Source organism: Enoplosus armatus, chromosome 11 (genome assembly GCF_043641665.1).
Source record: "Enoplosus armatus isolate fEnoArm2 chromosome 11, fEnoArm2.hap1, whole genome shotgun sequence".
Classification (NCBI taxonomy): domain Eukaryota; kingdom Metazoa; phylum Chordata; class Actinopteri; order Centrarchiformes; family Enoplosidae; genus Enoplosus; species Enoplosus armatus.
The window spans coordinates 12,615,058-12,753,208 of NC_092190.1; the positions used below are offsets into that span (position 1 = coordinate 12,615,058).

The 138,151-nt window shown below is 39.8% G+C and overlaps 8 protein-coding genes across 12 annotated transcripts; 6 read left to right on the forward strand and 2 right to left on the reverse strand.

Annotated features, from left to right (window-relative positions):
* The first annotated feature begins 1,159 nt into the window (after positions 1–1,159).
* Positions 1,160–10,011, forward strand: chn1 (chimerin 1). Its single transcript, XM_070914727.1, has 7 exons — positions 1,160–1,411; positions 3,003–3,087; positions 6,065–6,238; positions 7,528–7,605; positions 8,351–8,488; positions 9,139–9,244; positions 9,840–10,011. Exons 1-7 carry the CDS (start codon positions 1,160–1,162, stop codon positions 10,009–10,011), a joined length of 1,005 nt encoding a protein of 334 aa, XP_070770828.1.
* A 5,640-nt stretch (positions 10,012–15,651) lies between these two features.
* On the forward strand, positions 15,652–23,164 carry LOC139291959 (acetylcholine receptor subunit alpha-like). The gene is made up of 9 exons (XM_070914048.1): positions 15,652–15,694; positions 16,698–16,840; positions 16,930–16,974; positions 17,612–17,721; positions 18,160–18,355; positions 19,585–19,822; positions 22,233–22,456; positions 22,710–22,946; positions 23,036–23,164. The coding sequence occupies exons 1-9, from the start codon at positions 15,652–15,654 to the stop codon at positions 23,162–23,164; spliced, it is 1,365 nt and encodes a 454-aa protein (XP_070770149.1).
* A 2,256-nt stretch (positions 23,165–25,420) lies between these two features.
* Positions 25,421–32,756, forward strand: gpr155a (G protein-coupled receptor 155a). Its single transcript, XM_070914844.1, has 15 exons — positions 25,421–25,877; positions 27,008–27,407; positions 27,762–27,930; positions 28,027–28,182; positions 28,906–28,989; positions 29,107–29,227; positions 29,360–29,444; positions 29,732–29,822; positions 29,931–30,132; positions 30,995–31,084; positions 31,274–31,404; positions 31,825–31,920; positions 32,006–32,070; positions 32,225–32,362; positions 32,561–32,756. The coding sequence occupies exons 1-15, from the start codon at positions 25,421–25,423 to the stop codon at positions 32,754–32,756; spliced, it is 2,481 nt and encodes an 826-aa protein (XP_070770945.1).
* Positions 32,757–34,490: 1,734 nt separating this feature from the next.
* On the reverse strand, positions 34,491–39,166 carry scrn3 (secernin 3). 4 transcript variants are annotated; one of them, XM_070914324.1, is made up of 8 exons: positions 39,100–39,166; positions 38,692–38,861; positions 38,392–38,573; positions 38,010–38,209; positions 36,471–36,683; positions 35,425–35,587; positions 35,146–35,326; positions 34,491–35,039 (listed from the first exon to the last, which is right to left on the reverse strand). In XM_070914324.1, exons 2-8 carry the CDS (start codon positions 38,845–38,847, stop codon positions 34,875–34,877), a joined length of 1,260 nt encoding a protein of 419 aa, XP_070770425.1. In that variant the 5' UTR covers positions 38,848–38,861; positions 39,100–39,166; the 3' UTR covers positions 34,491–34,874. The 4 variants fall into 4 exon arrangements, with proteins under 4 accessions (XP_070770425.1, XP_070770426.1, XP_070770424.1 ...); XM_070914325.1 differs by having other exon boundaries at positions 38,692–38,864; positions 39,100–39,137; XM_070914323.1 differs by having other exon boundaries at positions 39,076–39,137.
* Positions 39,167–39,670: 504 nt separating this feature from the next.
* Positions 39,671–45,376, forward strand: cir1 (corepressor interacting with RBPJ, CIR1). Its single transcript, XM_070914665.1, has 10 exons — positions 39,671–39,808; positions 40,951–41,045; positions 41,255–41,328; positions 41,461–41,474; positions 41,636–41,688; positions 41,791–41,839; positions 42,447–42,567; positions 43,423–43,529; positions 43,821–43,906; positions 44,193–45,376. The coding sequence occupies exons 1-10, from the start codon at positions 39,737–39,739 to the stop codon at positions 44,908–44,910; spliced, it is 1,389 nt and encodes a 462-aa protein (XP_070770766.1). The 5' UTR covers positions 39,671–39,736; the 3' UTR covers positions 44,911–45,376.
* Positions 45,377–47,540: 2,164 nt separating this feature from the next.
* On the reverse strand, positions 47,541–49,363 carry sp9 (sp9 transcription factor). The gene is made up of 2 exons (XM_070915084.1): positions 49,343–49,363; positions 47,541–48,839 (listed from the first exon to the last, which is right to left on the reverse strand). Exons 1-2 carry the CDS (start codon positions 49,361–49,363, stop codon positions 47,541–47,543), a joined length of 1,320 nt encoding a protein of 439 aa, XP_070771185.1.
* A 3,453-nt stretch (positions 49,364–52,816) lies between these two features.
* On the forward strand, positions 52,817–93,638 carry LOC139292439 (obg-like ATPase 1). The gene is made up of 11 exons (XM_070914778.1): positions 52,817–52,831; positions 52,940–53,031; positions 58,161–58,304; positions 59,452–59,579; positions 71,469–71,644; positions 75,374–75,454; positions 75,831–75,928; positions 86,628–86,768; positions 87,319–87,415; positions 91,261–91,383; positions 93,537–93,638. The coding sequence occupies exons 1-11, from the start codon at positions 52,817–52,819 to the stop codon at positions 93,636–93,638; spliced, it is 1,197 nt and encodes a 398-aa protein (XP_070770879.1).
* Positions 93,639–100,123: 6,485 nt separating this feature from the next.
* Positions 100,124–107,051, forward strand: sp3a (sp3a transcription factor). 2 transcript variants are annotated; one of them, XM_070914648.1, is made up of 7 exons: positions 100,124–100,156; positions 100,577–100,674; positions 101,057–101,152; positions 102,799–104,050; positions 105,324–105,510; positions 105,620–105,816; positions 106,759–107,051. In XM_070914648.1, the coding sequence occupies exons 1-7, from the start codon at positions 100,150–100,152 to the stop codon at positions 107,049–107,051; spliced, it is 2,130 nt and encodes a 709-aa protein (XP_070770749.1). In that variant the 5' UTR covers positions 100,124–100,149. The 2 variants fall into 2 exon arrangements, with proteins under 2 accessions (XP_070770749.1, XP_070770750.1); XM_070914649.1 differs by lacking the exon at positions 101,057–101,152.
* Positions 107,052–138,151: the final 31,100 nt, after the last annotated feature.

Below are 138,151 nucleotides of genomic sequence, written 5' to 3' on the forward strand. Positions count from 1 at the left end.
CAAGGCAATTTTATTTCCATGTTTCATAAGCAAAGGCAATTCAATGTGTTTCACATAACGCATAAAAGAAATATGAAAGACAGCATTAAAATATATTAAAAACACAAAAGTATTTTAAAGCAGAACATTGGCATGTGTGTTTAATCTGTTTTTGGTGCATAAATACATTTCAAAGCTGTTTCATCACTGTGGACAGAAACAGAATTATTTTTTCAGGCATTGCTTTATATTTCTGTTTTCTATTAATTCTTAATACATTTATGTTTTGTTTTGTTTTTCTCTTAATTTTTAGTCCAAATGGAAAATGTATTGTATGAAAGTGTGCATTAATATCAATGATGTCGTATTTTGCCTGTGTGCGTGGTGCTTTTGTGTTTTTGCTCTTTGTGGTCCCAGCCACGATCAGTTTCTGTGGCAACATGATTTTTGAAAATAGCTCCTCTCCAACGGCCCACTGCTGTCACAAGTTCTGCAGGCAGCAGCCCACTCTTGATGCATGACTCATTCATTGCTCATTATCATCCCACCCTCATTTCATCCCAGGATCCCCTGCTTGGATATCTGATGGAGACGGTTGTGTGGGGGGCGGGGTAGTGGCTACTATAAAGCTGCCGTATCCGTGCTGTGATTGGCTGGTGGGATCCATTTAATCTGCTGTGACTACTACAGGGCCAGCCCCTGCACTCCTCCCCCTCGCTCTGCCCGCCCTGACAGCATCCTTACACAACAGTGTGCTGTCTCTGTTCCAGGGAGAATATCAGCTCTGCACAGGGAGGAGAGGATTAGCGCCACCACTCAGCTCATCTGCATACACGTTCCCAGAGAACCACATGAGCACCCAGGGCTGCACCTCTTTTGTATAAAACCTGGCACTCCTATCACAGAGGCTCCACTTGATCTACTGTCAGAGCTGTGAGAGGATTTAATAGGGACCACGTTTTTTTCCTCCTTTTGGACTCTTTTAATTGATTTTCAGACTCTTTTTTTATCATTTAAATTTGCAATTTGTTGTCTGTGATGTCTCTATTTAACTGGGACAATGCAAGTAATATCATTTGATATAGACTTGCTCTGAGCATCAAAGAGGTTTCCCTTCATTTTTTGGGACTTTTCCACTGGGCTTGTTCTTTCATCTGGTTTGGGAGACTGCAGCACCAGAATGCCATCTAGAGAGTCCTACGAGCTTCACAAGGAAGAGAAGTCCCTTGTGCAAAAGGCCAAGCGAGAGGCCAATCAGGAGGATATTCTGGCGGCAGCTCTTGGGATGAGGATGGGGCCACAGAAACCTCCAGCCACTTTTTGGCAGCCACTTAAACTATTCGCCTATTCACAGCTCACCTCACTGGTCCGCAGAGCCACACTGAAGGAGAGCGAGCGGACACCCAAATCTGAGAAAGTCCACAACTTCAAGGTGAGACTTTCAACTGAAAGAACTCAGCTGCTGCTTCTCCAAAACATTGCTTTAATTTCATCATGTGTGGCCAGAGGGCTGCTTCTCATGCTTCCCTTGTGGGAGATGGGAGGAGGGGGGGGGAGGCTGCAGAGTGGGAGAGAGGGGATGAAAAACAGAGCTGTTTTGGTCTGTCCAGTGAGCCTTTATCAAAAGAAAATCTGTTGGGTGGTCTGTGGACCGCTGCTGTTAGTTTGAGCACCAGATGGAGAGATTAGGCCGGAGGAGAGGGGTAACAGTGGAGGAGTGTATCCCTGTTTGGCTCAGGTTCGCTCTCCTAGTTTGGCTAGTTCATGGGATGGAGAGCAGCAGGTGAAATATTACCGTCAAGGCTTTCAAACTGCTGATGCTTCCTAATCTCTTTCTGCTGCTTTGTTCTCTTGTATTGCTGAATGCTCAACATTTTAGTTCCTGTGCTAAAAGCTCCCACAACTAAAGAATAATGTATGATAATAAACTAGGAGAATTTTAATGTGTTCATGTACAAAACATACAGTACAACAACATCTGGGTGCTAAAATAAGGCTTTCAATTTCAAAGTTTCCAAATTAAGCAGTTAAACGCCACATTTATGAAGTTTATCTCCTTCTTTCTGGTAAAGCCTGAAACAAAACAAATAACGTTCATGTTTTTTAAATTGTATTAATTATCAAATATGATTAACTGGGGACTGTTGGCGCCGTATACTACTTAAAGCAACATTACAGTTTGACTCTTATTATTTCATACCTCAGCTTCTTAAATGAATTACTCCAAGTAAATACATTCACCTCCTGCATTTAGATGTTTTTCTTGCCTGTGAACAGGCTTGATACACAGATCATATAAGTCTATAACACCACAGATTGATATGATGCATGCTTAATTGTAATCCTAAGATTCTGTAAACATGAAAAGACGCCTAAAGACATGTCAAGATGACATCCCTCCAGGTGATTTGGATAACCATTTATGATGGCTGACTGTCAGAACTTCTTAGGCGACCATCAGTTAATATTTTTAAAACACCTGATCACCTGCACAGTGTTACGCCCACCGGAAACTAGCAATTCTTTACCGAAACGGCTAACCTGCTGTATATGCTACTGACTTAATGCAAGGAAAACAGGGAGAGTTGTGGCTTGCTCCTGCTCCCAGAGGCCTCCCTGATTGGCTGGGCTGTTGTTACCTGGAGGAGGATGGGGGCTCCCTCTCCTACACGAGCAAGGTGGCCTCCTACTGTTTCCATAACAAGTTTCCTTGACAACTTGCACCACCACTCTGGCAAAGTGTCAGATCCTGTTGTGCCATGATGGCAAAGCCTCCCCTGCTCTGAGTCACCGCTGCACCCACCTCAGTGTTGTCAGTTTGAGGTCTGTTTCAACAACAATCCTCCTCCACACACAGATAATCCTCCTCCTCTGCCTCATTTAAGGTGGCAGCACCTACAGGTCTCCTGAAGAAGGGCATGGGGTGTCTATGGAGTACATGGCCTAACTCCCCGCTGCTCTCTCTCGGTCTTGTCATTGCTCTTCATCACTAATGTCTGTCACTGTCCTCCTCTCTGTTGCAGGTCCATACCTTTCGGGGGCCTCACTGGTGTGAACACTGTGCCAGCTTCATGTGGGGACTGATGGCTCAGGGGGTCAAATGTTCAGGTACATCTTGTTCTACATCAACACTTATAGCCTTATATAAACAGCTTTCTCACTTATCATGCTCTCGTTACATTCACGGTGTACAAAGTGAGCATTACTGTATATGGGTTACTTGGTTTTTAGTGCATCTGGAGCTGGAGCTGGATTATTGAGTTTTAATCTAAAATCCCAACAGTAGTTTATGGATTAGGGGTTGTATAATAGAGTGAAATGAGTGTGATGTAATAGATACTTAACACCGTGTTAAAACCTTATTTTTGACCTACTTTTTTTCCTCACTGGGTTTGTGAGGCTAAAACAAGCAGAAGAATGTGTTTCAGCTCTGCCGGTGCTGACAGATTATTCCACAAAATAGCTCTTTATTCCCAGGGCTTGGTTGTCCTTCACATCATGTTGTCATTATTACAATAACAAAGGCTATCTGTGTTTCCACTTCCGTGAGTTCAATGGATAAACATTTTGCTGCATTATGACCTAGTAAACACGCAACAGTAGTGGACAGAAATAGTGTGTTTAAAGCTCAGTTCTTTGTATTTTTCTGAATGCATTTTGTCATTATGTGCTCCACAGTGTGAGCATGTTAAAAGATTCACCTATAATCATTTTTAGTCCTTTATAAATATTCCTTTACTTTGTGTGATAGATGTAACGTACACACATTCGGTGTTATTGTGAGGTAAATGGTTCTGATATATTTTCCCCTTTGCTTGCCACGTACAACATTTCTATTTCACTCCAGCCGTTGTTAGAATTCCTTTCAGATCCCAGAATAGTGCTATAATAGTCTGATGTGTGTCTTTGATGTTTTATTGATGACACAAAGTATGTCACACAAATCTGTGGGAGCTCTGGCGTTAATTATTAATGCCTTGATTTTGAAACAACAATCGAAAGAAAGGCACATATGTTTGGAGCCAATCTTTATAAACTCTTACATCGCCATTCCTTCAGACTCGACCACAGCCACCAGAATCTAGGGCAGCGAAGTCTCACATGATGCTCACATTTGCATACCAAAAAAAAATGTTCTCCCACCCCCTTTTCTTTTTGTATGTGTGAACTGTTTTTGGCTGCATGCCAGGAAGCCAGCCTCTGCTTGTGCTTGTTGTGCCACATTTCCTCATCAGAGTACGCCCCCCAGCCTCATCCCATCATGCCCATGAAGGAAAACAAAGCTGGCATGTCTCTTTAATGAGGAGCAGAGCTCGGAGCGTGGGGAAGGAGCTCTGTTTCCACACACATTAAAATTCAGCGGCTTCAACGAAAGAGCTAGGTCAAGCAGCTCAACCCCTATTTAACTTAAATGGTCGGCAGAAAAACCAAAACACCTAACAAATACGTGTGGTCCTTTTTGTTTTCAGTTCCAGTCAGAAAGGGACCGGTTTCAACTGGTAACTCTGCTGGTAGACGTGGTGATGATGTGCTGATTAGAAATTAGCAACCAGCCACCATTAAACCTCTTCTCAGAGCCCTTTAGCCAAAACTGAGCTGCAGCCTCGCCATAGTAACAGAGACAGAGCTGACGGTGCAGTAAAGGAGTCTCCCCTGTCTCCTGGCGTCCCTCGGGGTCCCTGCCTCACCCTCACCCGCCCCACCTGGGACCCAGGGCTATCAGTGTGCTCATGTGGACCACAGGAGCTCAGCAGACTTGTGTCTGATGACAGGCCCTCCTCTATTATACTGCCTGTCTCATATCCTTAAGAGAATCATCTCTTAAGGTAATTACATTTCTGCATCAATGCATATAAATGCAGGCTGCTTGAATTTCTCCAGGGACCCATATTAATCTAGATATTGTCTGAGGTCCTCCAGAAGCATAGGTTCTTGGCTGTTTTTTTTTTAATTTATAATTAAAAAGTAGCAATTCTTCTGAGGGATCCACATTTTATTTTTTATGTTTTTGGAATCAAAAAGCAAACGACATTTGTCAAAAGAAAACCTCTCAGAACTTGGAGACGGCTCAAAAGATCTAAGAGCTTGAAGAGCTGCCCCATTTTAGTCTGGGAAACTAGGTCTAGTGTAGCCCGCAGCGCCTCAATTGCTGCTTCCACTGCCATTGTGTGCGAGCTTGGATTTGGAAAAGAATAGAGCACGCAGCAGCACTGACTAACCCTCCTCCGGGCCACAGCGTTTTTCAGTGTTCCTCTAATTCCCTCCATGCGTCTCTGTTACAAAGCTGAGCTGCAGTCTCTCTCTCTGCATCTGCTCTCCACGGGCTCCTCTGCTGCCGACAAGGTGAATCCTGCCCTGAAACAGCTGTGCCTCAGGCCCCATGCGCTGTGACTGAAGACAAAACGCAATGAGGGATACTTACACTGACATTGTGACTAATATGCTATTTGAACACCCGGCGAGGGGCATTCTGCGCCTGAAAATATCATACAGGAGAAAAAAATGCATCAAAAACAGAATTTCCCCACATTTAATAATTATCAAATGCATTTTGCCTGTTTTGTTCTGAATTACTAAAATGTTTTCATACAAACTGAAAAAAGATACACACAAGTATTTCATATGTTTAATGTCCTGTCTTGCGGTTTATCATTGATTTATTTGACTGTAATAATTAAATGGCTGTTTAGAGGTGACTTTGGTTCCATCCAGTGCTCAAGGTGACTCCAATGCCATGTGTGGTAGAGAGAGAGAGGAGCTCTCCAGTGGTCTTGTGACATTTAGGGGGCAAATATTGATCATGGGAATTAACACTCCTCTGCAAGCCAAAACACACATGAAACCAGCCAACCAAATCCAAATGAACCTGATGTTGAATGTGAATTTACATAATGGTCCTCAGTTCAGAGATAAAATGACTGAACTACAAGAAATAATTCAGTTGACTGTGTATTCTGGTTGACAAATTTAATAGTGCAAACAAGAACTCTACAGTATACCACCATCCCATTATTATATCCATTTTTAAGCTGCAGATATTCATGAACTAAACCTGCTGTATGTCTCTCTCTCTCTCTCTCTGCAGATTGTGGTTTGAACGTCCACAAACAATGCTCATCTCTGGTACCCAACGACTGCAAGCCAGACCTGAGACACATCCGTAAAGTCTACAGCTGCGACCTCACGACCCTGGTGAAAGCTTACAACACAGCGCGACCCATGGTGGTGGACATGTGCATACGAGAGATCGAGTCAAGAGGTCGGTTTAGGACGTGTGTTTGAGTGTGCGTGTGTGTGTGTGTGTGTGTGTGTGTGTGTGTGTATTTCAAATGTATAGCTCAATAAAAGACTATCTTACCCCAAGATCTAAATGCAGTTTAGTTTAAATACTAATTGAATTATTTCAGCCATAACAGCTATAATACTACTCTGATTTGCTGACAATAATTGGCTGAGTGGAGGATTTAGGAAGAATTATGGAAGCAAAGAACAGCCGGAATAATTAAAAGCTTATAAGCAACCGAATACCTAACTGTACCAGGGATTTAAAGTCTCTCTTCTAAACTTAAATTTCTGATAAGTAAGAGCTCTGATCCACTCTACTCAGGCACGAGTGATTATCCATAGTAGTCTGAATGTTCAAGTTTCAATTTTTTTTTCCAATTTGAGAAATTAGATTTTTTTTTACCTGATTTAAATTTGAATCTGAGCAGTATTTGATATTGGACACTTAAATCTGTGAAGCCTAAAAAACATAATGATTAATATCAAGATAGATAGTCCATTTCCTATAAGATTCAACTTTTAACGCCTTTCTTTGCTTCCATAAATACATTTAAATATTCTAGGACAATGTCCTCTCAGGTCCAAATTAAATCACTTTAAATGTAATTATTTGAACAAAATGCATTTTTAACATTCTTAGCTGATATTATGCAGAATAATATTTTAGGTCTTTACAAACTACCCTTTTAAAATGCCATTTGAAATTAAGTTTATGGATCCTGTTTACTGTATTCATGATGCTTGTTAATTACAGTTTTTCTCAATTTTTCCAGTAAGCGATCTACAATATGTACTACTTAGTTTGAGGTGTTAAAGTCTGATTACTGACTGAGTTCATGTTTTTTGGAGGCGGGATAATGACTGAGAGGAGTGATGAGTGTGCTGGTAATTGTAAATGTGTAATTAGGAATACATTACTCTGTTTCCTGCTGCCTTATTTGATTGCATTTCACTTAAATCATTCAGTTATGTAGGTAACTGATTGCTTCCTCATTGTCTGCCCTCTAATATATGTCTGTGGCTAAGTTTGATTTATGTCTTTATTATTTTGCCCAGTGATGCAGAAAGCTATTCTGCATCTGCCCATGTTGTTCCATTGTGTGACATTGTGGACGTTTTATCCTTAATTCCTTATGCATATTTAAGAGTGTTTAATGGTATTTCCTAAATTACCCAATGCGACATATGCAGGTGAATTTTTCTACATTACTCATGACAGCCCTGACGACATCTGAAAGGTTATTTATTTCATGTTTCCTCAAGGACTCAAGTCTGAAGGCCTCTACAGAATATCTGGATTCAGCGATTCAGTGGAAGAAGTCAAGATGGCGTTTGACAAAGGTGTGTGTGCGTTTGGTTCTGCAACTGTTTTATAGATTTCTGTCAGCTCACAACCTGACGATTGACATTGCGTGCTTTACATATGACATGGAGAACATTTCAGATTAATGAGAAAGTGACACATTTGTGAGGGATTACTGTCCTTCTGGGAGTGCAGATCCTATCCTGACATGTCCCTCTCACGCAGGGCTTCACTGTGTGGACAGAAGGGGGGGGGGGGGGGGGGGGGGTCTCATGGGATACAAACCATGGATGTACTCTCACTGCCTTAAACATAGCTGTTAAAAAACTCTTCTGCTGTGTTGGGATTCAGTAGTAGACTTAGTGAGAATGAGCCTGTCTTGGCCCGGTGCAGTGTGAATTTTAACTGTAAGAAAAACCCTGCAGCAGTGGGCTAAACTCTTAGCCAGATCCGCATGTGGGAGATCATCCATGACAGAGTGTCATTCCAGCTCACAGCACTGTGATGTTCAGTCTGCCAGCACAAGTAGGCCATGGCCTCTCTGGAAAGCATGCATAACTGAAGGAAAGTCAGAATGAAACAGGCCAGGCGGATGATAGCAGCTACTTTGCAAAATACAGAGCGAGAGAAGATTTTTGTCTTTCCACCCACAGTAACACAATCTCTTTATTCCCCAGTTCACACGGTGGTGTGAAAGTGCTGGTGTCAGCCATTTTTACAGTGTGAAAAAGTCTCCCTTTCTTCTTCTTGTCTCCCATATTATTCCATCGCACATCCTCACAGATGGTGAGAAGACAGACATCTCAGGGAATGCCTATGAAGACATCAATATCATCACGGGTGCACTGAAACTGTACCTGCGGGATTTGCCTGTTCCCGTCATCTCATACGATGCTTACCCGAGGTTCATCGAGGCTGCAAGTAAGTTACAACTACACACATTTGTCAGAAACGCACCTGTTTTAAGTGTGTCACATTGTGCTGCAGTTAAGGATGGCAAACATCCACTATTATGCTTTATGTCCTTTGGTTCATGTGGAAAATGCTTCACTGGGTACACATGACAGATGCCAGCTGTAGTACATTGGCCTAAAGAGGATGGACAAAATGACAGAAACACCTGTATGTGATGTAATCCAATTCAAAAACCAACAAATACCAATGATTTCTGGCTGCTGCCAGCGCAGTCACGGACCTGTGTTATTTGAAATTAAAAAAACTGATTTTATGGTTTTTATTGAGAAAAAGGAAAACATCCCTTGGTAATTTTGCTCAGTTACAGATGAAACAGAAATGTGAAGATGCAGCCGTACACAGCTGACTTCTCAGAATCAGCCAATGACTTTAAAAACTCTGCCCCTAATTTGCAAAACACAACCATACAGTCAAGAACACATTCATAGTGTTCAGTGGCATTAGCCATCTCAAGCAGCCTCAGACTTCCTCTCAGAGACTAATGGCTTTTATTACCCCACAGGAAATAACTACATTGACTCTTGCTTGTGCCCTCTGAGGTCAGAGAGTGTTTTTCTGGCCACTCTAACAGCTCACTCCTTTCTATTTCTGCTCAGAGCTCACAGACCCAGAGAAGAAGCTGGAAGCTTTCCGCGAGGCTTTGGCTCTGCTGCCGCCATCGCATGGTGAAACTCTGAAGTACCTCATGGCGCACTTAAAAAGGTGAGCGGTCCAGTCGAACTCTGCAAGAGAGCTAAGGGGCTGTGGGGAGATTATTAGGAGGGAGGGGTTTCAGAAGACAGGAAGCATTGTTTATGTTTTCTTTTTGCTGAAGGGAGAGTAGTCCAAATGTTTCTGCATCTTAACAGACAGCAGGAGATCAGAAAAATAAAATGGGTCAAAAAAATGTAAATGCATCATATAAATTGACTTGTTTAAAATGAAAGAATTGCTGGAATATTCAGTGAACAGGGCACATCACTTTTTTTATGTTTGCCATCATTTTGACAATTGCTAATTCTACTTCTATTGTGTGATTTGGTGGTTGATGTGAAAATCAGTTGACGTCATTTAAATTGAATCTCAAATTCCTTAAGTTATTGATGGCTAATCTGTACCAGTCAATAATGTTGCATTACTTTGAGATATTGTCGGGAGGGTGTTTTTCTCTTATTCAAAGGGAAGGTCCAAAAAAAATATTAGTAACACTGAGCAGGGCCTTGCTTTTTTTAAAAACTGAAACGTAAAGTTACAGTCCCTAAAACTCTGTTTATGTCCACAATCAGTCTATGTTTCTAACCTTCATACATATTTGCAGGGTGACACAGAATGAGAAATTCAACCTGATGAACGCAGAGAACCTCGCCATCATTTTCGGACCCACCCTCATGCGGGCACCAAACCTGGACGCCATAACAGCACTCAATGACATCCGCTACCAGAGACAGGTGGTGGAGGTGCTCATTAAAAATGAAGATGTGCTCTTCTAAACACGGATCAGGACTTTTATAGAACAGCTGTCTAATCATTATTTTGTGTAAAGACTTGAATGACTGTTTGTATTACATTGATTGATACATTTTTTTTAAAATGCCCTGCGTATGGACTAGTGCTGACCTAACATCTGTCCTCCCCTGTTTTGGGTGTGGACGATGAACTTTACTCCATGTCTCCCCATTTTTGTCGGGGGATTTTCAGAAGCTGACAGACCAGCATGCATGGTGCGAGGTCTTTGTTGCTTTGTAGTCGTAACCCAGCATGTGTTAGGATCGTGTAGCGCTGTGATTTTGCTTTTGTCTGTTCTGTGATAGTTATAGTCCACATTCCCAGCTGCCTGCTGCGCAGTTTTTTTCTGTGAAACATTGTATAGCTGGACATGAAAATAAGCTACTGATGTTTCTGGGGTAATTTTTATGATGCTGTATTTTTTTATCTCCTCCTCTGCTGTTTTTATGTAACCTGAAGTAGTTGAATGAGCCTTTCCTGTTAATGTGTACACACTGGTGCATTTGCCTGACCTAACATTTCTATTGTGTTATAAACAGCATTATTTGTCAATTTAATTTTTTACTGTACTGTTTTTGTACACAACTTGTGCATGATCACTTTAATTTATTAAACCTTACTCTGACAAATTAAGAGCTTAATGAGTCATGTATATATATATATATATATATATATATATATATATATATTATATATATATAACTATTTTTATGGCCATTACATTGCTATCTGGACGAACAAAACAATGAGCTGAAAGACGTTAAAAAATCAATGTAGAGCTGATAGGAGCTGCAGCGTAGGGTGATAATTCTCTGTGAGTTCATCACTATGAGCAAACCCTTCACATTTCATATGGTCATTTAATCCGTTGTTGATTATAGCAGCTTTAATTTAGCTCTTGAGTGCCAAAGCTTTGTGCAGCAAATGTTTCATAATGGTAAACAACATTCATATACACATAGGCTCTTCCCAGAGTTGGTAATGTCTGAAATGAAGCAGATATAATGCTGCCTCTGAAATCACATGTGAACCTCCTTCAGACTGAATCCTGCCACCTCCCCAATGTCTATTTTATTTTTCTTTGCCCTAAAGAATAAGGCCGGCAATATTCTCTATTCTTCGTCAACAAATCACATGAAGTGACAGAAACCAACAATTAATTTATCTCACTCATAAATATTGACTGTGTAGCCAAAGCTAAAGTTAATTACTCTGTGCCAACCATCTCCATTGTTGTCCAAAAACTATTAAAACACCTTAAAGCACTTGGTGACATGTTCCATCATTACCATGAATGTGGACAATGAAGTTTATTTTGGGTCAGTCCCACATACACCGTCCTGCTGCCTTGAATACTCACTAGAGCACCAAATGTGTATTAATCCACCGCTGAATATACTCCCTAACAACTGCACCATTTATTCCAATATTTGTCATGTTTGCTACAAACTACAATACCCAGCTGTTCTGAGAAATGACTCTGCCTCTTTAAAAAATAAAAATACATATTTGTGACCCATTTGTAAAGATTTCTGTCTTCAGTAGCAACTAATGGGCTGAGTACCATAGACAGGAAATTATTAAGACAGAAAATGGCACTGTTAGTTTTGGTCTTTTCATGGGATTTGTTCGCAATAAGACAAAATATACAATAACTGCATCTGTATACTTGAAATTATGAAAACATTAAACATTTAATGCTGCATTAAAAATTGGACATGAACAACATATTTGTATGTTGCTGCAAGGTGACCCTGGCAGATAGGACTGATAGTCCTCCATTCTGCATATTCAAATTGACAGGACGTGCCTAAAAGCCACACGTCACGTGACTTTACAGAAAACCCTCCAACAACACATCAGTCACACTGATTCACTGTGAGATTAAAACCAAACACAGAATACCTAAGGCAACACCACTCTTGCACTTGGGAGACTGTTAATTACTGGATATATGTGCAAACAATGTCACATTAAATTTATGCATTTTAGGTTTAATTACCCACAGGTTATGTCTTTCCAAGCGATTCCTAAGAAGCAGCCATGCACAGCCATTGGCGGCTTATTACATGATCCCTGTTTCACACTATTAAGATTCAGGGAACCAATAGGAATTATTTGGATGGTGTCTTTATTCCACATTTAGTGTTTAGCTTTTCGGTGGGATTATCATTGACAGACATAACATTTGATGTAACCACGGTGTTTGGCACCCCGTGTTGTCTACAGCTTCACGTTCAGCCATTCCCTTTTGTGCTTTAAATTTTGCCACAAAGCATCTGAGAAGCAATCACTGCTTGACATTTAATCACTTGGGTTTTGTGACCGCATCACATTGAGTTAATGTAAGCCGAATTCAGGCTTGTCTCTGGTGATTGTGTGGCAAAATTGGATTTTCATCCAACCGTTTAGCCTCCCCCGCCATTATCAGCCATTTTAGATATATCATACCTTCATCTAAATTAGGCATTGACTGTGAAAGGAGGTAAACCACACCAATAAAGCTATCAAGCTTTCTCTCAGTCAGATGCTGCGATAACACCGTGCTGGAGTAATGTCTGCAAATGTATTGTGCGGTGCATGTGCCCCATTCACAGTAATGAGACTAAATTTGAAAGTCTGTGATCCATGAGATAACTGACCTCTCTCTGTTGACTGGATGGTAATGCTTTCCTCTGTGCAAACGGTTGACCTGAATACATTTTAGAACGTTAAAATATAGACTCAGTTTGCCCAGTATGTGAATCGGTAATGTTTCATTCTGTTTAATTGCCAACCATGTTTTGATATAATTACTGATATTTCATATTTCACAGAGAGGATGCTTTAGAAAACCATATTGAAGGGTGAATTGTACATTTTGTCATAAATACTGCTTGAAGATTTCAAGGATTATTACAGTTCTTGTTTTCATGTCTCTCCCCTTTTATTTACTGGGTAATTTACCATACTTACCTGTGATTTTGTCGATTTTTTGTCTATTCTGTACTTAAACTTACGTACTTAAATAAACTTAATAAACCAGCAGAAAAACTTACAACATATTTAAAACAGAATTACCTGCAGCAAAGCTTCCACATTGAAGGTGTGAAATAATGAAAACGTAGAGTTTTCTCTTCCAAAGAATATTACTAATGCAGTCCAGTGTTAGATGTTTCTATATTTATGTTGGAACATCATGTAAAATATATCACTCAATGCACATCATAATCTCTTCTATGAAAACTCTAATCCTCTTAATCTCCATTGAGGCATAAACATCCAGTATGTTGTCCAGTTTTCATCTGCCCCCTGTAGATATTACACGGACGCTTTCATTCAGATTCAATGAACATCTAATCACTTACAGAGCAGAGATAAACACACACAGCTCAAAGTCCTCTGGAGACTGTGAATTGCAGCGTGAGCCTTCAAAGTGTTGTAATTAACACTTATGGGACTGCAGGCCGACTGAGCAGATACAAGGCTGGCTTGTCCTGTGTTACATGACAGACATGGAGAAAGGCAAAGCGGTGCTTACATGGTGTAAGTTCAGGTGGCCTGAGTGATTGGAGAGAAAGGGGGGGGGGGGGGGGGGGGTTGAGACAAATCTCTCTTAATTCAGACATTGCCAAAATGGTCATTTGTCCCTAAGTGAGATGAATGAGGCGGGTGGTTGAGTGACTGGCTGATTGAACGGATTGGGGATGTGAGGAAATTGAGTTGCCTGACCCATCACGGGCAGGACAGGCGGGGGGGTAAAGCAGAGCAAAAGAGGGAGACATGGGTGTAACACCTGGCCTCTGCGAAACACAAGGCTGTTTGAACATCTGAATTACGTAAAATTTTAATATTATTTATTTCTAGGTGGGCAACAGGACATGAGAGGCACTGTGAGAATACTTTCAAAATAAATCAACTAAAACTTCAGTGAACAGCTACTAACTACATCACTTAACAGTTAAGATTTTCCGATAAGCAGATAAAAGTATTTAATTGTGTGTATTTGTCAACAATACAACAATATAGTAAGTTGTAATAATATAAAAGATGTCTTCATAGGAGAAGTTATCATTTTTGACAAGTACTGTACATTAATAAACACTTATAGCTGTGTACAACTATATTGTGTGTGTTATAAAACATTTATCAAATGTCTGTATACTGCTATGAATAAGGGGACTTAAAGTAATGCGTCAACATTTTTCATTTCCTTATTAAATAAATTCTTAAGCGCTGTAGACAATTCCCATCTTTTTTTCAATCAATTATTTATTGTATATTTAAACAAACACACAGAACAAAGAGAAAGCAACAACAACAAATAAACAAAAATATGACAGATTCAGACTTACCATATATTACATGGCACTGTGTCAAAAAACAAAACAAAAGCACACTTTCCCGCTACGCTATCTTTCTCTATCTTAGCCCATATCCATCCAGCGACCCATTCATCTTTACAGAAACCCGTATTAAGATTATTAATAGTGTAATTTCAGGGTTTAGGGATTAATGTTCCACGTCAACTTTTATAAACATACAGAAATACATCACAGATATCCATATACATGTATTCATATGCATACATATATCTCATATACTGTATATTTTCAGAAAATTCATAATGTATTCAATAATGTTCTGAGGTTTTGTTGCTTTTCATTTTTCACAGGAGTTATATAGTTGGGCAATATGTCAATATGTCCTTATAAAATTAGTTATCATGACCTCATTTAAATGTTGCCTGACCATGCATTGCTCTAACTGACTGAGCTTTTGACAAAACAACAACAACAACAAAACAACAAAAAGGTAAATTCAAAAGCTGTTGTGGAGCTTTTGGCAATTGTTTACAATTAACTTTCCTTTTTTTCCATTTTATGAGCACACATTGAGAAGTCCTGAAAGTGTTCAGAATAATTGAGATAATTGAGACTTTATTTTTATTAATTCAAAGTGCTTCACTGATGACTGCCAAGCTGTTAATAAGACAGCATATGTAAACAGTAGAAAGGAAAATTATAAAAATGTAATAATAAAACAACATGACAATGTTAGAATTTAAAGCTCCAGAACAGCTACTAAATGGACCTTATGGTTGGATAATTTTGTTCCCAAGGTCAGACATGAACTTGATAATGTTTTATTTTTGAGTTCTAGTTAAGATCCAAAGCTTTAAAATGATTTAATATATGTCATATGTTGCCCAAACTAAAATGTTCCACCACACATGTAGATGTTACCATGGAAGAAACAGATACAGACATGCAACACTAATAGTTAATCACTGGTACTAGAAGAACTGAGATCAGCGAGCAGTGTCTTTGCACCCCGAGGTTGTGTGTGGCCAAGTTCAGGATGGGATATTTCAGTGGTGGATTACTCTGGCATGTTGATCTTATAACAGATGACAAAGAATGTGGCCCTCTCAAATGACAAGCATTGGCAGCCAGTCACTCACATCCGCTGTCAGACAATAACAACAAGGCTGCCAGTGGAGAACCTGGAGGTTATACAGTGAGCCATTTGCCAGTGCTGAAGGAATGTTTTAGGTGGGTCAAACCTTTTTAATTCTCAAGTGGTCAACGGGCAACGTGTTGAAGTTGGATCTTGGTTTTGGATGCCTGGGTTTATTGGCAAGAATGAATACTCTGTTTTTCATTTTTCATCTCGTCATTCTGGCAGGTAAGAACTTATTTAAACTTATTTATGAGTGTTGGTTATCTGTGGAAATAAGTGCCTCTATCACTTTACTTGAATTACTTTTGGTACTTAAAGCATAATGAAAAAGTCAAAAAAAACAAAATTAAAAAAAAACACTAAACCCTCTTTTCTTTTATTATGTTTTATGAAACTGCTCTCAAGTCAAAGCAAGCTGAACCAATTCAAAACTAATGAGCAAGTTTGAATTTTGTGCAAACCGGCTCTTTGATTGACAAGGGCATGTGCGCTGTTTTCATTTTGCTTTGCAACCTTTTGTCTGTCTCTCACCACACAAAGTCAACCTGCATAATTATGTTCAGGGGAGTCTTTAGTTTACTGAGTTGAACGTCTTGAGAATTGTTCAACCATTCAAACATGTTGCTGCAAAAACAACCTTCGTTTCAAGGTCAGCTGAAAAATGAAAGGGGATCCCGCTCTGGCATGTGACGGATATGTAGCGGAAAGAGGATAAGAACATCTCTAATAACAACCTCACAGGAGTGCCATCACATGTTTGAATTCAGTGTTCAGTATGTTGAATGAATCCAACACAGTGAGAACACGCAAATACATATATACATCACATTTACACTGCAGGCTTACAGGTTTGAGAACATGTGCTTGAATGCAGTGTCTTCATGAGTATCTCTGTTATACTTCAAACGTATATTTATATATTTAAAGCACTGAAAATAAATAAATAATAATTATAAATAAATGAAAACTCACTCTGCACACCCAAGTGGGTCAGTCTCTGTCTACTTAATTAGTGAGTCTACATCTTATGCCTACACTATGTCACATCTATTTTCAACTTAAATTAAATGAACTCACCAGTATCAGATGTTCTTAAAGCCATATTCTACTTTGGCACAACATAATCATTTTCCAGCACGCTCAAGAGGAGTAAATAAAGACATATGTCACTGTCTAAATGCCTTCAATGTAAGTACCATTGGTAAACAACTGAGCTTTTTTATTTTAGGTGCTGCCTGGGCCTCCACCGATGAAACGCGCCTGGTCAAAACCCTCTTCACTGGCTACAATAAGGTTGTCCGTCCTGTGAATCACTTCAAGGACCCGGTGGTTGTTACTGTAGGCCTTCAGCTCATCCAGCTCATCAGTGTGGTGAGGTCTCATGTCACACATGACATCACCCCATCTGTATTAAGATTCACTGTCATCAACTGTCCAAACACATTTATCTGGATTCACAGGACGAGGTCAACCAGATCGTCAGCAGCAATGTGCGCCTGAAACAGGTTTGACACATACATGCGTTCATTTCTATTGTTGTGATTTCATAAAAGAAAGACTTTGGACACACCATCATATTGCAGAGAGTCTCAATAATGTACTAATTCAAATAAAGGAATGGCCAAAAATACATCATCATGCTTCCAGCTACAAACTATAATTGCCCAAAATGTGAAAAAATAAATCCTGATGGCAAGAAATTCAATCAAAATATACAAATATTTGACTACTCTATTAACATTTGAAGAGTTATAAACAAATACTGTTTTGTCTCAACAAGTAAAACATAAAGACAAACCTTGGGATTGACCACAATACCGGGCAAGCTTTCACAATAAGTGTACTGCAAAAATACAGTTAGTTTCTTGTACCACCAGATCCTGGTCTTGTACAGCACAAATTATGTTGTAATTTTTCTGTAGTACCATGGAACCCATATGTGTTGCTCTTTACAAGAGGAGTTTTGTTCCAAAGAGACATATTTGGACGCCCTAACACCTCTTAAATGTATCACCACTTCACAGTCACAGTCTGCATGATGTTTTCTGCTCATGTATTGATTTTTCTTCACAAAATAAATCATCAATAACGGCCGTCATTGTTGAAGTCCATTCTTCTGGGTGTTCTTGTCTGTTTTTTCAGCAATGGAAAGATGTGAACTTGCAGTGGAACCCGGAGGATTACGGTGGCATCAAAAAGATCAGAGTTCCCTCCACTGACATTTGGCGGCCTGATCTGGTTCTCTACAACAAGTATGTTATCAGGCTATATTTGATCCACGTCATGTCCCTCTTTTTTTTCTAAAACCTTTTTTTTTATTACAGCTTTACGTGGCCTAAAGCATCCAGACCTCTAGAAACAATCAGCACACCTGTCAGTGTTTTGAATCACACATTCCTATACTCCAGTACACAGCGTGTGAAAGCTCAGATTTCATCAGGCTAAATCTGGACTCTGTATGGCAGCCCCCCCCCCCTCCTCCCACCATATGCTGCATCTGACACGCTGCTGTTTTCCCCTGACAACCAGCTCCACTGCTGCAACAACTTGTGCCAAGCTGAGCGCTGGTTGGCTGGGTTGTGCAGCAGCGGCAGCACTAACCCATCCTCAGGCTCTGGTGTCCCCCTGCGTTAACATTTAACTTATTATCTCCCATGTTGATGCTTCCTGTGTTTGTCTGTGCCCCGCAGTGCTGACGGAGACTTTGCCATCGTTCATGAGACCAAAGTGCTGCTGGAACACACAGGAATGATCACATGGAACCCACCTGCCATCTTCAAGAGCTACTGTGAAATTATTGTGCTGCATTTCCCCTTTGACCTCCAGAACTGCAGTATGAAGCTGGGTACCTGGACCTACGATGGAAACTTGGTCGTCGTCAATCCCGTAATTCCATTCAGACCATTTCTTTTAAGGAATAGTTCTACATTTTGGGAAATGCACTTATTTGCCAAGAGTTAGATGAGAATATCGATACCACTCTCATGTCTGTCGGTTAAATACGAAGCTAAAGCTAGCAGCTGGTTTGCTTAGCTTAGCATAAAACCTGTAAACAGGTGGAAACAGCTAGCCTGGCTCTGTAAATATCAGCCTACCAGCACCTCTAAAACTCACTAATTAGCATGTTGTATCTTGTTTGTTTGTGGTAGACTATTTGTTATCCCCCCCAAAAAAACACAATGTTTTTTGTACAGATTAAACAAAAGTGATATAACGTGTTAAGTAGTGAGCTTGTATAGTAACCTTTGGACCGAGCCAGGCTAACCATCCCCCCTGCTTTCAGACTTCATGCTAAGCTATGCTAACTGTCTTGGCTGTAGTTTCTGGTTTACCATACAGACATGAGAGTGGTATTGATCTTCTCGCCCAACTCTCTGCAAGAGAGGGAATAAATGTATTTCCAAAAAACGGCAAACTGTTTCTTTAACCATACAGAGGAAATCCCCACTTCTGAGAAACGGCTCAAAATGGCTTTACATACAATTTCAGTCCTTTTGAACAACGTCTCTAACATCTCTAACACTTCTATATAATACTATGGCTTCAGTTTACCACTTTATTTCTTATGCTGATGTGTCTTGGTAAATAAGCCTTCATCAGGGCACCATTGGACTGGCATCCTGCTCCTTATAGAGAATAAGCAGTCTTCCTCACATCTATAGGGGAGGTAAATTCTGTCACCACAATAATATATAACTGGATACTAACATACATTGCATCATAACATCACGACCCTCTCTGACACCACTAAATCTTAAACAACAGATTCTGTGTACAGAGTTCAAATGTAGGCATACAACCTAAACACAGTTTAACGCCACATTTAACAATCACTTTTGAACTCAAACATAAGTCTGAGCACAAGATAAGCTTGAGGGAGCTTATATAATAAGTTACCATGCTTCAATCAAACAAACTTAATTTGTTTAGCACTTTTCAAACAGGTTAGTACAATTCAAAATGCTTTCCAGGTGATTGACAGGCTAACGATAAAATGTAAACAGTAAAACAATTGGATCCAATGCACATGAAAACTAGAAATGGTAAAAGTGAATTAATAATAATATATAAAGAAATCATCTTTAATCACCGTGTTTGTTGCTTCTCCTCACCAGGACAGTGACCGCCCTGATCTGAGTAACTTTATGGAAAGTGGTGAGTGGGTGATGAAGGATTTTCGCGGCTGGAAACACTGGGTGTATTACGCCTGCTGTCCGGACACCCCTTACCTGGACATCACCTACCACTTCCTCATGCTGCGGCTCCCACTGTACTTCATCGTCAACGTCATCATCCCCTGCATGCTCTTCTCCTTCCTGACTGGCCTCGTCTTCTATCTTCCTACAGATTCTGGTATGTTGACACTGGTTCCACGTTGTTTCTTTTCACTGGGGTATAACTCTAAGAGTCGATAGTCAATAGCATATTGACATAAATGATGACATAAAACAAACATCAATGCACAGTTCAGAGTCGCTGCTTTTTTCTGGTTTTCACAGACAAATAGCAATAGAACCTGACCAGAGAACATCATTTATAGACATATTTAAACATTCATCACACACACACACAAAATATATAAAGTAACTTTCATAATAAATCCTATATTCTATATGCTAATTGCCATAGCTTATTGTTGATTATACATAGAATGTTTTTATATGTTCATTTTGACCATTATAATTTGTTCGAGGGCATAAGCTGCGTGCTACATTGTTATTAAGTTCATATACAGTACTCTACAAGCCAGTTAACCATACTATAACAGTCCTTTTTCTGTATTTTCCAGTTCATTAAGATCTCTTTTATTTAAACGCTTATTCGTTTTCTTTCTGAGAGTTAGATGAGAAGATTGAGACCACTCTCATATCTGTCTGTTAAATATAAAGCTACAGCCAGCAGCTGGTTAGCTTAGCTTAGCACAAAGACTGTAAACAGGGGGAAATAGCTGGCCTGGCTCTGTCTTAAGGTAACAAAATCTGCCTACCACCACCTTTAGAGCTCACTAATATGGATAAAAAATATTGTCAGAAAGAGATCATATCAACTGTATACTTGCTATATTTTCCTTATGATCTGTGTTTTCGTGATCTGATATGAAAAGAGATGATAACTGCCATCATGCTGTCCCTAATTCTGCCTGTCAGTCTGAGGTGTCCTTACATTGGCTGCTACAGGAACTGCACCGCTTGTGTGCACATCTGGCCGTGTTCCCAGTGTGTAGGTCTGCCTCATTACCCAGGGTCCCTCTGTGCTGTCATGTCTGAAAGCAGGCCTTTGCTTTAATGTATAATACATCACTTGATCCCTGTTTCTGATGTGGCTGCTGACAGGATAGTGCAGAGGAGAAGTCGGTGCCAAAAGACGCTCTCTCTGGGATAACTGCTCTTACAGAGCAACAAAAACAACATGTCTTGCATTTTACTTGTGAAATGGTGTCAGAATCTGTTTACTTGTGCTATCGTTGCTGTCAGAAACAACGAGAAAATGTCTCTCACTCTTCAAATGTGATTTTCTTGTATGGGTGAACAGTGCAGTTATTGTGTTATTGTGTAAATAGAAGAGGTGGACTCCTGATTGGATGGCCAAGAAGTATTGGACTCATAGAAACAGCTCTCCCTTGTGGCAATGTAATAAGATTACATATCATAGGTATCATGAGCCAACACTGTTTATTGTGGCAGATTTTCCACTCTGGTTTCTGGGTTATTTTTGTCGTGGGAATTTCAGGAAAAACAGAAGACTGGCAACAAGGGAGTAGTTCTTGTGGTTTTATTCACGTCTGCAGACGGACGGTTCCGACAGAAACTCAATTGTCCCTGCCCGGCTGACCATACTGCATCTCAGAGTGGTCTGCTTTTATACAGCATGTACAGCGAAGAATGTCAACACTTGTAAGACATACGTCACTCTCTTTGACAGTCATCACCTTGTAAGGATCAAGTCCCCAATCAATGATAATTATAGACAGCTGAAAATGCACCACTGAGAACACGTAGAGAAGTCTATGGTCCCTTGCTAGGGTCAAAGGGCACCACAGCAAATACCTGTGACCTAAAATAAACTCTTCAGGGTGAGGAAGGGATATGTTGTATTTTCCCACTACAATTTTAATGTGTTTTTTAAAGTAAAAATGCGTTTGAATAACACAGAACGTGTACTTGTAAATGGAAATGTCTTAAAACGCAGCTTGTCCTCTTTAACCTCATCTATGCTCAATTAGAAACATCTTATCAGCTCTTCCCGTCCTTGGTTTCATGTCTACCAGTTGTGACTAATTCAGTTGAGGAACATGTTTTTTGATGATTATTTGAGTGAGTCTTCAAGAGTTAATATTATCCATTAATTATTAAGACAAAAGCTTAAAAGATTAGAGGAAGGTCTGAAGAAGTATTGTGTAACTTAAATTATGTTTTATTAGTTTATGAGGTCATTTGTGATCTTGGAAACAGCATCTGTAAAACAACACCTCACCTGAATGTCCTTTCAGTAGTTGTTTTAAAGCTTTTAATCAGATAATATGAGCAAAATCCATCTTCTGATGAAGATCATGTGCTACTAAATGGAGCTTGTGCTGAGATTGTTTTGTCAAATGCTATTTTTCTGCTTTCCTGTCCTGTTACTCATCTCACGACCCTTCAGATTTATCCTACCCTTCTGAATCACAAACTGTGCACTGCATGATGTTCAGTGCCTTGTGGTAAGTTTGAGACAAATTAAAAAGTCAGTGGGAGCAGTGAAGAAGGTTTGTTGTGTCTCCCAGGTGAGAAGATGACTCTCAGCATCTCTGTCTTGCTGTCTCTGACTGTGTTCCTGCTCGTCATTGTGGAGTTGATCCCCTCTACCTCCAGTGCAGTACCACTCATTGGGAAGTACATGCTCTTCACCATGGTTTTTGTCATTGCCTCCATCATCATCACTGTCATTGTCATCAACACCCACCACCGCTCCCCAAGCACTCACACAATGCCAGACTGGGTCCGCAAGGTGAGCATTTAAGCCGAGCAATAAAATGATGACTTATATCATTTTGATTGTAGAGCTGAATGAAATGAATCAGTCACATTTCCAAGCTAGGCAAGCATATTTTTTTCTCTGCATTATGTTGCCATCTAGTGGTTTCAGACAGAATATCTTTGTTTTTTATTTAATCCAACTGCACTCTCCAGTTAGCTGCTTGTATATATCTTAACATAGTGCATATTTTTCTATTTTTCATACTTTTCTCTTTTTATGGCAGGTTTTTATTGAAACCATCCCCAACATCATGTTCTTCTCAACAATGAAACGGCCGGGAAAGGAAAAGCAGAATAAAAGCATCTATGGTGCTGATTTTGACATCTCAGACATCTCTGGCAACCAGACCTCCTCTGTTCCCTACCAGTCCCCCATCACCAAGAATCCTGATGTCCGCAGTGCCATAGAAGGAGTCAAGTACATTGCAGAAACCATGAAATCAGATGAGGAATCCAACAATGTAATCTTTCTCTCACAGAAAGTGTCTGTATTATCTTTCATGACTCCTGCTTTTGTGGATGTGACACATTGTCCCTCTTCTCTTTCCAGGCAGCTGAGGAGTGGAAGTTTGTGGCCATGGTGCTGGATCATATTCTGCTGTGTGTGTTCATGGCTGTATGTCTCATCGGCACATTAGGCGTGTTTGCAGGCCGTCTCATTGAACTGAGCATGCTCTAAAGGCCTGTTCCTCAAGTTTTACTGTTTTAACTTCTCAAATGAGAAGTTTGTTGCTCAATGTGAAATGTATTTCCTTTGTTATTGAAGCTACTGCATGTGGACATCTCTGTTGGTTTGCATTTTGGTGTTTGACGAATGCTTCTATTTGTGTATGATGTGAAGATCATGTTGTGTACAGTGTCTTCAGCATATTTCATGACAGATCAGTGTTGTTTTTTTTAGAGAATATATGTGTGCAATTGAATTAATTCAGAAGGAATCTAATATTTTGGGATATTGTAATATTGTTTTCCTTGACATGTTTATAGGGAACAATTGAATAAAAAGGGTGTTGTCCATTTTCAGGGTGACTGATTTAGAGGTGCATTCTTGCTCAGTGTCCTTATATCTATGTATCTTTCTGATGTCTGTGACTTTGTCAAATTGACCAGTTATGTTGCACATTTTTAAATATTCCATAAATTTAAAGGTGGAAAATGTAAAAGTAGAAATTTGAATGGGCACAATACAATCACACATAAATTCTTATATGGAGTTTAGACTTTTGGCTGAAGTTTTCTTTAAGATTTGACAATTGCCCCTGATAACGACAAAGAGGATCTTTTACTAATAGATTAATAGAAACACCTGTGCCTTTCTCTATGGAGTGTTTCCCACTGCACATAGATAGTTGCATATGTTTCTGCCAAGCCTCAATTTGACATTCAAATACAAATTATGTGCCTTGCATTATTAGCTCTAACATGTGTTGGTTACATATCTGTCCCACAGCTTTAGCTAAAATTAAATCAGAGTGAGTTCACTGAATTTGGGATTTTTACAACCTGGATGAAATGTACATTCTACTATTAAACAAGTACACATGATGATTATGAGAAGTGGAAGTAGCATAAATGAAGTGTTTTTACATGAGACTGTGTGACCCCTCAGTTTCTGTGATCCAATTAGGAATTTCTTTTCACTTTTGTTTCCCCTTAACATGAACAATTATTATTTTTCCTTATGTAACAATATCAATACACATACAAAGACGGTTTTCATATACAAGAAATTTGCCTTGGTATGTTGGTGCATAACAATAAACAGTAGGAGAAAATAAAAAATAAAAAGCAAGTCATGCAAGTGTCGCGAAACATAAATAGAAACGTTTACAACAAAAACACAAGTACAACATATCTGTTTTAAAATGAGAGAGCTGTGCAGTTTGTGCAGGACTGATTAAATATTGATTAAAGAATGTGCAAAAAGCTGCGATGCTGCATAAGTTTGTATGACTTAAATAAGTCCTAATAATAATACATTTTTAACTATTTAACAATATAATGAAATAGACTATTAATCAAATAAATAAATAAATAAATAAACAAACAACTTTCAACTCACAATTCAATGTATATACACACATCTTCATTAGGGGTAGACTGGGAAAAGTTGCTCTGTGAAATGTTGATTTGCAATAAAGACTAATTTTGTTTGTCTCTTCACAAAATGTACGGCATAGTTTTATTCAAAATAATTACTAAACTGTGCATCTACAACAAGTATCTGTCGATGCGGTCAAACAAGCGTGTAACTGTGACGACATGCCTTTAGCCTGGGGCAGGTGGGTGGAGTAAACCCCGCCCCTCTCCCTCTTGAGGATGTGATTGGTTAAACCGCTGTTGACAAATCGGGGGATTATGAAAGTTCCTGTGTGGGCAGGAACGAAAGTAATACGTATGTAACGCGACATATGAACAGTTAGTCCAGAGTCATGTTAACAGTTTGACAACAATGGACTTATTCCGCGTTTAAGTTTTTGTCATGTAGTAAAGTAGCTCCACGAAGTACTTTCAACGACAACAGTGGGTCTCATTTTACCAGTTTACTGTTTGCTAGCTGGCTAACGTTTGTAGCTAACGTTACTCCTACTGAAGTTTGACTGACACACGGTGCATGAGAGGGCACACGACTGCACTCAGAGGTGAGAGGAACTTTTAGTCACCGTATTGAAATTGCGATGCTTGTGGGCTATAATCACCTATAATCACCGTAACAACTTTACAGCCTCTCGTAAATTAGCCGTTTCAGTCGTGAGATGTTGTTTCGGTTATCTAACTGCAGTTAGCGCTGCGTATGAAGTTACCTGTTATTTGTTTACCTTTGCGCCAGTCCGTGTGCTGCTAACTACTTTAGCTCCTTCTTTGAATGTATTTCCCTCTTTCAGTATCTGGCAGAGCCGGGCAGTAACGGCATTATAATGACCGCAAACCAGGCATGACAGCAGACAGTGGAGGAAGGATCGGCACGATGGAGGCACCAGGCAGAACCACCAACTCATATGGGGAGGAAGACCCGGACTTCTCCCCTCTCTCGTCCACCATGTCCATTGACAAGCTCTTCCCGGCTCTCTTGGAGTGCTTTGGGATAATATTATGTGGATACATCGCAGGGAGGGCAAACATCATTACGCCCACTCAGGCCAAAGGATTGGGGAATTTTGTGTCCAAGTTTGCCCTCCCAGCGCTGCTGTTCAAGAACATGGTGCTGTTGGACTTCGGTAATGTCATCTGGCCATTCCTATGGAGCATCCTCATCGCCAAAGTGTCTGTGTTTGTCATTGTATGCGTCCTCACGCTGATAGTTGCCAGTCCTGACAGCCGCTACAGTAAGGCTGGGCTCTACTCAATATTTGCCACCCAAAGCAATGACTTTGCGTTGGGATATCCCATTGGTAAGTATAATGCCTTTAAACCTACCACCCACAGTGCTTTTGATTCACTGCTGCAACTGTAATCATGCTGTCCTAATGTTTGCCCATCCAACAAACCAAAAGTATAATTATCTATTTGTTAGTTACTGTAAACCACCTTAGCAAATAGAATTGGATATCACTGCTTTCAGGGTCCTCATTTTTATCAACATTGCTTTCATGCATTATATTGTACTCACGCACAAGGATTTGCAGAAATATAAACACATATCTGATCATGCTTATGCTCAGCGGCCTGTGGTTGAAATGGAGAGGTGTACATGAAATTTTGAAGAAAAAAAAAGTAATGTCGCTGTACATGAATAGTTTTACTGTTGAACTGTTTACATGTTTCTTTTACAGACACTTAGGCGTTTAATAGTCTTGACAGGCTGTTATCAAATTTAATAAACAAGCCCAATTGAATAACTGACGATTATGCAGATTTCAAACCGAGTGGACATTCATTTCAGCGAATGATCTTCATTCCAGTGAGGCAGAATTTATAGCACCATCAACTTGCTTTTGTTTCGCTCTCACTGCACTGACCAAAACTTCAGTTCCTTCCATTTCCTGAAACTGTCAGAGTTTAACTATTGTTCTGCTTCATGTTCAAAGTCAGAATAGACTCAAGCTCTTACAGAGACATTTGTTTACGTGAGACTTGCTGCACGCAAGTATAGTTACTTTTTATGGTGGGGCTTATCAAGGAAGATATGAACAATTGTACATCAAGCATGCATGCTCAAATTTGTAGATTATTCTTTGAAGGAGTGAGTTTGGAACCTTTTTGTACCCAGGCATGTAGTCTTACTCTCTCACAAACATGACAGCACAGAGGGACCCTGGGTAACACTGTGGCCCAGGGGCCTTATGTGTAAACGTTTCTTACACATGAAAAAGTGTGTAAAAATCTTTCTATGAGTCTACACGTTTGTGCAGCTTTGTGTGTATGCAATTCTTTACTGTGAAATCTAGGCAAAGTTGTGTACATGAGGCCTCAGATGTTTTTGTTCTTGCCTTTCTCGACTACCCTTGCGCTGCATCCCAACAAGGCAGATGTGCCAAGTAGGCTTTGTTAATACTGAGCTATTTGTAATTTTTACCCACAGTTGAGGCCCTGTACCAGAGCACATACCCAGAGTACCTCCAGTACATCTACCTGGTTGCACCTGTGTCCCTCATGCTTCTAAATCCCATTGGCTTTACCTTCTGCGAGATCCAGAAGTGGAAGGATCAGGGAAACCACCAGCGGAGCAAACTCGTGATCGTGGGACTTGTAGTTTTACAGGTCCTGAAGAACCCTATTGTATTCATGGTTGTCATCGGCATCATCGCCCACTTTGCCCTGCACCAGACAATTCCTGCCTTCATGGCTGAATTTGTGGATGGCTTGGCCAACTCTTTTGGGGGAGCAGCTCTGTTCTACTTGGGTCTGTCCATGGTGGGCCAGTTGGGGAAATTAACCAGATCCACAGTCGTGACACTGATATTACTCATTACAGCAAAACTGTGAGTAGAAAAAACTTACGCCTTTACTGCACCTGATGTTCATTTTGTACAAGAGATGATTTAGTGTTATCTGATGACCTCGGTTTCATAATGAGACATGCTCTAGGAGTGTAGAGAGTCAGCAGGTTAGAGCTTTGTAAAGTGCTCCCAACATGTTGTTTTGTGCTGATGGCTTGGGTGACTCAGGACTTTCTCAGACCACAAGCCTTCTACCAAATGGATGACATGTTAAGAGGTCTCAGGAGTGCGTAGCATGATAATAGCTAGTGTGTGTAAATACTTTAGTAGCACTGTATTTTTCAGTGTAGTGTTAACTAACCTCTGATGACACCAGTCTTCTGATTCGACTTTCAGGTTGCTAATGCCTCTGATATGTAAGGGCATGGTGGGTCTGTTGGACAACAGCAACACCGGCGTTTTGAACCACTCAAGCCTCTCCAATTATGCCTTTATTTATGGAGTGTTTCCCACTGCACCAAGTGTCGCCATCTATGCTGTCTATTACAACGCTGAGCTAGAAGTTGTGAGTTGTTTACATCTACCTGCCAACTTCCTTTCTGCCATTGAGATACTGTGCCGTTCTTTGAAACTCACTGCACATGATTCTGTTTCCTAACAGGTAACGTCTGGGATGGTGATCAGCACTTTTCTCTCGGCTCCCATAATGTATGTTTCTGCCTGGTTGCTTACAATCCCTGGGATGGATCCTCAGCTTTTGATGAATTCACTGCAGAACGTCAGCTTTAACATAAGCATAGTGAGCTTAGTGGCACTGGTGAGTCGCAGCTAGACATGTCAGTGTGACATATGTGATCTTGTGATCTTTTATAACTGATTTTTTATCGACTGGTTCTTTTGTTTATTCTCTCAGTAGGTCAGGGTAGGTAGGTCTGAGGTCAAGGTGAAGTCAATATAAATAAATAGATAAATAAATATAGTTATAGCATGTTCCACTTTATAACTGAAAACAGTTTAGCCTGCCTTGATTAAAGTCAGTTACTTCCCTATCAAGGCACAATTCACTATTGACATTACACATCTCCTGTTCTTCTGATCATTTTAGAAAATACAAAAATATGGCTTCTTGTTAGATGTTTGAACCACTGTGGCAGGTTGGCATTAAACGGCTCTGTCTCTTAGAGGATGTGTCAGCAAACAGATGCTTTACTGACTGACCTACTTCCTCATTTATTCTCACTTTTTTATTTCAGCTCATCTTTTAAGGAACCTGAAACTTGTTGCCATAAACAATATGAGCCTTTGCAGTGATGAAATGTTCACATTTGTGTTTGTATTCTGCAGTATCTTTTACTCTAATTGTTCTTCATAATGTTCATAATATTTTTCTGTTGAATAAGTTCGCCTCTCCTTTGCTTTTAAATGGAATAACCAGATAACAGTGTTTAATATTAGTCGTAATTAGAATCTGTGCAAAAATCTTTGAGTTGGTAAACATGAATAACTTGAACTCTTTTCCTTTTCTCTTTTTCTCTGACAGGTTTGGACAATTGCTGTCATGTTTTTAACTAAGAAATTCAAGAGGTTACCTCATATGTTTACAGTCAATCTTTTCCTGGCACAGGTGAGCACACTTTCAATTGATTTATTATCCATTGATTAAATTGACAAAGAAATCTGCCTGTAATTGGTGTAATTTCACATCAATAAATGCCTGTATTTATTTTGGAACGGCCTCTAGTTTCTAACTAGCATTGGGATGATCCTGTGGAACTTCGTGGTAAAAGAAGACAACTTCATGGGGCAGGTCCTGACGTTCACATTATTATGTACCTCACTCTATAGCACTTATGTATGGCCAGGTATGCTGTGTATGCACACAACCATCCACCCACATTAACCTCACATTAAACTGCATTCATTTATTTTGGTGAGCTCTAAAATCTGAAGTTTGATGGCTACTTTTGTAATGCGTTTGTATTTTGTCGTTGTAGGTTTGATAGCACTTTCTCTTCTGCTCATGAAAAGTTTTGAGGATCTGAAAGTTTCACCCGCCGTGTTCGTCATTGCAGGCTGGGGGTGAGTCACTTTGAAGAAGAACAACTATGAAACTAAGCTGGTTTGTCTGGTCCTCTAAAAAGTTGAGCCATAAGCAGAGTACCTGCCCTAAAGTAGAATTCACATTCAGACAGTTTTTAGTTTTGGTTTGTAACAGTTACCATCCAAAACTAAGGGTGATTTTACATGATGCCTCACTTGAATGTAAATGATCAAACAATCTGCAATTCAGTGTCATTGAGATGGGTCATATTTTATATTTTGATACTGTCAGTGAATTGTTGTCAATTTTGTCTTTATATAAACAGAGTTCCAGCCTTAGTAACTGCTGTGTTGCTCATTTCTGGGGAAAAAATGTCTGACACGATTGACTCATCATTCTTTTACGGCAAAACACAGGTAACAACATAAGTGGAAATCATTTTACCATTTTCTGCCGTTCAGGAACTGTTTTTGAACCTGCAGATAATTACTTGTCTGCATGTCTGTATGTGTGCTCTTTGACAGATAATCTGCACCACAGTTGTAGGTTCCCTCAGCATACTGCTGGTAGGGAGCTCTCTTGTGTGTCTCAGCAGAGGAAGCTGGGCCCAAAATGACCAAATCCAAGAAGAAGAAGCAAACTCTGCAGAGGATCTTGTGACCGAAGTTGAACCAGAAAACCAGACTCTGTGTGAGCCAGTCACCCCAGCAGGAGATCTCAACAGAGGTACTTTCTCTCTTGGAGACCATTTCACAGAGACTTTTATCCAACAATTCAACAATCTTTGAAGATGTCCCTTTGATGACACTGAATAAAGACCAGTTCGTAAAGCACAATAGCTTGGTGATTAAAATCACAGCACATGATAATCACTGGAGCATAGAGAGACAAAGTTGGAGAGGACAGGAAGAGCACAATCAATAATCCAAAGTCAAGTCTAACCCTTATCTACTACTTGGCCACAGCAAACTGCCACGTAGGCAATACAACTTCTGTCTGATGTTCATCCCAGCACAGATAATTTTAAATTACATTAACATTAACATTTACATTACATGAGTAGAAAAAAGCCTCTGCAATTACAAAATCACAAAGTTAATTTTTGACTGTCATTATCTGGAGGAAACATGATATGCTAAGTTCCTGATAAGTTAAGTTCCTTATTTAAAGTAAATAAGGCAACACTGAACACATCATCTCTGACAAATGATGGCTGTAGAAACACATGACTGCGACTTTTAATTGAGCCTCCGAGGCTAAAGTTTGTGAACTTCGAAAGGAGAGGTCAAGAGAGGAATGTCAAGAAAGGAGTGGTGAGATTAACTGGTCTTCTATTACCTGCATGTAGCAACTTCAGTTATTGAAATTTAGTCAATGATAAATAAAATATAGTAGAAGCTACTGAATTATTTAAAAAATTAAGTTGCACGAAAACATTCCTGTCAACTCAATATTTTTTTGTCAACCAATGAAATGTGGCATTACTCCCTATACTGTATTACTTGTATTACTCATAGATTGTATGTACTCTTTGCTATTGTAGTGATATGGTAAAGAATCACTCTCACCTTTATTGCTTTGTTATCAGCGTGCCTCATATGTGACTGTGCACCAATCCAGCCCATGCCTGACATGATCATCAGCACAAATACGAACAACACGCCAACTGCACTCGCAGGTAATGTACTGACAAGCAACAGAGGTGCATTTTCATTCTGCAAGAATTTAAAAGGCATTAAAACCTCGCTAAGAAAAAGCTAAACATATCAGCACAGAACAAACATAATCATGTAACCTTTGTTTAAAGAATGTACAGCTTTTCTCTAAAATTAAGTATTTTAAATCTTTGTTCTGCTGCCACCTTCAGGTCAGTGTGAGAATAGGTGTGAGTCTACAGACTGCCTGCTTGTCGAAGTGGAGGAGCTCCAACAGGTCGCAGATAGACAAGTGGCCCGTCATTTGCTCTTATGTCTGCTTCTGACTGTCACCTTGTTTGCTGTGAGTAAACCACCACGTTTCACCTCTACAGTGATACTGCCTGCATTATTTAGTGGTTTTCACAAACCAAATCAGATGCAAATGGCTGAGCTGTGTGATTTCCAACTCCTGTCAGTATCGGCGGAAGGCTTCTCCAAAGAAACTCATTCAAAAAACCCATTAGGAAGTTATTCTATTCTATGCTTACATTGTTTATTGGTTTTAACAGAAAAGAAATATATTAAATAATAAATACCAATAAATATATTGGTTTAATGTGTTTCTGTGAATCTAAAATTGTTAACTGTAATTAGACACATTTTGAAGGCAGTTGAGTACTCACATACTTCTCTGTCATCAACACCTAAATAATTGTCCTAAGCTGGTACTATCAACAGGATCTGCTAGTTTTAAAATCACTCTTAATTCCTGTTATGACAGAACTTGTCCAGCTGCTTGTGGCTGCTCTTTAACCGTGTTCCTGGTAGACTCTACTTGGAGCTGCAGTTCTTCTGTGCTGTGGCCAACTATGGACAGGTTGGTGTTCCAGATACTATAGTACCAACATTGTGAGCATTCATTGTCACACAATACCAGTGTCATGACTGTTTTCTGTTACCAGGGTTTTCTCTCCTTTGCTCTGTTTGGGCTGGATAAGCATTTGATTATACTGCCATTTAAGAAGAGGTAAAGAACATTTATTTTATGAAACTTAAAGGTTTTTTTTATACACACAATATACTGTATGCACTGTGTATATATACTATGTGTACACTGCACTAAAGAGTGTATTTTGTCCATGCCTTTTATATTTAGTTTTTTTTTTGTGAATGATGTTTAGGTTATACAGTCTGTGGCATCGAAAGAAGCCACAAGATCAGCCGCAGACTGAATTACCTGAGGATATCAGGACGACCTGCATCCAGTTCACCAAATACCATAAGGACCAGTGTGTTCATGACATTGTTAAAAAGAGGAGGTGAGAGCACAAAGTCTTACTCACAGCTTGTTCCCTGATGTGTGGAGAAACAAGTCCTGGTAGTCATTCACATACCACAATACCTAAATAATAGTTTTAGTGCATGTGTGCTCTTGTCTGCTTCTTCTCTGCTTCTTGTGGTTATAAGTCGTAGAGAAGTCAATAGACCTTTGGGTGAATGCTTCTTTTGACTTTCAGGTGTGGGAAGACGACTATGGTGGATTGTTTTCTTGGCTGTGAACTTGTGGAGTGGCTCCAGCAGGTGGGCTTAGCTCAGGATGTTGGTGAGGCGGTACTCTATGGAACACGGCTGCAGCAGGGTGGTGTGCTCCAGCACATCAAGCAGGAATACGGCTTCCAAGACAGTCGCCTTTATTACCGCTTCATGACATAAGGGTCAAAGTTGACATTTCTTTTTCTTTTTTTTTAACCAAAAGTAAATGGCATTTCAGTTCAGAAAAAATAATACTTCCAAAAACATCTTGAGGTTTGGAAAAAGGAAGAACAATTCTGACCTTTTAAAGAGTACGCGTACACAGACTGAAAATTGTGTTTGCACTGCCATGACACCTGACTGATGTTGGCTGCGTTCAGAAGAGCAACAGACTTGAAACTTTCAAACGAAAAAGGCCAGGGCATAATGCATTGTGTGGAGTTGGTCTTGAAGGGAATTAGCAGTGTATAGATTTGTTTTAACCACCTGTGTCTTATTTTTGCAGTTTCACATTTAACATTTCACTCACCAGGTTAATTGCTGAGATCTGGAGTTGCAGCAACATTGTTGCAGCAGTCAGTCAGGGCAGGAGTATGAGCTGTCAGATCTTCATTCATGCACAGTCGACCCTGTTTCGCCATATTATCAAAATAATTTATTTTGAGGTAAAACCGTAAGTGGGAGTACCTGAAATGGCAGTTAAGATCCCTCATTGTGTGGAAAAACTGCACGCACACCTACCGCTTAGTACTGCAGATTAGAGTTTAATCAGGAAGTTAGTCTTCAAATTCTAATTGATGTCAACAACACACAGATTGGGTAACAATTTTAAGATTTGCTAGTTTCTCTTGCAAGTTAATATGGTATAGTACTTCAATCTGCAATGAAGCTGGTGAGTCAAATATTAACGTGACTGATGGCCAAAACTTTTTTTGTTTAACATGCATTTTCAAGAATAACATAACTAACAGGTCTTGCTAATCTTAAAGGGTGAAACAAGACTTCGCTGCTTTTTAAATGCTTTTTATGCAGTCAATAGATGGCACTTGGACTTTCAGATGTTTTATTTTATGTTGTGGCATTGTGTGAGCGATAATGCACAAAGAGCTTCCTCATAAAACAAATTATAGGTGCAAACAAAGAAGTCCCACTCTTCTGCTGAATGTATTATTTCCTTTACTGGGATTCTTCAGAGTGTATTATCACTCTTCTACCAAAACCACTTGCTTGAAAAAAGGGAAGATTTGTTAAATCTTAGTTTTTAGAGTTTGCTTGTAGTCTAACTTATGATTAAGTTAGTTTCACCAGTTAGTTAATTGGTAATGTAGCATGAAGCACACGTATTGTAACGTTGATAATCTGCAGTTTAACATGACTAAAGAGGCATTTTTTCATGTTTCCATTGCCATGTTAAATTTGTTTTATTATTACTTTTTTAAAGTAAAGAAAAGCAAACTGCCACTTGAAAATGTAAAAAAGCCATAATGTGGCAGCATGACCCTCATACTGAACGCCTGAAGAAATGAGTCTCAGAACTGAGAGTGTTAAAGGGAAATTCTGGCATTTTTAAACCTGGGCCATCTTTTTACAAGTTACATAGTTACCAAAAGTCAGACACTTAGAATAACAATCTGAGCCTGTCACTGGCAAAAACTACTGGTCTACTGGATCAAAACATTTGGTAACTATTAATCATTTAGACACCAAAATATGTATAAAAAAAAAATAAATAAAAAAAAATAGGGCCCAGGTTTAAAAATGTCCTTTTAAAGCACGTGTTTACTTGAAAGTGTTCAAAAACATATCCTCAGAAACTGGAAAACTGAGCTGCTGTAATTAATTTTTTCTCTCAGGTATATAAGTAGAAAAAATGTACACTGGCTTTTTTTATTTGGTAATTATTTAGTTTGTTTATTATTAACTCAATCATGTTGACAAAACTGGTGTAAAATTGTCTTTTTATTCTGTTACAAAGTGCATATTTATGTATGTATTTGATTTAAAATAAATTTTATTAGCAGACCCTTAAAACATGTATCACATAATAAATTTGTTCTTTCCTGTATTTCTGGTCAATACATGAATACATAAAAGTCAACATTTTAGTCCATATTGTACAACATGGGACTTTTTACTGCCTGCTTATCCTGGGTTACTTAATATTTAATACAATGATGTCAATTACTATTCAGTTATGTTCTGATTTATCATACAAGCATGTGTGTACATCTGAAGAGGCTTATACTGCTACTGTCGCCCTTCAGACCTGTTTTTTGGTTCCAACAAGTAGCGGGCCTCTCAGCTTTTGCCGTACACGGCCATCTCCTCCTGAACAGAGCTTGAGAACAGATTCACCAAATAATCAGGTTCCTCAACACCTTGTGAAAGAAACTCCATCTCCATCTGTGTCATCTTTGCCTTCTCTAGCTGCCTCACACTTTCCGCGATCTTTTTTCCTCTGTCCTATAGATCAAAACAAACAAAAAACAATTTGTAAGTACGTTTTCAGCCGACAGTAAGCCAAATGACAAATTTAGGTAAACTGCAGGCTTGAAGTAAATAGTTGAACCTTGTAGGATTCAGTGATGGCAGCCACCAGTTCATGTTTGACAAACAACTCGTGTTTGCGGTCAGGCTTGCTCTGGAAACGGGGTTTCTTCTTTACAGGGTCATCTGGACCGTAACTGGGAGAAGTCGTCTCCTTCAGCAGAAGGGCGTTTTTCACAAAGATGAAAGGTTTGAACACAGACCTGTTGTACAAAAGAAACACTCATTAAATCACCATTAACTGCTGTCAAAATGAATTTAAAGGATGCTTTGTCAGCTGAAGTGAGATCAAGCGCTGTACCTTTCAGGGTCTGGAGTTGCTGTAAAATAGTGAACCCCTGGCAGAGACGGATCCCTAGGTATCACAGACACCATACTTCCTGTTGTCATGAACATGCCCTCCATGTTGATGCCACTGTCTTTATCCCTCAGGATATCCATCATCGTCTCAGCAGTGATGTGACCTTCAGTCAATAAAATCAACATGTGCATAAACACAGTGATGGAGGAAGTATTCAGATCCTTTACTTAATAAAAGTACTAATACCACACTGTGAAAAATACTATAAGTATGAAGTAAGTAATAAGTCCTGCACTGAAAATGTTAAGCAAAAGTATTTAAGTATAATCAGGAAAATGTACTTAAAGTATTAAAAGTACTCAGTTATAAAAAAAATATATAAAAAATATAAAAGCAGGACTTTACTGTTGTGGTTGGTTGAGATGGAGCTAATTTTGAACTATTTTATATCAGACTGCAACTGATTTTGCAACTGCAACTTTACATTATGGATTAATCAGCTGATTTGTTTCTCCATTAATCGATTGATTGTTCAGAAAATGCCATCACAATTACGCAGAGCCCAAAGTGACACCTTCACTAAAATAAAATTATTATTTTGTCCAACCAATAGTCCAAACCTCTACATTATTTAAAAAAAAGTTATTACAATAATTCAAAGGAAAAGCACCAACATGAAAAATGACTAATGATCGAGTGACTAATCAACTAATCGTTTCAGCTGTACTTGTATAAACTGATCATCAGTTTAATTTATAATAAAACATCATACTGTATAAACTCTTTGTATGTTTTGTGCAGAAATCTTAATGTGTAAAGTAACTAAAGCTGTAAATAAATGTAGTGAAGTAAGAATACAATATTTCCCTCTGAATTATGGTGGTGCAGAAAGTAGAAAGAGGCATGAAAAGAAAATGATCAAGTAAAGTACAAGTACCTCAAATTTGTACTTAAGTACAGTACTTGAGTAAATGTACTTGGTTACATTCCACCACTGCATAAACCGATAGAAGTCATGTATCTTTTTCCTCCTGCTCTTTACTAACCGTCGCTCTTTTCCAGCAACTTCTTGCCCTCACAGTATCGGCTCCCAGAGGCTTCTATTCTGGCTGTAGTCATGAAGGAGAAGACCGTGGCAAAGTTGAACTGAGCCTTTCCGTCCCACCAGCCCTTGCCTCGTGCATATTCCCTCAGATCTGGATGTTCCTTGTCGATCTTAGTTGTTATTCCATACTGGTTTGAGATGTTGCGATATCCACCTAGAGAGGAGTAAAACGAGATGATCTGCTGGAGGTGTCTGCCTTTTGAACGACTGCAAGTCGAATATGTCAAGTTCAACTTTTATTCATTGAAAACAAGTTTTGAAACTGCCATTTTCTGTCGCTATATACATTTCTGTTATTAAATGCTAACTATTACAATTCCCAGCTGAAAATGTAGCATAAGTTAGCTGAAGTTTAGGAAGCCTCAAACCTAAAAAAAATAGCAGCTGTAAAATCTGTTAGCAACAGCTAATGTAGCTACCGCTAACTGTAATGTTCTGGATGATGAATTTCAGTTCTTCTTTTATCTTTTTTTGTTATTGTAGTTACATATAAGATTAATTAGACCACAGTAACAGTGACTTTCATTGACGGAATAAATATATGTTGAAGTCAGCAGTGGTTTTAAAAGCGATGTAATAAACCACGCAGATGGAGACATGTATGAAGGATGAAGGGTGTTTCAGACGCAGCAGTCTGTTATACAAGCGTGTAAAATAATGTCACTGTAACGGTAAAATACTGTCACTCCATAAAACATCCGGCAGATGGACTGCAATGACAGAAGCCATGAAAGTGTTATTCAAATCTGATTATAATATAATTTGTTTTATAGTCATGAGATGTGAAATAAGGACAATTTTACTTTGATTTTCCTGTTTTAGCAAACAAATACCTGTAAGTACTGCAAATACTGACTAAATAATTGTTTCTCAGAATCATAATCCATCATTTTCTGTCTATTGTGGAGTACAAAGAATTAAGAAATAATTAATGTGAAGTTTCAAGAATCCTGTGCACAGGTGAATTTAATAAGATGTCGTTTTAATTAATTGTTACTGAGGTAAATGTGACAATTAATCATGATATTGATTTCAGGTGATATTGAGCAGTGTGACCTAATAATTCATGTAAAAGTAATTATACAAAGCATTTGGACATGTGATAATTAATGCTTTCCTGGAGACCTGCGAGGCCTTGAGCTGGTTTGAAGCTGAAAAAGCCATGCTGATGGGAGTCAGGCTGTTTAAAAGTTAAAAATAAAAATTATGAGGCCTTGAGTGATATCTTTTTTTTTCACTCCCCAGAGACCGAAGAGATACTTGTAAGCATCCAACTATTGCTTTAGAGTCTCTCTTCCTTCCTTTTCCTTATTTGTAGAGATGTGTCAGTGCCTCTAGAAATACTGGGCAGATATAATTTTCTCCCTTTACTCCACCGAACGGCCCCTTCCATTTGTCTTTGTGTTACTAGACCATAGACTGTACATAAAGTGACCTGTTTAGGAAGCCTATTTTCCCAAAGTGTCTTTAGTCTGATTACCTTCCACTCTCTCTGCTGCCCAGTACTTCCCTGACGTCTCCAGCAGCCATGCCTCCTTCCTGTCTGAGATGAGGAAGCTGTTGTGGTAGGTGAAGCCACACTCATCCTCCATGCAAGATCCTCCCTGGCCATATTTCTCCAGCAGCTCAGTAATGACATCCACAGCTTTCTCAGCTGTGTTGGCTCTCTCAAGTCCAAGCCTGGTAAATTGTAGAGTCACAGATTCACGTTTTGCTTCGTGTTTCTCACAAATTTATACTGAACTGACAAAAAACAACTGAAGAAAAAAGAAATTCTCAATTGTTTCTGGCTGATATAATGTCATTAAATTCTCCATTGCACCTCAAGATAAGGATAGTTTGGCAAGTAACAGGGGCTTCACCTGACAAGATCCATGCCAAGAAGAGCTTCGTCGCCATCAGCACTCTCTCTGCCCCACACTGCTTCATTTCCAATACACACTTGATGCTCATTTGCGCCCATTTCTGCCCCCCACAGCCACGCTGGTCTGCTCAACACAACTGCATGAGTGTGGGTAACCTGCTCAATCTCTATGTATGTACACTGTTCACAAGAGGAAGAAGATAACAGGGGCAAAAGCTGTTAATGGTTATCTTATGGCACATTCATACCGAGGAAATTGAAGGTTGGAGGGCAATAACAGGCTGTCTGTGTCACCTACCTCAACCTTCTCGTTTGATTCATAGTCTCTGGCAGGAAAATACACCACCTCTTGGACTTCATCACAAGGCCTGTCAGAGTTCTTCCCAAATATGATGCGTTGTCCCTCGGTGGAGGGGGGCAGAGCCACAAAGGTGTCACAGGAGGATGGGTGCATTTTGAATCACAAACCTGCTGAGAGTGAACAGAAAGAACAATTGATGGGATAAGTTGCATATTTGATAAACAGATTTTAAGAGCATGGTCACCTTAGCATAAACAGCCAGTGCACCTTGACATTTTGAACGCACCTCACTGATAAAAATTCAGATTTAGCCTTAAGTTTGCCGTTTAACGCCAGATAGCCAGACAAACCAATGTACCACATCAGAACAACAAGGTTTACCTTACATATGTGTGGCGGTCTTACCGAGAACTGTCAAGAGTCAGTTTCTATTCTCATTTCTGTTTCCATTTGATTCTATACGTCACACGTTCACGTCCTCTGACACGGAAACAGTACAGTCACGTGACCGATCTGAAGTCAGTTTCAGATTCGTAGTTGTGCGATAACAGCGTTAGATGTAGAATATCGCTCTGGTTGTCACATTTTGACATTACATTTGTTTGTTTAATCTGTATTCCTCATCCTTGATTATTAGCAGCTGTCCAAAAGCCTAGCATTTTCTTCCAAAGAAAAAAACATTTTGTATTGTTTTTATTTTAATATTGCTTAAATGTACCATCAGATAGGAATTAATTTTATAGTATATAATGTATATCGGTTATTTTCATCAGTGAAGCAGATGCTAATTTATACCTCTTTAACGACATGGACAAAAGATGGATGGATGTGACGCATAAATCAAGTTTAAAGCTTAATTGAACTTCATTGTTTTACCTCTGTAGTTCAACGCCCCCCCCCCCCCCCCCCCCCCCCAACTGCAATATAGAACTGTCTTCATGCAAACCAAGTTGTTTACCTGCGGAGGACGCTAAGCTAGCGACTCTGCTAGCTAACATCAACGCTACGTTTTCCACTCAGCTGACGTTATAGGTTGTCAGCCATGGGGAAGTCATTTGCAAATTTCATGTGCAAGAAGGATTTTCATCCTGCATCGAAGTCAAATATCAAAAAGGTGAGTGCTAGCTACAGTTTGCTTTACTGCTTTAGGTTAGATTTCATCAGATTAGCCTGCTAGCTAGAGAGCTATGTTTACTAGCTATGTGCTGCTTTTGGCTAGCCCAGCATGCTACTTAGCAAGAGCTAACATGATCCACTTTGATAATTACTAGATAGACAATGTTGACCTCAGAGTGAACGTTTTATTCTGGATGAATGATGAGTGCAGACAAAACATCTATGTTTATAGCTAAGCTACATGGATTGTTTACACCGTTAAGTTGGTTATTAATCGGTAACGTTTGCTAATTTATGTAACGTTGGTTTGCCTTGAATACAGCTGCTGGTAATGTTACAGTTAGTCTTAGCTAGTGTTAATCTAAAGGTACATTGTTAACTTCAGCTTTCTGTAGTTCACTTTACAATCGTTGTCTTTAGATGGAGAGCCAAGCTTAACTAAGATACACTCAAGCCAAACTCTAGACTTAATATTTTTCAGTCACAAGTTGTTTCATCAAATCATTGTCCTCTCCTTAACTTATGACAAAGTAAAAGTTGACCAGCCATCGCCACATGCTTTGCACACAAATGCTTTGAAAGAGTGAGAATCACATCCCGTTATTAAGTTTTGGTGGGATAAAATTTTTGAATCAAAGATACTATCGATAAATTTGCTCTGCATTTTCATATCTTTGTGCAAACCTTTGCTCGCAGTTAATATTTGCTACTTGTTTGATTAAGTGTGGGTTATGTGATTTAGTTTGTGTGTCAGTGTTGTTTGGATGTTGTAGTGTTGTATGTCCTATTTAGTGCCTGTATGTTGTAGTTGTGTAATTGTAATTGTGCACTTGCAAGGGACTAGCCCTCAGCCACTATATTGTGTATACACCTAATAGCCTTTCGACCATACCTCACAAATACATGTAATAAGAGATTAAATATATGTTTGCATGTTTTGTTCATTCATTTGCTTTACAGCTGCAACTAACAATGATTTACATGGTTACTTTCAGTAATCGTTCAGTTCATAAAATATCAGAGAATAGTGAAACATGGCCCTCACAATTCCCCAAGAGTCCAAGCTGATGTCCTCAGATATTCACTTAACTATCTATCTATCTATCTATCTATAATCATCCATTTGTCTTTATCTTACAGGTATGGATAGCAGAACAGAAACTAACGTTCGAGAAGAGCAAGCAAGAAGAACTTATGCAGGCCTATCTGAAAGAGCAGGACATCTACAACAACAGGTTAGATTATTATTGCAGACCACTGCTACAGAATGAAACCATGTGTCTCCTACAAAACTGCTTTCTGAATCACAGATTTATTTTCATACTAACTTATTTTTAGTGTAAACAATACATACAGAATCATTTTTAGATTTTCATGGACATTTTCTGAAGACCTCCTTGCGCATATGTCAGACAAATTCAACATATTGTTTTCTCACCTTCAGGTTGTTGATGGGGGATGATCGTGTTAAAAATGGCCTCAATTTTATGTATGAGGCTCCACCGGGAGCATCCAATGGTAAATCATTACAGTCAATTGAGCCGAGAAATTTTGAACTTCTCAAACACCAGTTTTTTGGAAAATCATGTTTAACGTTTTAATACGTGTTCATTTGTGTTTTTTCCTTCATAATGGTCTTCTGCACTGAAGAGGAAAAGAAAGAGGTAAAACAGAGGAAATAATAAACCTATACAATTCCACAATAAGTACGCATTGGGAATATGTATACATTATGCATTTTGGGTTTCCATTCATTGATGGGGGTTATAGCGGTTATAAGGGTTTTCATACTAAAATTCATATTGAAAATGTGTCTGTTTTTCAGGATGGGGAAGAAGAGTACAAGTTTGAGTGGCAGAAGGTGGCTCCTCGAGAGAAGTAAGCAGTTGATTTTTATACACAATGAAATTTTCCTGGCATATTGTCCAACGCTCTTCCAGAATTTGCATTCTTTCTTTTACACTTAATTTTCTCATGTAGGTATGCAAAGGATGACATGAATATCAGAGATCAGCCGTTTGGAATCCAGGTGTGTGGTGAATTTTATTTTTATTTTTTTTTTTTTTTAAACGGATATGCTGCACCAGTGATTCCCAACCTGGGGGTTAAATCTAAGGGGGGTCACAAGCTGATTAAAGTAATAAGAAACAAAATGAAACATACCTCCGTTAAACAAAATGGTTTTATTTTTCTCAGTTTTTTGCTTTTCTTCTTGTGAAATACTGGGTACTGGGTACTTTCACCTCTTCAGATCCTTGAAAATCTACAAATGAAATGTAAGGAAAAATTAAGCTTTGGTTGCAATACTTGCAACACATGTCCACACTCAAACTATATCCTGTGACTAAGGGTTTCATGTAGACAGTGATTTTTATTTAGGGGTCACAAGCTAAAACGATTGGGAACCACTATATTATATAATACACTCTAAATGAATTATATATAACAAGTTTTGTAAAAATAAAACCAGTTTGTCATGAATTTAAAGTCAAACACATTAATGGAATGCATTCTGCCTTACAATTAGGTGCTGCCATTATTTAACGATGCGCAGAGTGTGGTTTTGTTTAAATTGTTATGCATAAATCTCCAGTATTGAGACAATTCAATGTAATGTCTGTCGTTAACTTTTCCAGGTTCGCAACGTGAGATGCATCAAATGTCACAAATGGGGCCACGTGAACACAGACAGAGAGTGTCCTCTTTATGGGCTGTCAGGCATCAATGCCAGCTCTGTGGCCACAGAGGAGGCAGCAGGTACGTACAATAATTGTCCATAGTAGACATCATTTTAAACATCATCCCCTGCAGTTTCCTGTGTTGTAATGTTATCAGTGTAATTAAATGTTTGATATGTATGTAAACAAATCACAACAATTTTATATACAAATTTTATTTTGATGCTAATGAATTAAACATGAGTAATTCATTGATTTAAGCAGCAGTTAAGCACATGTTAACATTATTTTTATATAATTTATCGCTAACATTAAATAACCATTAGTTTAACATATATATATATATATATATATATATATAGAGAGAGAGAGAGAGACATTGTACCCTCTGAAATGTGGTTCCTAAAGAAATATGTATTTCCATTTAACACTGTTTCTATTTTGGAATAGAAACAGTGAAAAATAATTGTATTTGGTACAGAAAAACAGAGAGCCAGAATATCTGCGCTGCTGTCTCTTTGTGGCCAGAGGGTTAGCTCTAGTCTGTCACAGACTACTACATCTTTCCTCTCGGTTTTCATCTGGAGCTCCCAGGCTTGAGCTGATTCTGAGTTCTGCAATCAGCGAGTTGAGTTGTAAAGTAATAATGTTTACCCTGGGAGAGTCCAGTCAGTGCATGGGGTTGATGGTGGAGTGCCGTAATGGTCCCCCTCCTGTGCGGGGAGAAAAAATGTAATTATTGTGTATTCTGATTCCCCTAACTGCTGCTTTGGCAGAGAATGATATTGTATGATTTGCTCAGCCGGAAGTGGAGTGAGTTGATTTGATGTCCCATTCTGTTAACAAAGCCACCCCTGAAATTCCCACTGTGGAGATAGTGGTTGGCATGGGTTTGACATCAATGGGACTCTGAGGCTGTGATTTGTGCTAACAGGTCCGTCGATGCACCCCTCGGAGTTAATGGCGGAGATGCGAAACAGTGGGTTTGCCCTGAAAAAATGTGTCCTTGGTAGGAATGCTACCGTTTGTGATCCATCGCAGGTAATTGTTTCGCACTCCCATCTCTGCACACATGGGACGATGTACAAACATTCACACCTTCACAGAGAAAAGACTAACTATATCTTCGGTATGTCTCTACCATATATAAATGCTGCAAAGGGGCCAGTTATTGGGGCCACTCAAGTCAAGTGCACAGGTTTGATTAAATCAGTGTTTAGCTGATGTAATCAAACATACATTTGCTCAAATTTGCCTCTGAGAGTCATATTTATCTGTATGTTGTTGTTTTGATTTCAATGCAAATTTCCAAGCACTGTGTACTTTTTACAGGATTATGTTGCCAGTGATGAAGAGGATGATCCCGAGGTGGAATTTCTGAAGTCGTTAACAACCAAGCAAAAACAGAAGCTCCTCCGGTAAAAATGTAGCAAACATCTTCATGTATGAAAGCTTTAAGGAGTAGATTTGTATTTTGATCATCGAACCAAAAAAATTAAATAAATAAATATATATATATTTTTTTTTAATATATATATTCTTTAACACTGAATGTTTTAGAGCCTCATATTGACCGAGTATGATCTGATAAATTACAAGATTACTGTGATGTTTTCTTTCAAATTTATTTTAATTTATTTTTCGTAGACTTTATTATGTTAATTCCGTGTTTGAGAATGTTAATTGAATGTTACTGTTTTACAGAAAACTCGATCGCCTGGAAAAGCAGAAGGCCAAGAAAAAGAAGAGCAAAAAGCAGAAGAAGAAAAGCAAAAGAAAACACAAGAAAAAGCATGAAAGTAGTGACAGCTCGAGTGACTCCTCCGATAGCAGCAGCAGCAGCAGCAGCAGTAGTGATAGTAGCTCAGATTCAGACAGCCATGGCAAGTTCAAGAGCCAAAAGAGAGAGAAGAACAAGAAAAAAGATTCCTGTCGCGATAACAGCTCTAAGAGCGAGCGGCGAGTCAAGAGTCAGAAAAAGGCCTCCTCTCATAGGAGCAGGTCACCGAGCCCTCGCACTAGACAGAAGCAGCCTGAAGAGGAGTCCCGAGATTATAGACAAACAAGGACAGAGAAGGAAAGGAGCAGGAGTCGAAATCGCAGCCCGGAGAACAAGATCAAGCCGGAGGGAGGTCAAGAGAGAAAGAGACACAACAGCAGGGACAGGCAGAGACCTAGCAGCTCCAAGTCTGGCTTGGACAGAAGTAGGAGCCGCGAGAAAGGCAGGGAGGACAGAGGTAAAGACAGGCGTCACAGCAGAGATGGTGAGAGGAACAGAAGCAGCACAGATGGAAGGAAAGGCAGAACAGCAGATGGGAGGAGCAGAAGCAGGGAAAGGAGGAAGGAAAGGGAGGGCAGGGGAAGAAGTAGGAGCAGGGAGAGACGAGAGAGAAGCCAAGACAGAGTCAAAAGAAAGCACTGACTGTGTTTTTCCCCCTCCTTACAATATTGGACAAAATGTGAAAATGTTTTCAATGTGTTTTTTTTCTTTTCTTTTAGTGATGACAGTTATGTAGTCTTGGTCATCACACAGTGTCCCTCTATTTAAAAGTGCAGATATTGTGCGCGGGTTTCCTTTTCCTCCAGTAGAGGGAAGCAGCCGACAGTTAATATCCAGATGCAGCTCATTGCACTCTGGTGTTGTCTGGTTCTGTATGAAAGGGTCTACATTAATTGATTACCGTTGGAAGCAATTTTGCAGCTATGATCCGCTGATGGGAAAATGTTGGACTCATTTGAATGGTCTCATTTTAACTGTTTCTGTTGCTGCAGCTTTTTATCTTAACTCTCTTTATTGTGTCTTTTTTCTTTTGAAATATCTACATCGTAAGCTGTAATGCTTCCTGGGGAAAAAATCAGGACTTATTTTCTGATTAAAATTGTAATCATCTCAATTTAATGCGTTTGTTTGCGATGTATGGAATGAATGTCGGCGTCAGAGATCTGGTGAAAATTAAGATGTGGATTTGTTGATTGATTAGCGATAGTGCGTCCCCACGTAGATTCTGGACATCTGACAAATTATTACAAATTTGCGCATCAATTTTATTCTTTTTTAAATTTTTTATATTTCTAAAATTTCCAGGCTGGTTTCCCTGAATGATAAGATATAATGTGCGTTGTCGCTAAAACTGTGGAGTGTGCCCTGCGGGGTTTTTGTGGGCGTCAAACTCAAAACAAATATTATTTCTGTCCAAATATCCAGCGGCTAAATGCAGCCGGTCCTAACGACAACAAAAGCAAGCAGTGACCGCGCACAGATGAAGTAACGCTGCACAGTGTTTATTAATGCAGACCAGTATTTTATATTTTCGTTGTAGAATTTAAAATGATTACATGTTAAGCCACCTAAACTGGACAATTAGTTCTTCCTGTTATTTACTATTATTCATTTTGAGACTAAAATGACATATTTTGTTTTATCTTTTTTATTTTGTTTTATCTCCAAAAACAATTTTGATTTTTGAAAAAATGATCAACAATTCAATTTTTATCTCAAAAACAGATTTGCTAACATTGCTAAATGTGACGTTTAAAAGCTTAAATTTCAACATTTAGTTTGCCGGGTTTTTTTATATTTTGATGAAATTCAAATTGGCAGTCTAATTTGGTAGTTTTCACTATCTGGCCGTTTCCTTGAAGCCGCTGTTGCACAAAAGGAAATGAAAATAATTTCCCTCTATTGCCTTCTGGTCAATTTAACATCCTCTTCAAAAAAAAAGAGGGTGTCTGGATGAGATGCTTTTCCCTGACGTATTCCCAGTCCTGGACTCACGCTGTAATTATTCCCCGGCTTTTTCTTTGAGAGTCGGACGCTGCACTGGGTAAGCACAAAGAAGTCAGAGAGCATCCTTGAACCCTTTCAATAAGGGGCCACTGATATTCAAATAACACGCAGGCACCATTTGACTGCGCTGAGCAAAGAGCATTTCAAATTCAACATTTGCATGTGACTCTTTGCCCCTTCTTTTTCTAAAGTTTAAAAAACTGTTCCCATAACATCTATGAGGCTTCTGGCAAAGAGAAAGAAGCCACATCCTCGTTCTCGGTCCATCGATTGGTATGCAAATGAAAGCAGTTAATTTGGACAATTAGAATAAATATTCAGGGACCTTTGTCATCCAACCCCCTTGGAAACCCCCCGATAAAGTGAAACTGAACAAAAGATGTCTCGGAGATTAATTAGATATTTGATAAGACACGAATCCCTAATCGCAGATACAAGACACATGGGGCTGCGATGTGCTCCAAGTCATAATTAATACCATTTAACAAGATTTTCATTTGGGCATGAAATGTTTTTTTCCGGGGCATTAAACATTGATTTATTCCATAGGGGAATAGTGAAAGTCAAGGTATTATAGGTGATTTTAAGAATAAAATAGCCTATGAACAGAAATACATTTCTAAATTAAATAAAAAATGTTTTCCAAAATAAAACCTAACACAAATAATTAAACCAAGAAATATATAAAATCTACATCACACAGTTACAGCCTTTTTTGAGATGTTTTAATTACGATAAAATGAAAGTCTTATACGTGTGACTTTATACAGGTAAACATTTATATATAGATATTTTTTTAGCAAAGAAATAAAATGGTTAACCGAAGTTGAAAAAAAGCTGTGTACATACATATCCACAAAGTGCGTCGAAAGTAAACTTCCCTGATTTCCAGGATACCAACACGAATAAAACAATCATAGCCTAACATTTACATGAAAAGAACACATAGTTTAGTCGTCAATATACAAGATGTTAACTCACATTGTCCAACCAAAGTTCAACAGGTTTCGCGCACCTTTTTAGCAAACATCCATTTCATTTTCAAGTTGCCCCTTAAAATCCCCAAAGGCCTACAGTAAGTCACTGCCTTTTCTGTAGATGGATTTACGGATGAAATACTCGTCACGCCTGTGGAGAATATATATTTTTTTAGACTTTGCAATCGCTTCTTGAAATATTTTCTCCGTTATTGTCTGTCAGATAAGACCCGTTTTCAATGCTGTGCAGTTTTGAATGTGGTTTGATTTTGGGGGGATGACGCCTCATTAGGGCTCGTCGTGTGGAGACTGATCCTTAACAGTGATTCTGGGGTTTACCCCGTCCAAAATAAGTTCTGGGGACTCGGACCTCGGGGTCTCCAGGTTACTGGTGTCGGTGTCACTGTCGCTCCCCTTTTTGCCTCCTCCACCGGCCGTGTGAGTTTTGATGTGCTTGCTCAAATGGTCACTCCGCATAAAGCGCTTGTTGCACACCGGGCAAGCAAACCGTTTCTCGCCGGTGTGCGTGCGGAGGTGTCTCTGGAGCTCATCGGACCGAGTGAACCTTTTGCCACAGAAAAGCCAGTTGCAGACAAAAGGCCGCTCGCCGGTGTGCCATCTCAAATGCGCTTTGAGGTGAGATGTCTTTCCATACACTTTACCGCAGCCGGGAATGTGGCAGCTGTGGAGTCCCTTTCTCCGCAGGCTGGCCCCGGCGGGTCCCAGCCGCTCAGCCTCCTGGCAGTTCGGACAGTCACATGTTGCTCTGCCGGAGTACCGCCTGGACGACCGTGAGGAGCTACTTATTCCTGAACTGCCCCCAGAAATCATGGCGTTGGCGGCAGAAGCGTCTGTGTAAGTGGGGATGACCGTTTTGAACCCGTCCTGTGTTAACAGGTGCTGACTGGTGGACAGTAGATGAGACGCAGAGGGGCTGATTCCAGTGGAGCTAAACGCCGAGTGTGTCAGCGAGGAGAAGTCCGGGTTGTAGCCACTCAGCTGGGAGTGGATGGCTTGAGGCGTCCCGGAGTGCAGTGAGGTCTGGAGGGTGCCTGCAGGATTCTGGACATCGAGCCACGACCCGGGATTAGTGTGGACGTCCCACCACGAGGACGCACCGTTGGCAACATCGCCAGGGATGGTCGAGTGGAACCCGGACTTGTACCACGATTCGTACGGGTGCGCCATCCCCACCCGCGGGTAAAGAGTCTCTGCTGATGTGTGGACTTTGGAGATAAACGCCGACTGCCCAGACTCTTGGGATGTGACGCTCGCAGAGTTGGAAAACAGACCGCTGTACTCTGTGGAAAACGCAGACGAGGTCGGGGAGGTGGAGGCTAAGCAAAAGGCGCTGTTGCCTGTGCCACTGGTCGGTGTTAGTCCTGTAGATGCGCGGCTTGTCGCTACTGTGAAACCGGGCAGACTGGATCCCAAGTTGCAGCTGGAGGAGGATCTTTTCCACGGATGAAATCCACCCTTTGAGAAAGCGCTCGAGTCAGGCAAAGTTGTAAGAGGACTGGTGTTGCCAATTTTGTTGCAAGTTGCGGCCAGCATAGCTAGAGGTGTAGTTCCAAACCGTGGTTCTTCCTGAAAACACACACAACAAAAGTTGGACTTAAAACAGGCAACTACAAATACTGCTGAAATATTACGTTTAACCGGATAACTGGGAGGATTTATAGATTATAACAACTGTAATTATCAACAGCAGATAAATGTGTTTTAACACAACTAAACATAAATAAAATACAACCTACGAGTAATAATGATGAATATTTTTTACAAACTTGCTCAGAATATTAACTGCGTCAGATATCTGCTGTGGATACACAGCGAGTAGAAAACACCATAAAGTTTGATCAACTCTGGTTTGATCTAGATGCCAGATGCAAGCTTTATCGGTATTTAACTGTTTATTGTTGAATGATAAATAACCACCGAAACAAGCAAAGTAGTGGTAAATGACAGTAGTAATACCGAACTGCAAACTTTGAAAGCAAGAATGTTTATGAGAGCTATTTTTTTGTTGCGGAGGAAAGCAGGATAACTTTACGCACAACTTTTGCGCATGAATACAAAGTGAGACTCACCCCAAGTATAGACGTAGCCATATCCAGGGTCTGTGCTGTGATGAGAGTGCTCGCGATTTCAATGCGGTACGGCTCCAATTTGATTCAGACTCGCCGTGTTTGACTCGGGTCACACGGTTTCTCTCTTGGCTCGCAGCTCCCAACACTACCTAGTTGTAGAGAGCGTGTTCTTTGAAGTACAGCTGCTGAGGACGCGCAGCCAATCTGGTGGCCCCATTCATGGCCGGGGATGAAGTCAGCCAATGAGAGACGCGACCGCAGACAGAAACACCAAAAACCCCGCCGTCAATCATCTGTTGTGCAGCCTCTGCTCAGACTGTCATACAAGACACGATTTGGTATTTTTTTTAAATGCATACAGTTATTTTTATGTATTCTCACCCGAAGAAGAACCAATGTCTCCTTTCATTGAAGAACTGAGTTCCCACGTCAGTTCTCCACGAGGTAAGCTTTTCACTCATTTTAAAGCATTTGTGGATTGTGGTGACAGTGTGTGCAGCTCCAGGTTTCCCTTCTGATTTTCAATATCCAGATCATGCGCGACACGTCATTGAGAAAATGCTGCTATTTAAGCACACAGTCTCCTGAGCAACGTGAGGGACGCTGTTGTTGCTGCTGATGACTTTATCTCAACAGTCTGCAGCCGGTGCGTGCTGCTGCGTGTTAAACATGGCACGGGCAGTGCTCGGAGGGAAACAACTGATTTTATAGGCTCTGTCCTAAATGTTTAAAGAGCTGGTGTTCATATTGGAAAATCACAGATGCATTAAGTTTAGTGAAGAAGTCCGGAAACAGGCCCGAGAGCTGAGACCTCACCCCTCCAGCCGCGGTCTGAATAAAACGACTTGTCACTGAACGCACGGAGAAAAACAGATGATGAGTCTTATATGATGTCCTCCAGTTTGTTTACTTTCAGCCGAAATCTACGCTGAGCTCGTGCGTGTGGTAGTGTTCTCGCACGTGTACCCCCCCCCCCGCCTCCCCCACTTACTTGTTGATGGGGGGGAGTGCAGGTGAGGGGTTACTTTAAAATGACAGCTTGCTTTATCGGCGCGTGTAGCAGACCTGTTTTGAAAGTATTTTATAGGCGGAAAAAAAGTTCCATCATCCAGGAGATGCCTGCTGAAAGGCCGCCAGTCATCTCCATTAAAGAGATTTAACAAGAGGCACGTCGTGTAGCTGAGAAATAAAAATCTAATGCCAAACTAATCTCTCATTTAATTAAATTGTGGACAATTAAGAGGATGCCGTGTTTCAACTATTTTCAAAATTCAATAAACCCGCATATCCCATAGCGTGTTAAAACGCCCAGGGATAATGGCATAATGTAAAATTGACCTGCTCCGACGTGAATCATCATCCCTTTTAAAAGTTAAAGCAATTTTCCAGAGAAAGGCTTGACCGAAAGATGTGCATTACAGTATTCAAAACGGGCAAATAATGCTCCATTATAGAGTGTGAATGCTGCCAGTCAACACAGGCGCAATTTGTTCAAATACTCCTTTTCGCTTTAAAAACCCACCTCTGGAAGGATGAATAAAAATCAGTCTCATCAAATACTGAGCGCTGCCAAGAAAATTGAATCATTTTTTTTTTTTTTTGCAATCATGACAATTTGGCAGAGTGCTGTTAACAGTATTAAATGTCTATTCTACATAAACAAAGTTGATTGTTGCTAAAGAAGTCGAAATAATTCGAGCGTTAAATGAAAATGGACGCAGGATAAGGACGTTTCTTTTCATTACACTTTAATAATAATACAAAAAGATCGGACAATGGATTTACTCTTTAATTAAGTTCACATTTTTAAAATAAAAAAAGTCGCCATTAATAATGGATTGATATTACAATGTTAATATTGTTGTGTACATGATTATTTGCATAATATTATATCTTAATGTGGAGCAGCGTGGATGTTCCTAACAAAGAAATCTGCCTGAATCACTGAATCTTTATGCACCAATAAACACTACTTGTCTTTTTTATATACTTCACCTTAAATGTATTTATTTGTCACAGTAACCTAGAATAATAAAATAATAGTGATTTTTTTTCTTCAGATGATGTTTACTTGGGACAAAAGGGGAGAACATGATCTTGCCTTGTCATTCAAGTGAGAATTTTGAGTTGAATCTGTAATTCTGGACTCCATTCGTGAGCACTTCTCTGTGGCAATTAGGAGCCTATTACAAGCCATTAGATTGATCAATGTACCTTAAACAATGGGAATGATTTATTTGGTCGAACAAAACGCTCTGCATCTATTGTAATGAGTGTAAGTGGGGGTGCATCCATCAACAAAAGATAAATGATTAATTCAGACCTATTCATTTAAATTCTTTCTACAAAGCCAGCCTCACTTGCCTCAAATCCAGATTATTAGAGCGTCATTTTCTGCATGTTAAACCAGACAGGCTGCTGGATTTGGGGGCGATGGTTTTTGGTTGTGCTCCTGTGTGCTTTAATTTGTATTTCTGCTGAGGGAAGTTTATTTGAGGACATTTAGCTAATTGTTGTAATTTGGCGTGCTCGTGTGGCTACACCTGTCTCTCTCAAAGGGGGTTGGAGGAAACTATGAGTGCAAGGATGCTGAACTTTATTTCTGTGGTGCTGGAGCTGTACGTTGTTGTCTGACGATTACACTTGTGTTATAGTGGATCAGAGGAAGCTCATAAAATCGAAGTATGAAGTATGAAGGATATCTTCCTTTTCTTACAGATATTTTTGGGTTGTAACTTTTATCCTGTTTCCCTGTAAAATGCAAAGATTATGATAAAAACAGTATTTATTCTGGGTGGCTTTAAATGACAATTTCTGTGTCCCATCTACCGTTTCGCAAGAGTTTGTTTTGTTACTTGCACTTTTGCCAGGTAATTGTTTGTTTCGGTGGCAGCTAAATAGAGACCACAGTGAGGAAATAGAGTTGATGTACATTAAAGTGCACTGTGAAATAAACTGCTTGACAATAAGGATTTATTGCTGTGGGAAGTCGATAAGCTATAAAACAAGAGGAAATGGCAAAGCTGCTTGGACCTGTCACCAGAGAGACACAACTCGTGGATGTCTTCAGTTAAACGACTGTCAAGACAGATGATTCAAATGTTAATGGGAAGCAGGCAGCTGTTGACAACACAGTCAAGCCTCTGATAAAGATTAACTACGCCCTCAATACACACTTTTCAACTAACAGCCTCCATGTGAGATTGATCTTATAGCAGCTCATCAACCTGCATCAATAGTATCGACAGCTAAATTTGGAAGTAAAGGTCAGCTTGCCAGCTTACAGTGTCAACTTTCATTTCCAGGGAGGCTGCATGTTCTATTTTGAGCGCGGGGAGCGAGCCAGTTGAAGTGCAGTCGACTGGTTACATTTGAGGACTTTAGCTTAGCCCGTTTTCTGTCAATGAATGTGTGTTTTTTTTCTCTGAGTCGGTGAGCTGTTGTGGAATTCAGCAAAAAACTTGACTGTGGGAAATGGCTCCAAAGAAGGTGCACTTCATGAGGAATAAGCTCCATTCAGAAATGAGCATGCATTGTGGATTATGTAATGGCAAGTGCTCGTTCTGACTGCAGACATCTCCACATTGTCTTTATTAGGGAAAAGGAGATGATGCACCAAAGCCGCCCCCACTGATTGGCAGGTTTGGCACCTCATTGAAAATAGGAATTGTTGGCCTGCCCAATGTTGGGTAAGTAAAGGGTTTTTATTTGCATAGATAGTGTCGCCTTCTCACCATTCACTCTGCAGCATGTGCTCTGTCCACATCTGAACTATGTCTGCCATGATACCATAAATATATATGCATGTGAGGCAGGATGTCAGCCGAGTACAGTAGAATGCAGGACTAAAGGTTAGACATTAAATTTAAAGGAATGTTGCAAATTTGGACATACAGACAACTTCAGACTTTATTTAAAATTTTGGCCGGAGTTTCTGCAAAAGGAGCTTTCACACTTTGTGCACACCACACTTTATACTGAAACAAGCAAAGTGACATGTAGCGTGATGTACAGGATTTTAGCCAGAAGGCAAAAAAATCCTGCTCCTTAGATGAGTGTCCATGGAAAATGTCGTTTTCCTTAACAACCTGAGGAGTGTTCATATGCCTGTTAAGTGTCTGGAAGCCACGTGTGCCCCCACTAGCCAAGGATCAAATCCCACAAGAGCTTTTCATCCCACTTCTTTCCTTCCCTGTGTCTCAACTTTCCCTCAGTCTAAATAAAAGTGTGGGAGCTGCCTTGCACTTTTTACAAAATGCTTAAAATATTACTCAGGGTGTTTTATAGCAGACAAGCGTTATGATTGAGGGTAAACGTGACTTCAAAGAGTTGTAGTACATTAATAGTTTTGATAAAATTGTTAAATAGTTTATGAATGTGGGTTTTATCATTACAGCAGTGTTTTTTCAATAAGCAAAATAGTTTATTCTATGTGCCATGATCCATATGCATTTGAATAAAACTGTATGACAGCAAGCAAAAACTGACCTACCATGCTACTATGAATGCAGAGAAGTATGTTAAATGAATGAAAAGCATTAACAAACCCTGTTGTCCACTCGTTTTAAAAACACCCACTTATCACTCATCATCTCATGCACCGGTCAAAGGTCAGGGCACATCCTCCCCGCAGCCTTCCAGTCAATAACAGGTAACATACTGTAGACAGTCTAACGTTGTCACTATCACATTCACATCTCGAGCAATCCAGAGTTTCCAGTTCAGCTAACCTGCATGTGTGGGAGAAGCAGGACTTTTAGTGCCACTGAGCCCCCTTTGCAGGCCAGTCTCTGCTGTAGATTCATCGAACATTGACAGAGACACACACAGGCACATTTCCTACAATACATGGAACACATTTTTGAGGAAACTGTATAACAATTCACTTGTGTGTTCAAAGCAACACAGCTTTCTGCACTGTGTCAGTCAGACGCTTTTACTCTTGCATGAAGCAGTGCTTAATTTAGGAATTCAACATGGCTATTTTCCCATAGTTGCTTGAAACAGCTCCCAGTCTCACAGGTACAATCAGTGCCTGTGGCACTTAAATGAAAATAATTATATAGGAGAATATTGACAAGTCTAGCAATTTTTCTACATTTTCAGAATAATCAAATTCAAATTAAATCAAATTCTAAGATACAGAAAAAAACATACATCGTTTTAGAACTGAATGGCACTAAAAATAAGTCCAGCATCATAAAAGTACTTGTACTTGTATCGTTATTCTTTTTCTTTTATCTCATCTTTGCACATGAAAACATACTTTGGTGTCTTGCAATTATGTCATAACCTTTTGTAGCTAACGTAAAATTCTTTAGCACAATGAGCTGAAGGGATGCAAGCTATAACCCAATGAGATTCTTGTATGTGTAGTCAGTCAGGGTGCAAATAAAAAGTTAGTGGTTAGGATGTGTTTGAGGAGTGTATGTAAACAAGCATTTACTCACAATAGGACACAGGTGACTGTTTGAATGGTGGTTGTGCACCATTGACCGTTTCTGAAATATGAACCTGGTTTATGACAAATCAAAGTCAAACAGTTACTGTGTCTGTGAGAGTTTTTTTATCGGTGAGGTGGACAACATGACAGGAATCTGTACTACATGGCTGCAGTGTAGGTTAGGAGGCTGACACGCTGTCTGCATGTCAAACCCGGTCAGACAAATCCACCTTTTCAGCATCTACCAAGACCTTCAGCCACATCAGTGACAGAGCGTAATCACAGTGCAGACCCTACATGACTTTCCTGCAGCCCCCTTTGAGCTACAGGCCACAGCGATAGGTTTTCCTCTGTTCAGCTGACAGGTTTTCATCTTTTTGCAGCTTCTTAAAACATTTATTGAATCATTTTCAACAGAACTGTTGTATTCAGGTAGCCTGGAAAGTTTTGTAAGACCTGAAAACTGCAGGTTTTGAAGGGACAGAAAGACATTATTACTGTAGAGGATGATGGTATTTTACATAAGACTATTTAATTATATATTTACATGCTGGATATTGATGATGGAGAATAAACACACATGTTTTTGAAGAAGTGTGTGCTTCTTCACATGTAGTGCATCTTAGCTGTTTTGCAAGACGTTGGGGCTTATTGCACAAAGATCCAACTCACTAGTGTCCCCTGTTTTCATTTCTTATCCAACTGAAACCACAATTTCTTCCTGGTGTAATAAGTAGAACTCACTGAGGTTGTGGCCTGCCATACCACATTTGTATCAAAGTACAACTTCTCAACCCTCCTATGGTTTCTTCATGAATGAACCATGTTCAGATGCCAGCCTGCTGTTAGCTGGGCGTAACTGACCAGTTTTCATACACATTGGAAACTTGAGAGTGTGATTCAGCCAACCTTGCATCTATTTCTACACTTCGACCAGCACGTTTTCTATTTACTGCCATTCTCTCTGCTCAGAGGCACAAAAAAAAAGTTTTAGTCGTGTCCATTTAACCCTTTATTGGGACATACTGTTCACAGTATATGGCCTAACTGCCTCAAGTCAGTCTTAAAACTCTCCCCCAGGTCACCTGGACTGAAATGAATTTAATGGGTACCTGCCTTTTGCCTATAGTTCTTCAGCTCAGCCTGCCTCATGAAACTCATTATGAAACTCGTTACGCACTTGTGCTTGTCATGTCTCTATGTATATGTAGTAGTCGAAATTAAGAAGCCAATGTGAACAATGAATCACTAGATAATTACTTCTTGTATCTTGTGAATCTCTATTAACTTAAAGGTCCCAAAAGCCCAATTGAATATGCGTAATAAGTTAATATGCCCACATTTGCCCATATATATGTATATATATATATATATATATATACACATATATGTCCAAAATGTGTATGTATATATGTAAATATATTTAAATGTATTTTCCACAAACAGACAAAACTCTTTCGCGAGCCTACATTTTTACTTTTCATTTATTCAGAGCAGATATGTAGTGATAAACTGTCATTATGGAACTGGATTAGGCAGTTTGAACGAGGATAACCAAAATGATTAAGATTAATGAACCATTCAACCAGAAAAACAAAGAACCTCGAATCTTCTGATATGAACTGTTGTTGATACAAATATCAACCATAACAAGGGTCATGTACTTTATTAGAAGCATATTCCCATTTGATAAATGGAAAATGTGCAGTTTACATTGTCGCTGTCTTACAAGTTGACTGTAGGTAGCCGACTGTGCACTCTGACCCCTTATGAAAAAGTTAATCTATGTAGGAAAATGTGTGTGTGTGATAAGGAAATGATTTGCAAAATCACCAATTTAAATAGTGTGTGCTTTGACGGTACAGTTACCTTATTATTGATTCATTTTTCCACTTAATGATATTCCATCAACCCTAGAACTACAAATGTTAGAAAGTCATTGCTACATGTTTATTTTTGGCCAAGACACACTGCAGCTTCTTCCAGGACATGTGTGTCAAACAGTCCATTGGAGGGGTTGAGTCTGACATAGCAGGATGGAGAAGTGTACACCAACCAAAGCGATCCTTCACTTGTATTTTGAAACACACAATCTATTTTTATTGACTGGTATATTGGCCTTATATAACACAAGTATTATCAAATTATATTTTTGTTATCTTGATGTATTAGTATTTTGAGTCAAATATAATTTCTGATACTAAATCTAAGTTGGAAATCAAACTAAAGCGTGTTTGTACATTTTGAGTAGAAATTGATCACCTAGATTTTGAATAAAACTATAGTAGTGAATTGACAAATGAAGCTTATATTACTAGCTCTTTTTTTGGAGAATTCCCTCGCTTCTCAGTCTTCATCAGCAGTTGGAGTTTGCTCAGTTGTCATCACATGACTTAAGTGTGGAACTTCAGTCACATGGTAAGTCTATAGATTTGTAATGTATTCCACAATATGTAGTTTTGTCTGTTACAATCCTAGTTGTTTAAGTAAACCCAGTCCAAGGTTTTAGGTTGATAGTGGGCCCAGTTATCTATATGTCTTACCTCCCTTTAAGAAGTGTTTCCACCACCCATTAGTGGAAAAACACACTGAAGTCTGGCTGCAAACTTCTCAATACACATCACGTTTCCCAGTACTGACCAGCATATTACACTCTAATTTGCATTTTAGTAAATATGTAAGTTATTTGCTGTGTTATTAAGACTTTTTAAAAAAAATTTTTATACCTGATGATGTTTGTAGTGTTGCGGTGGATTGTCTTTTTTTCCCCCAAGGTGACCCAAGAATATCCTTCAAGTGTGTTAGAGAAACAATCCAGCTTTATATAAGGAATGAATGTATGCTCTTTAGCAATCTTGAGCAATTTCATGCCTATAGGACTTAGCAGACAATCATTTCAATGTGAAGCACCGAGGGAGGGGATAAAGATGGAAAGTCCTGGATTATAGTTAACTGCCTTGCCATTATTACTCTTAGACACTTGCCATTTTCTGTAGATTTTTGAAGTACACTTGAGCTGCTTGTGCCATAGAAAATAAATCAAATCTCTCACTGATCACAACAAGGGGCAGCGTTTGGCTGATCCCGTTCAACAGCTGAGATCTATCAGAAATGTAATTTGCCCCTCAATTTCATGTACAATTGATCTATTATGGGATTATCTGACCTTGTAATTGGGCATAGTATTTTACAGAGTATTTTTGATTCAAGTGCTCAAATATTCAATCCATTAGAATAACCTTTTCCTTCTTAGTAAATAAAAAAGCCAATCTTGCATGATTTACTGAAGTGCTTCAGGATCATGCTATCGAACCATCAGGCTCTACACACCAGCACTTTTAGATGGATTGGCTCCACTGCTGTTTTTATTTTCAGGAAGTCAACCTTTTTCAACGTGCTGACAAAGAGTCAGGCTGCAGCAGAAAATTTCCCCTTCTGCACCATTGACCCAAATGAAAGCAGAGTGCCCATTCCAGATGAACGCTATGATTTCCTCTGCCAATTCCACAAACCTGCCAGGTATGGGGTCTCATCGTTCACCTATTATTCACACTTCAGATCTGTAGTCTCTGACGGTCTTCTTGCTATAGGTATGAGAAAACATATAACAATGTTGTTGACATGTAGCTGCCAGTTCTGTATGATGTATGATTGCTGCTCTACTCTGTGAAGAAAAAAGCTGAAGCATCTGAACCTCCAACACCTGGTTATCATACACATTCATAGAGGCTGTTAAAGCAGGTTGAATTCAGATTTGCTGTGCTATACTGACAAATCACTAGCAACATGTCTCGTTTGGACTGACAAGAAGCAGTATGTTGAATGGCACAGAACATTTGAGTGCATGAATTGTAGACACAAATGCTAAAGTTCCCGCTTTTCAAAGAGCGGTATGAATCTCACTAGCAAGCTTATACTCAGCTCTGCCCTACTTATGCTCTATGTGCTGTGTACTGTAGCTTAAACACATGCAAAACATATTCCACTGCTGTTAAATTAATACACCAGTAACCATAAAAATAAAAATAAAAAACGCTTTTTCAATAAAATGCAATGCAATTTTACAGCTCTAGAATACATACCTGTCTATCCTACCTACCCATAAGAGGTGGCGATGTTCTATACAATTGTAATTGTTAAAAAAAAATCAATGAAAAGACCAAAACCAACAATGAATTGATCCTGCTAACAAGTATTGCTGGTGATATATCTTATGCCTCTACTGCACTGCAGGTTATTTTGAGACACGTACACTGTCCTACTGCCATATATTCTATAGCACCAAATGTGTATTAATGCGTGACTGAAAATAGTCCCCAACAAATGTGCTATTTACATAGTGTTTGAGTAACATTTGCTAGAAACTACAGTGTCCAGCTGTTTTAGAAAATTAACAAGCCTTTATTTATTTGATGTGGTTTTGTATTAAATAACATTATATTGAAAAGAATATCTGGTATTTTGTCCACCACTTTTACATATATGGGGGAGCAATCTGTTCAAAACACCTTACAATCTAATGCAATGCAATAGAACAACATCTCAAACTACAATCTCAAAAAAATCAACACTTTAACCTTCAGTTTACTGTTTTTGTTAGAATTATATTATAATGTTTAAAGTCTTAAATGGCTGACCTTTTTGTCTTTCACTTCCTGGGTTGCAGCAAAGTCCCAGCGTTCCTTAATGTTGTTGACATTGCTGGCCTGGTGAAAGGTGCTCATGAAGGCCAAGGCCTGGGAAATGCCTTCCTGTCCCATATCAGCGCCTGTGACAGCATCTTCCACATGACACGTGAGTCACAGGTTGAGGGTTCATATCATCGACAAATCACATTAAACTTGTATGAGCAGTTATATATATATATATATATATATATATATATATCTTATAGTTTATACTGTAGCTAAAACAATTGCATTGACAACATGTGGCCACACTAAATAGCTCCAGCTCTTTGAAAGCAAAGGCCTCAGTCGTGCTTTAGCTTTGCTAGTAGGGCATCTTGTGTGGTGGGTGCCAAGATCAACAGAACAGTCAGGATTAATGAAGTCAGACCAAACCTCACATTCCTACTGGGAGACTCCCTGAATGAGAATCACAGAAGTGGGAAGGAAACTGGTTTAGGCTTCACACAATCAGTAGCATATTCTGAGGTTTGGAAACATTACAAGACAGTTCAGAGGGAGCACGACATGATATTGTAATATGATTCCTAATGCCACTTTTGATTAAGTTTGTGAACAGTGGAGGTAAGTAAGTTATTAATACACATATTATGAGAATGAAGGTTTTCTCTTCCTTTCCTTTTTGTTTTTTACAACCTGCATATTTCTAAATGTTCTAATAATGAATATAATAATAAATAAATATAGAATATTCCCACTGCTTATTATACTGTTGACAACAACAACAACAGTGATAATGATAATAAAAATAAGGTATATTTGGAATTAAATACTGCCTTCTGTTACCTTGTGGATGTACAGATGTGATTATCTCAGCAAATTATTCCCAGTCTGTCCGTCGGTGAAGTAGGCTTCAAATCGCTTTCCAGGTCTCCCTCTGTCTCAAGTTCTTCTGTGTCTCTGACACGGTCTTTGTCTTACACAATTTAAGTGTTACACGCTAGAATAATTTAAATTACAGCAACTGAAATGAATACAGAGGCCCTTTTAAAAATAGCTGAATTGTTTACTGATTGTATGCTGTTATTGACTTTCCCACTGAGTGAAAGGAGCTCTGATTAGAGGGTCGTGGTGGCAGGCATGGAGCGGCCGGATAGAAAGGGTTAAGATTGAGGCCATTTTCCTATATTGTTCCAAAGTTATCTCTGTGTATCACTCACATGTGTATTACTTCTTTTCCAGCACAGTTTTCAAATAGCCTTTGATTCTGTGTAGTTTGTGAGAAGTGGAACTGGAAGACCACCCACTGTTACCCTCAGTAATGATTTACTTAGTGGACAGGACATGGACAGTGAGATTAACAGATTGTTGTCAGTTCAGTTTTCAACAACTTTTGGCACAATAAAAGTTAAAGGATAAGGTGGTATTTTTTCAGTATTTTTCAATATTTTTCTGATTGTCAACAAATCCTTTGAAAAGACCAAAAACAACAATTAGTTAGTCCTTCTCTCAATACTTTCACACTTCCCTAGCTTGTCTGGCTCTGACTCTCAACAAAAATATGCAGTTTTTTTTGTTTTTCTTTAATAAGGATAAATCATTTCTTAAAACAGCTGGGCACTGTAGTTTTTAACAAACTTTACTCAAACAGGTGTAAATAGTGTATTTGTTGGGGACTATTTTCAGCTGCGGATTAACACACATTTGGTGCAATAGCATGTATTTACAGCAGTAGGACGGTGTATGTGGTATTGACTCAAAACTACAGTGCCCATGTTCATGGTAATGACAGAACGTGTCAACTAGTGTAACAGTGTGACTGATTGATGTGTTTTCCATAGTTTTCATATCATGCTTTGGCCACACAGTCAGTACTTGTTAGTGTTCATTGTTGGCTTTGGTCTTTTCATTCTTGACAGTAAGAAAAATATAGAATATTGTCAAACTTATACAACCATGTAAATGTTTTGCATTTTACATTAATGTTATCAGAATGATGTGGTTTACATGTGTTTTTATATACATAATTATCTACATGGTTAAAAACACCCACAGTTCCTTTGAAATGGGCCAAATGTATGTGCCAGGTCCTCACCCAAAGCCAACTCTTTTGTTTCTACTCACACAAAGAAGACAAACATCCTCAACAAGCGAAAATAGGAAGATAGAAAGCTTCTTCTGTGTGTGTGTTTACGTCTATCTGCTTTGGCATGCCATTGTTTCCACTCTTGTGAAGTCATTGGAAACAATGTGGTATGTTTCACAAGTTAACCATTAAACATAGCTGGTTTTGTTTTGTAATTATATCTATCTGGTGTCAGGCAGACTGCAGTGTTGAAGCCACTACTTTTATATAGCTTGATTATATGGTTGTGGGGGATCACACTTTTTCGTGTCTGGTGGAATGGTATGTTTTTTTGTGTCTGAGAATTAGCAGAAGGGTTTACAAAGATACTACAGAGAGATGCTCGGCGTAAGTAAGATGAAACAGCTCAGTGCAGTTGTGTGATTGTTAGTGCAAACTGAGGATGCGAGAAATGGACCCCTCAGCCTGATGACATTAAGTCTAGAAGTCATGTTGAACTTTAGAGATCAACTTTTTTCTGCCAGTTCTGTCTATGAAATTGTTTTATGGTCTTTTATTCCCTGTATTGGTTTACAGTCCTTTGTTCAGAAGTTGTGAAATTTTGAGAAATAGTGAACATTTTCAGAGTTTTATAGAGGTTTTACAAAGGCATGAAGGTAGGTTAGTCTTTTATATTTACATCTTTTCAAAAGATTCTACATTTTCCAGGGAGTAGTCTAACTAAACTAGAGGATTTTCCTCTTGATGTCTCAAAATTCCCCCAGTAGTGTGCACGTTATGAATATTTTTCAACCCCTAATGACTTTGAAAAGCCTGTGTAAACAGTGGATTTGCTTTCAACAATACCTTCCAAAAAACTATTAAGGTGCATGATGACATCCTGAAAGCTGACTCTGTTGAATGAGTGGCGTTCCCCGGTCTCATAACAAAGTGGTTCGAAGGCTAAGTGTTCCCAGTGCTTCTGCGGTGACTGGAACGACGGCTGGATCCTCACTGTCTGAGACAAGACACAGACATGTTCTACTTCATCTGCTCTTCTGTTCCCTGCTAACAACTCTGCCAGCTCACCTGGCCTTATTCCCAGATGTTTGGTTTCCAGCAATTAGATGTTTGAATGCTCACACAGTGTGCCCCCCCCTCTCCCCTCCCCTCAATCACTGCAGGAATGCTCTGGTTCACTTCTAATGAAGACTTATTTACGGTTGCACGACACTCAGTAAGAATCTAGCCTTAAGATACTGTGGTATAGCACATTTAATCTTTAGGGACTGGCTGTGGTTGTGGGCAGCCGGCTGGAAAGTAGCTGTTATTTTTGGCGTAGACTCTTCTCTCATTGTGATGTTCATGCTTTCAGCACCTGAACTCCTGGTTAACTTAAGTCTCTTCCCTCTCCTCTGCAGCCTGAAGCAGACACGAGAAAGTTCACTTATTTTTTAAAACAGCGTCAGTAGTTTTTAAGCAAATAAACCTGATCAAGTACATGAGATCTTAGCTATAGAGCAGTAGAGATGTTGCAATGCTGTATCCTTTATAGAGCTGAAACATTTGGTCTATTAATCGAGCAACTGATTTGATTATCAGTTCATTGTTTAAGGCAATTTTCTAGCTAAAAACTCAAAACGTTTGATGGTTCCAGATTCTCAAATGTGAGGATTTGCTTATCTTTCCTAGTCTTACATTGCAGTAAACAATTTATCTTTGAGTTTTAGACTAACAGACCAACAGCCAATGAGCTACTGCTTCAGTTCAGAGGACAATTCTTACATTTGGTTTGCAGTCTTGGATACCTGGAAAACACCTTCATAAAACTCCATGACTGACAGACTGCTGCAACAGTACTGTGCTACTCAACAATATGAGCATCGAGTGAACGCTACATCCGTAATCATAAATGTGCAATTTAGTTCTGAAGAATTTTCTGAAAAGTCATGGAGCAGGTTTCAAATAAAACTCCTTAATTATTAAGTCTTAGTCCCATGTGCTAATGTGTTGAAGGTCAAATCATTATTGACCATATTGTATTTGACCATATATAAGTATATTCACATACAGTATATAGTTGACGAGTTTGACTCACAGAAATATGCATTTTTGTGTTTTCAAACTTATTATAAATGCTGATATAGGCCCATTACTCATGCGATTACATGTAAACAAACATAAGTAACGTTTGTTAGCTGCGTCTGAAAATGTTAACATCTCATATTTAGTTGCTGTGTGTTAGTTTGTGTATTTAGTTGTTTATTCAGTTTTTGGTGGTGGGGCTAATGTGATCAAATCAAAGTGTCAGTCAACACTTGTGCCTCTCCAGAAATTGATCCTATTCACTCACCTCTGAACATTTTCTCTATTTAAAAAGCTCCAATACCCTCGGCGACTTCCACATGAGCCATGTTTGCCTGATGAATCTGATGAGAAAGAGTGAATGATTAGATTAGTTGGCTACCACTTTGCTGAGTCTGGTAGGACCTTGTATTTGTGTTTGGTTGTTGCATCATTCAGACGTCAGCCCACACACTCCTCTAATCGCTTATAGTGAACAAATCAAACTGATTGTTGAGCTTCAGGCGTTAAGAACAAACTGGATTGACTATTCAGACAGAGATGATTTATGGCCAACCTGCCTCCCCACTGACGCCAGTGATGGCAGCTCTCCAAGAACTGTGCCTTATCACTCACCAACTCACAAATTCTCAAACTTGACAAACATCCAACACACCCAGCCCAGTAACTTCCATGTGTGTGACTATCTAAACAGATCACGCACGGAATTAATTTCTCAGCGATTCAGTTGCTGAATCAATTGTTGTGTTGATGTATTCATTTAAACAACCAATGGTAACTATTTGAAATTAGAGATCTTTATTTTGCTGAAAATCTTTCAAAGATAGGTCGTTTAAAAGAGGGAAATCCTCCGACATGTTTTCATTCTCCCCTCATATATCCAACAAATAATTAAAATTACCCTCAACAGTAAAGTGTATTTCACTAAACTAAACCAGTTTGTGTGGTGATATCTCCTTTTATCATGTCATACTGTAGGTCTAGTTCCTCCCCATCGAGATGCATTTCTAATGTCTCTGTATGCAGCTTAATTTCAAAAAGAAAAGTCTTCTTAACTTCCTTAAACAGCTAAGCCCTGTAGTTTTCAGCACACATTACTCAAACAGCGGTAAATAGTGCATTTTGTTGGGGACTATTTTAGTAGCAGATTAATACACATTTGGTGCGCCAGTGAATATTTTCGGCACCAGGAAGTTGTATATGGGATTGACTCATGATAAACAACAGTAGCCATGTTCATCATAATGAAGGAACCTGTCACTCAGTACAACAGTGTGACTCATTGATGTGTTATTCATAGCTTCTGGACAACAGAGATCTCTGACACAGAGGAATATGTTATTGTTTATCTGGCATTTAGTGCAAAAGGTAAAACTTATTAGAAAGATCAGTTCATTGTTGTTTATAGTCTTTTCATGGGATTTGTTGACAATAAGAAAAATAAAGAATATTAACAGATTTATCCTTTAAAGTAAGCTGAACAGTGAGATGAGCCTAGCTTAGCTCACTTCATGGATGTCTATGGGATCCAATAACATATCTTTAGAAGACAGGAAGTAAACAGTATGTTCCAGTAATGCTTGTTTACCACGCTGTTATCATTAGCTTAGCATTAACACTTTTTCCTGAACAAACATTTCAAACATTTTCACAGGTTTAGCCTACATACATAATGCTTTCTTTATAGTTGGAAAACATTTTTCTCATATTAAACCATCATTATCATGATTTGTCTTTGAACAGTAGTTCTGGTAATATCAGTATTTGCTATACATAATTAATACAAAATAATGGGCTTTCAAAGCCTTCCAAAGCTTTTATGAAGCATTGTTTCCAACAACCGTAATTCTTGTCCAGTTAAAACTGATTGCTCATCATTATCAAAGAGGACACACATGCCAAGGTGTTAGTCAATTGCAAAAAAAATCTCATCAGCTATCTTTTATTCCATGATGAATTTGGACAGATCTTTACTTGTGTGGACTGTGTTAATGTGGTGGACTCAACACAACAACAACAACACTAAGTTTAGAATTAGTCTAAGTGGTACTTTTACACTCTTAGAGATACCTGGTATACTGTAGCATGTAAGTGTCAGGTTTCTTTTTCATTTTTTTTTTTTTTATGTCCCGCCATGATACCACTCTGTTGTAGCAAAGTTAACTGGTTTATAAGCAGCAAGCGACCCACTTCCCACACCACACTTGGACAAAAATACACTGTGTTGTATGACTGTCTCAGCTGGGTCCTAGCACCTGCCTTACTTTTGTGTAACAGTAATGTCGCATTACAAATCAGTCAGGAAAATAAGCTGCCCTGTGCTGCGGCTCTTTGTTTGTGTTAGTTTTCTTTTTAACCAATGCTGCAATTCTAAATCTTGATCATTTAGCTGTGGGGATCGTCCTTTTGTGTGTTTCGGGGGCCGTGTTGAGGTGCTGTCACAGCATTTAAATGAGCATTTTGCTTCAGCGAGAATGAAGAGTTTTTGTCAGCCTCCACTCATCGTGGATGATTAGAGCAAAATGTCTACCCATCTTGACTGGAGATCGCCACAGCTCCAGATAACATGCTCTGTGATTGAAGGTCGCAATATTTTGAATTCTAATGGGGCTGCAAGATGAATTGCCTGAAATAGACTGTAGAATCTTCCTGCTTCCTCCTCATGCCCCCCTTGCCTGTCCGCTGTGAAAAGAACCACTGGGAATGGCAAGGCCCGATGATCATAGAATTATTGGATGGTGATTCTAAACCCTTCAAAGAGGAGTTGCTATGGAGATCTCGCTCCAAACTGTGAAATGATTCACCTTTGAAAGGCTGGAGGGCCTGAAAGCTGAACACATCATTGTTCAGGTGGCGGTTGGTTAGGAAATTGCCGGTGCCTGTGCAATCAGCAGCACTATAGTAGTTAAGGATCTAAAAAGGTTTGTTCTCTGAATGATGTGGGACAACAGTGGTGTGCATATGTCGGTTCCTTTCAATCAAGGCACTCTCATGCTCCGTGGTTTAACAAAATAAATGGAATGACAGAGGTTAAGCTAATGATAAGGGAATTAACACTGTTGTTTTCTGTCAGAGTTCATGAAAACTGGAGCCTCCCCGGTTCCCCATTCACTTTATAACTGCACACAGAAAGGCTTGTCTGAACAGCTTTGTAGTTTTTTTCAGTGATATCAAACATGGTGGAAAGATGCACCTTTAATACTCGGTTTGGTATGAGACACTGCAGTTGACAGTAGATTACATAGGAATTGGAGACACCTTGTGAGGTGCTGATATTCATACTATCAAGCACTGTGATTCCACTGTGATCTATTTTGAAAGATGGGACCATGCAGAAAACATGCGTGTATCTGCGAAGGGCTCAAACCCACCACTTTCAGGTGTCAAACTGCTTTTTAGCAACCAATGTTTTTGCTATAATTGACACACGCAAAGAAACAAGGCTGAATATGCCACAAACTCTGTTACAGAAGCAGCATACTACAAATTGCTGTCAATTTCATGTATCCTAAAATGAATGTCAAGAAGATATTTTCTGAATGAACATAAATACCCTTATGTGCATTGCCAGTGTTTTTTTATGCTGGGAAGACATCCATAATGTGCTTTTCCTGACAGACTCATAAAATAGCTTTTACTGCTCTGAATACCAGGAGAATTGCGGCACTGAGTTTGCATGAACATTTTAAAAGCAGCGCGAGGAATGCTTCAGATGTGCTCTTACCCACCTTGCATGTCAAAACATGCACAGGAAGTTAAAAGTCAATGAATACTGTAATTTAACTGAATTATGTTGACCACATATCCTCCCAGGTAGCAACATCAGAGGAAGCAGCTCAATCAGTATTGATCTTGACTTGACTCAGATGACTGCCTTGTCTGTGTACCTGACAGGAAAGTAATGATATAAGCCAGTTTGAGCTCACTTTGTGTTTTTAGGTGTTAAACTTACAAACGGAAGATAGATTGCTAATTTATAAAACTTTCATTTCTTTATACTGAAGGCTATGTTCTTTAATGTGTTGCAGTGAAATTTTACATGGTCAGGTTAATGTAAAAAACATCACTTAAATTTATGGGGTTTTTTCTGTCAAAATGTTTTTCCTACTTATATCTTGTCAGGCTACCCCAGCCCGCAGTGCTGCTGTAAGTCCATAATTTTGGAGAGCTTAGCCTGATCCCTAATCAGGCCATGGAACACCACTCGCCCTCTAGAGACTAATCCTTTTGTTCTGTTAATAAAGGAGCACCTGTTAATAGTGTCTTCAAAATATACACTATTTGAAATGAAGCAGTAAAATTTAAATTGTGAGACAGACCTGACTCCTGGGGCCTTTCCAACCTCTTTCTTCTTCTTTTTTTGTGTGTTTTTACTGTCTTGCATGTGGCTTTTGTGCGGCGCCGCAGCGTCATAAGAGCTGTCTTCACAGAGTCCTACCCAGACCCAGTTGTTAAAGGACTAATTGTGGAGATTGCCCCCTCAGATTTCTCTCCTCTCTTTCGCCTCGTGCATTTGTTCTCCCGCTCTAAGCCTTGAATGGGACGGCGGCAAAGTAGATGTGAATGTTAAATTAGGCGAAATTAATTAAAGCAAATTACTTTGGAATACGTGGTAGTCAGAGGAGAGTGTCAGCTGATGACTAAATAGTGAGTGATCAGCTGCTCCTGCTCTTTGAAAGCCTCTTTGAAATTTTGATTTATCAGCTTTTTGTGAAGGATGTACAACAATAGTTACTAAACTAAATTACTTATTTAAGGAAGTAAGAAATGTGTTATGAAATGATTGCGTTTGCATTAGCTGTTTTAAACATTTATTAATAAATTGACTGACATATAGTCATTTCTCATGCTTTCATTAACAGTGATTTATACCAATCATGAGTGGTGTATTAACCATGCGAACCTGTTTTAAACTCCTAATTAATATGTATTAAATTGACTCGTATGCATTTTCCATTTGCAACACAGTGTATCAAAACTGTACATAATAAGTGTTTATAATGTATGTATATTCTTGCAGCTAACAAAATGATTACATTGCATTATATTTTCTGAGTTCATGCAGAGACAATAGCAAATTTTCATTCCAATCAGTGCTGAACAGGGAGCTGGTAAATTGGAGCAGCAAAACAATAATTCCACTGATTAGCCCCTTTCTGTGTGGCGTAAGTGAACTGTTTATACTGTGGAGTACCTCTGCAAGAGGAGAGGAACCAAAACAGCCTGATTAGGCAAAGAGTAATTGGATAAGTTCATTTCACCATGAGGACAACGCACAGGATGACAGCTTGCACAAAAGTCTGCAGCTTCTGTTGACTTGCATGAGTAATAAGGCTACTAGTGTAGGATGTTTTTTGGGTGTCTGTCATTTGTTGTTGACGCTTGATGTTTAGATGTGACTGATGAGTGGTGCTAGATTGTAAAAGCCCTGTAGTTTAGTATCATGGAAAATCAGGTACTTAACCCAAGATGTGATACTCTGTGCATGTGGAAGATCAGTGGGGCGTTTCATGTTGGTTCACTTTTCAATTTATTGTCCCTTACAGTTTAAAGACACTCAGAGGCGTTGGTTCTTTTTAATGAACAAGAGTCTACAGCTGTGTTATGCGACTCTGTGAGGCTGTACTGAGCTGAATGCTAACATCATCATGCTAACATGCTCAAAATGACAATGCTAACATGCTGATGTTTTAGCAGATCATGTTTACCATCTTCATTTAGCATGTTAGCATGCTAGTTATTACAGTTGATCCGATGGGGAACATGAATGCCTACAAATTTAATTGGCAAGCCATCCAATGGTCATTTCACTCAAAACCACAAATGTCAACCTCATAGTGGTGCTAGAGGAAAAGTCAGAGGATTATCAAAATTATAACAATTCATCCTCTGGGGACGATGAATGTCTGAACAAAATTTCACAGCAATCCATCCAACAGTTGAAAGGCTGACATTGCCATCCCTTGAGCTAAAAATCACTGACTTCATCTGAAGACAACCAGAACATTTATCTGATTTGTGGATAGTGGAGTGGCAGAACTTTCACTGTTCAGACTATACAAACTTCCAGCAGGCTTTCTAGTGATCTTATAACTTTAAGATTTGCCTGAATCTCAGGTATGCTGTTGCCCATCATGACAACCACGCACAGCTATGAATCATCACTATTTTCTACGTGTTGCATCACTGTGGGAACTTGTTGAGAAATGATGTGACGTTATTATCTCGCAGGGCCTCACCTATCAACACACCGTCACTGTTCAGGTGTCAACACATGAATAAGGATTGTTGATAACGTTAAGTGACTCCACCACGCACATTCCAAAGAAAGTGTCCCTCAACACATCAACACTCGAAGCCAAATCATCGTTCACCTGACATCCACTTCCCTGTTGAATGAGATGGTATTCCCATTACGCCACAGTATGACACATATCAGTCACAGTTATAGACTGATTTACAAAACCTTGTGTAGCCATATTCAATATGCAACTACTTATATAGAAATCTAGCATGAAGGCGCTTTAGTGGTGGAATATGACTACGTAGATTTACTGCAGTTCAGACATGAGGTACTTGTACTTCCTTGAGTATTTACATTCTATGCTACTTTATACTTCTGCTTCACACATTTCAGAGGGAAATACGGTACTTTTTTATCACTTTTTTACCAATGTTTTACATATAAAACATGATAAGTTTATAAAATATCATGCACTGTTATAGAGTAAATTACTCAACAGTATATAGAATACTTCAAGCTACAACAGTAAAATGCTACAATGCTTGCATCAGTAATAATAATCCAATAATATAGTAATGATATTAATATATAATAGTATCACAGGTACAAGGGCCATTTTTCTGAATTATGAGTACTTTTACTTTGGATTTTTTTGACTTAAGACACATTTTTCTAATGATACTCAAACCTTTTGTTAAGTGACGTTTTCAATGCAGGACTTTTAATTGTAATAGAGTATTTTTATACTGTAGTATTGCTGTTTTTACTTAAGTAAAGAATCTGAATACTTCCTCTAATCCCCCTTTTATTTGCAAACGTGGTGATATTATAAAACATTATGAGCATGTATGGGCTATAAATTAAAGAACATATTTCAGTCCACTACAGTTGCCACTAGTAACGTTAAAAGCTGTCACTCGCGTGTGACAGATGAACACCCGTGCCCCCCCACCCCCACCCCTAAGCTCTGCTGGAGAATCAGAAGGAGTCCTTAGAGCCGCTGCTGGCTAAATGGTCTGCTTCATAGCCTCATTACCTAATCACCAGCACAGCCACGGCTAAGACACAAATGATTAGGGGAAGACTGCCGCCTATCATCTATCATTTGTTGACATTTTTCTCTTAAATCATGCTCAGTTTTGTTTATTTCTCATATTTTTTTAACTTAATGGCCAATAGTTTTTCGACAGAGGGGTGCAAAAAGCATGACCAGACACCTCAAACTTGCAGATGCAGACATGCAGATTGACAGACAAGCCTGTTTTGCTGCACTTAAAGCCAATTTTAGTGGAACTTACTTTGACACTGTAAGCTGGTTTCTTACAGTTCTGACACTTGCACACTGAAAAGAAAGATCAAATATATTCTTGAGTATTTTTATTGTATTTGTTATGACTTTCCTGTGACTCCCACTGTGCTTTTTCATGGGGATGTTTATTTTTCCCATATTCTCTGCAAAAAAAGCTAATGATTTTTTTTTTCTTCTTCTAATCACTGTTTCACATTCGATCTCAAGAAGTCAATGTCATTGATTCCATGGCTCTGATTCTGTTGCTTGTACTATGTGTTCACATGAAGCAGTGTTGTTGTTATAGCTGGGAAAAAAACAAATTCTATACTGATGCTCTTTCTCTCTGTGTGTTTGTGTCCCATCGCTCCAGGAGCTTTTGAGGATGAGGATATCATCCATGTTGAGGGGACAGTGGACCCAGTGAGGGATATGGAGATCATCCATGAGGAGCTGAGGCTGAAGGATGAGGAGATGATCGGCCCTATTATTGACAAGCTGGAGAAGACGGCCATTAGAGGCGGTGACAAGAAACTCAAACCAGAATACGTGAGTCAATGTCCCAGCAGGCCCTTTGCTCCCCCTCACAGCAAGGCACAAATAATAACCCTCCCACACACATGGCCAAGGAGAAAAAATGTTTTTTTAATCTCCCTCCAATAGGTCTCACACCTCCCCCTACCCCATCTTTTTTTTCCTTTTCCAAGATTGAAAGTGATCAGAGGTCAGGGGTTTTCTGCTGTAGAAATCATTAATAGAGAGTTACTTATTCAGCTGCTGACCCTGGGTCACAGCACTGGGCTAATGAAAGTGTTTCCACACAGCTCTTTTCATCTAAAGTAATACTCAAATCATGGCGCAGCTCTTGCTCGTGCTTATACACCTACAGCAGCTCAGGAAATTGTATAAGGCCATACAGTGGATGACACATATGCCGATGCCTCGCTATGAATACTGTAAATGTTTAGAATATTCTTTGACAGAGGATTCCTCGGTTATATGTGGCGAGGTGCAGGGCAAAATGCAGGGTGAGATCAGAAAAAAAACAAATCCACATCCTGGATGTCAGATCACAACGTATGTGGATGCACAAACACATTCAGAGGGTCATATTGTTAAGGTAATGAGGCTGAGCGGCTAGCATTAGCAATGATTTGGTTGTAAATGTCTCATGATGCCCTTCCATCATCGGAGCAGGATAGGATGGGCTAGCACGCGAGGGGATCTGGCCTTTCACTTGGAGCGGCATGCCCAATTTCAGGCCCCGACACACAGAGGCTCTGACCACTCATTACGCTAACGAGAGGGGCTTTTTCACCTGCTGCAGGGGCCCCGTGTGTGGTTGGTTCGCCTCAGACTAAACCCCCCCCCCACCTCTTACAGCCAACAGCACTTCCCCACACCCCTGTAGCCCCACAGACAGGAGCCATTCAGGCTAGGCAGGTGGCCGCTTACGCACATAATTGCTAACAATTTTAGGCAATGAATAAAAATGATACATTACTTGTCAAAGGTTGTGCACACGTCGGCAAGTGAAATCTATAGAAGACCTCTTTAGATGGCAAAGAATGGTGCTTATCAAAGGCTGCACCAAGCTTTTAGATGGGAGGGATTGTGTGATTGTCTCACAGGCTGAGCCTGGCGTTTGACACGCTCAGCTGTGCGCAGACACATATACACATGTTTATGTCAGCATCTATATGCAGAACATGTGCATGAAGACTACATCTAAAAATATACAGTTTAAAAGAAATAATACATCTTGTACTTTCTTTTGTAGAGCCACAGGATTCTTTGAAATAAAAAGACAATTCTGTGCAACTATTCAGGTGGTGATTACTTCCTTACATTGTGCTCTTTACTCAGTAATTTGCAAGACCTTTGAAATAAGATCTAATTTCTGGTCTTTATGTGTCCTGAATGTTCATAAGCAAGAAGTGCTTTTATCCTGCTTGTAGTAGATTTAAATCATTATTTTAATGACATTGAAATGAGAGGACAACTTATTTACCGTTTAGATATTTAGTTATTATCACTTTAATAAACCTGATATGATTCAAGACGACCCTCCATTCATGCTCATAGAGTTGGTTTAGTCGACACAGAAGTTTACATCAAGCTGTGTCTTAAAGATCCTAAATGTATTTTTTTAAACGTGCATTTCTATATGTTCTGTCAGTGGAAGAGAAAGAAGACTACGGTAGAACCAACTAGTGATTTGCTGCATGAAAAAAAAGAAATTAAAATTATGTGAAATTCTGGAGTAATTGTGACAAAACCACCACAGACAAATCTCTATGTTGCAAAACTCAAAATATGCCAAATGAAAATTTCAGCTCAATTAAATTAAGGACCTTGAGTTAATGTACACTTGCATTTCCTTGGAGAGAAATGCAACCAGTGTAAGACATTCTGTACGTTGTTGCTGTTATAAAAGCTATAGAAACGCTATACCTTACCATATTACTCTGAGAGAGAACTACTGTATATATTAATTATAATTATGCCATATAGTGTAATACCTTCCACATGCACTCCGGAAAAATGCTGAATATTTATAGTTAGAAACATGAAGTGTTTTGAGGGCATCCTCCTTCCTTTTTTTTATGTACTCCCTGCTGAAACAGGATGTTGGGGCAAGACAAAACACATAAGGGGATGATTAATACTGTAAACTAAAAAGGATATCAGTTTGGGTTTGGGGGGGGGCAAAATTGGAAATGAAAAAATAAACCTGAGGGTTTTATTGGTTTGAGTTTTAATACTCTTACTGCAGCAAGAGTTCACAGCTGAAAGAAAATGGTGTTTAAGAAAATGGGATTTTGTGAGGGAAAAAAAACACAAATCAAAAATTTGGAATTTATTATAAAATGGCATATTGTGGTTAAAATGTGCTGTCTGAAAAGTCACTTCGTATTTCATGGTGAGTCTAAGCTGAATGTATGTGCGTGCAGCAGCACAGGGCTCATATGTATGCATTGTTATAAAAATTTAAATCCATTTTGCTGGTGCTGTGTTTACAAGAACAATGTTTCATTGCTTTTGTCAGTATGAATCCTCAAAATCCCTATCCTTACAAAACAATAATAAGAAGCCGGCCCACCAGCGGCGCTTCATGGTGGCAGGCATATGTGTTTGACCCCTGTGGGACCTATATGCCTTTTATTAACACCTGCCTGTTAGAGGAGCGCTGCACGGCGGCTGCGAGCTGATGAGGGAAACCTGGAGCGGGTTCAGCCTGTGTCACTGGCCGTTTGCTGTTTCCATTTCACAGATGATTAATCTCTCTGTGAAGACTTGGGACGGCGCGGGCGGAGTGTATGCAGCTCTTCCTGCGCTCTCTCCCGCTGGCTGCACTCTGGCTGCCTGACTAAAAGGCCTTTAGAATTCCTGTGGAGAGAGATGTGCAGAGAGTGAATGCAGCTGGCTGGGGGTCAGTGTGTGGAGCTTTTTCTGCCATTGTGTAATTGAGGCTCTGGCAGGATTTTTTCCTCAGTTCTTTCAAAAGGGAGTATGATTGTGAAGTGCTGCAAGGGTTTGGGGAGGGAAAAGGAGGTAGGGGGAGTGTTGCAGGGGGTGGGGGAGTTTTTATATGAAGGGGGAGGTCAAGTTGACAGGAACAAAAAGAAAGTGTTCCGCTAATTTCTGTGGGGCTGGATCAACAATAATAGGCTCAATTTCTTTATTACAAATTTTATAACTACCTCCCTCCCATTTTCCCACCCTTTTCCGCTTCCAGATCCTGTCAAGACCCAGTCTTGCCTGTGGTCTCAACCCACAAGTACCTCAGTAATGAATGTAGTATACATAGCTGGAAATGCTCAATATTTTCTCCAGAAGAAACAGTGAATAATTAGTTCTGTACCTCACCAGTGCTTATTCAGAATGACTACATTCTGCAAAGTGCCTGAGGAAGGACCAATAATTTACACCTAACTAACCAACTTCCAATTAGTTCCCAGCTCTTTCCAATTTTGTCTCCTCTCTCTATCCTTTTCATTAAACAGTCCCGATAGAATATTGATGTTCAAAACTGCGACTCTAAGCGAGACACCCCAGAAGGCATTTTGTCATGATTTAAAGGAGGGAAGGGGGTCTCATGCATGCCATCCCTGTCAAAGCCGGGCCACTCCTGCATGAATGCGAGCACAGCCATTGTTCATTTTGGCATCAGGATGCCATGCATTTAGGAAATAATTACCCCATACCCTGCTGGGTTTATATTCTTTTTCATCTCCTTTAATGGCTTCTTGTTCATTCTCTTTTAACCCCAAACAGGACGTTATGTGCAAAATCAAGAGCTGGGTACTGGATGAAAAGAAACACGTCCGCTACTATCAAGATTGGAACGACAAGGAGGTAAGCCTTTGATGTTACAGTCAGATGTATTAATGTGATTTATCTTGCTAATCTTTTCATCTGACCTAAAAGTACAACTGTTTCCTCCTCTTTTGGTTTTTTCTTCTTTTTTTTTGAGCAACACGTCTTTTGTGCAAATCACAAGTTAATATTATGCACAGTCTTTTGTTGGTTGTATTTTGACATTACTTTTGTACAAGCTAATGACATCTGGCCGTGCTGATCTTGATTTAGACGCTTTATAGTCGCACCCCACAGTGCCTATACACCAGACCCTAATTTGATTTGGCTTCACTTATCTCTGTCTGTGCTGTCCTCAAAGGCTACTTTGGAAAGTTTGGATTCTCACTACTTGCCTTGTCTGTCTTTGTCACAGATCGAAGTGTTGAACAAATACTTGTTTTTGACATCCAAACCAATGATTTACCTCGTTAACCTCTCTGAGAAAGACTACATCAGGAGAAAGAACAAATGGTAAGAGCTTCGAAGGAAGGCGGGAGCCGTCTCATTGCACTCATTAATCATCACCAAAGAGCTCTCCTTCTACTTATGTACGGAGTTACATTGATTTCTACTAACTTTGATTTAATCTGCATTTCAGCTATAAAATGTGTGTGCATGCGTCTGCGTATGCATGTGCTGGGTGTGTGAGAAGTGTGTGTGTGATATAGTCTCACTGATCTACTGACTGTGGTCTCCTGCTGACAGAAACGGTCATATCTTTGTGAGAGGATCTGCCTGGAGGTGGCACTAAGTAAGCTCTAACACAACATCCAGTTCTGCAAACTCCCACCAGCCTCCAGACTCTGCACTTCATTAAGCACATACTGGCATATGGTCCCCATTTTCCCCTGAAATTGTCATTTCCATATGATATCAAAGAGAGTGAAGGCATTAAATGAAAAAACAAAACAAACATATGTACTTTCAAAGCCAAACAAATAATTAATATCATCTGGAGGGAGCCAATAAATCAAAAGGATAACACTTAATTGTTATTAAATCTGAAACTGTTTTGCTCCAAGTAGCTTTACAAGCGTCACTTTACAGCCATGAAATTCCCACAGATCTCAGTGACAAGTGAGGCCGTCTTCATACACAGTGACACATGTTTTAATGGTAATATACAGGGAATTGTACTCTTTACTTTTCACCAACACTATTCATAATGAGAACTGAGTGAGGATGACCTTTAATGCAGTAAATAAACCTCTTAGCCGTGTTTTCCAGCTCTATGATCCTCTGTTCTGTTCAAAAACACATTTCATAGTAATGTTGTCATCTGGCCACAGTGAGAGCAGATCTAGAAGGCTGGTGTTAGACATCCATTATTTCTGAAAGGCTACTTTTCCACACTACAGCCATTTTGCCAATAACACCAACTTGTGGATTGTTATTGCACTTTTCCAATTGCCCTCTAGGCTTGTGGTGTCAGTTCCTACAAAATTTGTTTTAGTGCTTTACTTGGCAGCATTGTATTACAAGGGAAGTTGTTTACCTATGTCTGTTTGTTAAAATGTTCCTGACACGAAAGTATGACTGTCAGACCCAGGGAGGAGGAAGAGAACTCATAAATCAAATGATTCATGGCATGTGGAACATCCGTCATCAGTAGGAAGAGAGGGGTTTTTTTTCATGTTGCGTGTGTGTTTTTTTCTTTTTTTAACTGTGAAATGCAATAAATCTTAGAGCGTTTTAAACAGGCAAACAGTCGTGCTCAGGTGTCCCGAGGGCTCCACGATGAACAATGCCGACATCAAAGTGTTGATGTTTGACAAGTGATGAGTCACTTCCCTTGTCCAGAGAGGAGCTCACACCTGTATGGAGATGATTACAGGTAGATCTAGCTGGCCCTAATTGTACAATAAATGCTGCTCTCAGCCCTAATGGCAGCTAGTCTGCAGCAGAGACGCCAGACTGCCATTTGGCTGTCGCCATGCCCCCGTGTTTTTCCACCAGCACAGTTGAGATGATGATACGGTTAAGGACTATTCAAAGCAAACAGCTAGACAAATTGCAATCTCAGCTTTAATGTGTGGAGGAAAAGAAGGCGAATCCTAGAATGAGGCAAATAAGCCAATCTTATCTGTGTCTCTCAGGACGCCCATTCAGGCCATTTCACAGGTTCAGTTCCCTGCGTTTTTTTCAAGTGCTGTTTTATATTTTAGGTGTTGTGTTCAGTGCATGCTGCCACTCAGGCTTTAGGTTCATGCCATCAATTTTAGCAGCATGCTCCACCAAACATTATTTTATGAGTTTAGTGTATGTAAGTTAATTGATTTCTTTATTACAGACACTCAATTGCAGGTTGTAGAGACAGTTATAAGAACACAATCGATTATGGCTGCAGCTTTTGTCTCACATGGGTTTTGTCAGACATTTTGAGCCACCAAAAACAATCCATTGTTAACCAAGATCATCCTGTTTGGAGTATGGGAACCACATACCAAGCTGCCCTTGTTTAGACAAGAATACACAGTATTAGCTTTAGCAAGCCATCATTAATGGAAGGATCAGACGAGGAGCAAGGCCTCCTTTCATCCCCAGGTTCTCTGCTGGAGACAGTACATCATTTACTGTTGAGAGGAGCACATGGCTCCAATCCTATACAGTGCATGTGTATGAGAATGCGTACATGTGCATGTTTGAAGTCTGTTTCAGAGGCGACTCCATGCTCATTTGGATGCTGGCGTAATTGCGGTGTGGAGATCAAAGGATCGCTGGCCGAGTGATGTTCCAGAGGAGACTTTACCACACAGCCCTCTCCTCTGTGCAGAGGGGGCCGCCTGCTGCTCACCGCTCCCCTCTCCCCTCTAACCATGCACTGCCCCCTGCACATCCCCGCTCGTAAAAAATGATTAAGGCCGCATTTGTCATGTGTTTATGACTGAGAGGCATTGCGTGATAGGGAATGGCATCTACAAGAGTCTATCAAGAGGCTTTCTCCTCTTTCCTCGGCGTCAGTGAGCTGCCTGGAAGACTTTTCCTCTACGCCACATATCGTAGTTTGTGTGTTAGAGAGGGTCATTAGAGCACTGTTGATGATGTGGTGGCTGCAGCCTGCCCAGTGTTAGCATGTTTTCACTTGTTGTTGATTTGACAAGCTAGTGGCCTCACCATCTTTGTCAATCTTTACTTCTTTTAATAGGTTTGATATCAGATATTTATTTAATCCTCCTCAGAGAACAAAGAGCAGTCACATTTTGAAATGGTAAAAGACAGTTGAGAATACTCCAGATATGCTGTGATGTTTTTCTTTCTTGTCATTTCTTTTTCTGTTTTTTTTTTCTTTTTCTTCTTTTGGACAATGTGCATTAAAGTAAATTGGTGCCTCTTAAGTAGATGAGTTGACCTTTAAGGAAACCAGCAAGCGTGACCTGTCTGTGAGTGCTTCTGCAGTGTGGGTTTTTCCCTGGTGAGTGTAAGAACTGCAGGGTACCATCGCTTGGAGCTTTTATTAACTGTGTGCATGTGTATATATATGTGTGTGTGTGTGTGTGTGTGTGTCTGTTTGTCTGTCTATAAGCAAGTGTGTGAGTGTATGTATAGGTATGGGCATGTATACTTCTTTCTTTAGTCTGTATGGGTTTCTTGAGTGTTATTATTACACTCGTTGAAACATATTTAATACTTTAGATCATTATTTCCTTCAAAATGTGTGTTACATTAAGTACCTCTGTCTCGCTATTCTTGCTTTATGTTGGGAAAACCACAACTGAAATAGTTACATACCACAGCTGCTCTTCCAGTCAACCTTTTTAATCATCTTTTTTTCCCCTGCCACAAAGGCATAAATTGATCTTTCATAATTAATTGCCCCATATTTGTCTGGCATGGTGTAATTTTAGAAAACCGTATGCAGTGCTTGTACTCTCATCAGCCAAACGACAATTTGTTTTTGGACATCAATCAGGGTGTCTCAGCACTTCAGGAGACCTGTGTTCAACAAGTCATTGTCCGGTCTAATCTCTGTAAAAAGCCTTGTTTCATGTTAAGGTGCAAAATGTGGACCCAACTCTCTACTTAACTCATTATAAGTTAAGATTGGAGGTATTCTATATTTTTTTAGTGTCAACAAACTCATGAAAAGACCAAAACCAATAATCAGTTGATTCTAATATAAACTAGTGTGTCTCTGAAGCCAAAGTGTGATATGTTATTCTTCTGTGCCATTTAGCTCCATTTTTGTCCAAAAACTATTTAAAACACATGAATGAGCCACATTATTGCACTGGATTATATGTTCTTTTATTACAACGTACATGGACACCATCCTGCTGCCGTAAACACTCACTAGCAGACAAAACATGTATCAATCCGCAGCTGAAAACAGTCCCCAGCAAATGCACTGTTTACTCCTGCTTGCGTAATGTTTGCTAGAAACCACAGTGCCCAGCTGTTTCAGGAAATTATTTAGCCTTTTTAAAGAATTAAAATATATTTTTTTGACCTGTTTTTAAGGATTTATGTCTTCAGTAGGAACGGATGGGCTTAGAGTGCCACAGGCAGGGAAGGAAGTCGGGAAGTATTGAGAGACTAACACATAGCTGAGTTTGGCCTTTTCTTTTTTTTTGTACTATAAGAAAAATATAGAATAACTTCAGCTTAATCACCTCTGGGGATGTCTCACTGTAGTGATTAAAGCAGTGAAAACACAAGGTGACATATTTGGTGCTAAAGTTAAAAGAAATCCAACCTCAGTTGGAAGAAGGAGCAGAAAGGTAAGAAAATGTCTTTGCTGAGTCTGATACTCTGGTTGGCCTGCAGGAGGAGCTTTGACAATTAAAGTAAAGGAAGCCCTGACAGGACTGCAGCATGTCAGTATGGACCCTTTGTCCTGAAAGCTTAAACCTATTTTCCTTCTCCAAACAGATCATATGGTAAATAGAGCCTTCATCTGCTCATTGATATGTGTTATGTTACATGCATTCTTTGTTTGGCTTTGAAGAAGCCCAGTAATACGTTAAACTAGCATTTTCTTTTTGTGTGATCATTTTGACAAACAGCCAGCCATTTCTGAGTCAAGATTTAGAGACAGAAGAAAAACTGAGATGGGGGGGGGGGGGGGGACTATTATGATTCACTGAAAGCCACTCCATGACAGCAGTCACTGCAGCCCACTTCAGCTACTCCAAACCATAATTCCCATAAACACAACTGAAACTTTATTGAGTGCAAAACCACTGGCTCCATCCAAGTTTTTAGGAACTACTATCTGGGGAGTTGGAGCTCACTTTTCAAAGCCATGAGGGAGATATACGATCACTTGTTCTTTTTATTTTGTGCACAGTCGTCCGCTCTCTCCTTGTACAGTGTGGGATCCTGAGAAACACTTTCCCATGGTAAGATGTGTACCCTACTGCCCACAGTCAGTCCTAATGGATGCCTTTAGCTAGCTTTCAATGAGAGAAAACAACAGGAGAGGCTGTATAGTAAAACTGAAACAGATGGCGCTAATAAAGTCCTGTCGTTCCAGTTAGCCTGGTTATTGACTGTCCCTAGTCCAGGTAATGAAAGGACACTGTTGACATGTCACATGTCACCCCATGGTCTTTGTTGTGTCCTGGTGGTGAAGATACAGTGCTGTTGTTGTAACTAATGAGACAGACCCTAAACTTGAGACTGACAGAGACTTTCTCTACTCTTGTTTGTTCTTTAACGACCCTGCAAGAAATCAGTTTGCTCTCCAAAATCCAATACAGATCTCATTTATCGGGCCCAAGCCCAAGGACGCTAACACTGAGTGAGTCTCCTGCAGTTCATAATGTATGTAGACACCTCTGTAGCAGCGCAACATGCTTGCTTTCTTCTGAAGGCACCCTGGGAATTGTTTCCCTGTAAAGCCTGTAGTTTGCCATTGCAGACATAAAAAGAAACGTCTGCGAGTTTCAAGTTTGTCTAATGATACATTTTGATAGCTCTGGCTTTGTCGAGCTGTGCTTTTTATTATCTTTGTGATAAGGTTAAGACCAAACACGCATGCCGCAGTGAGTAGCCTGCAGCCTCGGCAGCTCTAATGAGACAAATAAATGAATTTACTTTTGCCACATACAGCTCCTGAACGCTTATTATCAGGATTATTGTTGAACTGTTATGAATGGGGGGAGAGAAAAAAAGGGCCGGATTGGAAGGGGGCATGATTGGCTGATGTTACATATGTCCTTGATTACCTTCCCTCTGCTTTTATTCTAATAAGTGGCATTCTTTGTACTCCCTGGGACAGCTAGACAGTCTGACACACGATGAGAATAAATATTGCATGTGGTAGACATTAAGCTGTCATCCTGGAAAAAAAGAAGAGATGGAGAAATCCGTGTGGTGTTCTTCAGCGCTACACTTTGCCTGCTCTTGTCACAATTGTCACATCTTGATGACTCCCCCCACTCTGCCCCAGCCCCCTTATTTTCTCTCACCCAGTCAACTGCCATGAATGACAGCATGGATACCCCATATAGAGAATTATTTTTGGGTGATGTAGAATGTAATCCTCTAGGTTAGTATTTGAATTTCTGATGTTTGCCTTTTTTTTCTTTTTTTCACCCGCATCTCACAAATAGCCTTAAACAAGGCCATAGCTTTCGTAATGTGTTCCCAACAACCATCGTAAAGACAAAACTGGGGCTGATGGTTTGTTAGGGTTTTATCTATCATGTGCAAACATTTAAAGTCACAAGATTTGTCTCCAAGAATTTAATGGGTGTACTTAAGAAAAGAAAGTTGTTTTTAAAAAAAAAAGCTTGTTACCAGCACACCCTCAAGGTTTGTTTGAGGTATGATGTGAGATGATGCTCTTAATTAAAGCTGCTCCCATTGTGCCTGCACTGGGTTCTGTTTCCACCAGCCCAATGACTGCTTTGAAGGCTGAAAGCAGTTGACAATATTGGAGATAGTGTGTGTGTGTGTGTGTGTGTGTGTGTGTGTGTGTGTGTGTGTGTGTGTGTGTGTGTGTGTGTGTGTGTGTGTGATCTCCTTCCTTTCTCAGACACTGATGTGTAATGTCTTTCCATCCGTCCATGGCCACAGGGAGCAGAGAGCGTCTGCACTCTTGTCGCTCAGGAGCTCACCACTGGGAGGATGAAAAGCATCCCACAGAGCCGCCGACTTCCCAGCCTCAAAAGCCACCATGAGCTCATACCTCTCATATCTGTCTCCCTTCACAGAGGAAGGAAAGAGGAGGGGGTTAGTTTACGCTGCGTGCCGCAGCATCCTAACCCCCTAGTATGCTCGTCCTTGCAACTGCGGGACCATCAAAACAGAGGGAGACCCTGGGTTTATTACTTGATGAGTCTGTGCCTGGCATGCAAGCCTGCAGCTGCCAAGATATGTGAAACGGCCCCAGTAACACATGCGGCTGGTGTACCCTGGATCAGGTGCTGGGCCCGCCGCCTGTGGGTGTGTCGGTGATGAAGATGTGGTAGTGGATTACACTTCAGGTCTGTCAGCATTCAATTGCATCTGAAAGGAGCACTCAAACTGGAGGTGATGGCCCACCTTTTACAGGCTTAACTGGCTAAGCACTCCTAATAAAGCCAACCTGTATGAATGTATGTCAGACACAGGCCCAGGTCATTGTCTCAGGTAGCTGCCCCTGTACTTTAGAAACTCCCATTGTTTTTCCCTCCTGAGCCATTTAAGCAGATCAAAGCGCTGACAAAGCCCAGGGAAGCCCCAGGCATGTGGAAACACAGGAATTATCCCCCCCTCAGGATTCCCACACAAAAAGACAAATAGACTAGCCCCAGAGGGTGGCCCCCTGTGGGACATCTCCATTCAGAGCCAGCCTGTTGTGGAAGCTCCAATTGTTTTTGTCATTTCACAATATATTGTGCTTTAAATTAGATGTATTGTAAATACAACAGGCGTCAAATCTAAAGCTTAGAACAAATAACATGACACGTTTTTTCTAGATTTAAGATAAACAGATATAGATTCATATCGTCTCGTTAGCGTAAACAAAAAAGTATATCATGTTTTAGATTTGTAAAAGTTTGATAAGAGCACGTATAAGAGAACTATTTTCCTACTTGAATTGAGGGGAAGCAGGAAAAAGCACAAACATGGCTTGTCCCTTAGCTTTGTTTGAGCCTTCAAACTGGTGAATGATTAGCAGAAATAATGTCCCTGTCACCCTTAATCACATTAAAACGTGGTTAACATTTAATTTTTCCCACTTGATATGCAAAAATTTCCACTTGATTTGCAGCAGAGGCCATTGGAATTCCATTATAAAAAGAATAAAAATTTCAGGCATCATTTGTTCAGAGAGGGATATCAAGACCAGAAAGTGCTGAATCTTTCTATTAACCGAGCAGTGAGAGATGGCACTCAACGCTGGGACATAATGGGAGACTGACAAGACACAGACACACACACACATTCACGATCGTTCTCACTGGATTTCTCTTTGTGTCGCTTAGACTTGTAAAACCTTTTTTTTAAAGACGACGTACATGGACAAATATTGTGTTTATTATTTCTTTTGTGGAAGTTCACAAAGCCACATAGAATATTTTCAATTTTCTCTTAAAAGATGATAAACAGAAAAGAAATTAGTCGACGAAACCCTGCTTTAAATAAATAAGTCAGTTTCTTCACAGAAAGAGAGGCGATACTGATATGATGCCATTGAGCTTGGCTGTAAACAGTCCATGATATACAGAAAACATGATTCTTGTCAACATTTTGATTTTCTCTGAATACCTTTTTATAATTTAGAATTTCATGAATGACAAAAAAAAATCTGCACTATGTTTTACATAAATATTTTCCCCAATTTACTGATCCACATAAGAATTTCACACAAATAATTGGAAAGGACATAAATACAAAGTGGCATGGGCAGACAACGCTGAAGTTGACAGAATTGGTTTTGGGAGTCGTGTTGACGGAGCATCAAAGCTCTTAATTGACAGTGCTTTGTTTCCGGAGTTGAGGGAAGGGGGTGTTTCATGTTCCTGTGGCAAGGTGTTTGTCTGGTCCCGTGTCACTCAGTGCAAGGACCCGGAGACCCCCGTGCTCATTTGCAGCTCACGTTCTCCGTCTCCGGCTTCACATTATTAAAATCATCCCTCAGCCTTCTACCAAGAGCCTCTTTGTTACTTGGCTGGCTTGGCTCAGCTCTGTCAAGTCTTCACCAATTACAGTCTCAGGTACAATGGTCTATTCAAAGGATCACAGCCCTTGACTGGTGTGGAGAGAGTGATTTGTGAATCATTATTCAGCCGCCTGTAGAGTACGCAATACCTGAGGAATGCAAATAACGTGCCACCAAATAGACAGCTGTGCTGCTAAAAGTGACAAACTACATCTGTTATTATCTCAGATTGGATTTTTTCCCCTCTTGGAGCGCCTGCCATCTCCTATGTTTTCAGGTTTTCGGCTTTGACTAAATGTTTTTTATTTTTCTGTCTCTTTATTGGTGAGACATTGGCGACTACCTTGTTGCGGTGGCAGTCAAACGTCAGCTCTGCATCCACAGTGCAAACAGAAAGGGAAATATTAGGTTACGGCTCTTAATAGATGTGCATCTGAACAGACGGACAAACTGGCATATGAGGCATTTCAAATTTACCCTGTAGTGTTATTCTAGCTTGTTGGGAAAAATATCCAATCAAAGCAAAACTGTGGCCTTCCTGCGCCCGTTATCCTGTCATATATTGTATATTGATAATCATTAGGTTGGAGCAGTGATATGGTGCTGTAGGTGATAAAGCGGTGACATTGTTATTGGAATAGATGTGGTATTGAGGTGGTCGGGTCCCTCCCAGTCTTTGATTCTTATGGGCTTTAAACAGGAAACTAGGATTACAGATAATGACAGGGACCCCTTGGAATCAATCCAGCCCAGGAGCTCTGTCAGGGCCGCCGTGTGAAAATGGATTTGTGTGATGCTGTTCTTTGAGACCTGTCCAATCCCAGCCTGAGAGCTTGTGGGCCTAATCTCATAATTGCTCTAACCCCCTTATATTGTTCTGACTGAGAGTTACCATTAGGTGTGAGGATATCTTTGTCCTGCAATGTCAGGTGTCCTGCTGGACTAGAAGACAAAAAGAGAGAAAGAAAAAACTCAGGTGGTAAAGAGAATGACAAAGACGTTTATGAGTAAGGAAGCACTGTTTTTGTACTCCTTCCTGGCTTCATGGTAAATGTTTAGTTGGTTTGAATGAACTCTATTTGTCTGTTTTAAGAGGCAAAAAAACAAAAGCTTTGTGTGTGTTATGAATTGGATGGAAAGTAATGTACATTAAGTACATGTACTCAATTACAGCACTTAAGTACTGTAAATGAGTAATTCTGAGGTACATCAATATTTCCATCTGTGCTACATATATATATTATATATATATATATTTCTACTTGAAAATATTGTACTTTTACTCCATGTTTATATTAAAGCTACAGTTACTTTGCAGATTATTTTTTTTACACAAAAGTTATATTCAGCTTCTAAAACGTGATGCTTTGCCCTCTTACAAGTCATTTTAATCTGTAATTAAGTCCTTTAAATCTTATTTTACACCAGTGAAGAAAGACTTGTTTCAACTTGTTTTCAATGCAAATCAACTTGTTTCAAGTATTTTTTTAAATCATGTTTCATTTTTCACATTTGTTTTGCAGCAATTTTTTTTAAACAATTGATTTAAATTAAAAACAGCTTGGATTATGTTTTCTGCACAGACAGATTTTTTCACTTGTTTTAATAAGGCTTTTATAGACAGAAATGGCTTTAGAATATTTTGGGGATTTTGCACATGAAACACACATATATGATATGTATACACTAAAATATACACACAGCATAATGAGTACTTTCACTTATGATACTTTAAGTATATTTGGCTGATAATACTTCTGTACTTTTAGTTCTGTAGGATTTTGAATGCAGGACCTTTACGTATAATTAAGTATTTTTACAGTGTGATATTGCTACTGTTTTTAAATCTTAGTGAATCTATGCTCTTTCATATGAGCACATGTCAAGTCAAATGTTTAGTTGAAAACTTTTCCAGAAACAAAGTCAAACTCTGAAAGAAATTCCACTTTTGGAGTGCAGTTCTCTGCAAACACTTATATGTTCAGCTGCTCTCATGAATATGCATGCACTGGCGGATAACTCATACTTTCATGCTAATCAAGTCCTCCAACTAGTTTTGTGGCTGTTGATTTTTACCAGGTTGGTGAAAATCAAGGAGTGGGTGGACAGTCACGACCCCGGAGCCTTGGTCATCCCCTTCAGCGGCGGCCTGGAGAGCCAGCTACAGGACGCAAGTGAAGAGGAGAGGCAGAAGTACTGCACAGAGCACAAGACACAGAGGTTAATTAGCATTCAGTCTCCCCACACTTTATTATCAGCTGTGTCCTCCATGCACTCCTTTAATTGCATGTGCTGATAGAATAATAAATGGCAGAGTAATTACCATTATAAAGCAAAGGATCCCTCTTCTTACTGAACAACTCAGTCAAAGGGTTTTCCTCTAAATTAAGTTTTTAACTGTCATCTGTCATCTGTAGGTATAATTATAACTTGGGCATTTTGGGTTTATTGTTCTCGTGTGAAAACCTTTATGGAGAGAAAAATTGTGACAGCAGATTTTTTTTCCCCCCTCTTGGTGCAGAACGAGACATCGGGTTGAATTCTTAAAAATGCTAAATGAGTCTACAAGCTTTCTAATTAATCAAGGAAACCATTGGAGAGTTGAATGTCTTATGTGAAATGAAGTGACCCATCTTATTCACTTAATGAGTTTATATTGGAATGAATGGGGCCTTGCCACTGAAGTGAACTTTGTCTAGGCATCAGTGGCAATAAATAATACTTAAACAGTTCAGACCCCTCGATTGAAACTGAAATTTCTCTCCACCAGTGCCCTGAGCAAGATCATCAAGGCAGGCTACGCAGCCCTGCAGCTGGAGTACTTCTTCACTGCTGGACCAGACGAGGTCCGTGCATGGACCATTCGGGTAAGAACCAGCTGCTTGCTGTGCACATACATGTGCGGGTGTGTACCAGCACACACACACTCACACATACACACAAACGAATACACACGGTGCCCCCATGTTCCACCCTGCTGGCACCCTCACTGATATCACACACTTTCAACTTTGTCATGGTTGTGCTTTAGCTAGTCATTACAGGCCAAGGATAACTTCAATTACTGGTGAGCTGCTGAACAGTGAAAGTGGGGGCTACATTGATTGAGGAGGGCAACAATTGATTTTGCCCATTACGTCCATGAGAATGTTTCCATCCTGTGCAGATCTGCCTGCCCTCCTCCTGCCGCTGGAGATAAGGAGCCTGTGCATTGTGCCTGCCTAATCTGTGTGACGGAGGTTGTCTGTGCCAAAATTGATGTCGCTTTTCATTCGACTGTTTGTGGGCCTTGCTGGGGGCTCCTCCTCCCTGTGTGTCTCAGTTTACTGAGCCCGGCTCGCCAAGAGCTTTGTGCAATGGGATCGCAGGATTTACATCAATACAGATGTTGGCTTTGCATGCTGGTATTGTGTTTTGTTTTTTTTGTTGAGCAAATAGAAGGATTGAGTGCAGATATAATAAGGTATTTGACTGGTCAGGAGTTACACATTATAAGTTCATGAGGAAGATTACTTTATTGTCTGTGTACACTAGGATATTGAAATTTGTCTTTTTGCATTTCCCTCCTAGTTCCACATACATACAGTCCCCCCACACATATGGATTGTCATCAGAGAGGTCAGAGAGCAGGGTCCCCTGCAGCAGTTGTGGGGTTCAGTGCTTGCTCGAGGGCACTTAGGCAGAGATGGTGGGCACGGGAGATGTGATACCAGCCGCCCTTCAGTCACCAGCTCACAGCTGGAATACACATCCTGTCAGGTCCGGGGATTGAACCAGCAACCTTTCAGCCTCAACACCTCAAGGCCATCTTGCCGCCCATTTAAAAATACAGCAAAGTAACTCTTTGAGAAACCTTTTCAAAACGAAATATTTGGGTTGTATCCTGTCATATTTGATCATATCCATTATACCACCGCATCAGATATTTCAAGGGATTGCAATGTTAAGGCATTTAAATTTTCCACAGTGACATCTAGTCAAAGAACTTGTCGCCGAGCAGATCATTAAGGCTTTGAGCTACTTCAGTTTTCACATTTTAATGACAAATAATCAGGAAACTCTCCAGGTTGATTTGTCCAATATCTTTGTTGAATAGGCTGCTATAAATTATGTTTATTTGGAAGCAATAATGATCGAAAGATCTCATGGAGTGTGTTACAATTTTGATCATCATTGCAGACACTGCTTTAAAATTGTGGACATTACTTATTAACTAACAGGACATACAGTTGTGTTTGTGTTGTGCGTCATATGTCAGGACACAGTAGTTTGTTTTTAATAAGTTAAAGCCTGTAGATCTTTAGGTCTTAAGGTCTCAACCTGTTTTCTTGTTATTCTCCTCAAAAGTAAGAACAAGCATCAGGTTGTAAAATATGTACAGATTTTACAGAATTTTAGTTCCAATGTTGAATACAAAAGGTAAAAAAGGTACCACATAGATTTTTAGGACAAAGCTGACTAATCTTAATTTCAGATTATTTTGGCCATGTCAACAAACATGCTAACGTTTCAGCCTAGTGGACTTTATGAATATTTATTTTAGTGTTCTTAGTATGCAAAATCAATGTGAAAAAAATGAGAATAAGATCAGTTCACAGCAAATTTCCACAAAACATAAAATTGCAAAATCAGTAAAATATATCTATAATCAACTCACAAATTTAACCTGTAACTGCATTTACAGTTTAACCAGTTACCTCATGTAAAGGACATGTAAAGTCTTGTTGTGCTGGAAGGTAACAGATATGTTGCCAAATGTGCCCTTAAATGACTCTAAACTGAGTCATAATATGCACTAATGTTACAGGAGTTCATCACAGCGTCTGATATTTTAGTGTTATGGTGCAAAATATAAGGAAATACAGCCTCAGCCAACCCACTGGGTTTTCTTTTTTTAAAGATTATTTCAGGGTGTTGCTTTTATTAGACAAAGAAGAGAAACATGAAGTTAAAAAAGGGAAGGGGGGGGGGGGGGGGATAACATGCAACAAACCCCCCTGGTCAGATATGAACACAGGACATCACAGTTACACAGTATGAGACTGCCAACAGGACGCCCCATGCTGATAGTTCACACAAATAAATGTTAATTTTATGTCTGTGCAGCAAATGAACAACTACAACAATTGTTATCAGACAATGTATCTGTACTTCACATGACTATCAAACGTCTATGTAAGGAACAGCCACCTCCAAATAGACTTAATAACTACATTAATATCAAATGTGTTGTTTGCAAATGGTGTGCAACATGTCCAGTTTGTAAACAGGAACTTTTGGTAAATATTTTCATGATGACTGTGCACAGGCCAGAGGGGGAAGCTGAGCTCACTTCCTCTTTTTTTTTTTTTTTTTTACACAGGACACATTACATTTTAGTCAGATGACATCAGCAGGTTTAGGCACACACTAGTCTCAGCATGACTGATGTCCTCACTATTTACAAAAAAAAAGTCCTGAAACACTTCAAAGGCATCCTCAAAAACACGCTTGTCCTCCTCGACGTAACTGATTACAGCCAGCCTTGATTGTGTGTGAGGGGCATTTAGTCAGGTAAGCATCAGTGAGTAACTATATTAAGCCAATACATCTTGCATTGTAAAAACTACACTCAGTAATGTCGTGTTCCTAAGTCCTTTAACATGCTTTATTAGGCAGCCTCGAGGTGACCATTATCTATCAGCCTGCTCTGCATAGCTCTTAACTAGGACAATGTGGATCTCTTGTAATGCTCCATATGAAAAAAATCCCTCCCTTAATCTATTTTTCTCCAGATAGACAAACCTTGATGCTGATTAATGGTAGTTAAACTCACAAGCACTCCGTCAATGAGATTGCAAAGAGATGGTAATGTATTAGAGTCATTAAATACGCATCATTCTTTTGGCATGAAATATGTTGACCCCAACCTGATTATATACATAATTAAAACTGCTCAACAGTTCCTGAGTACAGAGCGGCAGAGCAGAGAGAGAGCGAGCAGGTCGACAGGCAGGAGTCATAATGATACACAGCAGCCACGTCACTTATTTGGGTCATTTGTCATTTCCGCCCAGCATTATTTCAGCGCATATAAATTGCACATTTTATCAGTCACTAGTTGTGTCTTAAAGAGGATTCAAGGTACAAATAATTTATAGAACTATTAAATTGTTATTTTGTGTTTTGTAAATTGGCATCTGAAATAACTTTAGGGGCACATCTAAATATATGTTTTGAAGACAAAACCATCCACGTCTATCCAAAGTCAATTTATAGACCTCAGAATTGCATAGGCCACACTGAAATATTACTGAAGGTTTGGATGAATTTGAATGACCAAAATAGTAAGGCCTAATGTAGTGGGGTCTATACCAGCCTGGCCTCTCACTGCAACACCAGGTCTTCTTGCTGTCATGACCAGAGAGCCGAGCAGCGACCCACAATGAGGCAAGATTGCTTGGACAGAAATCAATACCAACACGAAATGGGAATCAGAAGGCATTGATAACAGTGCTGGGTCCTTATCGGTGTCCAGGCCGCCCTAGCAGGGCACAGCCGAGTGGAAAGCTATCCAGAAATCAGGACTGAGGCAAGAATACCCCCAACTGCAAACACCCCCGAGTGATGCTCACAACGCTATCACCCTATCAAACACCGTGTCGCTCGCATGCTGTAATCCATCTTCTCCAAAACAATTCATTTGTCCTCTCTTTTTCCTTCCCTGTGACAGAAAGGAACTAAGGCTCCACAGGCTGCGGGGAAGATCCACACAGACTTTGAGAAGGGCTTCATTATGGCGGAAGTAATGAAATTCCAGGATTTTAAAGGGGAAGGTAGCGAGAACGCTGTCAAGGTGAGCAGTCAGGGTGCCAGAGGATGAGGGGAAGTCTCCTGTGATCAGTGGAGCTGACAGTCACCACACAGCTCCTACTGCAAGCTGCTCTTCACCTTTACTCAGGGGAAGAAATTACTGCTCACACTCCAGCACCATTCCTGACAAGCCAACTGATTCTGGCTCTAAACACTGCCATTCTGCTCCAGCTGTGCATATCTTTATCACAATGTGTCTTAACTGGCTGATGGTAGTTCTTGCTCGTGGCTCAGCACAGTCGCTCAGAGAGGTAGCACTTCTTCACCTCTCCAGGCATTTATCAGATCTATAGAGTGCGCTGTTAGCTCAGAGCTCTCTGTTGCCAAATCCCCAAGCCCACTATAGGCGTGTGACAGTGATATAAAGCGGCAAGTTAAATAAAGTGTGAAATTCCTCAAATCAGGACTGTTTCATGGGTGGGTAGCGCAGAAATGCGACTTGCATATCTTATTTTTATGATGGCCAGTGTTTGTTTTGACCTTTTAACTGGGGTGTGGGTTGTTCATGTGCACACTCCTGTCAGATGTAATAACTGATTTCATGTTGAACTTGTGACGACAACAACTGCAACTACAGCAGGTACTTTGCAAAATGCTTCAAAATGTTTCTGTGTTGCTTTTATGTTTTGCATTAATTTACGTTCATATCGGCGAACTGTAATTCGGTAATTGAAGGTACAGAGTTAATAATCAGTTAATCAACGCTGTAGGATGCATTTCATGACAAGGATGCTCTTTTTTTAAACATTTAATTTCTGCTTAGCCCCTTTTTTAAATGCAATTCTCAGTTAATTAAATTAAAGCAGAAGTGACTTTAACCTTGCTATGTGTGACATTTGTGGGCCGCAGCTGTAAGCCATGCTGTTACAATCCCACTATCACCACCATCAACTTCATCTGCCCACTTACAGACTCAACTAATGTAATTATGGTGACACCCAGAACCCTGCAGGGACCAGTGTGGAATGGAAGCACTATGAAAACATTTAAATCTCTTTACTATTCAAGCCGTTTTTTTAAAATAAGTATTTAATATTTAATGCAGCGGCAGTGTATTGTCCACACCCTTTATAAGCTGCAAACAGAGGGTGAAATGTGTGGGTCTCTTGGGAGTTTCACCATTGTTATCCGAGGTTGAGATCTGAGTGTCAGCTCCTTACTGCATGCTCTCTTACTAATCCCTTTTTGGGCCTCACAAGAACATGGAGCGTTTTTGACTGTGGCATTAAGGTCCGTGCTATTTAATGCCAGTTGTGGGAATAGGCTGTCTGAATAGGACCAGTGTACGGGGATATCACATTATTAGTAATCATATCTGCTTAAGCCAAGCTTGCTGCTCCAGATGGCTGCTTTCAAGTGCAAATGAACCAGTTAGACGTGTCTGGTTTAATACATACTCAGGAATCACAAATAGCCATTGATTTTTTTTCCTGTCTCCCTCTCCATCCAGTGTTTCTGGTGGTATTGAGCTTGGATTAAATGGTCTCCTGAGCCTTTAAAGGGACATTGATTCTTCTAATTAATTGTGCACTGTGCAGAACCAGAATGCATAAACCTGTCCGTATTAGCACTTCAAGTCAATTATTTTTGAGTTTGCCGGGAAGGAGAACAAACACTTACTGTATACAAAAGAAATGTTAGAACTTATTTTGTTTCCTTGAGAAGTTTGATAGTGCTGTAATCAAAGACTTATTAACATTTTGTGCTTGTGCACATGAAACTGAAATGGGCAGAGGAGAGGATTATTCACTCAGTGGGAATTCAGGCTCCCCTTGAACAAAACATGGATGCAAGTGTGTGTGTGTGTGTGTGTGTGTGTGTGTGTGAGAGAGAGAGAGAGAGAGAGAGAGAGAGAGAGAGAGAGAGAGAGAGAGAGAGAGAGTATGACATCTGCAATTAGAGTAAAGTTATTCAAGGTGATAAATAGATTGGATACTAATCCTGAACTATTATTTATATTATATATTAATTATTTTCTCTATTATTATTTACAATATACACTATTATTATGTTCTCTAGATAGTCTATTGAATGAATGAATATCTAAAGTATGTAACAGTCTATAACCTGTACATCACACAATATTTTGTTCATATTTTTTTATGTTCATTTGATTTTTTCTTTGTTATCTTACAGGCAGCAGGGAAATACAGACAGCAGGGAAGGAACTACATTGTTGAAGATGGAGACATCATCTTTTTCAAATTCAACGCACCAAATGCCCCAAAGAAAAAGTGACACAAGAACAATCTGTTTGTTTACATAACTGACTGCGCTTGTTACCCTTTTTTTTTCTGTGACCTGACACCCTCTGCCACACTCTCACTTTCTGTTTCCCGTCCTGTAGAATCAAATCCCCCCTCAGTGCCAAAGCACAGGTTCAGTAAACTCTGACAGCTTTGCTATTTAAGATCAGGATCGGCCCCCACTCCAAATTGTAGCAGCATTTGAAGGAGCATATTACTCTCCAGATACTTCATTAATCTCCATCACGGGTGCCAGCTCTGACACAGCTGACAGCGGGGACAATGCCACCTGCTCCTCTCCCCCTTCAGCAGATAATGCATGTTTTACAGTAGCCCAGATGTCTACACTCAATAAAACATTTGACAAAACCAGTCTGTGTGTGTTTTGGGATGTCTGTATTGAGTGGGAAGCTGCATGGGGATGGTGATAGCGGTCCTGCCGACCACTGATTAGAGAATTAAAAGACACAGCTGACATTGACTGTAGCAGAGAGGCAACAATTATAATTAAATCTGCTAAGTGATGCTGATTTTAGAAGGGCACATGCAGGATGCAGGTGTTTCGGCCAAAAGAACTGGTCAGTTTAAATAATTATTTGTAAAGTGATTGAGTTAACCTTTCATTTACAATTTTTATTTCGTTCATGATTGATGGATATGTGTGTCCTCTCCTTCTCTGTCCTTACAATGCTCTGCTACAATCCTCAGATACTGACAAAAATAGCATCTTTGTTCTGTTTACAGTTTCTTTCTCCTATCAATGAGGGCAAATACACCCCTACAAAAAAAAGAAAGAAATATTCATTCAAACCATATTTTCACATTTTATGATATTCTGTAAGGTATGAAAATAAAGGTTGACACAATCCAAAAGCACAAGCAGAAAACAATTCCTTTTGTCTGAAGTAGTGTTTTTCTGGGCCCCTATACTTTGTGTGTAAGTGTTTGTGAAGCGTTTATGCTGATGGAATTGTATGGCTGCAGCCGCGGTGCTCCAAAGTAAGATTGTATTCTTCGTGGGAGTCCGAACAAAGAGCTGTAGATCAGCAGTGCTTTGCTGAATATCTTGTAACCATTAAGACTGCAGAGAACAAAATGGCCTTTTTATGGGAACAAAAAGATTGAATAAAAATGGTCATTTTACAGAGATAGTATTGCATATCCAAGTTTTGGATAGGTTGTTGTATGGAGCCGAGCCTGTGCTAGCACTACAAAGCACAGTGTTTGGCATGGAAATAAGGTGGATTATAGTCTTTAGGGTTTGAGATCAGTGGCAAAATATAGGATAGTGTTTATTGTGGTTGGATGGAATGAAAGACAAATGACAACATGTGTATAAAATAACATTAAGCTTCCTTTGCTTGGTAGCTTTAGCATTAACCACTGATTTTAATCACTCAAAGATATCTCATGCAGCAGACCAGGACAGTCATTGCTGCAAACATTCACAGCTCTCAAATACTGTCTTCTGTACAACAACAGGCTGTTTTCAGCACACTGTTTTCTAAGTGAAACCATACAAAACCTCTGGAGAGCACAATGGGGGCTTGAGACAAAACTGTTTTTGCATTCCTCTCGGGGTGGTGGTGGTGTTGGCCAACTTAAAGCCTGCATAGATGATTATTCATCTGCTGTAGTTTTGAGGCTCAGGGATTGATGAGTTGTTCCCAGTGGTCTGGGTCGTGGAGTATTTTGTTTTTCATAAAGTGATGATAAATCAAGTAATAAAGCTATTTAGAATCATGCAGATGTTGTATAGGAACAAAACACCACAACAAATTCTCTTGTTCTGTAAGTGCGTCCTGAACAGGCTGTTTCAGGGTTTGATACTTACAATTTTGCTGTCACAGGAGAGGCAAGAATTAATGAATTACAAACTCATTGGGTGTCCTCTCCGTCCTGACCACATATTTCAAAGTATTCATTCAAACATAACCACCAGTTAATGGTGAAAACAAAGCACTCATAAACTTTATCAGGTGACGTAAGTGGATTGTAAAAGCAGTCTAACTGGTATAACCTCTAAGAAATAAAAACAAGTCCAGAAATGTGACGGATTCTCTGTTGGTACAAATGTTCTGTCAGCACCATCAATCAAGCGGTGCCACTCGGCCCCGAAGGCAAACCACAGTGGCATCAAACCAAGGAGGGCACAGAGAGGAAGGCTCGCTTTAAAACACACACCCAGGAAAACAGACCACGGCCTGCTGTCGTAAATCACACGCACACCAAAGAGCTATTGAAGAATTAAAAAAAGGAATGTATGAGTTATAACAAATAAACATATAAATAACTATGGCGTCTGTTACTCTGCACAAGGGATTGTGTTGGTAAATGTAATGGTTATTATAAACGTATTGTATCATATCATTACAGAGAGGAAATCATCTCTATTCTGGATGACAATAAAAGTGCTGCCATGTTGTAATTATTGCTATTGTGTGACTTCTCTGTCTGACACATGCACTATATACAGTACACAGAATAGACATGGAATCAATATAGAGTCAGAATTTGACTAAAATAACACTTCATGTGCCTTTATGAGAGTTTATGCAACAATTTCCTCTCATTTGTGTTTGCTCTTTTATGACACAACGTGGTGCTTTGATTTATTACTGCTCACTGAAAAGAAGACCATAAACAGCTCAGAGGAGTCTCAGAAATCGTAACCTAAGGCTGACAAATGTAGTTTCTTGTTTGTATCTGCAGTTCTTATTGCATGTGTGTGAATGGCAAAAGTTACGTTTAATGGCTACCAGTGTTATTAACAATTTAGGTCTTTTAATTTTGTACACAAAATGTAGCAAAATATGACTTAAATGTATTTTTTCTACATTTACATGCCATCACACTCATGAGCGACTAAATCAGCCATGTGATGTCCAAACAAAAGTCCTGTGCAATAAGCCTGTAATACCGACTCATTTTACTGTACATACTGTGCATGTATATTACCATGTGTACCGCCACCAGTATATGGTACCTTTTTATAGTCACTTGTTGGTGTAAGCTGGCTGTATATATTGTACATATACATTCAGTGGCCACTTAGGTATATCTATTGCAATTCAATACAAAGCTCTGCCATACATTCTACCTTTATGAAGTTGATAAAGTTCAGTTTTGTTGACATGTTCAGAAATGTGTAAATTCAATTATATATTTAATACTGAGGTCATAGTTAAAGGTGGTGTTGTACTGGACTACATTATATTTTATCATATTTTGTCCTTCTATTGACATACATGAAGGAGGCAGAATATTATAAACACCTCTGAATATAAAGCAGTCCAATACAACACCACCGCTAACCATGACATCAATGCTAAAATGTGTAATTGAATTAACACCTTCTATATCAGTGTATTTATAGGCATCAAAAGCAGACTTTAAAGCAGAACAGTGGTATTGGATTGTACAGGTGCACCTAATAAAGTGACCACTGAGTTTCTCAACAGACACACATCTGTACATAGAGAAACATTTTATATACCTTATTTATTCAATAAATTCAATGCACTGCCTTACACGTGTACTACTTGTAATGCACACTACCAACATTACTCAGAAATAATTATTCTACATAAAGATACTGTATGTTTGTTGTCTAATTGTTGTATAAATATATCTATTCCCACACCTCTTATCTTGGTCTGCTTTTCTCTTTGTTTAACCTTGTTGTCTTTGTTTAGTTTTGTATCATGAGAGCTACTGAATACCGAGTCAAATTTCTTGGATGTGTCAACATACTTGGCAAATACATTTGATTGTGATACTAAGTGCATTATGGGAAATGCATCCATATCCTGTATGTTAAAAAGATGTTGAACTTCGACAGTAACAATTGTTCTAAAAACCTTTCATGCAGCTTCCTTTGACCTCAACCCTCAGTGTATGTATAAGAGATAATTCTCATTTCCTCAAACAAAGACTAGTATGATTGTTCCTGTCTCAGGTGCTTCAGAGTTGTCTATAACACTCATTTGATATTCCATCCACACTGCACCAGTTTCATTTCTACCGCAGCTCCCATTTACAGTGTCCCACAAGGTGCCTCCAGCAGGGCAGTTTCTCTCCGCGGGGTCACTGTCTCTTGGACTGGCCTTCATGAAAACAACTGTCAATATGTTAATATGAAACACTCACAGCCATTGTGGACTCACTCAGTTACTCCTATTATCCTTCACAATTCTGCACTGTGCCACAACAACAATGTCCACTCCTAGAAGATGGTGAGAAGAGGCTTTTGCTTTGAAAAATAAAGTTTTGGTGACTAATCCAAATCCATTTATTCTGTGAAGATTTGTTTAACAATAAATGCAATCGGACATATTGTGTCATATGTCCCCACAACAATACTAAAAGAAAGCTGAAAGCCAGAGGGTCTGTGCGTATGCAGTGAGAAGGTCATTGATGCCCCTATTTACAGTTATATCTATCACACTGAATCCTTATAGATGTGCTGAAACTCCCACTGGGTAATTGCTCCACAGACTTCACAGATTCCTCTCATGAGGTGAATACAAGGTCTGTCAATACAGTCTCGTTTCCTTTGTTTGCAGCTCGAGGTGGAGACAACATCATGGGTCTGAAGACAAAACCATGGCAGTTATGTGTCCCATGTAGGCCGCTGCCTCCACCAGGGAGTTGCATTTGTGCTGCTTTTAGGATATTTGACTTTTCCCTTTAACTTGGAGGTCTTTGTAGAAATTGTTGATATGTTTCCAAGGACTCCTGGAGTAAGACAGACATAGCTGCAAGGTTTTTCTAAAGCTGTTTCCATTGGCCTGTGTTTACCTGACACTTGGATTGACAGCAGAGTGATTGGAAATATCCACCATTCACTGCCGTGAGCTCCTGAGTGCACGGAAAGTGCTTTTGTAGTCTGGCTGTAATGGGCCAAGTTTGAATTGAAGGTTGAGAGAAATAGCCTCACTGCGGTCGTGCACTGTGAGGAACTGACACACCACAAATAATACTCAGAAGTCGGGTCCTGATAGCATCACAGGCATAGAGCAGGTACAATAGCATGCAGGCTCTCATTTCAATGCACTTTCACAATGTTGTACTGTGCACAATCAGATGGAGGGGAAGAAATCTAGTCAAATACAAACTCAGGTTGTGTCTTGATTGTGTTCTCTTTTTTTTACCCCGAGTAATCAACACAAAAGACATCTTTAAACTCAACTGCTGATCACTTTCTTATTCACAAGTAAGAAATGGTACTATCAGTTTGCAAAAACACGAGAGCAAACAGAATTCAGATTCACCATAGACAGAGTAAATCTGTTTTGTAAATTTAAAGATAAACTGAATTGGTTATCTGCCATGACTTGACCAATCAACATTAAATACTGTTTTCTGTCAGTGTCATTATAAAATTCAGTGTTTCCTCATACTCTATTGGATACATTCATTCAGTCACAGCAGGCCACTGACAGTTTTTAAAGCCACAGCAATCCCATGTTCTCCCATCTTATGTTACCTTACATACTGCAAAAATGATTATAATAAGCACTTCGTTGTGAGGTATACAGATTTTCAATTTGGGAAAAAGAGAATCATCAGAATGGGGGGAGAAAAAGTTGTATTGCATTAAATCTTAAATTATTTATCTGCTTAGAATCCAAACTGGTTTTGTGTTTTCATGTTCAGTCACAACACCTGATATACACATCTGCAAGAAGAGGTTATGCTAACTTATTATTTTAGGACCATTTGAAGCTGTGTGCAAGCTTTTATTGATCAATATCGCAATACTTTCAAAAGTGTCTTTTAAAGACATAAATAAATTGCAATATGTTGTGTAAATGGTAGCAATGCATGAAGAAAAGGGCTGTGTTGTGTGTTGACCTGAGGGACCATCAGACTGGGATTTCCAGGTAAAAGTGGTTATGTGACAGCTGGAAGAACATTTATTGGACTGGTGATTGGGACTCTTGGGCTTTAGTTAGGATGAGCTAAATGCAGAAGATGAATCTCATGTACTTGGCAAATAATGTGATTGCACTTCTGTGTCTGTAGATATAGTATATATATACTATATACAATATACATGGCCTCTGCTTACTCTACATGCTATTTTGCACAATATCACAGGTTAGTTTATGGTTACTGGTAACAACAATGTAACTGGAAGTAAACAATGTAACTACAATCCTCACTAACATCAACACCAATACTGTACAACTGAAAATGCATAATAAACAGGAAAAGAATCCAACAAAGGATGATTGACACGTCGACGGACAAATAATAACACGGTGTGTGAAACCAATAACCAATCACCTTTATGAAGAACGGCGGGATTTCCTGTATGTGACGTAAATACTCAACACTGGAGGCCCCACCCTTTGTGTTACCTACCGCCCGTCAATCAAAATAGAAAAAAATTCTGACAGTTATCACCTATTTCTACGCGTATACAATCACTTTAATTTGCGGATCATGTCCGGTGGCTTGTGACTATCAGGACTCTCCGTTTTACGACAAGTCACGCAATGACTGGTATGTAATATCTATCTTGTTCCTCACCCACGTAAGCTAACAAGCTACCACAGGCATCCTCTGGCTAAATTAGCTTGCTAGCAGGCTTGTAGGGTTGCTTGTTGGTGATATTGCTAATCATCGCTGGCTAAGTTAGCAATAGTAGCGTTAGCTAACTGTGCGCTCGTTAGCTTAGCTAACAAGGTTAGCTTCTTTAGGACAGATCACTAGTCAGCTCTCCTTAACCTAATATGTGCTACATCGCTGTTTTTTGTGGAGTTTGGTGCAGTTGGTAGCGGTGGTGGTGATTTCATTGTAAGCTAGTTTACTGACGTTACAATAACATTACAGATGTTAGTCATCTGTGTGAGTACCAGGTTTGTTTAGCTAACATTAGCTTCGGCTATTCCCACTCTTAGCTATATGCTTTTTACTACACAGCCCCAGAACAGCCGATGAAACCGTTGGATATGGCTGCCTTGGACGTGGACAGCAGTCAAAGCGACTTTCTGCAGCAGGAGGAAGGCAGGGGCAATCAGGTAAGATTTCGCTCTCGGGATTATGACTCTCATTATACGTCGTTGCTGCGTTTCCAGAAAGTGAGTGCTTGCTGAAGTTCACATATTCCAAACTTGGAGGGGGGTATTGTACCCTGATTTGAACCTCTCAGGCAACACATGTCTCTGGCTGCTTACAAATCCCGCCTCCTTAGTTAGGATTGAAGTGACAGACTGCAGCCAGACCTAAACGTTACCTGGGTGTTATCCTAGGTGCTGCCTGGGGGGCTCAACACAGGACAAGAAAGTCCTTTTAACCTCCAAACTTCAGACTTTGCTCTTTGGCAATGAGTCACATTGTCTATGTGGCCCCAGACTAATGGCCACCCACTTTCTTCCTTTTAAACTCGCCTGTTGTGGGTAGGACACTCAGCCATCACCCCTCGACCTGCTAGCAACCACCTGCACTAAGGTTGGGTCACCGTCGTCAGAGGTGGACAGAGGTGCTGCCGCTGATGTGGTAAGTCAGCACCTCTGCTAGATCTGACACAGCTACAGCAGAAATAAAGCCTTCAATCACAGCAGAGCAACATTGGGGGTGGGAGTATTACTTAGCTTGCACTTCATGGAATTATAGCCACTGCATCAAAACAGGAGGATATCTCAATGCTACAACTGGAATGTTTTTTACCAGTTTAACTACTGAAACAGACTCAGTAAGGACACTCATATCCTTCTGGTAATGTGACAGGTTATTTAATAGACCACATTAACCAGGGCTAAACCCAGTGGCAACTATAACTTATATTTTGATTGCAAATACAGTTCTGACTGGAAGTACAGTGTAACTAGACCTTCCATATTTGATGTAGTTTACGCAGCTGGCAGCTAATGCTCTAATGCTTCAAGCTTAATATGTTGTGCGCTCTGATAACACAGCAACATCTAACATAAACCACAAGTGCATCAAGGAAGATTAAGCTTTTTAACCACTCAAGATAAATTAATGTAGGTCAAGATGTAGTTTGACTGTTTCTGTTGTTAGATTTGATTTTGCTTTTGTGCTTATTGATGAGGTTGTTTATCAGCGGCCGCGTGGGTATATGTTGTAGTTGATGCTCAAAAAACCAGCTGAATCTGGATTTTAAGATCTTGTTATCATCAAATTAGACCAAAACACTGCTGAGAATCTACCAATCCGACAAAAGACATAAAGTAAAGTGCACCGCTTAAAGGCTTTCACTTTAAAGCAGCTGCAAGAACTTATTTATAGTAAATTAACACTTAATTACAGCTGTGGTAGCATTGCAAAGTAGAGTATAAGTATGAGAAGGCTGTGAGGCTTCTGTCTGGCTGTACCTGTTTGATACAGTCGACACAAACTCTGGTGTGTTTGCCCATTTGCTCAGATTCATTTTGGCTGATAAGAATGCTGCCATTTAAAGTCCCGTATGGATCAAACAAATGAATCAGGACTGCCTGAAAAGGTAGCACTGACCACCAGAGAAGATAAATAAAATCTTCAAGTGCCGTTAGGTGTGGCTGAAGTTGCTGTCGGCTATAAAATGTCCATCATGCAGGATGACAGGCCACCGACATTGTCTAATGTATGAGTCACCTGTCAGACTTCAGTTGTGACTTCAGGGTTACAACTCTTGATTTGGCGCAAATCAAGGTTCAAGGTTCAACTTAATTGTCATACGATAAAGGATTGCACAATGAAATGCAGTGGTTGCCCCCTCCACGCTATTATACACAGAAACAGATTTCAGATGTTTGAATTAGAGTAGAATAAAACAATAACAGAAATAAGATGCAGGCAACAATAGATCTTTGTTTTGTTTGTTTTGGACCAAGGTAACCATACTACAGGTGTGAACACAGCCATAGATACTAAGAGCAGGAACATACACGTGAAATTTCTTTCCCACTCGGCCTCTATCGCTCTGCCTCTCCATGTTTCTCACGCTGATTGTTTGAACTGCGAGCACCATTTTTTTCCTTCAAAATATTGGGCTGTGTACAAACTCTAGAAAATAATTTCATGTAAATTTTAAAAAGCAGGTTATAACTAGACTTTTGAGTAACTGTTTTACATTGCTTGAGATAATTCATTAACAGCAGGTGCCTAATACATTTTTTAATGTCAATCATTTCCTTTCGCAGACATCAGATCCATCTACGCATCTTACTGGGACTGATAAATGGGAGGTGTTAACCCCCACAACATCGGCAAAGGATGAATGTGGAATGATACAGATCCAAAGTCAAGGAATATTAACGTCAAATGGACAGTATGTTCTTCCTCTCCAGAACTTACAGAGTCAGCCAATCTTTGTGACGTCGGGAACGGACACCTCCTCTGCCAATTCAGTGCCTAACATTCAGTACCAAGTAATTCCTCAGATTCAGACAGCAGATGGACAGCTGACCTTCTCCACGTCCGGCGTGGATGGAGCGACTCTGACTCAGGATGCCACGGGGCAGATTCAGATCTTACCTGATGGTAGCCAGAGTCTCAGTGTGACATCAACTGCAAACATCCTTAATAACAACCAGAACCTCATGTCACAGACTGGTAATGTCCAGCAGATCCAGGGGGTTTCTATTGGCAGCTCCACCTTCAACAACCAGGGTCAGGTTGTTACTAATGTGCCTGTGGGTTTGCCTGGGAACATTACTTTTGTTCCTATTAACAGTGTGGACTTGGACTCCCTTGGCCTGTCTGGTGCTCAGACTATAGCAACAGGAGTCACTGCTGATGGCCAGCTAATTATGGCGAGTCAGCCCATGGATGGCTCAGAGAGTCTGGCGAGGACAGATAATCACCTCTCACAGACACTGCCAGTAAATGACTCTCATGCAAATCCTGAGATATTTGTGCCAACGTCTTCCTCTCAGCTCCACATTCCAGCACACGAATCAGGTCTGCTGACACAAGACACTTCATTGCCATCAGTGGCTGCAGAGCAAGCCGACTCAAGTTCTGGTCTCCAGGAGGGCTTCATCCAACAGAATCAGGAGCATAGCGTCCATGTGTCCTCAGCTCAGCCTATCATCCAGCTGCAGCAGGTGCCTATTCAGACCACCAACGGTCAGGTGGTCCAGTCAGTGGCGACAGGCGGGCAGAGCCTGCAAAACGTGCAGCTGATCAACCCGGGAACCTTCATCATCCAAGCCCAGACGGTCACGCCGTCCGGTCAGATACAGTGGCAGACCTTTCAGGTGCAGGGAGTGCAGAATCTGCAGAACCTGCAGCTGCCCACAACACCACCCCAGCAGATAACCCTGGCCCCAGTCCAGACCCTGTCACTGGGTTCCAATCCAGTCAGCATCAGCACAGGACAGATCCCCAACCTGCAGACCGTGACGGTCAACTCAGTGGCCCAACATGAAGGAGACACAGACAACCCTGCAGGTACAGTAGCTGTTTTTATCATCAGAATATATGTAGAAACAGTCTGTTCTTAAAGGCACTGTACACCCTTGGTAAACCCACAGGAGATTTCACTCCTCATCTCATGACTGTGTGGGCGTGTACAGACTGTACTTGATTGACATCTCCATGACCCTCCTGTTAGGTTGGTTTACCTTTTTAGGGTGGGACAAATTAGACCTGTATTATTCTTATAGCGTAGAGGTCTAATCAGCCAGAATAACTCACACTCACAACTCCTGTGAGGGTGTGCAGGGCCTTTAAAGGGTTCAAAGTCAAAATGATGTTTGTTATCACTTTGCTTGATTATTTTACATACTGTCATAACACTTAATTTTTAGGTTGTTGCATTTATATTTAAAATGCTAGCACTTTGACATCTTTCAAAATGGTACATTTTCAGAAAAAATACTTTTAAAATGCCATTCTATACTTAATTGCTGCATTTAGTACACTAATACAATAATGGTGGATGGAAGCTTGTTTGTGGTGCTCAAAGCAGACAGTGGACAGTAATAATTTTTATTTTTAATTTATCTTACCTTTTTTCCCCCCCAATAAATCAGTCAGTAGGCCCTTTTCACTGAAGACATTTTGACATGTCACAGTAGGAAAAGCGCAGGTGAAAATAATAAAATTAATAATGGCCGAATTCCATTTAGCTGCTTCAGTTTCAGGCTCCTGGTATTGTGCATATGGGCTATATTTTAGTTTATGATTGCTTATTTTGCCTGTCCAGCAGTCAAAAATCACATTTCTGATTTTACAACTATTTCAAATCAACAACGCTCTCATATTTTAGAAGCTGTATGCAGAAAAGGCTTGGTATTTTTTAGTTGATAATTCATCTAAACAATTGGAGTTTTCATTGTAAACAGTTTATTTACATTCAGTGTCCCAACAAAATACATTGTGTGTATCCTTAAAGCCACTTTGTGTTGAATTCGTATGTAAGTGTAGCTATCAAAACATTGTGATGGAAGTTTTTGATTGTAGCAAAGTCCTTCCATCCATTTTCTGCCACTCATGTGGGCCAAAAAGTCCACACGGTACGTTTTAATTATTAAAATTGTCATTAGTACATTATCTGCCAATCAACTAATTATTTTATCACTGTGCTTAATGTGGAGTTTTACTTGTGAAATGGGCTGCCATGCTGTCAGTCACACACAATAGTAAAGCAGCTCTCGCTGTGCAGGCTTTTTGGGAAGTTTCCCAGAGCTTTTATTGATATTAACGTACACATTAATTTCAGACATTCGGATAAAAGAAGAGCCAGACTCTGGAGAGTGGCAGCTGAGCACCGATTCCACCCTGAACACAAGTGATCTGTCCCACCTTCGCGTCAGGCTGGTGGATGAGGAGGATCAGCTGGGCCAGGAGGGCAAGAGGCTGCGCAGAGTGGCATGTACTTGCCCCAACTGTAAAGAGTCGGGCGGAAGGTGAGTAAGCCTGACTGGTGCTTTTCTCTCTGAATCTTCATACTCTGTACAGCTCTGCGTAAGAAATAAACATATCAGGACCCTAACTGCCCATACCTGTGTTTCTCAGAGGATCCAGCACAGGGAAGAAGAAGCAACACATCTGCCACATTGCCGGCTGTGGGAAAGTATATGGAAAGACGTCGCACCTGCGAGCACACCTGCGCTGGCATTCAGGGGAGCGACCTTTTGTTTGCAGCTGGATGTTCTGTGGGAAGAGGTTCACACGCAGCGACGAGCTGCAGAGACACAGGAGAACACACACAGGTGCCCTTCTCCTGCTCCCTTAGTGTTTGCACATCAAAAAAACATCAGTGAAATCAGTAAAATGTGTTAATTTGTGCCCTGCAAAGTGTGAGTCATGTAAGAAAGGACAGCGTTTGTCCCCCCTCTGGATTTACATGTGAAATGTCAGGTTAGGTTTGAAGACCATTGTGATAAACGCATCCAGATTTCACAGACGTGGTGGTAATTTTCCACTTCGGAGTAGGGTTTTAAACTGTTTGTTCTGCAGTCTAATTTGCAGAATCTGTTAACAGATAAGATTATATTACAAAAATGTTACAAGAGATGCAAGAGCTGTAGTTTTCAAGAGTTTAGCTTTTCAGTTTTATTTTCATCCCACGATTCTCCTTTTGAATCTGAAAATCTTGTAGCTCACCTAATCTGTTTTAATTTTATGTGATATTTCCCTGCAGTTGTCATCTGTCGTCACTGAAATACACAGCTTAACAGAATATGCAAGAAATAGTAATCTATGAGAAATCCAGTCAGCACAGCATAATGATATAAAGTGTCTCATGACATTTACTGCCAGGATAGACCTTTGATAGAGATATGACCACTTGGTCGTACTGTTGTTGAATTTATAAACCCTGGCCCTTTGGCTGAGAGAGGCTTCTCACAGTGCGGGCTAAAGTAGTATTTCATTACGCTGTCAGCTTCAAGCTCAGATATTAACAGTTAGTGTTCACAGTTAACTTTGCTATCTATTGAATAAGAATTTAGATTTCTGTGACAGTTCTGCCTTTTTATTTACATTACATCTCAATTTTCTGTAATTTTATTCATGAAACAAGCAAATTGAACTTGCTTAAACTTATCTCCTCACCTTTGAAACATATCCTCCAGATAGATGGCATGTTTGACCCTCGAAATGTATTCAGCGTCCAACTCTTTATCTTTCAAACTATATTTTCTCTCTGGCAGGAGAGAAGAAGTTTGTCTGCCCAGAATGTTCCAAGCGCTTCATGCGGAGCGACCACCTGGCGAAGCACATTAAAACTCATCAGAACAAAAAAGGCGTGAACTCTGGCAGCGCTGTGGTGGCCTCGATGGAATCCGCGGGGTCCTCAGACAGTATCATCACCACGGCAGGCGGGACCACCCTCATCCTCACCAACATCCAGCAGGGTTCCAGCAACGCCCAGGACATCCTGGCCAGCGCAGAGATCCCTCTCCAGCTTGTCACCGCGGTAGCGGCCAGCGAAGTCATGGAGTGATTTACACTCCACTTATGAACTTCTACAACCTCTCTCATACTGTATACTCCTACCTTCATTTTTATTCAAGTTTTGAAGAAAAACTAAAATTATAAATATATATATATATTTTAACACAGAAATAGTCAGTCCATGTCCATGCTCAGTTTTCACTGAGGAAAAACTAGTAGTGGAGACTAAAAGAAGATGAAGGTGGAAAAAGACATTGCAGTAAACACACAAGGAAATGCCTTATTTTGTACAATATTGTGTTGTTGGAAATGTAGGATGCCATTTTGTTTTGAATCGACTTATTTTTATGTTAATGTGTTTTTCACAGAAAATAATTGGTAAGTTGAGCAATTTTCTCCTCGCCTTTTTTTTGATGGTATATTCTTATGTCTTTGGTAAGCAAGGTTTGTTCCATATTCCTTTGAGCAAAGACTAGGTCTCACAGCAGAGCTAATTTTATCCATCTGAAGTCATGTTATTGCTTACGTCCATGCAAATTTATTAATATCATGTGTTTTTTATATTATGCTTTCTTCTTTCAGTGTCCTCCTTGCAGTCAGTCTGCTTGCAAATTAGCGAGCCCTCCTCCATTTTCTTAAAACTTTGCTCACACCAACTACATTTTGCAGGTGAAAATCAAAACAATCAAAATTTTGTATTGTAATTCCTCTTGAACATAAACTGTTGATATGATACATATTATTTGCTTATTAAATATTTTGACTGAACAGCTATTTATATTGGGCTTTACTTAGAAAATGCATTTGTGATATTGAAAGTCCAAAATATTTCAAATGGCTCCATTATATGTAATTCAAATGTGTTTTTGTAAAACCTTATTTGGAGGACTCCAAAACAAAAAAAAAACGTGCATTGTAATATGAAGAAAAAAAGCCATTTTCCTGGAGGTAATTGCCAAATTTGACAACAAACTCAGGGTGACTTGTGACTGTGTGATGTAAGTAGAGTAAATCACCCCTGTAGCTTCTCGGGCCGTGGTGGGGTGTTGTGAAGAAATGTTATTTGATGGACCAAAAGCTGAGGTGAATTAAGCTGTCACCATGTTACCTATGTTCATCAAATCCTACCCTGTTCATGTTATAGAAGCAGCTTTGCAGAATTCTTCACCGGTATCTTGCTCCATCAGTCCTATCACGCAGCTGAAACATCAGTGTATTACTGAAAGCGGTACTCTTTGTAACAGCACTACTCTCATCACTTTCATCTTGTTGATCCTTTTTGTATAAAAAATGTTTTGTATACTTCTCAAGAAACTGTCCTTTATATTCATTGTCAGTAAATGTACATTGTTTCTCTCTTTGATACCTTTTCTTTAACTGTGTGTTGCATTTCCCTGTTCCATGTTATGTTTTATTGTTTTATCTCTGAGCCCCCTCCCCCCCTACAGTTGTTTAATTGAATACGCATACACACTGAACAGTGAATTATGGTGGCATATATGATTTGTTTTTGTTATATTTTTTTGTGACATAATGCAAATTATGTGATGTGATCATTTTTCCTAACATGGAGCCGTTGTCCTCTTCAGGAGATTATACTTTACCCTCTGAGTCAGATAGTGAGATGCTATTGAAACATTCAAAGAGCGTCTTTATATTATGTACTAAACACTGAAGGTTTATTCTCACTCAAAAATCTTCTGTATAAATATGTCAATATAACATCAATATAAACCTTTCTGTTACACTTGAATTTCCTTTGATTTTTTTCTTGATTTAATTTGTTTTAATGTATCAAGGTCGCACAGTGTCTGCTTTCTGAGGGCAGCTTGATATTTTATAGTAAAAGGACTAAACATAGGACAAGTTCAAATTTTTCATTGTACGTGAAACCTTTTGTTTTGTGTCTTTTCGAAGACTTGCCATCCAGCAAGAGGGTTCACTCTCCCCCCTTGGCTCACACTCTGGGTTAGTAGTCCAGTAGATGTCACTACAGCCAAGGGAGCCAGACGAGAGCTGTGTTTGACCCCTTGACCTTCCCGATGTAGCGCTGCTAAGATTAAGACAGAAGTCACAGAGGCCAACAGGAGGTGCGGACCCTCAATTAACCACAAGTTAATGTCACACAGAAATGCTGCTGGAGAACAAAGTACTGTCTCGTGACTTTGAACAAACCCCACAGAGGCATGAGAGGTAACAGCTTCTGGTTGTATGACCTGGATTCATGTATATTTGAGTGAATGATCAGGAAAGCCTTTATAATAATCTGCTTTGTCTTGTTTCTGACTTTAAAGTGTGCAAACAGTTTCCTGTCACTATCATTTGCCAGAAATAGTGATCATTTCTTAATGTTTAGGTATATTAACCTGATATTACCAGCCCACAGCGGCACACACGCTGCATCACTATCTGTACCTCTTACACTAAATGGGACATTTTACTAATTAGGTACTGTTGCTATTTTTTCTTTGATATTGGACTCAAGACGGCAGCATAAGGGAGTTAAAATGTGTTATAGCCTACCTGGTTTTAGTGCCTGTGAACATAATTAAAATGGTAGTCTATGAAAAGCTTTATCTGGTAAATCAGAGTGAAAAGCACATGCTTTTTGAGTCTTAGTCATTTTGCTGAAAACGAGTCAGGAAATGTGGTCCTTAACGTAAGAAAGGACTCGTCGTTCCTTTCATTTGCATAATTTAATGAATCCAATTCATTGTAATGCAATACCAAGTGCACCAGGAACACAGAATGACAGTTTGAGTTAATGAAATGTGTTAACGGTATCATCATTTACTTGTATGTTAATTAGTCCAATTAATTTCCCCTGCTCGGTAATCTGAATATTGTAATAATCTTTGCTCCCCTGCAGGAATGAAATCTATGATACACAGACCTCTGGGACGATCTGCGTGGAGAATCGTGCTTTTTTTCCAGTTGAAACGTGTGGCAGATTTGACGAACGTGAGTGCCTTGAAATATTTTTTGAATATTGTTTTCCAGAGGTTGTGTGTTTGGTCTGCCTTCAGCTTTTGTGATGCAAATCCACACCCACAGTTGGAAATGTATTGAGAAACGGAGGGGCGATTGTCCGGCGCCAGAGGCAGCATAACTTTGTCTCGCTTGACAAAGTGCCATTGCCTCGTAACAAGAAGAGGCATGGCTCTTCTGGCCGTTGCCGATAAAAGCTGCCATCAGTGGGCGATTCCTCCCCGGCAGCTCGGCAGGTTGAAGGAACGAAAAGAGATCGGGCGGCTGCTGAGCGTGACACTGTCCACATTTCAGCTGACCACCTGGATTGGAGGCCAACTTTGTCAACAAGCTGTTCCAGCTCGTCTATTAGTGTACTTCCACGTGTATGTCAGCACTGGCCTGTGACAGAATGAGCAGCCCAGTTAATGAATCTGGAGAGGTAGCTTCAGTAGGTGGTATTATATTATTATTATTATAAGAAACAGCGACACTAATGCAAGACAAGTAAAGCTTCTTGTGGCTTTGATTTGTTTGGGCAAACATGTCATTACTGCACACACTCAGTTCCTCGTAGTTACAGATGTAGTTTGAACATTATGTGGAGAGAATCTTGCAAAAGAGGAGTGAGACACAATTCAACTTGAGTCTTAATTTGCAGAGTAAAAGGAAAGCTTTCGTCAGCAATGCGGCTTCAGTATGGTTTTTTATTTGTGAGAGACAGGTATCATTTCAAACAAGTTGTTTGTGTGTTTTGTATTGTAACAAATAGCTTTCTATCTTCTTGCTGAGTTTGAATAGCGGTGTAATTGTACGCGGTGCTCAACTTCTCTTCCAATTCATGTGCAAAATGCATAAATACAATAACTGCAGAGGGAGAGAAACACTGTAATCATGCAATAACGTTTCCAACTGTATGTGTGATAGAATTCGAAATGCTATTGGGACTATGGGTCTAAACCATTGGGAGGTAATGTGAACTGTTGGCAGAAATGACTTATTTCATTATACTGTCCCAAATATACAAAATACTTCAGCAAGAGGGCCGCTTCTTCCCTATCCCTGTCCAATTTTAACTGTTTTCCCCAGTTGTTGAAGGATAGGCCTGCAATTTTGTGAAGTGACTATTATTTGCCTTTCTCAAGGAATCAACAACTTGAAAGTACAGTGCAATGAATTGTTGGGGGGTTCTGCAGCTGCATTTATTTACAATATGTCTCTTCTGTGAAGCATCTCACAGAATTTAGAGCATAAAGCCTTTATTTAATGTCCTCTTGGATGTGAACTAGCCTCTTCATAAGTGAAAAGCACTTACCATCCTGCTTAATAGTTTGTTTACAGCAGGGTACTAATGGTGTGCTTCTCTTAAACCATTAGGACATTTGAAACAACACAAAAAAAGTGTCCCGTGTTTCTACATTCCTGACACATTCTTGCCCTTGATCAACTGCAGAAGGCAGACAATAGCGCAGATCATTTTCCCCAGGCAGGGAAACACAGCATGGATCAACTCAATAACCTGATATTCCCTGTCTACTGAGTGTGGCCAATTTAGCAGAAGGTCAGCGCCTTTTTTTTTTATTCCAGAGACAATTTGGTGACCTCCCTCTGGAGCCCCAGCAGGACCAGCGGAGACAAACAGAATTGTCGAGCTGCAAAGTGCTTGTGTTGACATTGCGTTTAGGTGTGGACTTCTCAAGGTGAACAGATACCTGGTGTTGGACAGGGGGGCTATTATGCAAACCTGATAGCCACGGCCAGAAGTCGCACGCTTGTGGATATAGTTTTGGCAATTATTTTAGCGTGTCAGGTTGGATGTTTAAATTTAAAGATGTACACTTGGTAGAAAAGTATGGTGCAAGTGTGACTGCAAATCATCTTCCATCATCCTTTTATACACCGAGGTGCCATTCACAGCTTCAAATTAAACACTCTTGTTTCAGGGAAATTATGGTCTGACTCTATGTTCAATTTCAGGAGGGTGGAATTCAGATTTGATCAATCTTTGCTTCTTTTATTGTAAAATTTCTCTTTCCTGCTGTTCTGCATTTACTGTATGTAATCCAGGTCCAACTGTGAAAATTGAATGGGCAACAATGAGACACCTCCATCAAATTTCCCACATTATGTTGTTTGATGGACCCAATGTTTTCTTTGTACTCAAACACAGTATGTGTCTGTTTTTAGTGAAGAGACAATTGCATAAGATGATGTTGAGATCTATGAGAAGATTAGGAGGAATCATTTTAAGCCGTTCCTCACAGCAGTCATATAGTTTTCCCTCTGTACGAAATAACTCTTTGTCTTTATTGTGCACCTCAAGGTGAAACGGGACAACAGCTTCAACTTCCTTGGACACTAGTCGAGGGAAAAAAAAAATGCAAGTGTGTGCTCAATATTTTGTTTTGGTGACAAGAGCTGGCCTTCGGTGTTATTCAGCCCATTGAAAGCGATTTCAGATATGGAAGGAGACGTTTTGTATCTGAAAAATGTACATTAAATGGTGTCAACAGCATCCCGGAGGTCAGAGTAGAGTCCCCATGGAGACTGAATCTGGCTGCTGCGCTCGAAGACTCGACACCCCCCTGAGTGGCGGCTCTGTGATGGCTCTCAGTTTCTCTCGTCATGTCCCTGGCAGCTTTGACACAGGTAATATGCATGCAGGCTGACAGTGCCTGGGATGTGAGGCAGAGACAATGATGTACATATCATTTTCCTCCCTGACTGATTGAAGACTGTAATCTGTGCTGGACTTTCTCTCTGATTACACACGTCTCAGGCAGCAAAACAAGGACTCTGAGCTGCCACTGGGCACTGGACTCATCCAGGGCTTTCAGCCTTCAAGAGGACTGAAGTCCGCCTTTAAGGTGAGCTCAATTTTCGTCCCATTTACACTATTGTTACAAGTGTCGGATAGAATGCATCTGGTAGATAGTGGTCAAACAGTGGCTGTCTGAAGATGACACCGGAACAGAGATGTTTCTGGCACCCAAGGTCATCCTATTCCCATCTCTGGTACTGTCACAAATGTGTACAGCTCTTGTAAAGGCGCTCACAAAGGGAGAAACAACATCATGAATTTTACATTCAGCTGCGTTGTGCTCTGTGCTTACAAAAGTGTCTCCTGCAGCTCAACAGGCCAATACTAAACCTGTCCAACAAGATCACGCAGACAGAGAACATGTTGCTATAATACTCCATTGTTCTCTGTACAAAGGAAGTGTTCCACTGCGTTAATAATATCGCAAACCAGTATTTCAAGGGTTTATTTTATTTGCATGTCATGTTAGCAAACAGCGCCTGCAGATGTTTAACATGCTCTTAACCTGCCTAACCTTGTGAGGTCTTTATGTAAAACCTTAGAGATTTCTCTGTTGACAATAGGTCAATCCTTTACAGAAGTTACCTAGCACATTACAAGGTTGGTCTCGGGGGAGAAGTAATGGGTTCTGGGCAATTGACCAACCTGCCATGCTTTACTGCACCTGCACTGAGTTAGAGCTGTCATCATTACCACTTCCTCTAACGTTCCCCCACAGCAACCCAGACACTCCCACTTACAGCGATATTTCACTTTGGTGGAACATTTTCACTTTTTATCATGCATCCTCTCCGTACACGAGTGGAGGCAGTCTACCTTTAAGATTTGAAGCAGTACGGTAACCTCTAACAGGCCTTTGGGGTCCGCACTAAAACATAACGTTTCCAAAATAGCTTCCAGTCACCAGCTATGATTCTGATTTCAACTTTTCAGACTGAGAACCATGCTTGCCCAAAGTCTTGAATCTTGAAGATAAAAGGTTGTAAAAGGTGTCTACCCACATTTTCTCTGTGTCAAAATATGAAGAATATCAGGTCAGTCGCTTGAATGGCATTTATCCTCTATTTTAGTTGAGCTATTCAAAATGATTGCAAGATTGTACAGTGTGAAAATAATCATTAGGCAGTTCTGTAAGAGAAAAAAAAGATGCTTGAATGGTTCATTAAAATGAATCAAAAAAGGAACAAGCTTCTACATTAGTTAATCAAGACTTGCTGTTAGGAAGCACCTTCAACTTAATTGTATTTTTTTTTTCATTTTCTTTCTTTTTCATCAGTACAGTCCTTTAGAAACTGCTGTGCATTTAAATGAGTGCAGCCACGCTACAATCTGGTCTAATTAACATTTTCAACAAACTTTTTGTGCTTTAACACATTATTAAGACCGATGTGGACGAGGTTCAGCAGCATCACCCTGAACAAACAACTGAAGAGACTTCTCACATCTGCTTCCCTTAAATAATCTCACCACAAGGTCCATTTAGTAGCTGCTCTCGAGCTTCCCATCATATCACATGATTTTCATCAGCAGACAGAGTTGTCATAGAAATGCCACAAAGAATAGAGGAATTTGAGAATTAAATCTGTATGCTGACTATTAGTAATTCTCACGCATTATGTATTTTGCCTGTTTTCCCCTTAGTGCAATTATCCAAGCAAATGTTTAGCTTTCAGGCTTTTTAAAGGACAAATATCAGACATTATCGAGGCCTCAGCACAGCGAGCCTGCCGCAACTTCGCTCTGACTTGCAGATGTTTTTCCCTCAGTTTTCACTTCCTCCTCCCACACATGTCTTATATCTGTATTTGCCGGATCCAAAACGACCAGCTTTGAAAATGAAGGAGAGGAACTTTACATTGTGCCAGAAAAAGGAATGGAAATTACGGGCAGTGTCAGATAATTGAGCTTGTCGTAAGAGACATGTTAATAACAGACAGAGATGCAGAAGACTTGTCACTCCGTACCCTGGGTGACAGACTCTCTCTGCTGTTGATGAGCTGTTTTAGAGGGGAAATTGTTCTACGCAAACACCATCGTTATTACAAGCTGGCAAGCTGCTCGCTTGTGTACCCAATTCTGCTTGAACTGACAGAATCCAATTGACCGGCACATATTCATGCACTTTATTTTCTTTATTCTCACCAACAATGCAGATAATTACTGCACCAAGTAAAACTGAAAATAGAATTTCACTGTGTCCCAGAAAACAATGCCAGAGCTGTCTCAGCAACATGTCTGCTGAAATTGCTGTGACTGGGAGACCTACTGTAAGACAAGCAGCAATCCAATATTACTTGTCAACTTAAAAACCTACTGAAACCATATTGGCATTCTCTTCTTTTATAAAGTAGAGTGAAATAACTTAACAGAAATAACATTTCTTCATGTTGTCATTGTCTGCAGCAAAGCAAGGCCACGTGCAAAGCTTTATTCAACAGAGCACTTGGAGCTTTATCAGCGCAGTTTCTGTTGTGTTATGACCCAAACTGTTTTGGTGGGCCTCTGTGTATTCCACCGGCGTAAGCGTGTCTGAGGTCTGAGACGGTGAAATCAGCGTGAACATGAACAAAACTCTCCCAAAGTCTGAAATTACAGTATCAACATTTGAACTTGGGATGTCACCAGTAAGTGTAGCTTTGGGTTACTTATTAGACCAGCAATGGGGGCTTGATCATGTGTGCAGAATATCGTTTGACTTTTCAAACTCCAGTGAGAAGTATTTATTATGAATTGGTCACAAACTGGAACCTCTACGTTCACAAGAGGGCAATGTTCTGTGGGTCACCTACACATGAATAATTCACTATTGTCATTTGTCATGGAGGTTAATGTAAACAAGGCTTGTTCTCAGAGGAAGAATACAGGCATATTTTAATATAAACAAGCCATATTTAGGTAATGAAATTGCATTTTAAGAATTCATTGTTTCTTCCTGTAAAATCATCTCCTGATTAAGCTCACAAGCCTGTTTTACTTTAAATTGCATCAATTTGCATCAGTAAAATCAGGCTACGTGGCATCTTTACCACTGATGAAATTAAATTGTAATTTAATACATTATGTTTTAACCCAAAGTCAGGGTTGTTTGTCAGCAGTGAGTGTGGTTTTTATATTACAGCTGAATAAAGAGCAGGTTTTAGAGGGCTGGAAAACGTATATGGACATTACCCTGATAGGTTTAACTACTAAATGGGCTCATTCATCTACAAATGGCAAAACATAGATTTTGGATGTGGTTAAAAGGCACATTTACCTTAAATTTCATGTCTGTGTTCCCATCATTAATCCCCTTGGGAGTTAATGCGCTCAGCAGAGTAGCAAATGGGACGTTGTCTCTGATGCTTGTGCCTTCAGAGAATATCGCCCATGGTGGGACGGTAAAGTGTCTCCCAGGGACCAGACCACATCTGCTGGGTTCACGTCCCTCTGCAACCTCTAAAACAACTCATTAATAAGGATCTTGTCCTGAAGTCATGTCGGTGTGTCTTGTATTTTTTTTTACTTTAACTTTGTTGTGAGTCCCACTGTTTGGAGGATTTGTGGCTGTCATACTAATGTATAGGGACACTCTAGTGCCGCTGTCCAACAAGTCGTCCGTTATCTGAGGGAAATGTGTCCGTCCAGAGGTGAGGGCGGCTTTGTGCTCTCAACCAGGCCACCTCTCAGCCTTTGTGCCAGTAACAAGCTCAGCTCAGGCTCCAACGAAGCGAGAAATTGTAAACTCTCCGGAGAGGCCCAGTGGAGAGATAAGGGCTTAGTGTTTGCTGGCAATGTGCATGGGGATGAATCTGATACGGCCGAGTCCCACGCCAGAATGGGAGTGATGATACCTCCCCTTCTATGGAGAGTTATGTTTAATCCCCTTTGCCAGTGTATTCACTTGCAAATATTCCTGTCACCATTAATATGTATTAACATCCTTCACACGCTGTTCAATACAGATTTATCAGACTCTATTTTTCCTCTTGTGCTCGCCATCATCTGGCGCTCTTGAACCACAGCTTTTTATAAGGCGAATAGACCTGAATGTGCTGCTGATGTTCAAGCAGCGAACCTTTGCTTTACTGCAGGGTTCAATATAGACTCCACTGACAGCGTGCAGCTACAGCACACAGAGGAGACAAAATCCACATACTTTATTTGTGTAATTTAATTCAATTGTGAAGATTGTTTAAATATTGGAACATTTCTCTGTATTACCATAAATTGTTTGAATGGTATGATATGGTGTTAGCATTAGCAAAAATTGAGGAAGTGTTCCATGTGAATTAGAGGGTATTTAATATGCTCTTTTATTTATAGTTCCTTAAAAGTCTCAAAATGTACTAAATTCAGAATAACAAATAGCAGACATTAAAATACTAATTGTCTTTGTACTTGAACTCATCAGGTCTTAATTCCAACATAAACATATCAAAAATGTTTGATATTTTCACTTAATAATCAGAAGTTTTTATAGTTTATAAAGCCCTAATGTCTACCTTTACATGGATCCTAACATACACTTATTTTATACTTACCTGCTATGCATCTCTTTTTCAGTTTCAGATAAACTCTCTTTATCCTTACCCATCTTATTGTTCCTGCAGAGTAAAATCGGATGAAACATTCCTGCATGATTTGCCCAAAAAATAAGTGTAGAATTTCTCCACGATTAGTCTTAAAAAGCTTTTAAAAGTATTAAATCTTATTCTCTGATATCTGCAGACAGCTTGTGTAGGGCTCGCCACCTCCTGTCACAGTTAATTTAGATTTAAATGAGGAACCTGTCACTGCTGATATTTGATTCTCTTTTAATTTGAATGTAATTCTGAATTACAGTACGGGATATAATCTAACAAGATAAAGATCGTGGGATAGGATTTGTGTGAGATTTTGTCTGTGTTTGTGGGTCTAATCCAGACAAAGCCCTGAGAAGCTCATTACAGCCTGGTGAGGCCTTAAGCCTGTGCTGCCTGCATTAAAGCAGCCAAGAACTGTCTGTCAGCTTCCTGGCAGAGCCCAAATCAAGCTGTCAATTACTGGACGTGTTTATGGAAATTACATGTTTGTTAACATGCTGGAAAAATGTGCTCTCGGCTCAAGCAGCATGTGTTCGGAGAAACAATTTTGCTCGGAAATCACCTTTCAAATGGATGAAGGTGATCCTCATCAGATCACAGACACGAGAGGCATTTTAACTCTCCCCGTCCTGATACGTGTGAGGAAAATCCCAGACAGAAAGAGCCACAACTAACAATCAAAGGTGGAGCCCGTGTATGATGCTATGTTTTTGTTTATTAAGTCATTTTCACTCAGTCTTGGCTGTTGTTCAATCTCCTTTGTTACACTTAAAGATGCAAAAGCACAGGTTTGGTAACTAATGCAGCAGTGAAAAGAGAGGCTTTGTTTGAGCTGGAACAATAACTCCAACATCTGACATCCGGCTGTACAAAGTAAACATTACATCAAACAAATTTTAGTAAATACGCAAAAGGTGAATTAGCCACTAGAGGGAGCAACATGCTCTGATTTCTAATCAAGAATATCAAATTAATAATGTATGCAGAGCATTTCCATTTTCACTTTCCGTGTATCGACGTCTTGCAGTGTCAAATGCTTACAGCTTCTTTTAAAGTATAGCTTCATTTTAAATAGATTCCTAACAATGCCGTGTAAAATTGAAGCTCCCTCTACCATTCAGTGTAATGTCTCCGATGAGATGTTTATGTCAATTTCCCTGTTGATTTTCTCTCGCATAAAGGCCTTGATTTCAGCCTCCCAATGATCATGAAATTGAGCCAATCGACATGCATGTCTCAGATGTCTGTTCGAGCTCATCTTAGACAAGGTAATTTTGTCAGAGCAATTACCATTGTAATGTATTCCAAAGTCAGGGCATTTTCTGCTGCTTAGGTGAGCCGCTGACAGCATGTTTTGATTTTTAAGCAATTGTGCTTTTCACTCCCGAGATCACGCCAAGGTCTGCATTTCTCCCTATGTAACAACCCGCCATGATTCCATTATTTCACATTAACATCTAATTACCTCACTCAGACCCGCAGCTATATTGAAAAGCCACTGCGAGTTCTGGGGTTTGACAAAGCTGTAAGTAAAGATGGGTTGGGGGGTTGGTGCGTGTTTATGAAGAAGAAACTCCAACTGTAAGACATACCCAATTCCCAGTGGACCTGTATTACCTGTCAGGGATGATGACAATGCCCTGGAGAATGTCACTGTGCAGTGAAACTGTCATCACACAATTACTCTCACCATTACTGGCCCTACATCTCCATGTAATGGCTGTGACACACTTTACAATTCAGATTGTATTCTCAGTCATTGGCACTTAAATGCTGCACTCCGTTTTATGAAAAGATAAAGATCTGTGTAATCTGCCAGAGCTCAACCATCCCTTGAAAGCTTGTCAGGCGGCATTTTGTCGTTCACAAGAAGTTGTCATACCCCGTAGCATCTCCCTTTGTTGGGCTGGTGAAAGTGTCTTTTTGAGTGCACTATTGTGTGCTTGTTGATATGTGCTTGCCTATAGAGTCAGACTGTGTTTTGGTCCAGTTATCTGTTTGAGTCATCACAAGAGGAACGTGAAGTGTGGTATATTGTACAGAGTTCAGCTGTGACTACAGAGCAGCACAGAGCATCAGAAGATCCTGTAGTCATGGATCATCAAATTAGAATCCAAACATAGTGCTTGTTTTGTTGTGTTTTGGCTGCCGTGTTCAGTATGCCGCGATCTCCTGTTTAGGTTTAAACTTTCACCCTGGATAATTGCAGCTTTAACAATACAGCTGGAGATATTCTATATTTTTGTTATTGCCAACAAATCCCATGAAAAGAGTTAGACCAAGTAGCAATACTTTGTGGCACTTTGCCCATTTGTTAGGGTTAGGGTCATCCTGCTGATGTAAAAATGGCTTAAGTTAAAATTTTTTTTAAAGGATAAATAGTTTCCTAAAATGGCTGGGCACTGTAGTTTTCAGCAAGCGTTACTCAAACAGGTGCAATAAGTGTATTTTTGGGGGACTATTTTTAGTTGCGGATTAATACACATTTGGTGCTCCAGTGAGTATTTACACCAGCAGGATGATGTAAAATTAACTCAAAGTAAACTACAGTGCCCACGTTCATGGTAATGAAGCACTTATTTCGAGGGATAAGCTACATATATCAAACTTTACATGGTACTTTAGTATTTCAGACTTTAGCTACACCGACGATACTTGTCCGACGACAGACCTTTATTGTCCCACAAGAGGACATTGTTTTGCAGTAAGGCCACATAAGAACATAAACACAATAAAAACTCAATAAGATAATTGAAGACATTAAAAGTGCAATGACTCTTCATGCAGTATAGACTATAGAAAAAGCTTATTTTGATAAAAGCAAAGAAACACTGCAGCAATAACAACAGGGTTAAGATAAAGTGCCAGCCTGTTCAGGCTCAGTTTATGGTGCTGTACTATATTAGAATATAGAGCACCGCACATCACCACCTTGACAATGCAGTGGATTCTCGTATTTAAATTCCCATACGGACAAAGCAGCGAGACAGCCAGGGCTGATTTTGTGGTGGATCTGTAAAATAACAACATCGGCTCTCTGTCAACATTAAAAACATTGAAATACATAGAACATAGAAAACACAGTCTTTGTTGCCCTTTCTTGTGTAGAAGGATCAACTCATTGTTTGATTTGGTCCTTTCATGGGATTTGTTGATGATAAGACAAACATAGATTATCACCAGCCCTGGGAACAGTCCAACTGCACCACCAACTGCAAAAAGCCAAACCGCCAGCCTGTGTGTGATAGCAGATTGAGTTTAACAAGCCAGATGGGTTGTAATTGTCTGATCAATCCAATGTTTGTGAGCTTTTATGCCTTTTATTATGGTTTGTTTTCCTTACGTGCTATTCCCTCTGCTGCTTTGCCTTCCCATGGGGAGGGTCTGTGTCAAAAACACTCTCAGGATGTTGAGTCACATTGTGTGCTGTCTGAGTTGGGCAGCACCCCCCATGAAAATGACTGGAGCAGCATTATCTTCCACGCCTGTCGGGCATGCCGCTGCAGTTTTACTGTTCACCTTTTCAGAGCGGTTGTCTGGCACAGCGCTATATGATTAAGGCTGCACTGCTTTCCTCTGTGCAGAGGTTAGTGAAGGCTTTCTTCTCCACGGTTCTAAGGAGTAAAAAATTAATTTAGACATTTGGAAATGTCATTTGCATCTGCTCAACTATTTGAATTCTCTTAGCTTTTTAGAACTTGCAGGGATCAACCTTTTGCTGTTTTTCCTCACTTTGCGTTAAGATGCACCCGAATCATCAAACTGCTTTTATCCTTTAACGTGGATCAGATTTTAAAGAAAGACACAGACATAAGACCTACAGATGTGTCTGACTTCTGAGGTGGGGTCTTATATCGCAGGCATTGTTATTTTCATGCCACATGTAACAGCAGGCGCTCTTTCCAATCATAACTTGAAGAGTTGGTCCCTGTGCAGACGTGAAGAGGTTAACCCTTCACTTTTGGAAGCAGTTGACTGGTTTTCTTGCCTCTCTTTACTTTATCACAGTAATTGAGACTCTTTCATGGCACTTCTGTTTCTTTTCCTAGATATATAATGTACTGGATAGATCCTCAACATGCTCAATCACAGAGAACTAATTTGGCTGTATTGTTTGACAAGTGTTCCTTACAGCTTGGTGTGAGTGAGATGCAATCTAAGAACAATTATGCCATTTTCTGAGAACAGTATGGGGCAGGTAAAAACCATTTTAGATATTCGCAGGTTAAATGTAATGACCAGTGTTGAATTTCAGAGTTTGTGCTGATTTTTTTTAAATTCAGACCAGAATGCTTTTGCTCAGGGCGAGAAAAGAAAGTGAAATATTGGCATTTGTACACGTGTACGTAGATATAGTATAATATATGAATGGTAGATGCTCGTGTCCTCGCCACTTCTTGCCATTCGTCCTTAATTCTTCTTTAAAAGCTGCAGGATCTGTCTGACACATGAAAAGAGAATCTAGTCATTTTCATACATGGTGAGGACTTAATTCTAATTCTGCAGCACATCAGGTACCTAATCTTTAAAAATGGTAGGTAAAAGACCCTGAAGGTGCACTGGCATTTCAGAGGTAGTGAAGTAAAAGGGCTCAAGGTTGCAGAGGACTGAAACCCATCTGAGCCACGTCTTTGAAGCCCCTGTTGGACTTTTAAATTTTTATCACTCCTGATATTTGTTCTCGATGGCAAATTAACAGCCTTCCTTGTGCCATTCAGTTTCCTTTCTGAAGACAAGCCTTAAATTTTGTCTAACTGCCTGAATTTACTACTCTTCTATTTTTCACACGACAGAATCAATACCAGGACTGAAGAAGAGAGGATAAAAATTTATGGTATCTTGCAATTTAATGGTTGAAAAGATGCAATTTGAAAGATCATAAATTGTGAAGGAGCTTATGCTTCATTGCACTTGATTCAGTGCTTGCTGTTAGAACTTGATTTGCGAGTGTCTGCAAAGTGTGATTAACGAGGCGATCAATGTGCAGTGCAGCACAGTATGGCACTCCTAATGCTCTTCATTAGAATAAATAAAATAAATTGACTGCAGCTCTATGAAAACTCTGTAATGGTTAAAAATCAAAGAATGTCATCCCCCAGCCACGATTTAGCTTCTCTCAGCCTGCATCCACCTTGATCACATTACCCTGACAGCCTTGTCTCTGAACCTGCAGGGGCCCTGAGACAAGCTTGCGGTGAGGGAAGTAAAAGGAAGTGGTGTGTCGGCGGGGGCCACAGGCTATTGCTTAGTTGACTGGTAATCATAAATCGGAGGGCTTTTGTACTGAATGTGTTGGGGGGAATGCAGTTTGTGGAGTATTAATGCATGAAATAGCATTTCAAGCTGATAAACGGTTCGCAGAATGGTCAGTCGGCGCAGATTGCTCTTCCTTCTTTCTGTTTCATGAAGGCATATTGTTTGTAATAACATTTACCAGGAGAATTTATTCCACTTCATCTCATGTTTTCTTGCCCGACAGCGCTTTGGTGTTGCTGCTGTGGAGGGAGGTGGGGTGTCAAACTCAGCTGTAATATTCACTCCTCCTGCCTGTCCTCTTTGGATTATTGTCTTTTCAGATTAGACCATGTTGAATTGGCCACAATATGAGCTGTCATGCAGTCACTTAACTTGGCTCCTTCAATTGATTTCTTGCTACGTCTCCCATGTGGTTGTTAAAATCAATTAACTATAAGTAACTGGGCAACAAAACGCATTTGTAAATGAGCTGGTATTGATATTTTCATCTTTCTCCATTAAATGCAAAGTATCGACTCAAAAGGTTTATGTTATGTGTCATGCTGTCTCTTTGTCTACACTGTTACTGGGAAAACATGAGCCGTGTAGCTACAGATCCACGACTGTACAGCTAATGAACATCCAGCAGCTAAAGCAAACATCACATTCATAACATCAGGACAGCTGAAACAAAAAGGAAGTTATCATTCAAGTGCGTGTATAGGACATATACAGTACTTATATCTGTCTTCTACACATGTGGATATGAGCTGTTTGGCAACTTGCTGATGTGACTCCTGCACAGTGAGAGGAGATTCGTGTTTCAGTTTGTGTGCACTTGCTGCTGCTGATGAGATGTGTCTCTGTGCAGGAGGATGATAGGGTGCATGTCGGAGTCCGCACGGCAACTAGCGGCCCTCCCTGCTCTTGTCTTTGCGACACCTTTGGGCTGCTACTGTTGGGTGAGTCACCTCTCCTCCCGCTCAGCCCAACCTTTATTAGCTCTCTGCCCATTAAACATGACCTGAGTGCTCATTTTGCATGGAGACATTTAATTGCGCGCTGCTGAGGCACTAGTCCTAATAGGCTAAGTGCTGGCTCCTACGGTGACTACATTCACTGTATATGCACTGCAAAACTTTCCTCCTTCCGCCCCCCTTCCTTTCACGCTTAGGAGGTAATGTTTAGCATTTGTGAAAAACAAGCTGTATTTTGAGCAAATGTGTTCTAACTTCAAGCTGAAATGCGCTCAGGTGTATTTGAAGACGATAGCCTGATAAAAAGGAAATACTCTTACGGTCCTGGTGAGCTTAGTGTGGCACTAACATTGCCAACTGCCACTCAATAGGAAGACTCACAAAGACTATCTGAAGTTGTTACTACAGGCCATATGTCAACGTACTGCACGTTCAAATATCCCATTGAACACTAACTATATAAGTCCAGTTTCTGTCAGAGAGTTGATTGGGTAGTATAAGGACTAAAGTAGCTCAATCATGACAAAATAATAGGTTATAAATAGCTAGCTAACATTGAACATTCTGATTTTACACATTGTTTTTTTTTTTTGTCATTATACATACATGCTCAAAAATGTTTAATGACAACATTGTTGAAATAAAAAAGGGTTAGGGTTATTGTTTTTTTTAATTTGCACATTTTGCTAATTAAGAAAATCCATCCAGTCTGGTAGGTTTCCAAGTTCTTAGCAGCCACACCCTGCACGTTAGTCTAATACCAGATAGAAGAGCTGGTGGTGTTGGCGAATCACCTTTTTAATTATTTTTAATTACTGTGTTTATCAAACAAGAGTACAGAATGTTGCTCCTATAGTAGACAATATACAGTATTTGACAGCAAAACATTAAAACCTTTACAACACCTAAAACACACACAATAAAACAAAAAATCAGTTTATTCACAAACTTAAATGAAAATCTGAGGGATATTTGATAAAGCACAGTAAAATATTTGGCATGATAAACGTTCCAACGATCCAACATAAATGTCACATTGATGTAAAATGTTAAATTCCTACAGTGTACATTTTACAGATTCAAATTGGTGTGACCAGAATATACTATAACATCACTGCAGTTAACATCCTCATCCTCTTTCGTGTACAGAGTTAGAGACCATGTCAGACTCGTGAAAACGAAGCCAAACTTACACTTTTGATTTTACATTCATTATTCCAAGACACCCTGTTATATCTGCAATTCTGCCCTCAACTGCTGGAACATTAATACCTTCAAACATCTGATGTTTACTAAATGACTTTTTATGTAAATTATGAGCAGCTTGGGATACTTTTTCTGAGAGTCAGTGTGGTCATTGTCCAGGTGGTCAGTTTGTGCAGGGTTTTATTTTTCCAGGGACTTTTTTAGCCGTCCATAATGGGAGGTTCATTTCTTGTCCCCTGTTTGCTTGAGATTTCCACAGCAACTGTGGGTCAAACCCCAGACATGGTGGCCACTGATATATTCCATGAGAGAGCACTGCATACCCTAAAGTAATTATGGCAGCATCCTGATTTTTTTTGTTTTTTTGTTCTCTTCATGATTTCCCTGGGTATCTCTTTTCAAATGGAGGACAATGTGTGCAATCATTTCTATATTTTTGTTTTCCACAATCAGCCAGAATACTGCTAATAATCCATGAAGGCTTTTTTTTCTGAAAGGTAAACTGTAACCAAGCGCAGCCAAATGGGAAGGGTCAGCGGCGAAACAAAACAGATCAAGTTTTTTTGTTTTGAAACTGTGTTTATAGGAGGCTTCATGTTGCATGGCGTGTGTCCATGAATAATAGACAGCACAATTTATTTCCAAAGATTGCTTCAAGACCACGCTAAAGTGCTCCAATGAGGTAAACAGATGTTGACTACATTTGGAAAACCTTTCTTTTTTTTTTTATGTTGCAAAGTTTTCATTTCACTCGCAAAATAGACCCACACAGCTCAGTGTGAGGTACATCAACTGGAAAACAGTTGCATCCGCCTCTCTTTCCAGCTGTTGGGATTAAGAATTTATTAACTCTTACTATTTTAAAGAGGGTTGCAGGCCAGAGCGAAAGATGTGAGGTTTATGAGGTTTATTCTGTCAGTTTTAGAGCAATGTAGATCTGTCTTGACGTTATTCAGGTTATATGAGTTACCTTGGATATATGCTCAAGCAGTGGTGGAAGAAAGATTCAGATCCTTCGCTGAAGTAAAGGAAGTAATGCCAGAGAGTAGAAATACTACATTTCAAGTAAAAGTACTGCATCGAGAAGAGATTGTTACTTAAGTTAAAGAAGTTTTATCAGCAGAATAGATCAAAAGAAAAAGTACTCATTATGCAGAATGGCCCCATTTCAAAGTATTACATTATTATAGACACAGTGTCGTATTATTGGATTATTATTACAGATTACAGCAGCATGTTGATATTCTAACTGGTGGAGCTAATTTTAACTACTTAACATACTAATGAGTAGCTTAATCTACAATATAACAAATAATCACGTTTAACAGGATGATCATATGTTTTGTATGTAAAATCTAGTAACCACTGCTGACAAATAAATGAAGTTATTTAAAAAAAAAAAAAATTATAACATTTCACCTATGTATTACCAGTTAATGTTGTTTTAGAGCAAATAAGATTATATAAGAAGCTGTAAGTACACAACTTTCAATTACATACAGTATAAATGTAGTGAAGTAGAAGTAGAAGTATAAAGTAGCATGAAATGAAAAATACTCAAGTAAAGTACCTCAAATATTTAATCACTTTACCCTTCAGTTGAATTCACTCACAGACAAGTTTAATTAAGTCATATTTATTGGTAATGGAGGACTAAACACTGTGTAAAGCAAAATAAACACAAAACAAAGAAAATAACAGTTTCGACCCCCTGCCCAGCCAATTAAAAGCAACTAGTACAACAAGCACAGTCTGTACTTAAGTACAGTACTTTAGTAAATGTACTTTCCATCATTACACACAAGGGATTCAAAACATCAGTGATTCGAGATTTCCCTTTATCCAGTAGATGCCGTTTTCTTGAGTCCGCTGAACGTACTACCCTGTAATGTAGTTTCAGCTCTGAGAACATGCAGGTTTTGTATTTTGAGCGTTATTTGCCGTCATACAGTTTCTGGTGTGTCCTTTATCTCCCACAGTCCTCTTGCAGGCTGAGGACAGAAGCAGCACCGGTCCATTACTTCCTGCTACATAACAGTGGGATGAATATCATTGTGTAAAATCACTGCTTTGAAATTTTAACAACACACTCCTCATCACATTGGAGCATAAGGAGCTGGGAGGGGGCATAGGGCAGCCGAGCTGTGAATAGCCCTCATCAGTGAGGGTGAGGGTTCAGATGCTTATATTAGTTATACAGGAGTCACCCTCCCCGACCTAAGGCAAATAAGCCACTTAACGCAATTATTTGCAATCACTAAATGTGGTATTCATTATAAAAGATTTCTTTTTTTCTTGCCTCAACATAATTTCCTATTGTTCGTGTGAAAATGGCAACCAAAAGAGCATTTTAAGTGTTATTGTGGAGAAAAGGGCATCTTTTTTTATAAAAGACTGCTTCAAAGTCTGAATAAACTTTCAAATTGTGAGATGAAACTGAGCCTTATTGTGCGTAGGACCCCTCTGAAAGAGGGAATGGCAGGCTTCTGGAGCACATTGTATTGGGCTGATTTGTAAATATAAGCTTTTGAAATGCAGCACAATACTCCATCATGAATATTTCAGATGCCCATTTCATGCTATTATAATACTTGAACTGTTTTATTAACCTTATCAGTAGGTATTGTGGCTGGAGATATGTCATAGAGATATGGCACCTATAGATGAGAAATCACAGAGAGGGAAGCGTCTATACACACAGAAGAAGAAGAAGAAGAAGAAGAAGAAGAAGCAGAGAGAGCAGATGAACAATTATTCCCTCTAGTGTTTGTCTGTACATCTGTCTTTGTTTGATTACAGTTTCAAGAACAGAAGCCTCACTCTCTTCAGCCTCCTATCAGTGCGAGGCATAATGTGCTATTTGGTAATGCAAACCAAATATCTCACTAATTAGCAGCTCTCTCACGTTGCTATACGTTTTTTCGCTCTGCATATTTCTGCCTTCCAGATAGTAATGCAATTAAGCACAACATTTTTTTTTTCCCTCGACAAAATTGCTTAAGTAGATGTAATTAGGGAGTGAATGTTTTGATGAGGAGAACAGAACTTATGGAATATATCCATAAACCTTCACTCTGCAACATCATACAGTAGCTATAAGAAGTGAGCATTTATAACTTTGTGTAGTATCTCTCATTTAAAAGGGTCTATTTTGACACAACACTCACATGCCCATAGAAGTAGATTAGAAGGGTTGCTGTGATTGTTCCTCCTCTTTACAATGTAAGTCACTGAGATCTCGTGTAGAAATGCATTATAAAGATCAGCTGAAGCTAATATGAGACTTCAGCTGTCTGATCAGTTAAATCAAGTGGGTATCTCGCAAAGTTTCTGTCATTAAAGTGAAAATTTCCTTCTTTCTGTTTCCCCAGACAGTGTTTCCTTGCTGAGCTGCAAAGTAACAAAAAAAAGACTAACTTCGGAAGATGGACACGTGATTTGACAAACTGCCGAAGCCTCATATTAACTTTGGTTAAACTTTGAGGACGAGTGGAGATTTTGTCCCCCATCTCTTACATTGAAATCGCACAATGAAGTGATTTCTTCACAGCCAGTATGAACAGTAGCAATGATTACAATGACCAAAAAGTATCTTGATAATGTTCATATGGGCATGTGTGGTGGTGGAAGAAGTACTCAGATCTTCCATTTAAGTCAAAGTAGCCAAAGTACCACAGTGTAGAAATACTGTTACAAGAAAAAGTTATACATTAAGAATTTTAGGCATCAAAATATAGTCATTATGCAGAATGGCCCATTTCTGAATAGTGTATATTACATTATTGAGTGAAATCACTTTAATGTTGCTGTGGGCAAAGGTGGAGCTAATTTGAATGACTTCTGTATATACTGCTAGGTAGCTGGAGTAAAAATATAGTGGAGTAGAAGTAGAAAGTAGCAGAAAATGGGAATACTCAAGTTAAGTACAAGTACCTCAAATTAAGCTCTTACCTCCACCACTGGGCATGTAAGTATTGTTTTAAAATGGGAACCTATCTTTTAGGTGTATTAGCCAAACACATTGATCAACTCTTCATTGTTTTCATAATGAAGTTCAGTATTTACAGAAATACTAATGTGTATTTTGAAGCTGCTCATTATATATATATAAGTCTTCCCTCAGTATTGTGACATTTAAACTATGATGAAACCCGTTAGTGAGGAAGCAGCTGAGACAGTCCCTGCTCCCTTCAAACCCCATATACTGTGTAGGAACGTGCGGCGGCATGCGCATCTGTGTGAAAACTGGTGGCAGCATGATGCGTCACAATCGCCTCTGATCAGTTACAATGGAAATAAATAATTCATGCTGGAGGAAATGAGTCTAATTAGCAGGCAGTTTGGGTCCTTTGATAAAGCTGAGGACTAATTCTATGAAGGGCAGGAAGCTCTGTCATCAGTCAGCCCTGAACAGATTAGCATCTATTATGAATGAGGGACGAGCACCCTGGTGAAACCAAGTGTGTCCGAGAGACAAACTTAATAACTCCTGCGATGGGACAAACTTCCCCGCACCCTTCAACCCTCCCTCCTCCTACTCCTCCTCCTCCTCCTCCTCCACAGCAACACACATATATATATCCACCCTCCTGCCTCTCTCTCTCTCATCAGTCTCCTCTCCCATCCTGCAGGTCTATTGTGTGCAGGTAGAAGCATGCCGCTGCAATGGAGAGACTCGCCCCTCTGTCCATCACCCTGACAGCTGTGGAAATACATTCGCCATGCTGCATTAAGGAGCATCCACAGTGTTTAACACCACGCTTAAACACAAAAGGAATCTGGGGCACCTTCTCCATGCCTATTTTCCACCTCCTTGTACCATATTACCAGCTACTAAAGAAAACATTTCGTCATGTCAGTGCATTATTTCCTCACAGGATTTGTTTTAGCAACTTCTGAAGAGTGCAGAGCAGTAAAGAGATGTGAAACTTGTGGAGCAAAATGATGCCACGTCTCTCCTCTTTCTTGGCGAGAACAACACAATAAAGGCCAATTAGAACTGAGTGCAGAGCCGCTGTGACAAGCAAAGGTCCCGGTATCAGGGGGGACACGCGTGGGCGGGGTGGACCTGTCAGCGCTACATTGAGGGAGATAACAATAAATAGCTAATAATGACACTTAATGAGCTTGATGAAGTTGATTTGTTATGGAAAAAAGTGCTGCAAATGGTGGATGTAGGCGATGTGATGAGAGATTGATTTTAATAGATGGGAAACTCTGTTGGGGCTTTGCTGCACAATGAGGCTGCAGAGGGGGAAAAAAAGGTACAAAGGGATGCTGAATGGATTCTCACGAGACATATTTGAGATAATTAGATAAATTTCACACTAACATACATCATTCACTCAAGGACATTATGAACATGTTACATTTCTCAGCGTACAGAGGATTTCATATATTCTCAAGAAACGGCTGGTCTGATTATTTTAAACTTACATGTTTCCAGCAAGCGCAATATGTTCATACAGTATATGAATGTCGTTAAATGCTATTATGGGAGCAGTAATGACTGCCAGATAATTATCCCTCCCACTCAGACTTGACGGCTGCTGAATTTCTCTCATTTCACCACATAATTGTCTATGATTGAATTGGAGATTTTATATACTTCTCTGTTCTTTCAGGCTTGAGTTGACTTTCCACAGTGACGCTGGAGGATATCACGGGCCCTACAAGTCCCCCGAATTGCCCTGTAAACAACATGCAATGGTGAACAAAGTTTCCCTGGCTTTCAATATGCCTCTCCCAATTTTCCCTCGAAAGCGGCAGAAAGTCAGATGAAGGGAAGTTTAATTAAGTAAGAACCTGTTGAGGAAGATTTCCAATCATGGTCTTCAGAATGAGTGCATTCAGCGTATTCATCTCCAGGCGATATGCTCTCTCTTTATCCAAGTGTGCGCTGGAGTTCTCTAGAGGGACCCCAGTTAATTGAATACATTAAAGTAGAGCGCCGGAGGCTTTATTTATTTTTCTACTTTAGTCAGACTTGTTTAAAGGAGACCAACTGCTGATGTTTGGCCCCTTCTAGAGTTTAAATGGTCTCTACACTGGGAGTGGCGTGCAGGAGTAGTGGTTTGAGAAGAGATTTGATGTAATCCACAGCTTATTTATTCACTATCAACCCCTGAGTGAGCCTAGTTTATGTATTTGGCAGACATTCAAATGTGCATCTTGGCCCTCAGGCCTGCGCCCCATTATGTATCTAAAAGACTGAATACAGAGGAGCCTATGGAGGTTTCATTTTGTTCCCTTTAATGTTTGTCTGCTGCTGCTGCATTCTTTCTCCCTTGTAACTTTTACCACAAGTTGCAGCACTCTTGGCTAACAGGAGCCAAATTTACCTTGTTCATATGATTTTAATTTTAGCATCTCCTGCATTAAGCAGCCTTAGACATATGAAGATACACCACAACTGTGGCTCATTCTGATTTTACTATAGATTTAGTCTTTCTTGTTTCATATGAACACAGACATGTGAATTCAAATTATATGTGGCTTTTGGAAAAATGTTTTTCCATTTTGTAATTGAACATGCCTGACAGATGAAAAAATGTTCATCTACCTTTTACATTAAACAATATATGATTTACAGGTGACAACATAACTTCATCTGAAAGCAAACAACCTAAAGGTGGAAATGTAACTTTGACACAGCAAATAGTAAATCTCAGGTTTTCATATTAAAACAAACGTAAGAAATATATATATTTTTATGTATATTCACGTGAGTTTTACACATTGGAGTTTTAGTAAAGGTATTTTTTTTACATATTACTACAGATGCAGAAAACCAAACTATTAATATTAGTTGTCTCATTAGTTACTAACAGTTACTAAAGGTTACAGCCTCACTGGTGTGAGGGTGACTTTGATTCTGACTTCATATTACCAGTCAAAGCTGTTTCAAAGCAAATTAGATCATATAAGAAGCTGTAAGTACACAACTTTCATTAACATACAGTATAAACAGATCCTGGATCTGGATCTGGATGGGTCGGAGGGAACGTAGAAATGACAGAGGTGATTCTTTAACAAGCAGCTTGACTGCTGGACCTCGGGGTGTTAACATCATGTGATGTGTGAAATCCAGACGGTGACTCTCTCTCCAGTGGGCACCGAGATCAGATCCCTGTACAATACTCATTAGTCAACATGCTCTTCACCTCCATCGTCACATTTATCACAACGACACAGAAAACTTACTTGCACAAGCACATTATATGCTCATTAATAACCTGGTACAACATTCATCTTGCTGGGAGAAAATTAATTTCCTTGCTGTGGTGCACTTGTCCATTTAAACCAATTGTCAAATACCTTTTTCTTTGTTTTGCAGAGCAGGAGTTGCTCTTTCTCTTCAATCATAGTTAAAAAGCTAATGGGACAAATATTATTTTGCATTATATTAAACTGGCTGGATATCAAGAAATGGAACAGACTTTTTCCATAACAAACAAGTGAATATGCAGCATTAAAAAAAGAACAAAAACAAAAGTGCTTCCTTTTTAAAAGGCATATTTGCTGTTGAAAAAGTTCTTTGTCCACAGTTTAATCTGAATATGTAAAACACTGTCATTTGAATACCGGGATGCCTTTTAATAAAAAGGACTAAAGTGAGATTTAGAATGAACAAGGTGATTAAGAGCGACTGTGCTGGACATTTATGTAGCAGGACTGCACATAATGAATAAAGATTCATGCTTTAGTTCCAAATTTAAATTTTTGCTCAAAATGTGCCTGATGTAGTCAGCTTTTAATCACCTTACTGACAGGAGTAACTGCTTTCATTTAACCTTGACTGAAGATCATGAATTCTAAAGCATTTAATTGGATACGTCATTTAACAGAATGAACAGAGCAAATTTTCACCAATTCAAAGGCTCAGATTGACAGACAGTGGCAGTAAGACCCACCACAATTAAAGCTGATCTGTATTCACTGGCCCTGTCACCCATCGCCATTAGTGATGTGACTGTTTGATCATCTCTGCAGAGAAACTTTGCTGAACTTCACCTTGTTTTGAAAGGACCCGACGTTGAATGAAAGACGAAGGTTGAGGAGGGGAAGGGGCTCTGGAGGATAGTGACACACACACACACACACACACACACACACACACACACCTATCTACCTCTGGGACCAAAGCTCCCTCTGATGCACCTCTGCTTTAACAGCAGTAACCATCCTGTAAAATTGACGTGACAGCACAAAAGACAACAGTGCAAGTCTCACACCATTATGTTTATTATCTCCATCAGTGGCTTAATTGAAATGTTTCAAAATCAGAAAATAACAATGCCATCTTTTTGAGACATTGGAAGTAATGGCTTTGTCTCGTCGCTCTCTGCAGACAATTGCCCCAGTGATGTGAAAAACTGTGTCAAGTGGTACACAGTGAAATGTGCGGCAGACACTTAATTGTTTTCCTGCCTTTGACTTCAGAGAGAACAAATTCAATCTGTGTGCCAGACATTTCCTCTGTGACTAAGCCTAACCAGCCAAAGCATGTTTGGTTAAGCAAGCAGCCCCAGGGTTAAATTTCAGATTTTGCAATTACAGTTTTTTTTTTTTTTTATATCCACAAAAATACAATGTGTTATTTAAATGAACATAGCTCTGGGATGTTTCTGTTAACCAGATCCAATATAGTGGCTCTCAAAGTGAGGTCTGGGGACCCCTGTGGGCCCTTTGGAGTGCCCTGGGGGTTCTCCAGAAAAATGAATTGTAGATTAATTTCACTCTATTTTCATACAGGGAGAATAGATCGTCTGTTTTTGGGTCATCAACAAGACGTCTCTATATTTACTGTGGAGGTCTGAGATGTTTTACTCAAATTGAGAATCCATAATATTTTAAGTGACAATCTGGAGTTTTGATCTGAATAACGTGTTTTAATATGTGCTAAATCTTTGAAACATTTATACATGCTATGGTAGGGAGGCTAATAAGATGGATGGAGGATTGAAGCACGAAAACACACAAAGAATAATTAACCAAACGTTGAATCTGCATGATATCACAGGCAACAACTAGAAACCAAATGCTTCTTTCTGTCCTCTTGGGAAAAAAATCTTCTGAAAGATTTTGCAACTGGGATGACAAACACTGCCTTATTCCAGCTGGATTTGATCAACGCTGACATTTTGAAACAGAAGAAAGGCATGTTAAAGGAAATGCAGATTAGGGTGACCAAATCAAATCCACTCAAGTGTTGTTCATTCTGCCCCGCCACAATACAAACCATGTGTGCTGCTTTTAAGTGGTGCAAATAATCTTAAGATTATAGAGTGGTCTCTGGTGCTAATTGTCTCAGAGCTGTTTTTCTTTTGTTCCCATTAATTCTTCCTTTAAGAGCTTTCCCCCCGAAATGTTTTAACTAGATTTTGTCAACTGTTAGCTTTGGAGATATTGTTTGATGGCAAATGTAATGAGGGAATCATCATTTCAACATGTGTGGTGAAACAGATCTCACAAATGTTCTCGAGGACAGCTGTCGTAACAGATTTGAAATGTTAAGAAGTTTATGCTGCCTCGGAGGAAAAGCACTTAGCGCCTGCTCGCTGATGTGTGCTGTTCTCATGCTCAGCGAGGGAAGAGTCTGACAACAGGTTTGAAGCATGAACAACTTCACAGCTTCCATATGAGATTCAACACAGATGCACTCAGCTACATACAAATGCTGTATTTGAAAAAAACACAGATTCAACATTTATTGATGTACATATTTTGTTCTATAATATATTTAAAGTCCTCTTCCACTCAGACGTGTGTTGCTTATCGTTTCTTCACTCGGATGTTTTACCATCACTGTGCAGATTTAAACACTAGAAGGATATTTTCACATTCAGCTGCATCTACGCTCTCATCTTAAATCTGAGTTTAACACGTGGACATACGAGAGGATTTTGTGGCTTCACAACTAGTTTGGCAGCCAATTGTACTCCAAAACTTGAAACATACAGTACAAACACTGAGAAAGGGCTTTTCAAGGAAGTAGGAAAGATCTTGTGTCCAGCAGTTAAACTATTGAAATGAACATATTTGCGTGTTCATAGTTTCCGGATTTTTTTGAAGAAATATAATAACTATGGAACTTTTGTTGTGGAAAAAAAACATATTATTATTCCAAGAAGAGCATTTTTATATGTATCATATCATATCTTGAAGGGATCTTTACAGTAATCTCAAATAATGCACGTTTAATTTCAGACTGACAAACTGTCCAGCTGTAGCTCACTGCCACAGACTGTTTCTCACCTACAGCTCTCACGCCAACTTTTCTCAAGAGTTCTGCATCCACAACACACAGACTCCCATTGTTGCTATATATTTATATAAATAAATAAATACCTCTAAAGCAAACCGACATCGTCCCTCTTTACCTCCCAACACCCCTCCTCTCGCCTTGCCAACCAGCGAAGGCCATCACTTGTCTGGAGTTAATGGTGACGCAGGGCAGACCAGCATGCATAGGTGCTTTCATGACTGATTGATATTGTTGGGTTTAAGGCTATAATATTAAATAAATGGTCCATTCTAAAGGGCTCACGGGGGAATTTTGAAAATTCCTTGCTGTGAAACAAAAACTGACTCCTGCAGCACCTATTGGTTTGTAAGTGGTAGCCACAGAAGTAAGTCAGCACACTGCAGGAATACTGTAGCTATCACAACGAGGGTCTGTAATTATCATGCTGGATTTTAACCAGACACTGATGCATTTTGAAAATGATAGTGGCACTTATAATTGGTCCAAAATGCCCTGTTGGCCAGAGCAGGATTTTATATTGTTAAAGCAGAATTAACTAGAAACACTGTGTGTATAAGATTTCTAGTGAACTCTTTCTCCTCAGCTTCCAGGAAAGAGTTTTTGTTTCCATGCTTTTTTGTTTCTGAGGCTGTAATGATTTTTGACAGCTAAATTGATACGGCACTTCATCGTATTGCAAATGGAATGAGCACTTTTATCCTTTATGTTTTTGTAAATGTAAAGCCACAAGTTCAAAAGAAGTGACCTCGAGCGTGAATGCGGATTGATCTGAGGTTATGTATATTTCATGTGTTACTGATTTGTTTTGACAGCGTTACTCGGTGTATCCACTCCACTGAAAGTCGTCCCGGGCTTGTCCCGTTTGCCTGTAGCCTGGATTCATGGCCAGCAATGAATTGTGTGTTGAAGGGTCTGAAGGAGAGAGTTAATGAAGTAAAAATTAATGAAGCACGTGAGCACCACCATCTCAAGGCTGTAAGCTCCTCCATGCCCCATTTATAATGTATGATCTCAATAAAATCAATCCAATGTACCAGTTCTCACTTAGGGTAAGAATAGATTTACAGATTACAGCCCTGTGTTCCCCTGGTCATAATTACCCCTCACACACACACACACACACACACACACACCTTCCCCTCCCCCTCATACAGTCAAAGAGTGCTGCTGGACTCCTTTAGAGAATTTAATGTGAAGTTTCACAACACTGTGCGCAGACAATGTCATCGTCCTCCTGACACATCTCTGAATATTCAGCTCTGATGCCGCAGGTACAAAAACCGTCACAACCTTCTTCTTTAAAGACATGAGCTGGACCACAATGTACTGAATGTCGCACATTATTAAGACTCTTTGAGTGTCCCCTGGTTTGCAGAGCAGCATATTTGTGCTTTTATTTGATTAAATGTGTGTGATGTGTGAGGTGAAGCTCTGGTATCCCTTTCACTTTTTCTCCTCCACTCCTGAAGACTTGTTGAAAGTTGAAGGGAGATGAAGTGCAGCAAGTTGCCTGTATTAGAGCTCCCCCTTCAGGTGTCATGGAGAACTATATCAGGAGATTGAACCCTCCACATAATGAGAAGCAGCAGCGTTTCATTACAGTATGTCCACCTTATTTATCTGCAGCATTGATACATCATGAGCATCATTTTAGAGGCTTATATTCTTCTGTTTATCTTTTTGACAATGTTTTTGGTGAAAACTGCAAAGAAAACAAGATATAAGAAAAAAATAATTAAATATGCAATTAACATCAACATAGTAATTATTCTTACTGTGTTGTATATTGTGCAAAATGTGCAGAGACACTCCTGAAATATCATCTTTATTATTTACAGCTCACTGTATACTTCTATACTGTACACTGCACACCCACTGTATATAAAGTGTGCATGAGGTTATTTGCATAATTTCTGCTCTGCATCATCAGCTGTCAGTTGTCTCACTCCTGCTGGAGCTGATGTTGTAAACTACGTGAAGCTGCAGCTCCGAGCGTTTTAAGTATAAACATCCACAATTACGGTTTAACGCATTTACAAAATGCATGAATCTCAAGTGGATAAGCAGCTGATTTTGTTTTTAGATAAACCCACACATGCTTTCGACAGCGCACACGAAAAACAGAATTGTCAAGTTCAGCTTCCTGATGTGCCTGCCCCTCCACCTCCATGAACAATTCTGTATTTATAATGTCATCTTATCACGCTCCCCTTGAAGGCAGCAGCAAGTGCACTTATGCCTTTCTTTGTTAGGGTGAGTTGGCAATTTCCTGTGAGATGGAGCAACTGCAGGCAGCCCTTTTCTTTGATAATGTCCCTGACACCTGGACCAAACTGCTGTTTCCATCACTTTGCAGGCTGGAACAGGAGGAAAGGAACATGTCATAAGCCTCCTGCCACCCAGAGTCACTCACTGTGCATTTAACAGCACTCTCCTCACCACACTTTCCAGTTGTAGAGGTCAGAGCCAGAGGGAGATTCTTGTGTGGAAAGTTGTCTCGCTGAGCTGCATCAAAACGTAGGAACAGCCGATATAACTCCTGTTTTTATCACCAGAGAAGTATTTACTCAATTATCTTGTATGTATTCACTGTAATAACTTAGCTTTACAGGGTGTACCACGTTGTACCATGTTACATTTGTACCATGTAAAGCTGGTTATTAAGCAGCAAGCCTGAAAGGGTGTTTATTACAGAGGCCTGACAGATTTATTCTAAATTATAATTAATCAGTTGATTTTGACCCACAGATTGTGATTGTGCCCTGTGAGTTTCATTTATTCAGCTTTTCTTCTGGCTCTACTACAATCACCGTAGACCTGCAGGACTCCCAAGCAAATTAACAGTCTTCACGCTACCCTGCAGCCATAATGAAAATATCAGTCAATCAAAACCCATATTATGCTGTGAAATCCTACCACGTATCTCCAGACCTGCATACAAATAGAAACTGCGGAATAAGCGCTCAACCTGTTTCAGCTTTATGGCTGGCAGTATATCAGTGGAACAATACTTAAAAGCCTTGCTGGGCTGAGCACGTCCACCTGAAGCACCACTGTACTGAGATTTTCTACCCTGCTGACTATTGACATGCAATAAAACAGATAATCTGGACG

Excerpts from the sequence above, each read along its gene's own strand:
- LOC139292439 (XM_070914778.1), top strand. Across the intron at positions 53,032-58,160 it reads GTTGGCCTGCCCAATGTTGG|GAAGTCAACCTTTTTCAACG; the intron begins GTAAGTAAAGGG and ends TTTTATTTTCAG. Across the intron at positions 58,305-59,451 it reads CAATTCCACAAACCTGCCAG|CAAAGTCCCAGCGTTCCTTA; the intron begins GTATGGGGTCTC and ends CCTGGGTTGCAG.
- LOC139291959 (XM_070914048.1), top strand. The coding sequence starts at position 15,652 with ATGAATACTCTGTTTTTCATTTTTCATCTCGTCATTCTGGCAG. Across the intron at positions 15,695-16,697 it reads TCATCTCGTCATTCTGGCAG|GTGCTGCCTGGGCCTCCACC; the intron begins GTAAGAACTTAT and ends TTTTTATTTTAG. Across the intron at positions 17,722-18,159 it reads GATCTGGTTCTCTACAACAA|TGCTGACGGAGACTTTGCCA; the intron begins GTATGTTATCAG and ends TGTGCCCCGCAG.
- scrn3 (XM_070914324.1), bottom strand. The coding sequence starts at position 38,847 with ATGCACCCATCCTCCTGTGACACCTTTGTGGCTCTGCCCCCCTCCACC. Across the intron at positions 35,588-36,470 it reads GTTGCTGGAAAAGAGCGACG|GTCACATCACTGCTGAGACG; the intron begins GTTAGTAAAGAG and ends TATTGACTGAAG. Across the intron at positions 35,040-35,145 it reads CCATCACTGAATCCTACAAG|GACAGAGGAAAAAAGATCGC; the intron begins GTTCAACTATTT and ends TTTGATCTATAG.
- gpr155a (XM_070914844.1), top strand. The coding sequence starts at position 25,421 with ATGACAGCAGACAGTGGAGGAAGGATCGGCACGATGGAGGCACCAGGC. Across the intron at positions 31,405-31,824 it reads TGACTGTCACCTTGTTTGCT|AACTTGTCCAGCTGCTTGTG; the intron begins GTGAGTAAACCA and ends CTGTTATGACAG. Across the intron at positions 31,921-32,005 it reads CTGTGGCCAACTATGGACAG|GGTTTTCTCTCCTTTGCTCT; the intron begins GTTGGTGTTCCA and ends TTCTGTTACCAG.
- sp3a (XM_070914648.1), top strand. Across the intron at positions 101,153-102,798 it reads GAGGTGCTGCCGCTGATGTG|ACATCAGATCCATCTACGCA; the intron begins GTAAGTCAGCAC and ends TTCCTTTCGCAG. Across the intron at positions 105,511-105,619 it reads TGTAAAGAGTCGGGCGGAAG|AGGATCCAGCACAGGGAAGA; the intron begins GTGAGTAAGCCT and ends TGTGTTTCTCAG.
- cir1 (XM_070914665.1), top strand. The coding sequence starts at position 39,737 with ATGGGGAAGTCATTTGCAAATTTCATGTGCAAGAAGGATTTTCATCCT. Across the intron at positions 39,809-40,950 it reads CGAAGTCAAATATCAAAAAG|GTATGGATAGCAGAACAGAA; the intron begins GTGAGTGCTAGC and ends TTTATCTTACAG. Across the intron at positions 41,689-41,790 it reads AAGGTGGCTCCTCGAGAGAA|GTATGCAAAGGATGACATGA; the intron begins GTAAGCAGTTGA and ends TTTCTCATGTAG.
- sp9 (XM_070915084.1), bottom strand. The coding sequence starts at position 49,363 with ATGGCTACGTCTATACTTGGG. Across the intron at positions 48,840-49,342 it reads TGGCTACGTCTATACTTGGG|GAAGAACCACGGTTTGGAAC; the intron begins GTGAGTCTCACT and ends GTGTGTTTTCAG.
- chn1 (XM_070914727.1), top strand. The coding sequence starts at position 1,160 with ATGCCATCTAGAGAGTCCTACGAGCTTCACAAGGAAGAGAAGTCCCTT. Across the intron at positions 6,239-7,527 it reads ACGAGAGATCGAGTCAAGAG|GACTCAAGTCTGAAGGCCTC; the intron begins GTCGGTTTAGGA and ends TGTTTCCTCAAG. Across the intron at positions 7,606-8,350 it reads CAAGATGGCGTTTGACAAAG|ATGGTGAGAAGACAGACATC; the intron begins GTGTGTGTGCGT and ends ACATCCTCACAG.